General features: G+C 44.8%; 3 protein-coding genes across 6 annotated transcripts; 2 read left to right on the plus strand and 1 right to left on the minus strand.

Annotated features, from left to right (window-relative positions):
• Nucleotides 1-1,681: 1,681 nt before the first annotated feature.
• On the plus strand, nt 1,682-16,283 carry ERRFI1 (ERBB receptor feedback inhibitor 1). 2 transcript variants are annotated; one of them, XM_003822127.5, is made up of 4 exons: nt 1,682-1,856; nt 12,316-12,513; nt 12,624-12,700; nt 13,612-16,283. In XM_003822127.5, exons 2-4 carry the CDS (start codon nt 12,389-12,391, stop codon nt 14,796-14,798), a joined length of 1,389 nt encoding a protein of 462 aa, XP_003822175.1. In that variant the 5' UTR covers nt 1,682-1,856; nt 12,316-12,388; the 3' UTR covers nt 14,799-16,283. The 2 variants fall into 2 exon arrangements, with proteins under 2 accessions (XP_003822175.1, XP_063451021.1); XM_063594951.1 differs by lacking the exon at nt 1,682-1,856 and adding an exon at nt 2,133-2,267.
• A 25,706-nt stretch (nt 16,284-41,989) lies between these two features.
• PARK7 (Parkinsonism associated deglycase) lies at nt 41,990-67,058 on the minus strand. 3 transcript variants are annotated; one of them, XM_003822129.6, is made up of 7 exons: nt 65,528-67,058; nt 64,405-64,517; nt 61,860-61,961; nt 57,870-57,929; nt 56,307-56,376; nt 49,542-49,628; nt 41,990-42,378 (listed from the first exon to the last, which is right to left on the minus strand). In XM_003822129.6, exons 2-7 carry the CDS (start codon nt 64,492-64,494, stop codon nt 42,218-42,220), a joined length of 570 nt encoding a protein of 189 aa, XP_003822177.1. In that variant the 5' UTR covers nt 64,495-64,517; nt 65,528-67,058; the 3' UTR covers nt 41,990-42,217. The 3 variants fall into 3 exon arrangements, with proteins under 3 accessions (XP_003822177.1, XP_003822178.1, XP_054960317.1); XM_003822130.5 differs by having other exon boundaries at nt 65,470-65,622; XM_055104342.2 differs by having other exon boundaries at nt 65,200-65,545.
• Nucleotides 67,059-85,740: 18,682 nt separating this feature from the next.
• TNFRSF9 (TNF receptor superfamily member 9) lies at nt 85,741-106,390 on the plus strand. Its single transcript, XM_034954673.3, has 7 exons — nt 85,741-85,865; nt 86,943-87,050; nt 87,441-87,578; nt 88,015-88,081; nt 90,620-90,750; nt 92,481-92,615; nt 104,856-106,390. Exons 1-7 carry the CDS (start codon nt 85,766-85,768, stop codon nt 104,942-104,944), a joined length of 768 nt encoding a protein of 255 aa, XP_034810564.1. The 5' UTR covers nt 85,741-85,765; the 3' UTR covers nt 104,945-106,390.
• The last annotated feature ends 36,940 nt before the right edge of the window (nt 106,391-143,330 follow it).

The following is a 143,330-nucleotide window of genomic DNA, read 5'->3' on the forward strand; positions in this document are numbered from 1 at the left end:
CCTTTGAATTAAATTAAAAAGAATGTAAGTAAATAATAGTGGGGGAAAGGCAAATCATTTCATGGGGTGTAGAGTTAATAGTTAACCTGATAATAAGGCCAGAATCTCATTCCATATGTTAAACTACCCCAATTAGCTAGTGATCAGTGTCTAACTATCAGGCATTATTGCTGAAGTGCAAGCAGGGGCTCCAGGAGGCTAGAGGTCAGCGACAGGTCTCTGGGCTCTCGCAACAGAGGACCAGCCAGGGAATTTGTTCTAGTTAAAACTAGAGGGTTTCCGTCTGTTTGCTTTTTTTCTTACTTTAGTCACTCTTGGTTTGTTATCATTTGTATTATTTATTTTACGGTTAAACTATAAGCCTAAGTTGCATCACTGGCGCCCCGAGAACCCTCCTCCCACAGGCCCGCTGGGGCTTTGTCCTTGGGCATCCGTGGCCTCTGCAAAGCCAAAAGACGTCGGGGCCAGCTCAGGTCGCCTGAGTAAACACAAACCTGGGAAGCCGAGGGCCCCCTAAGTCAGTAGTGAGAGGACTCCTCCTGGAAACCCACAGCGACCCTGAAGGGCTCCACCTCGAGCAGGACCTTTCCTCCATATTCCAACGCAGTCAGAGGAGCCCTGGGTTTCCCCCGCGTAGCCTCACCGCCCCACGCCGCCCCACTCTGTCCCCTCATCCTCCCTTGCTGTCCTACTCTGTCCCTCGCCATCCCTCACAGTGCCACACTGTCCCTCACCGCCCCTCACAGTACCTCACCGTCCACTGTCCCACACTGTCCCTTGACATCCTTCATTGTCCCGCACAGTCCCTCACCGCCCCTCACAGTGCCTCACTGTCCACTGTCCCATATTGTCCCACACTGTCCCTTGCCATCCTTCACTGTCCGAGTCCCTCACAGTCCCAAAGTCCCTCACCGTCCCACACAGTCCCTCACCGTCCCACACTGTCCCACACAGTCCCTCACCGTCCCACACAGTCCCTCACCGTCCCACACTGTACCACAGTCCCGCACTGTCCCTCACCGTCCCACACTGTCCCTCACTGTCCCACACCGTCTCTCATCGTCCCGCACTGTCCCACACAGTCCCTCACCGTCCCACACTGTACCACAGTCCCGCACTGTCCCTCACCGTCCCGCACTGTCCCACACAGTCGCTCACCGGCCCACACTATCCTTCGCTGCCCCACACAGTCCCTAAGTGTCCCTCACTGTCCCTCCCACGCCGCAAGCCCAGTCGAGAGCGGCTCCCCTCTCCCCCTCCAGGGCTTCTTCGGCCCACACGGCCAGCGGCGGCCCGCGGAGAGGAAAAAACACACAATCTTGCCCGGAGCCTGAATTTATGGGAAATCCCGCGCGAAGCGCGATGTGCCCTCAGTTCGGGCAGGAACGGCGGCCGAGGCCCGGGTGGCCGCGGGCTTCTGAGGAAAGCTCGGCGTTGAGAGGCTCCCAGGGCTGCCGCACGGCTCGGGCAGAGGAGCGGAGCTGCGGCCGCGGTCAGCCCGGAGACGCCTCTCCGGGAGACAAAGCCGGCTCCCGGCAGCGCCGCGCTACGCCACGGTGGGCCCGGCGCAACGCCTCGGCCACGGCATCGCCCCTTTAAGCGGCGCGCGCCCTGATTGGCTGCGGGAGGAGGCGGGGCGGGACGCGGCGACCTCACGGCCCGGCGGCCTATGCTATATATAGAGGCGGCGGCGGCAGCCGCGGCGACGGCGGCCCGGTGCGAGGCAGAGTGCTAGCGGGAGCGCGAGCCAGCAAGAGGCGCCTGCGCGATGTCCGGGCCCCTGAGCCCGCGGCGCTGAGCCAGCCGGGACGGACATGCGCGGGAGGGCGCCGCGGGGCAGCCGCCGCTCCTCCGGGGTAAGGGGCCTGGCGCGCTGAGGGGGTGGGGAGGGCCACGCAGCGCTCCGTTCCCTCAGGGGGCCCCGCGCCGGGCGCCGGGATCCAGGCGGCTCCCCGACGCGAGGGCGGGGGCGTGGAGGGCGCGGGGAGGGTCGCCGCGACGCGGAGTCTCTGGGATGGAGGGAGAGGCCGGCCGGTCGCTCGCGGGCTTCTCCCCATTGAGGTGTGGAGGGCGGGACCCTCCCCGGCGGCGCAGCCCGGGCCTGGGGACGCCGCGAAGTGCCGGCGCCCGCCGCCTTCTCCACGCCTGCCGTGGTCGCCGCGCGGCCCCTCGGCTGGCCGGGGCCATGCACCCGAGCGCCCGGGATACGTCCCCGCAGCACCGGGACCGCAGGAGCGGACGGGGGTTCGGGAGCGGCGAGCATGAAGGTCCTCGTCCCGCAGCCTGCGCTCGCGGGGTTGCCCGGCGGGGATGAGCGTCTTCGGGCCTGGGGACTTGTTTGATTTTTTTTTATTTGTAAAAATCGGGGTTGCGTTGTCTTGTTCACACCGTGTACCCGTAAATCCTGTCTTGAAAGCTGGGGTGGGAGGCTCGGCGATTGCTTGCGGTGGTTGGTACCGGTTCTCTGGCGGTCAGCCCCGCTCCCTCTGCCTAATCTCACAGCGACGATGGTAATGCCGAAATCAGTATTTAAAAATTCGTCTAAGCTGTTCTGAACTCTTCCTTCTCTCCTAGAAACGTGATTCTTTGCTCTGAGTGTCTTAAGTACGGCTTTGAATGGAATGGGACTGCAAAATTATGTGTTCAAGACGTGAATGCTTATTGGGAATTTTGTGTGTGTATATGTGTATCATAGCCCTGTACAAATTAGATGACTCTTTAACCGTGAATGGTGCTGTATTGGTGCTTGCTAAGTCTTTATTAGGATTTCATCATTGCTTGAAAGAAACCAGTCTCTTACCTGATAAAAATATGAATAGATGGTTAGTCATAAACTTAAGTCAGAATGGAGACTGTAGCTTTAAAAGAGATGTGTCGGTGACTTGAGGTACACCTGCAACACAGGTAGGGCAAGACTGGTTTCTAGGCAACTGTCAGGGGTGAAGAAAGGTGAGGTTAAAATGCCCTTTTTTTCCCTTCCAGAACAAATGTTCAACCTTTTATAAATGTGTAAGAATGCAGTGGGTACACACATTTGTTGAGACTGAACATCCCAAGTTCACCGTACCTATTTTTTTAACTGCATTTCTTTTCTTATATTTCTGTAATTACAATATACAGTTTTAAGTGAAATTTTATTTGAACAGAGACCAAAGACAGGCTAGGTATCAGCAAATGATCAAATTTTGCAAAGACCAAAATAAAAGAAGCTGGTTTCTTGCTAACATGCTGGCTATAATTGGTTACCAATATGTTATCAAGCAAGCTCTTTTCCAGATATTAGCAAGTTTGAAGAAAAATAACAAAGGATTTAGCATGGACTTCAGAAACTATTTGTCATTCCCTTCGCTTCAAGCAGAAGTTTATTTTCACCTGTGTGTTCCAGGGGACACTCGATAATAAGTGATAGAGGTCTAGGACTAACGATTTATAACCTGACAGATATATTAGATTGTAAACTCCTTAAGGGTAGGCACTCTGCCTTGTATAGCTTCTATCTTACGCAGCCTTGCACATAGTTGATGTTGATAAATAATTGCATGAAAGCATGTTTTACCTTTTAAGGCTCAGCAGGATTGGAGCAGTCATTGATAAGGGTTGGAAAGCAAATCTGTTTAATTTTTTTATGGCTGTTATGAAATGCCTGAATTATTGATATTTTTGACGGGTAAAACTGTTGTTTCAATCATCGGTTTTCCTACTTGCAGTTCACAGTATATACTGGTCACTCTTTATAAGATTTAATTATGCTTGAGTTTTTGTGTGAAAATATCTCTTGACTGCTGCTTCTCAAAAGTTGAGCTAGATAATACTTCCTTTCTGCTGAAACTAATGGTGGCTTTTCAAAGCAATTTGCGTAAATTACAGGCACAATCTAACATGCTTGAAACTGACCTGATTGTCTGCATACCATCAGATTGCTTTAGAAAGGAGCAGAGGAAGGAAAGGAGGTGTCAGGGGTAACTCCAGGAATTGGAATGGCATAGGCTCCCTCTGCCAGAGAAACAACTCTGCTCTTAATCTAAATAAATTTGAATTGGTACCTCATCATCTGGATCCATTTGGATACATTTAGCATCCTTTGCGGGTGTCTGGCTATACAAAAGCTAATAAAGAACTCGCTTCATAAACGCAGTCCAGTTGTGGTATTCTGGCATTGTTTACACAGCATAAACACGTGCTTTGTAAAGGTAGATGAGGCGAATGAGTTTGAGGGTCCTAAATGTAAGTTACTACCTTAACAATTAGTTTTAAGATAGGGAAAAGTTACTGAGGGGGGTTCAGATTTCAGAAGGTGGTGGGGAGGATTCTCAGATTTCAAGTCTTTGTTGATACTGTAGTCCAGTTCCTCACACCATAAAATTGGGCAATATTACGAAAAGACCACTCTTCCAGGTCTCAATGAATGTGTCTTTAAAATGTGGGGCTTTTGGCCGGGCTCAGTGGCTCAGGCCTGTAATCTCAGCACTTTGGGAGGCCAAGGCGGGCAGATGGCTTGAGCCCAAGAGTATGAGACCAACCTGGGCAACATGGTGAAACCCTGTCACTACAAAAAAACACAAAAATTAGCTGGGTATGGTGGCACATGTCTGTAGTCCCAGCTACTCAGGAGGCTGAGGTGGGAGGATTGCTTGAGCCTGGGAGGCAGAGGTTGCAGTAAGCCAAGATCACACGACTGCACTACAGCCTGGTGACAGAGTGAGGCCCTGTCTTTAAAAAATAAACAAAAAAATGTGGGGCTTTGGCTACAGAAATGGAGCCCTTTTCAACTTGGAAATAATAGGAAGGTAAGGATTGGAAGACATTATCCAAAAGCTCTTATTCAATACCCCAGATGTGAAACTGGACTAGTTACAGATTGTTTTTTAAACAACTATTCGCTCAGTAGAATTGTCTTCTGACTCTTGTCAGGGCTGCCTCTTTTTCAGCCTTTAGATTTCCATTTAAAAGTCACCTACTCAGAGAGGCCTTCCCAAACCACCTGTGTAAATATATGCTCCTCTGCCTCCTTATCCTATTGCTGCTGTACCCTGCTTGTTTCCTTGGAAGGTATCGCCATCTAAAATTGTTTGCTTGCTTGGCTATTCTCTTCCTCCCTCATTAGATGGAAGGCTTCTTCAGGCAGCAGCCATCTCTATTTTTCACCTCACATGGTGTCTAATCCAGAATAAGCACTTGATAAATATTTGTGAAAAGAATTAATCCTTGCCCTCTAAGAATTTTTGAGCTGAATGAGCACTATGAGTTGAGTTTCTGTTCCTGCCTCTGCTATTGACTAGCACTTAGGTCTTGAGCATTTAACTTAACAGCCTTTTGCTTCAGTTTCTCCATTTATAAACAAGAATGTTACAAGGAGAAATGAGGTTGTTGCCTAAAATGAAGATACTATAGAGTGGAGAGGTAGTGAAAGTGTGGGGAAAATGCTGGATTATAGTACAGAAGAGCCATGATCGCCCTTTTGCTTATAGCAAGATATTTAACCTCACTTTGTTTCCTCATCTGCAAAATGGAGATTCTAATCCCTGCCTCTTCTTACAGGGATGTTGTGGGGATCAAGTGAGATAATGTGTAAGAAGGTGCTTTGTAACTTGTTGAGTGCTTTACAAATATAAGGTATTCTATTGTTAAATTCCGGATTTTACAATACAGTGTGATTATAATGCCATCATTGGGATCCATGCTGTGAAAGCGTGTTAAAAGGAGGCCCGTTGGGTATATGTAGTAACCGCTTATTACGAGTAAAAACAGACTTGTGTTATATGAAATAACCATGTTGTAAAGAGTTCTGTTGTGGTGGGGCATCCGTGGATCGTTAAAGATTGAGGGCTTCAAAATAGTTGTTTGAAGTGGTAATAGAATGTCAAATTGATGCCTTAACCCACCCATTTTAGAGGATACATAGGCCAGATCTACAATTAATAACTTTTAATAGGAGAATTTGAGGGAGTTGAAGTGAAACAGGAACTTTCATAGGCTACAGGTTACCCAAGAAAAACTATTACCAGTAAATCCATAAAAAAGGATCTGTGCTACCCTTACAAGTTGAGCAGTATAGTCAGTCGGATCCTACTTCGCCACTTTAAAAAGCCGTAGGGACTGGAAGAGGCAGTGTGGTGTGTTGGTGAAGGGCCTGGACGCTGAGGCCGGGCTGTCTAGTTGAAGTCCTGGCCCCATTGCTCACCAGGTTTGACCTTGAGCAAGTTCTTTAACTCTGTGCCTCAAGTAAGTGAGAGTAATAATAGTAGCCCACCTTATGGCATTGTAGAGAGGATTAAATAAGTTCATACACATAAAGCACTTAGAACCATGCTTGCCTGGCAGTTGTATGTCCAGTGAATGTTAGTTATTATTAATGGTTTTATATTAATTGTAACAATCTAGAGTTACCCATCGGGTAACTTAAATGCTTGTTAAATAAATTTGAAGTTTTAAAGACTTGCGTCCCATCATTAGACCATCGTGCTCGTTGTCTTTAGATTAGAATTCACTTTTATAGTAAGAAATAATCTATTGTTATATGTCAAAAAGAAATAATATTTTTCTCCCCTCTGTGTGTATATATAGTTACTGATTGTGCTACTCTGTAGGAAAAATACAAAGGACAAAAGAATGTATTCCTGCTATCCTACTTTTCTGCTGTCACACTAAAATTGTGTGGGAGGCTTAAGTGAGTTGAAAGACTGGATTATGGTAGTTGAGGGAATGGGTTTTTTGTTAGTTTACCATTTTTTAAAATACTTAGCTAGAAAGCATTCTGAATTATTGAATAAATTATGTCATTTATTTTTTATTTGACAGTTTGAAGATAAATTATTTTCTCTGTTGCCTCTATTTCACCACCTACAAATGGTCCATTATGTTCTGGACATGTTTAAGAGCCTCTGAGGAATGGAGCTGCAAACACAGACACAAATGTTCATCTTTGCCACACTGAACTATATTTTAATATTTACTGAAGCCATCAAGCTTTTCTTGAATTCATGCAGGAGTATTTTAATTACATTAAAACATGACATTATTTTAAAAGTAATCTATGTTTTTAATTCAAAGGCTATTTATGCTTACCATGGTAGAGAGTACAACTAAGGAAGTTTTCTTAACTTGCCTCCCTCTTTCTTTTCCTACCCCTACCTAAATCATAGGCTATTAAAATGAAATCTGGGCCGGGCGCGGTATCTCACGCCTGTAATCTCAGCACTTTGGGAGGCCGAGGCAGGAGGATCACCTGAGGTCAGGAGTTTGAGACCAGCCTGACCAACATGGAGAAACCCCATCTCTACTAAAAATACAAAAATTAGCCTGGCGAGTTGGTGCATGCCTATAATCCCAGCTACTCGGGAGGCTGAGGCAGGAAAATCGCTTGAACCTGGGAGGCGGAGATTGTGGTGTGCACCATTGCACTCCAGCCTGGGTGACAACAGTAAGACTCCGTCTCAAAAAAAAAAAAAAAAAAAATTGGTGTTTTTTTGTTTGTTCGTTTGTTTTAATTTCCTCACAGGTGATTATTTTAGACATTTTTAAAAATATGCAGAGATTGGTATATTTGGGGAGGATCTAAAATCATGGAGTTTGTCATATTCCTAAATCAGTTTCCTTTTATAAATTTTGCCTTTAAATGTAGTTACCTTATTATCTTCCTTGGTTATGGAAGTACTTAATGTAGGTGATTCTTAAATGGAACTGAAAAGACCATTTATCACCCTGAATAAACAGAAATCAGGTTCTAGAACCAGATTGAAAGGAGGAAATTACATCACACTCTTAAATAAGGAAGCACTGGGCAGAACTGGATGAGTTGTATGACAAAAATGTGCCCCTCCTCCTCCCATGGATGGCTCCTGAGATTTATTAATGAGATCTGGTGGCCAGGTAAGCATATCTAGGTTACTGCCTTAAGGTAGCCTGCATTTTTCTTTTTCTTTTTTTTTAAGCAGTTTCAAAGAGACTGTCCTCAAGCTAAAGGCCTATGATTTCACCTTAATGAAGAAGGTGCAGTGTGCTTTTGGTGTAACTTTTTTAGAAAAATGAAAGTCACCTTAAATTCAGCAGCAAAAACACAGTCTAGAAGGAATAGTGTTTTAAGAGAAGGCAAAACACTGTTTTAAGAAAGTACCCCCCCAATTGCTTCAAGTAAATATACTGTAACAGAAACCAGTTTAGAAAGCTACACTGTTAACCACTGAAGCTTACAATTTTTACTCAGTCTACAAACTGTCTTCTTTGAATTCTGGAAATGAATTTCATAAAAATTCCTTCCTGTTACATATCCTAAGGTTGTTACATTATTATTGGGCAGTCGCCTCACTCCAGCACGCATTAACTTTATCCTTTATAAATCTGCTTCTCCCCTGAGCTCTTCACTGACTCACAGTGTATGTGAATCTTTCATGTCATTACCTTTTAAAAATGAGATGGATATTTTCTCAGTATCCATTTAATAAATAATAGACATGAATGATGCCAAGATCTACAGGGGGAAAGCATAAATCAGACATCAGTTCTGTCCTAGATGATTTGAAGAGTGGAAGGGGAATTGGGGCCCAGCACAAAATAACACAAGAACAGAGCGCCGCTGCTCCGGTGTTTCATGAAAGGGAGCGGCTTCATGGAGAAGGTAGGGTAGAGCTGACCTTAAAGGATGAATCGAATTGTAACAGAGATTTGGGGAAAATAGAAGCGAGCTTGAAAATATAGATTAGGTTTATATTGTGGAGGCCCTAAATTGCCAGGCTGAGGAGGTTTTATTTAGGAGCCTTTGAAGGTTTTTTGAGCAGCAGCAAATCTTAGTTTGAGCTGTTGTTAAGGAATATTGACTTGGTACTAGTGTTGTAGAATAGGTTGCATATTGCCAGACCCCAGGAAGAATGATGCCTGTCAATGGAAGGGTAAGATTTGAGAAGCCATGTAAAAGTAGTCTGTGGAACTTGGCAATTGAATGTACATGGCCTCAGGTTAAAAATGGTGCCTTGAGAAGTGTGATCCTCTTAGACCCTGAACTGGTTTGGGGAGTGGGGAATGGAGTATGAAGTGAAAGGAGGAGTTTGGTTTGTAGAGTTTGAGATGCCAGAGGGCCATCCAAGTGGAAAGATAATCACCAGACAATAGGAAATGCAAAGTTGAAGCTCGAGCCAGGCTGGAGTCATTGATTCAGGAGCTGTCTATGAGTTGAAGCTATACAAGTGGATTAATAAAAGGATAACCTCAAGAAGCAAATGATTTTAGGGCTTCTTTTTTCGTTGAATTTAGAAAAGAATCAAGTTATGTTAACAGGAAAAGGTGGTTCACATCTGAAATTTGGTATTTAACTGCATTTTAGACCCACTGAAAAAGCTAAAAATAGTTGAGGAAGTTTGGAGAAGTTATGCTGCAGGTTATTTGGGTCCTTGTCTAAGCCATGCTGTCTGGACTCACATTCGCTTTCCTATTCTTGGATTCCATAACATCATCCCATCTTGTACTTTTCAGATACTGATTTCCCCACATAGGTACATTTTTGCAATTGTTTTCCTCTAATGAGTTGTAAGACAGATAAAATGTGAAAAATTGGCATTAAACATCACTTGGGAAGAGTTTGTTTCTTTTTAGCTTGAGGTTGGTAAAATGGATTTATTTACTCCGCGCCCCCCCGCCCCCCGCTTCCATTTGTGCTGAATACTAGAAGGTTTTTAGAGAGAGAGAAAGTTTCAGGTGGTTTCATACCCTCAGTTTACAATCTGAGAAACATTTTTTTTAAAAGCTTCCTTCCAAACCTGTAGCACATTGCCCTTTTTGAGTCTACAGTTTGAAGTTATTTTCCAAAAGAAGAGAACATGGCAGTTATATTGCCCCCCTCGTCTCCCATGCTAGCAAGTAGGAAGTTCGGACAGTTTCATAACATGGCCCATTCACAATTCCCCATTGAAATTTAGAGGCAGGTCACCTTCTATGAATACACAAAGACACTATTGTGGTCAGAAGTGAGCTGGCTTAGTGAACACAATTCTTTTTATACTAAAAAAATTTTTTTCTTAAGAAAGCTAACAAGTAGGTGATGGAAACAATGAATAAAAAATAACTTTTTCTAGAACATATAAATAATTTTAAGTGACCATTGAAATGTAAGTTTAGAATTCCAAGGCAATTTCTGCAGAGGCGATAGTTACACAATCATTCTGTTGAAAGCTAAGATTTAGATGGCATTAGGAGGCTGACACACAGTAATTACTAGTAGTACTTGTTGGCTTGCAGACAGGTGGGGGTTGGGCCTCTAGAATCCCCTGCAGCATTTTCCTGTAATCTGGATGAGCGATCTTCAAACGTGTGCTTTCAAACTACTTAAATACCATATTCTTCCTATCTTGCCTTTCATTTTTATATTACCACAGATACTTTCCTCATAGTCTTGCCAGTGCTTGTAGAATGCTTAGAAAAAGCTTGATAAACCACTGGGCTAAGTACACAGAGGGAGAGGCTAGCAGTATTTTTAAATTGGTTTCTAAATTTTTTATAGCTTGATGGTAGATAACACATTTGCTTCATTGAAGTAATCTGAAAAACCAATCCTCAAAAGACCTCTCAATTAGAATTCTTAAATGACAGTGTTTTCTTTATCATATATTTGAGAGATTGATTTAAAGAAAAATAATGCTTGACTATCTGAAATAATATTTTAACCCTATCATAAAATCTCTGCCTGGTAGAACAGCTAACTGTGGAAGGGTAAAATGCAGAGAACCAGTCATTGGATCTCCCTTCTCTACTTTGTTACTGAAATCTTGAACCTGTAGAACATTACTTATCACTGTGTTCCTTTCTAATGGGAAAATAATAATAAACACTTGCAGAGTATTTTTTAAAGGTTTTTAGCTTTTAAAAAAAAAAAAAACCCTGTGCCTTACACAATGTGTATATTGAGTTGATACTGATTATGATAATTAGATGGTATTATACAATCATTCATTCAGCAAACATTCACTTACTGAGCACCTACTAATGTTCCAGGTACCGATTGTTAAAAGGTGATTGAGACACAGCCTCTGTCCTGAGCTTAGTCTAGTAGGAGGTGACAGATTTGTAAATAATAGATTTGAAGTTGCTGAGCAAAAAAAAAAAACAAAAAAAACCTGTGTACCTCTCCCCCACAGCAAATGTGTCACATTTGCACAGTGCCCAGCCTTTGCACAGTGCCCAGCACTCAGCTGTGCAGATATTATTTGCACTGATCCCTTACTAATATTTAGTGAGAGAATGAGATCGTGTTAAAGAGTGTATATGTACGTGCCCCCAAAAGGGGTCAGTGTTATACAGATAGTTGACAAATAATATCCTGGTGCCTAAGGAAAAAAACCTAAACTTATAAATAAACTTGGCTATCTGAAGACAGCAGAGATTGATGCTGACTAACACATAACGAATAATAAAAAAGGAAAGTGAAAAGGGGGCTATAGGGACTCCAGACCTGTAACATCTGACAAAGGGGATTGGCGGTCCTGAAGTTGAGGAACTACTAATTTAAGAAAAATGTACTTATTTTGTTATCCATGCCTTGCAGCTAAGCAAGATATGAGTTACTGGGTATTTCACAAAGGAGAATGTAAAGAATGTACCTTTAACTTGTCTTTAAAAGGGAGGGAGGAAGCTGTCCCAGGCTTTTACTGAAGCCAGTAATCTTGCAGAACTTGATTTTTACAGGATAATGGAAATTAGTATCTTCATATATTACTGTTTGTTCCTTGAACAAGTAGTAACTGGAGAATTTGTCTTCCCATGGCCAACCCTGAAATACAAAATCCAGATAAATGCTAGACCCTGGGGTAGTCAGGTGCCAATACTGTAGAAACTCTTGCTTAGTTTCAGCATTGTGTTTTAGTGAGTATTAGTTCTACAGCATAAAATACAGTGGCTTCTGAAATTACCTTTTTAGCTTGGGAAAAATAAGCAGGATCCACTGGTGCTTCATGCCCAGTGCAGCCGTAACTTAGAAGGCTGGTTTAATAGGTCAGGGGAGGGTCTGTGTGCATTGCCAAGTGAGTGTGATTTGTTGTGCAACTCTCAGGCTGTGCAGTAGGAGGTCTGCTTTTGCTGGCAATAGATTATTTCTCATTTCACTAAAACATTTCATGTCTTTTGGATTAGCATTTACACAAAAAATCATTTTTGGTGTTTACATATAAGTACCCTCACGAGCTGTAAGAATTAAGTGAAAGTCTACAACTAATTTTTTCTATTCAGCATCCCCCAAATCCTCTCATATTAGCTTTGCTGTAATTTAGACTGTCCTAATGGAGGTATTTCTGAATTGTTTTCTTTATTCTCTCATCTCTTCTACCCCCCTAGGGAATGAAAGCTACTGGTTGATTTTAAAGTGCCTGGGCCTCACAGGTTTGGAGATGTCCCAGAATAAGGCACAATGTCAATAGCAGGAGTTGCTGCTCAGGAGATCAGAGTCCCATTAAAAACTGGATTTCTACATAATGGCCGAGCCATGGGGAATATGAGGAAGACCTACTGGAGCAGTGGCAGTGAGTTTAAAAAGTAGGTAGAGGATGTAATGCTGCTGTAATCTGGATAAATATGTGACACTAAAATGGGAGAGGCTGTGATTGCTCTTCGCTTATGACCAAAGTATCTTCGTCTCCTTTCAGCAACTTTTTAAATATTGACCCGATAACCATGGCCTACAGTCTGAACTCTTCTGCTCAGGAGCGCCTAATACCACTTGGTATGTATTCTGAAAATCTGATCACAGTAAGCATTTGAGAAGAACAGTCTGGATTCGGGTTAGCTTGTCCTCCAGCATTATTTTTTAAATGAGGAAACCTGAACTATTTCCAACAACAGCCTGACCCCTAGTGGCAACAGATTCAGAAGATAACTGTGTTTTTCTCAAGCTATTGTACTCGACTGCCTTCATTCTGAGTCACTGATTGCTAAGTAGGACTGTTCATGGACGTGGGATCTTCTAAAATCAAGAATTAGTTCTCATTCCAGCTCTGATGCATACTTTACTTCATGAAACCTTAGGCGAGATTTCCCACCTTTCTTACTAGTATCGAATGCATGTTTGACAGTAATAGATGAAAATAGTATAAATGTTCCTCAAAACTTAAAAAATAGTATTTTTAATGTGAATATTCTGTTCCTTGGATCTTTGTCAAGAGCTGTGTGTGAACTGAACACATTGCAGGCAAGTCCATTCACTCACGATATTATGATGTGCCAGCAATAAGGACTTTGTCTTATCTCATTGGTACCCTACGTGCCTAGTATGGTCGCATGTCTTAAATGGCAAGGCTGGTACAGTATGGTATTCATGTAAATTATATGCTATTCATCTTCCGCGAATTTTACACACGTCACAAAACTTGCCTGTGATGTGTGGGTGTGCGCTGTGCACATGTCCAAAGGAGATAGAGGAGATAGTTTGTTCTTTGAACCACACCATGTGCGTTAAGAATCTTCTGCTCTCTAATTACACCTGTGGTGGTTGCATGGGTGTTCTCGGGGTGACAGCAGTCAAGTGTTTCACTCAGGAAGAAAGCTGTGGAAGCATAGGTAGCTGGGGTGCTCTCTCCTTCACACAGGTGGAGAGAGGATTGTTGATCTTTTATTAATATCTCTTGTTCATTCCAGGGCATGCTTCCAAATCTGCTCCGATGAATGGCCACTGCTTTGCAGAAAATGGTCCATCTCAAAAGTCCAGCTTGCCCCCTCTTCTTATTCCCCCAAGTGAAAACTTGGGACCACATGAAGAGGATCAAGTTGTATGTGGTTTTAAGAAACTCACAGTGAATGGGGTTTGTGCTTCCACCCCTCCACTGACACCCATAAAAAACTCCCCTTCCCTTTTCCCCTGTGCCCCTCTTTGTGAACGGGGTTCTAGGCCTCTTCCACCGTTGCCAATCTCTGAAGCCCTCTCTCTGGATGACACAGACTGTGAGGTGGAATTCCTAACTAGCTCAGATACAGACTTCCTTTTAGAAGACTCTACACTTTCTGATTTCAAATATGATGTTCCTGGCAGGCGAAGCTTCCGTGGGTGTGGACAAATCAACTATGCATATTTTGATACCCCAGCTGTTTCTGCAGCAGATCTCAGCTATGTGTCTGACCAAAATGGAGGTGTCCCAGATCCAAATCCTCCTCCACCTCAGACCCACCGAAGATTAAGAAGGTCTCATTCGGGACCAGCTGGCTCCTTTAACAAGCCAGCCATAAGGATATCCAACTGTTGTATACACAGAGCTTCTCCTAACTCCGATGAAGACAAACCTGAGGTTCCCCCCAGAGTTCCCATACCTCCTAGACCAGTAAAGCCAGATTATAGAAGATGGTCAGCAGAAGTTACTTCGAGCACCTATAGTGATGAAGACAGGCCTCCCAAAGTACCGCCAAGAGAACCTTTGTCACCGAGTAACTCGCGCACACCGAGTCCCAAAAGCCTTCCGTCTTACCTCAATGGGGTCATGCCCCCTACACAGAGCTTTGCCCCTGATCCCAAGTATGTCAGCAGCAAAGCACTGCAAAGACAGAACAGCGAAGGATCTGCCAGTAAGGTTCCTTGCATTCTGCCCATTATTGAAAATGGGAAGAAGGTTAGTTCAACACATTATTACCTACTACCTGAACGACCACCATACCTGGACAAATATGAAAAATTTTTTAGGGAAGCAGAAGAAACAAATGGAGGCGCCCAAATCCAGCCATTACCTGCTGACTGCGGTATATCTTCAGCCACAGAAAAGCCAGACTCAAAAACAAAAATGGATCTGGGTGGCCACGTGAAGCGTAAACATTTATCCTATGTGGTTTCTCCTTAGACCTTGGGGTCATGGTTCAGCAGAGGTTACATAGGAGCAAATGGTTCTCAATTTTCCAGTTTGATTGAAGTGCAGAGAAAAATCCCTTAGATTGCAAAATAAAATAGTTGAACTCTCTGTCTTCATGTGGAAGGTTTAGAAAGCAGTTGTGAGATGCTGTTATGCTGAGAAACCCTGACTTTGTTAGTGTTGGAAAAAAGTCTTACAAGTCTATAATTTAAAGATGTGATGGTGGGGAGGGGAGGATGGGGAAGCTTTTTATATATGCATACATTACATACCTATATATAAACTTGTGGTATAACCATAGACCATAGCTGCAGGTTAACCAATTAGTTACTATCGTAGAGTAATATATATTCAGAATAATAAACTCAAGCTGGAGAAATGAGTCCTGATAGACTGAAAATTGAGCAAATGGAAGAAGATACAGTATTGTTTAGATCAGAATCATTAAAAAATATTTTTGTTTAGTAAGTTTGAAGATTTCTGGCTTTTAGGCCTTTTCTATTTTGTTTCATTTATTTTTGCAGGCAGTCTTTTCCATGGAGGGCAGGGTATCCATTCTTTACCATGGGTGTACCTGCTTAGGTTAAAAATCATACCAAGGCCTCATACTTCCAGGTTTCATGTTGCGTCTTGTTGAGGGAGGGAGAGCAGGTTACTTGGCAACCATATTGTCACCTGTACCTGTCACACATCTTGAAAAATAAAACGATAATAGAACTAGTGACTAATTTTCCCTTACAGTTCCTGCTTGGTCCCACCCACTGAAGTAGCTCATCGTAGTGCGGGCTGTATTAGAGGCAGTGGGGTACGTTAGATTCAGATGGAAAAGTATTCTAGGTGCCAGTGTTAGGATGTCAGTTTTACAAAATAATGAAGCAATTAGCTATGTGATTGAGAGTTATTGTTTGGGGATGTGTGTTGTGGTTTTGCTTTTTTTTTTTAGACTGTATTAATAAACATACAACACAAGCTGGCCTTGTGTTGCTGGTTCCTATTCAGTATTTCCTGGGGATTGTTTGCTTTTTAAGTAAAACACTTCTGACCCATAGCTCAGTATGTCTGAATTCCAGAGGTCACATCAGCGTCTTTCTGCTTTGAAAACTCTCACAGCTGTGGCTGCTTCACTTAGATGCAGTGAGACACATAGTTGGTGTTCCGATTTTCACATCCTTCCATGTATTTATCTTGAAGAGATAAGCACAGAAGAGAAGGTGCTCACTAACAGAGCTACATTACTGCAATGTTCTCTTAACAGTTAAACAAGCTGTTTACAGTTTAAACTGCTGAATATTATTTGAGCTATTTAAAGCTTATTATATTTTAGTATGAACTAAATGAAGGTTAAAACATGCTTAAGAAAAATGCACTGATTTCTGCATTATGTGTACAGTATTGGACAAAGGATTTTATTCATTTTGTTGCATTATTTTGAATATTGTCTTTTCATTTTAATAAAGTTATAATACTTATTTATGATACCATTAGTAATGTTTCTTGCCTAAAGTCTTATTAAGTGTATGAAGCAATTTGACAGCATTATTTTTAAGCACAAGCGAAGATTCTTTGAAGTTTAATGTATTCTTGAAACTCTTATTCTTTAGAATGAAACATAATTTGTGCAATCTTTTTCACATATTATGAAAGTATACAGTGGAAATGAGCTGTTTGGTTTTACCTTTAACAACTGAAAGAGAACTGGATTCTGGGGTTACTATCAGAAACAACGTTGGGGGTGGGAGTCCACATCAAGGAGAACGTGACAGAAGAAACCAGTTCTGATGTGTAGACTTGGTTTGACTCATTCTGATTTTTAGGACGAGGTCCCGGTTACTCCGGGCCCTTTGGCAGGCTTTGCTTCTTGCTTGTTTAAGGCCACCCAAGGAATCTGCGCCTGCCTTGGCCTGTCATGGAGATGGCAAGTCCACAGTGGACAAATGGGCTCCTGGCAGCCTTTGGATGGAGGCAGGGGCTGGAGTGCTCTTTGTGAGGAGGCTTAGTCCCATGTCACCTAGCCCTGTGCCTGGTTCTCTTCACTGTCCTCTGCAGGCTCCTTTGTCCCCTGGGAGAGGGTGGGAGCCCTCCACGACCTTCATCGGGCACCTGCACTGTCTTGCCACTCTCCAGAGTGAAGAGTGAGGGCTCAAATTATCTGGGTTGAAGTTCCAACTTCATCCCTTTCTAATTCTGTGTGAGGCAGATTATTTTAAATCCCTGTACCTCAGTTTTCTCATTGGTAAAATGGGCAGAGAGGTGGGAATTATTTTGTGACAACTGCATATAAACTATATTATCTGGTACATAGTGAGGGCCCCATACATGAGAACTGTTTTTGTCATCTAAAGGCTGGGTGTCATTTATGGCATTTTACAGATGAAGATGCAGGCTTGGGACGTTCAGTCAACAGACATTTGTTAAATCCCAGCCCCATGCTGGATCCTGCGAAAACACATCCCTTTCCCTTATGGAATTTAAAGCAGATAATGTTAATTATGATTACATCTTATATTAAGTGCTAAATAAAAAGGTAATGAACAATGGGAGCAATGAGGACTGATAATGGGACCTGTGAGGTGTTAAGCTCTGAAGGGTTAGAATGGAAGCTGAGGGAGGGGAGTGAACAGGTAGGTGTGTTACCAGTGGAGGAAGCAGACAATGTGTGAGACCCTGAAGTAGGAAACAGCTGAGCAGCTTCCAGAAAGTGGCTGTCAGGAGGAGGAGGGGCCTGGAAAAGTATAGTGGGTGCCACTGAAAGATCCTAAGCAGGAGAGGAAGGTGATGGTGATTTAAGAGGACAGTGGCTGTTGTGTGGAGGACAGATCGGAGAGAAGCAAAAGGAAACGGGAAGACTTAATGGACAGAGGCTACTGTAGTCCTGAACTGAGACAAGACTGCCTTGGCCAGTGGAGATGGAGAAAAACAGTAAAAGATACCTGGGAGTAGTAGAAACAGTGAAGTTCCAGATCACGCAGGCCCGTGTGCACGGCACCCTGGCCAAAGAGGGACAGCTCCCCAAGCGCAGGGACTGAGCTTCCTGTGCACTGTCATGACGCACTGCCTGACCCAGGGGTGCAGTAAGTCCCTGCTGACTGGATGTCTGAATGCAGCACTTGCAGAACTTCGTCTGCTTCTGAGACTTTTTGCCTCTCCCCTCCCCTCCACTACCTTTTCTTGGTCATATGGTCAAGAATATGTTTCATTAGTTCTGTTTGCTTTCCATCTTACCTTTGTATTTTTACTTGTGTTTGCAAGCATATACCTTTTCCCTGATTTTTCCTGGCTAAGCAAATGTGCCTAGCCGCCATGCCAATGCCACACTACCACCGGAACACATCCCCTAGCACCTTCTGCCTGTCAACTTATTCCTCAACCAGCACACAAAGCAAGTTAATTCTAAAGAGTTCTCGTGGCATAGGTCAAGCCCGGGACTTCTGACACTCTTCTCTGTTGCTAAGTAAGATGCCAATAGGAAATCAGCTGCGTGTTAGCTGCCACTTTATGCACTGTTGAGTTCTCAAAGATGGTTATGTCACACAACAAAGTACTGGCCTAAAACCCAGGTTCCTGTCTTGACTTCTCCCTTTTTTTTTTTAGACACAGAGTCTTCTTGCTCTTGTCACCCCAGGCTCCAGGCTAGAGTGCAGTAGCACCAATCTTGGCTCACCGCAACCTCCGTCTCCCGGGTTCAAGCGATTCTCCCTGCCTCAGCCTCTCAAGTAGCTGGGATTATAGGCAGGCGCCACCACGCCTGGCTAATTTTGCATTTTTTTAGTAGAGACAGGGTTTCTCCATGTTGGTCAGGCTGGTCTTGAACTCCCAATCTCAGGTGATCCGCCTGCCTCGGCCTCCCAAGGTGCTGGGATTACAGGTGTGAGCCACCACGCCTGGCTGACCTCCCACTTTCTATAGGAAGGATTCACTTCACTTCCCTGAGCTTTAAGTTCCTTGTCAGTATATGTGAGGCCATGCCAGAGCGCACTGTAGTGCTATGCACACCTAAGGGACTGGTTAGTAGGTACCATTTCGTGGCAGCAAACAGAAGCCAAGGATAAGGGGGCTCTCTTACAAGTGAATTCAAAATTTGGGTTAATAGTAAATGTCAGTTTTTCGTTTTTTTGTTTTGAGGCAAAGTCTTCGTCACCCAGGCTGGAGTGCAGTGGCACCATCTGGGCTCACTGCAACCTCTGCCTCCAGGGTTCTAGCGATTCTCCTGCCTCAGCCTTCCGATCAACTGGGATTACAGGCACCCGCCACCATGCCCGGCTAATTTTTGTATTTTTAGTAGAGACGAGGGTTCACCATGTTGGCCAGGCTGGTCTCGAACTCCTAACCTTAGGTGATCCACCCACCTCAGCCTCCCAAAGTGCTGGGATTATAGGCGTGGGCCACTGCGCCCAGCCAATTTTGTCAGTTCTTATGCTGCAACAGTCAAGTATGTGATGTGTATCCTCTTGTTTTTAATAAATTCCAAAAACACACTAATGGAAGTTTAATACTGTTTGTTGCTTATCCATCTCTAGGTCTCAAGAGATGTCTTAACTATGCTGTGAAAAGTAAGAACTCTCTTTAAGAGGATGTTTCTTGGCTGGGTGCGGTGGCTCACGCCTGTAATCCCAGCACTTTGGTAGGCCAGGGCGGGTGGATCACCTAAGGTCAGGAGTTCGAGACCAGCCTGACCAACATGGTGAAACCCCATCTCTACTAAATACAAAAAAATTAGCTGGGCGTGGTGGCTCATGCCTGTAATCCCAGCCACTTGGGAGGCTGAGGCAGGAGAATCACTAAAACCCGGGAGGCGGAGATTTGCAGTGAGCTGAGATTAAGCCACTGCACTCCAGCCTGAACAACAACAGTGAAACTCCGTCTCAAAAAAAAAAGAGGATGCTTCTTCACTATTAGGGGCCCTAAAAAATAAAATAAAAGGCCATAGAGTTTCATCTTCCAGAGCAATTCACAGTTGACTAGAGAAAAAAGAGCCATATTCATATATCTACTGGTTCAAGAATCAACATGTATTTTAAGCTAGTCTCTATTTTGGTTCTTAATTTCATCACATAATTAATAGTTTTAGGATATACTGGAGCTTTTCTCTTAAAAATAAGTAAAGCTCCTAGCACAGTTTTGTATTTCTTATATAGTTTTTTTTAAACTTTTCATCTTGATGTAATTATACACTCAGAAGGAGTTGCAAAATAGATCCTCTATGCCCATTACCCAGATTCCCCCAGTGATGACATAGAATTGATCAAAATCAGGAAACTGACATTGGCACAATACTCATATAGGATTTTATCTGGAAGTAGTTACTATCAAAATGAACTTAGGTGCTACTTTTTCAAATTAATTTAGAAATTAATTTTGGCCTTCTGGCATTTTGTAAAAAGCTAATAAAACTCTAAAAATATGTTGTCAGGCTGGGCACGGTGGCTCATGCCTGTAATCCCAGCACTTTGGGAGGCCGAGGCGGGCGGATCACCTGAGGTTGGGAGCTTGAGACTAGCCTGGCCAATGTGGAGAAACCCCATCTCTACTAAAAATACAAAATTAGCTGGGTGTGGTGGCACGAGCCTGTTAATCCCAGCTACTTGGGAGGCTGAGGCAGGAGAATCACTTGAGCCTGGGAGGCGGAGGTTGCGGTGAGCTGAGATCGCACCATTGCACTCCAGCCTGGGCAACAAGAGCAAAACTCTGTCTCAAAAAAAAAAATATATATATATAGAGAGAGAGAGAGAGAGAGAGAGAGAGAGAGAGTGTCATGTAAATAATGCATTATGGCCATTGTCATTGAATAGATAAAATTAAGGCATGTTAACTTTGATCTGCCATGGTTTCCTGCAAGGTTAATTTGCATTTGCTCTAATAAAAACAGTCCTTTACACTTTAAGAATTCATGGCCGGGCACGGTGGCTCACGTCTGTAATCCCAGCACTTTGGAAGGCTGAGGCGGGCAGATCACGAGGTCAGGAGTTCGAGACCAGCCTGTCCAGCATAGTGAAACCCCATCTCTACTAAAAATACAAAAATTAGCCAGGCATGGTGGCGTGTGCCTGTAGTCCCAGCTACTCGGGAGGCTGAGGAGGGAGAACTGCTTGAACCCAGGAGGTGGAGGTTGCACTGAGCCGAGATCACACCACTGCATTACAGCCTGGGCGACAGAGCCAGACTCTGTCTCAAAAAAAAAAAAAAACACACACAAAAAAACATGAATTGTTTTTCTCTTAAGGGCCTCAAATATCTACAGCCTTGAGGTTCCATATTTTCAAATTGGAAGTGCGTGACAAGCCAGGAGGCATAGTGTGAATTTCTAACTTAGTACTAGAGCTTCGAGGTATTCTTGTCCTTAGGAAAATAAGTTTTGTTCAAACTAAAATACAGTCAAGGACTTGTTTTCTTTAGACTAGATCAATTGACAAACAACCTGGCCCTTTTCCTCTCGGCATGTGAATCATACAACTTGTTAAAGAGGAGTATTGGGTTTTATTCGGAGAAAGGAGGAGAGGAGAGTAGAATTGGGTAGAAGGTTCAATTTGTCTGAACTTGGTTAGCCTCACCCTTCACTGCTTGTTAACTACATGAAATCATGATTTAGCCATGTCTAATGTAATTTGATTGCTGGGAGGATGCACATTTTCATGTTTGCTTTTCACCTGAATGTATCAAATTTCACTATGCTTTAACCTCAGCCACTAAGAAGCTATTACTAAAGCGTGTTTAAACAAGCTTACTTCTGCCGTCATGTTATCTGTCCAGAATTCAGAGTGGCAAACCATACTTGGTGTGTATGTTTTTCTGCACCTGAGGAAATCATTTACATTAAGGCAGCTCTGTGATAGTCAGTGTTCCTCAGCGTCCCCGCCACATGGCAGCAGGTGGGGTTTTGGTGTGGGGAGGGGGCTCGGGAATGGAAAGAAAGGACTCCTTTCCAGGTACTAGTTTGCACTTGTCTTAGAGAGAGAGCTGTGGGGGCTGGGCATGGTGGCTCATGCCTGTAATCCCTGCACTTTGGGAAGCCAAGGTGGGCAGATTACTTGAGGTTAGGAGTTCGAGACCAGCCTGACCAACATGGTGAAATCCCGTCTACTAAAAATACAAAAATTAGCCGAGCATGATAGTGCATGCCTGTAATCCCAGCTACTCAGGAGGCTGAGGCAGGAGAATGGCTTGAACCTGGGAGGCGAAGTTTGCAGTGAGCGGAGATCGCACTACTGCATTCTAGCCTGGGCAGCAGAGCAAGACTCCGTCTCAAAAAAAAAAAAAAAAAGAAAGAAAAAGAAGGCCAGGCACGGTGGCTTACGCCTGTAATCCCAGCACTTTGGGAGGCTGAGGCGGGTGGATCTTGAGACCAGCCTGGCCAAGATGGTGAAACCCCGTCTCTACTAAAAATACAAAAATTAGCTGGGCGCAGTGGTGGGCGCCTGTAATCCCACCTACTCGGAGGCTGAGGCAGTTGAACTCGTGAGGCGGAGTTCGCAGTGAACCAAGATCGCGCCACTGCACTCTAGCCTGGGCCACAGAACAAGACTCCATCTCAAAAAAAAAAAAAAAAAAAAGGAAGGAAGGGAGGGAGGAAGGAAAGGAAGGAAGGAAGCTGTGATCTCAGGCTATCAGTTTAGCGTGCCTCTCTTTGGCCCATCACCTCTCACCCTGGGAATCCTGAAACCTACCAGGAACCGCCAGCAAGTAAACCTGTAGCAAGCTCCCTAAAACAGCATCCAGGAAAACACTTATATTTGTTCTTTTTTTCCCCGCTAAAAACGCTGTCTCACTGAGGGACCAGTCCTGAGGAATGTACATGTTATCAGTTAACTTGACATTTTGCTCTGTTGTAGAAAGGCAACGCCTTCATTCCTTGGACATAACTCTGGGTCCTCGTCAAATAAACACCCTAGTCATGCTTCATGCCTATTTCTTCATTTTACAGTCATGAGGGTTTAGCCCAGTGCCTTCCCCTGAGACTGCATGACTTTTGTACACTCCCCTCTTGTGTAAGTCAGAGTGAATCGTGTCTTTCTGGCCCGAGCCCCAAACCTTCCTTGGGCTGAGCCTCAGAGCCGCCTGGGGTGCAACATGCAGGAAGCTGTGTTTTGTGTTTTGAATTCCTGGCTGTCCTGATGTTCTTGGATGAACCGGTGTCCTTGTACACAGTGTCTCTACTTAGTGATTGATAAAAGTACTTGGCTGGGCAGAAGCCAGTTGACAGTTCCTGCAGTTGGGTGAGTCACGGGAGCCTCCGCTCATCCGCTCCGGGCTGCAGAGGCAACTCCAGGCACCCACAGCGGCTCAGACGCGTGATAAGACTTGTCTGCACACCACATCATCCCAGCCCAGGAGCCTCTAATTACACGTCTGGTGTTTGCAGGAGCCCAGGTGGCCTGTGCTTCCATGGGCCGAGAACTGTGAAGATAGCACGGGCTGGGTTCTCACTGCCAGCGCAGAGGCCAGGGTGGGGGAGGCACCTCAAAGTCCTAATGCGTCACCTCAATACCAATTATAATACCCGCATTCTAAAGAAAACAACAGTCCATTTAATCATGCGCTTCTTGTTTTCTAAAGCACTGCTACAATTTTATCTTCCCATAGACATTTCGAGCCCTTGTTTATTTGTTTGTTTTTACATCTCACCTTTCCCTTCACCCTTCTTAGTACAGGCAGAAACCTACCTGGCACTGCGGGAGACTGAGTATAGGAGAAAGCAGGATGACGACGGGCCTGAATGGTGGTGTGTTTTCCTCCACACAATGTGGCTTTGTCCTCCAAGGTGCCTCACGTGATGGAAGCTGGCTGATCTGACTTGCTTGCAGATGTCTGTAACAGCATTAGCAGCTTCCAATTGTCAGGAGCTCGCTGCTTGCCAGGCACGCTGTCGGGCACACTGAAATGTTGTGGGATGGCACTGGGATCAGCCCTAGAACCATGAGACCTACTTTCACAGAAAGGACACTCGTTCAGAGCAGAGCGAGGAAGTCACTGTCACCGAGACCAACACTGCTCCTGGCCCATGCCAGTCAGTGGCTGATGGACGAAGCTGCACTGTGGGACAGTGAAATGCGACGTTTGTTGATCCTGTCAGGAACATCGTCTGTGCGGGAGGCTGCTGAGGACAGCAGCCAGAAATCTGTTTTGTTTTTGTTTTCACGGTTACATATTTTTTTTTCTTCCACGCTTAGCTGATGCTGAATCAATTCGACTGTTCCTTTTGTAAGAGTCCACAAACTTTAACAATAATAGACAGTCATTTGTCATCTGGCAAGATGAGATTGAGAAGATTCTCAGTGAGAAACTGAACTTACCCAACTGAAATGTTCACTTAAAGTTTTTTTCCTCTAAAACCTGGAGTACTCATCTGTGGATGACTTCTACTCATGTAATTTTTTTTCTCAAATTGGATACTTAAATGATTCTATGTATTTAGTAATCACAAAAAGTCAGTTTTATGGATACGGTTTTCTCTGAACAGTTTTGGTATAGACAAAAAGAGGTGTTACCATCCACCCGGCGTGCATTATAATTCTGTCCTTGCCTAATCCCCACCCAAATGCCCATTTCCATCTACACGAACTCATTCTTTCTGAATCATAAATGCCACACCCTCAGTTGCACATAAAACTTTGCCATATTATGTATACATCAGTGTGTACGAAGACAAGTTGTGGCTTAGAAGCAGTCCATTTACAGTTTCTGGAACTGTTTATCATCTCACTTCTCCATAACTGATTCTAGGTCTGAAAGGTTTTCTTCTAAAATTTGATAGCCTGATTTTGAGGATATGTTTTCAATGCCTTTTCTGGTTACAAATCCTGATGTTGGCAGGTCTTTTTCCTGTAAGCATGAAGACCAACCAAGACAAGGTACACTGTGCTTATTAATCAAAGTGGCACAGAACAACTATGTGACAGGTCATAGCCAGGAGTGTAATGTAACATGGATATGGAGGGCCACGAAGAGTCCCATAGCCCTCCTGCTACACATCTGAAAATCTCCTGAAATTCAGAATAAACCCATTACTGAAAAACAAAAGTGTTTATTGGCACACCAGACTGTTTCAGGAATTCATGAAAGATAGAAAACAGATGGGTCTTGTGTGATGGAGAAATAAGACCAAAGAAAAGACCAAAGGCTAAAAGATCTACATGAGGGGCCGGGTGCAGTGGCTCACGCCTGTAATCCCAGCACTTTGAAGGCCGAGGCGAGTGGATCACTTGAGGCCAGGAGTTTGAGACCAGCCTAGCCAACATGGTGAAACCCCATCTCTATTAAAAATACAAAAATTAGCCAGACATGGTGGCTCACACCTGTAGTCATCCAGCTACTCGGGAGGCTGAGGCAGGAAAATTGCTGAACCCAGGAGGCGGAGGTTTCAGTGAGCCGAAATCTTGCCACTGCACTCCAGCCTGGGGGACAGAGTGAGACTCCGTCTCAAAAAACAAACAAACTAAAAAATCTATAGGAGATGACTTCTGTGAAGGTGGCTGTGAGTTCTGAGAAAGCTCTGCCCTTTATGGAAATAGGGAACAGGAAGGAGCCCTGGGGCAGGAGTCAGGGTGATTATCTGGGGGGCTTTTGGAGGATCAGCCAGCTGCCTTCGCCCCCTTCCCCACCTCTCTCATGCTAAACTGTGTCACAGTGAGTGTGTGCCCACAGGCCAGAGCACTGGTGACAAGAGACACAGCAAGACCCTGGGTAGCAAGAAATCTGCACTATTTCTAGGTGGGCTAGAAAGGCCCTCCTGACTGAGAGGACTCAGCCTTCCTCACACTGCCCGGTGTTTCCTCTGCTGTGGTTATCAGAGGCAAACTCATGTCATCAGAACCTGGTTCAACAGACAGGAGAATAGGAATTTTGAAATATGAGCCCAAAATTTAAATTGCCAAGCATTTGAGGAAAATTAATCTCAAGAAAAGTACAAAACTCAATAAACATGCAACTCCCCATGCAAACATTTCACAAAGCAAACAGATGTTAAAACAATCCTTGGAGATTAGACAGAACATTATATTCGTGAAATAAGAACAGGCTGTTAGGCCGGGCACGGTGGCCCCCACCTGTAATCCCAGCATTTTGGGAAGCCAAGGCGGGCAGATCACGAGGGCAGGAGTTCGAGACCAGCCTGGCCAACATAGTGAAACCCCGTCTCTACTAAAAATACAAAAATTAGCCAGGCATGGTGGCGTGCGCCTGTAGTCCCAGCTACTCGGGAGGCTGAGGCAGGAGAATCGCTTGAACCCGGAGGGTGGAGGTTGTGGTGAGCCGAGATTGCGCCACTGTACTCCAGCCCGGGCAACAGAGACTCCATCTAAAAATAAATAAAAAATAAGAACAGGGCCGACTGCAGTAGCTCATGCCTGTAATCCCAGCACTTTGGGAGCCCGAGCCGGGCAGATTATGAGGTCAAGAGATGAAGACCATCCTGGCCAACATAGTGAAACCCCGTCTCTACTAAAAATACAAAAAAAATTAGTGGGCATGGTGGCGGGCGCCTGTAGTTCCAGCTACTCGGGAGGCTGAGGCAGGAGGAGAATCGCTTGAACCCAGGAGGCAGAGGTTGCAGTAAGCCAAGATGGTGCCACTGCACTCCAGCTTGGTGACAGAGCAAGACTCCATCTCAAAAAAAAAAAAAGAACAGATTTTGTTTTGTTTTGTTTTGGTTTGGTTTGTTTGTTTGTTTGTTTTGAGACGGGAGTCTCGCTCTGTCACCCAGGCTGGAGTGCAGCGGCGCGATCTCAGTTCACTGCAACCTCTGCCTCCTGGGTTCAAGCAATTCTCCTCCTGCCTCAGCCTCCCAGGGCGTGCCACCAAGCCTGGCAATTTTGTGTATTTTTAGTAGAGATGGGGTTTCACCATGTTAGCCAGGATGGTCTCAATCTCCTGACCTCGTGATCCGCCCACCTCGGCCTCCCAAAGTGCTGGGATTACAGGCGTGAACCACCACACCCGGCCAAGAACAGGCTGTTTAGTAAAAATGCCAAGGGATAGAAAGTGTGAAGAAAGGTTAAGAGACATTTGGAATCTGAGAAGAGTACAGAGTGGTGGCATAGATTAAATAATTAAAATATAACATGAAAATTTCTCCGATCTGAAGAAAAATACAAGTCTTCATGTGGAAAGGGCCCTCTGAATGCCAAATGATTTGCTTGAAAATAAGACTACGCCTAGACACGTTTCCCAAAATTTCGGAACACCAAGGATAAGAAGAATAAAGCTTCCAAAGAGAAAAACAAAAAGCAAAAAGTCACCTACAGAGGAGTAAGAATTATACAAGCCCCAGCAACACAGAATGCTAAAAGAAAATGCAATAATATTAATATCATCAAAGTTCTAAGAAAAAAGTTAGGTCGCACGCAGAAACTCACACCTATAATCCCAGCACTTTGGGAGGCCAAGGTGGGTGGATCACCTGAGGTCAGGAGTTCAAGACCAGCCTGGCCAACATGGTGAAACCCCGTCTCTACTAATAACACACACAAAAATTAGCTGGGTGTGGTGGTACACACCTGCAATCCCAGCTATTTGGGAGGCTGAGGCAGGAGAATTGCTTTAACCCGGTAGGCGGAGGTTGCAGTGAGCCGAGATCGCGCCATTGGACTCTAGCCTGGGCAACAAGAGCAAAACTCCATCTCAAAAAACAAAACAAAAAACAAACAAACAAAAACACGTTATTTTGAACCCAAGTCCTGTACTCTCTACTCAGCCAAATTACTATTCAAATGAAAGGTCAAAATAAAATACCTGGGGGTATACAAAACCTCAGGAAGTTTGTCACATTCAGATTTGCTCTCTGAAAGAATTGCTCAAAGATTGCAACCTAATAAGACTAAGAGAATCCAGGCGCTGGGTGCAGTGGCTCACGGCTGTAATCAAAGTTCTAAGAAAAAAGTTAGGTCGCACACAGAAACTCACACCTATAATCCCAGCACTTTGGGAGGCCAAGGCAGGTGGATCACCTGAGGTCAGGTGTTCAAGACCAGCCCGGTCAACATGAGGAAACCTCGTCTGTACTAAAAATACAAAAATTAGCCAGGCGTGGTGGCACATACCTGTAATCCCAGCTACTTGGAAGGCTGAGGAAGGAGAATCACTTGAACCGGGGAGGCGGAGATTGTAGTGAGCTGAGATCGCGCCACTGCACTCATGCCTGGGCGACAGAGTAAGACTCTGTCTCAAAAAAACAAATCCAAAAAATAGGAAAATGTGGTATCCAGTGGGCAATTATAAGCAAAGCAGCCATTATAACTTATAGTTAAGTTTAAGTAATTAAAAAAATTTTTTTAATTTTTAATTTTTGCGGGTACATAGTAGGTGTATATATTTATGGGATACATGAAATATTTTGATATAGGCATGCAGTGCATAATAATCACATCATGGAGAAGGTTTTTTTTTGAGTCAGAGAAGTTTAAGTAATTTTTATGTATAACTAAAAAATTAATAATAATAGAGAACTAAGATTTGGGATTGCAAGGAGAAGTTCAAGGATGCTTAATTCAAGGAGAAGAAGAATGAGGACTGAAGTGAGAACAGACTAAGGTTTTTGTCTTTTTGGAGGAAAGGATAGAATTGATTAATTCTGGTCATTGAAAAACTTAGGGGCTGGGTGTGGTGAGTTGCGCCTATATCCCAAGGTCAAAGCAAGGAGGATGGCTTGAGCCCAGGAGTTTGAGACCAGCCTGAGCAACGTAGTAAGACCTTGTCTCTAAAAAAAAAAAAAATACAAAAATTAGCTGGACATGGTGGCTCATGCCTGTAGTTCCAGCTACTTGGGAGGCCGAAGTGGGAGGATTGCTTGAGCCTGGAAGGTTGAAGTTGCAGTGAGCCAAGATCACACTACCGCACTCCAGCCTGGGCAACAGAGCCAGATGCTGTCTCAAAAAAAAAAAAAAAAAAAAAAAAAAATAGAAAGAAAGAAACTTAGTTGCCATTGTAACAGTACTAAGAGATGTGACCTTTAAGAGGTGTTTAGATCATGAGGGTGCCACCCTTGTGAGTGGACTAATGTCAGACTGCAGGAATGGGTTCTCATTATCACAGGAGTGGCTTCAACCCCTCTTGCTCTCTCTCCTACTTTTCTTTTCTTTTCTTTTCAGACGGAGTCTCATTCTGTCATCCAGGCTGGAGTGCAGTGGTGCAATCCTGACTCATTGCAACCTCCACCTCCCAGGTTCAAGCAATTCTCCTGCCTCAGCCTCCCGAGTAGCTGGGATTACAGGCACCTGCCACCGCGCCTTGCTAATTTTTGTATTTTTAGTAGAGACAAGGTTTCGCCATGTTGGCCAGGTTGGTCTCGAACTCCTGATCTCAGGAGATCCACCCACCTCGGCCTCCCAAAGAGCTGGGATTACAGGTGTGAGCTACCTCACCTGGCCTCTTCTACTTTTTCTTTGCTTTTCCACCACGTGATGTCTTCTGCCATATGATGACATAGCAAGAAGGCCCTCACCAGATGCTGGCACCTTGCTATTTGACTTCCCAGCCTCCAGAATGGTGAGACAATAAATTTCTGTTCTTTATAAATTATCCAGTTTCAGGTATTCTGTTATAGCAGCAAAAATGAACTAAGACAAAACAAAAAAAAAGAAATAAAACATCTAAAAATAAAATTTACATATAATAATTAAAATTATTATACCAATGGATGCATTAGCCACCAGAATGAACACAGGTAAAAAAATTGTGAGAGCTGGGCACAGTGGCTCACGCCCGTAATCCCAGCATTTTGGGAGGTCAAGGCAGGTGGATAATTTGAGGTCGGAAGTTTGAGACCAGCCTGGCCAACAGGGGGAAAACCTGTCTCTACTAAAAATACAAAAATTAGCTAGGCAGTAGTGGTGCACACCTGTAATCCCAGCTACTTGGGGGACTGAGGCAGGAGAATCTCTTGAACCTGGGAGGCGGAGGTTGTGGTGAGCCGAGATCACACCACTGCACTCCAGTCTGGGTGACAGAGTGAGACCCTATCCCAAAAAAATTAAAAAAAAAAAAAGAATTATGAACTAGACAGTGGATCTGAAAATATTACACAGAAAACAATATTATACAGAATACAGTACAAAAAAGTAAAGAAACTGAAAATATGAGAAAGAGGTTAAGAGATATGAAAGTGTCTTAGTTCATTTAGTGTTGCTATAAAAGATACCTGAGAATACCTGAGGCTGGGTAACTTATAAAGAAAAGAGGTTTATTTGGCTCACAGTTCTGTAGACTGTACAAGAAGCATGGTGCCAGCATCTGCTTCTGGTGAGGCCTCAAGCTGCTTCCACTCATGGCAGAAGGAGGGGCAGCCGGCCTTGTCACATGGCAAGGGAGGGAGCAAGAGGGAATGGAGGAGGTGCCAAACTCTTTTTAATAATCAGCTCTTGGCTGGGTGTGGTGGCTCATGCCTGTAATCCCAGCACTTTAGGAGGCCGAGGCAGGTGGATCACCTGACATCAGAAGTTTGAGACCAGCCTGGCCAACATGGTGAAACCCTGTCTCTACTAAAAATACAAAAATTAGCTGGGCATGGTGGCGTGCACCTGTAATCCCAGCTACTAGGGAGGCTGAGGCAGGAGAATCACTTGAACCCAGGAGGCAGAGGTTGCAGTGAGCTGAGATTGTGTCACTGCACTCCAGCCTGGGAAACAAAGCAAGACTCCATCTCAAAAAAAAAAAAAAAAGAAAGAAAGAAAGAAAGAAAAAGAAAAAAGAATTGCGAACAGGTAGTGAAATAAATGGTTGTACATGAATGCTCATAGCAGTGGTATTCACAATAGCCAGAAGACAAAAATAACCCAAATGTCTATCAGTGGATAAATGGATAAACAAAATGTGGTACATCCATACAATATTACTCCATTATGTTATATGATTACATTTATATGAAACATCCATTATAGGTAAATCCATAGAGGTAGAAAGTCAAATAGGGTTTGTCAGAGGCTGTGGGAGAGAGGACTGGGGAGTGAGGAGTGACTTCTAATGAGCACTGGATCTACTCTGAGGGATGAAAGTATTACGGAGCTGGACAGCAGTGAGGACTGCACATTATGAATGTACTAAGTGCCCCTGAACGGTCTGCTTCAACATGGTTCATTCTGTTAGATGAATTTCAGCTCCGTTTTTAAAAACTTGACACCCAGGTGGATTTAGGGGAAATTTCCATGAAACATTCAAAGAATAGATATTTCTTACCCTTCAGAAATATTTATATAGAAAAGCAGAAGAGAGATACTCCCGATATAGTTAGGATATTTGTCCCCACCCAAGTCTCATATTGAATTATCCCCAGTGTTGGAGGTGGGGCCTGGTGGGAGACGTTTGGGTCATGGGGACGGATCCTCCATGGCTTGGTGCAGTTTTCTTGGTAGTGAGTTCTCCCGAGATGTGGTTGTTGTCAAGTGTGTGTGGCATCTACTCCCCCACCCCCATCTCTTGCTCCTGCTCCCACCATGTGAGACTCCTGTTACCACTTCATCTTCCACCATGAGCAAAAGCTCCCTGAGGCCTCCCCAGAAGCCGAGCACATGCCAGGGCCATGCTTCCAGTACAGCCTGCAGAACCGTAAGCCAAATCAACCTCTTTCTTTATAAATTACCCAATCTCAGGTATTTCTTTATAGCAATGCAAGAATGGCCTAACATGCTCCCCAACTCAAGATACGACTTTAGGCCAGGCACGGTGGCTCATGCCTGTAATCCCAGCACTTTGGGAGGCCAAGGCAGGCGGATCACAAGGTCAGGAGATTGAGACCATCCTGGCTAACATGGTGAAACCCCATCTCTACTAAAAATACAAAAAAATTAGCCAGGCGTGGTGGCGTGCACCTGTAGTCCCAGCTGCTGGGGAGGCTGAGGCAGGAGAATGGCATGAACCCGGGAGGCAGAGCTTGCAGCGAGCTGAGATCGCGCCACTGCACTCCAGCCTGGGCGACAGAGCGAGACTCTGTCTCAAAAAAAAAGAAAAAGAAAATCTACTGATATAATTCACCATGGTAATAGATTAAAGGAGAAAAGCCAGAAGATGTCACTGATGATGGGAAACCATTCAATAAATTTCAACATCTACTCATGACAAAAACTCTTAGCAAACCAAGAATGGAAAGCGTACTTTATTTATTTATTTATTTATTGTTATTATTATTATTATTTGAGACAGACTCTAGCTCTGTCACCCAGGCTGGAGGGCAGAAGAAAGGTCAGAGAGACTTGAAGGGGATCCGGACAGGCCACCACAGAATATGCGACTTTGACATGAAGATTATTTTGAGCTGAAGGCAATTGAGAATCAACAGATCCAGAAAGAGTTCTCTGCCCTCCCCCTTTTTGCCTAAAAGCAGGTCACAAATTTGATCACACCAGTGTACTCCAGCCTGCGTGACAGAGGAAGACCCTGTCTCTTAAAAAAGTAATAAGTAAATAAAAGTATCTGCATTTCTATATACCAGCAACAATCAGAAAACAATTTAAAAAAGGAATTAACAATGAAAAAGAAAGGAAGGAAGGAAGGAAGCAAGGAAGGAAGGAGGGAAGGGAGGGAGGGAGGGAGGAAAGAAAGAAAAAGGAGAAAGAAGGAAAGAAGGAAGGAGGGAGGGAGGGAAGGAAGGAGAGAGAGAGAGAAAGAAAGAAAGAAAGAGAGAAAGAGAAAGAAAGAAAAAGAAAAGAGAAAGAAAGAGAAGAGAGAAAGAAAGAAGAAAGAAAAAAAGACAGACCTAATAATACCAACAATAAATCCAAAAGATGTGTAAACCCTTAATGGGGAAATTACAAAACTTTATTGAAAAACATTAAAGTTGGCTTATGCGTGGGTCAACCACAGTGGCTCACGCCTGTAATCCCAGCACTTTGGGTGGCTGAGGCAAGTGGATCACTTGAGGCCAGGAATTCAAGACCAGCCTGGCCAACATGATGAAACCCCATCTCTATTAAAAATACAAAAGAATTAGCCAGGCGTGGTGGCACATGCCTGTAATCCCAGTTACAAGGGAGGCTGAGGTGGGATAATCACTTGAACTCGGGAGGTGGAGGTTACAGTGAGCTGAGGTCGCGCCATTGCACTCCAGTCTGGGAGACAGAGTGAGACTCTGTTTAAAAAAAAAAAAAAAAAAAAAATCATATCAGCAGCAACAACAAAAACCCGATTCAAAACTGGGCAAAGTGCACGCTTCAGTAGCATATATACTAAAAATGGAACAACACAGATTATTAGCATGGCCCCTGGAAAAAAAAATTTAATGGGCAAAGCACTTGAATAGACATTTCTAAGATGTACAAATGGCCAATAAGCAGATGAAAAGATGCTCCACATCATTAGTCATTAGGAAAATGCAAACCAAAACCACAATGAGAATGACCATATGATTCAGCAATTCCACTTCTGCGTGTATACCCCAAAGAATCGAAAGCAGGGTCCGGAAGAGCTGTGGACACCATGTTAACAGCAGCATTATTCACAATAGCTAAGAGGTGGAAGTAACCCAAGAATCTGTAAAGGGACGAAAGGATAAGCAAAATGTGGAACATACATACACTTAAATTTTATTCAGCCTTAAAAAGGAAGGAAATTATGGGCTAGGGGCAGTGGCTCACGCCTGTAATCCCAGCACTTTCAGAGGCCAAGGCGGGCGGATCATTTGATGTCAGGAGTTTGAGGCCAGCCTGAAGAACACAGCGAAACCCCGTCTGTACAAAAAATACAAAAATCAGCCTGGTGTGGTTGCACGCGCCTGTAATCCCAGCTACTTGGGAGCTGAGGCAGGAGAATCGCTTGAACCTGGGAGGCGGAGGTTGCGGTGAGCCAAGATCACACCACCGCACTCTAGCCTGGGCAACAGAGCGAGACTCGGTCTCAAAAAAAAAGGAAGGAAATTCTAACACATGCCACAACATGGACATTGAGGATGATTTGCTAAGTAAAATAAGCCAGTCACAGAAAGACAAACACTATGTGATTCCACGGAGAGGAGGTACTGAGGGTACTCTCATTCACAGAGAGAGAAGGTGGAATGGTGGTTGCCAGGGGCTAGGGGTAGGGGGAAAGGAAAGTTAGTGTTTACTGGATACAGAGTCTCAGTTTTACAAGATGAAAAAGAGTTCGGGAGATGGATGGTGCTGATGGTTGCACAACGGGATGAATGTATCTAATACCACCGAACCGTATACTTAAAATGGTTAGGATGGTACATTTCATGTTGTATGTATTTTACTGCAATAAAAAAATTTAATGGGGGAAATCCATTAATAGAGGAATGCCCAGGAGTTTGAGACCAGCCTGGACAACATAGTGAGACCCCATCTCTACAAAAAAATACAAAAAAATTAGCTGGGTGTGGTGGCATGTGCCTGCAGTGCCAGGTACCTGTAGTTCCAGCTACTGGGGGTGAAGGGGCGGGCAGCTGAGGTGAAAGAATGGCTTGAGCCCAGGAGGTGGAGGCTGCAGTGAGCCTTAATCGCACCACTATTCTCCAGCCTAGGTGACAGAACAAGACTCAGTCTCAAAAAAAAAAAAAAAAAAAAAAGGTTAAATAAATTACAGTGTGGCTATACTATAACATTCTGTTCAACCATTACATAAACAAAGTGGACTTGAACATGAGCAGATTTCTAAGACATACTGTTTCAAAAAATTCAATTTGCAAAACAATATACCCAATAGGATCCTATGTATTTTATTTTATTTTATTTATTTATTTATTTTGAGATGGAGTTTTGCTCTTGTTGCCCAGGCTGGAGTGCAATTGCGTGATCTCGGCTCACTGCAACCTCCGCCTCCCGGGTTCAAGCGATTCTCCTGTCTTAGCCTCCCGAGTCGCTGGGCTTATAGGCGCCGGACGCCAGGCCCAGCTAATTTTTGTATTTTTTTTTTTTTTAGTAGAGATGCGGTTTCACCATGTTGGCCAGGCTGGTCTCGAACTCCTGACCTCAGGTGATCCACCCACCTCGGCTTCCCAAGGTGCTGGGATTACAGGCATGAGCCACTGTGCTCGGCCTTACTTTATTTTTTAAAAATTGACACAATAATGTACAATCTCTGTGTATGTATAAAACATAATGTGTGTGGATGTGTGTGTAGAGTTACATATTTGTAAATTCCTAGAAAACAGACTGTAAGCGAGACCTCAAAGTGGGACTTTGGGGAAAGGAAGAGGAGGGAGGGGAGGGAGGGCGGGACAGAGAACTTTCAAGTCTTGCTTTATGTATTCACGTATCATTTGAGTCTTTCCCAATGAACAGGTATTGGTGTATTTGTTGTATAATTACATTTTTAAGTGCTTTAAGACCCAGGTGGCGCTGAGCTAGATGCCTCATGGACTAATGACATGGTATTATCCACCATCCGGAGATAATTTACTCTTTCATAAGTGTGCTGAGTGGCTGGCATTCCTCAATAAGGGATGTAGAAGCATAAGCAAGTATTAGAAAAGAGGATGATCTCACTCTTGCCTGTGACCTTTGTAAGTTTTATTCTTGCACTGATTTACTGCTGAAGCCCAAATTTGAGGCCTGACCATCCTTTTATTACCATCATCCTTTAACTTGCCCCTGGCTGTCAAGTTATCTGTAACAAAGCTTCCTCCCAGTCACCCTACCTGCCTCAGCTAGTCACTCAGCAATGCAAATAGAGAGAATTCTGCATTTTGTAAGACTGACCACATAGCACAGTAGGGCCCCAGGCGCCAGGCAGGCAGGGCCTAAGACTGCCGCACAACAGATACGGAGGGCTGGAGGGAGGAATTTTCAGGACCAGGTGAATACCGGACTGTCGCCAGGCCACATTCCATCTAGGTCTAAAAAACAAGGAAACAGCCTGGAGCAGCGGCTCACTCCTGTAATCCCAGCACTTTGGGAGGCCGAGGTGGGTGGATCACCTGAGGTCAGGAGTTCAAGACCAGCCTGGCCAACATAGTGAAATCCCATCTCTACTAAAAATATAAAAATTAGCCGGGTGTGGTGATGGGCGCCTGTAATCCCAGCTACTTGAGAGGCTGAGGCAGGAGAATCCTTTGAACCCGAGAGGCGGAGGTTGCAGTGAGCGGAGACCGCACCATTGCACTCCAGCCTGGGCGACAAGAGTGAAACTCTATCTCAAAAAAAAAAAAGGAAACATAACTTTCTCTTCAGTATACTTTGTGAAATCTTATTCTCTTCTGGAAAGAAGAAATCTGAACCAAGCACACTTGTTATGGCTTACTTACCTTTGCTTGCCTTTAAAGAAAACCACTGAAGCAAAGATGTGAAATCTAAAGAGGGCAACATCTCGCTCCTGGCTGCTGTCTTCCAACACAGGCTCTCAGATTTTACCATCATCAATCCAAGTTTTGTGTCTGGAGGTTGCACCTCCATTAGCCACAATTTTGTCTTTTCTTCTTTATTTTTTAAGACAATGAACTTTCAAGTCTCATGTTATTTTTAAGCCAAGTAAAAACCTCCAGGAGCAGGCTGAATTTAAAAACAAAATACTTGCCGGGCGCGGTAGCTCACGCCTGTAATCCCGGAACTTTGGGAGGCTGAGGTGGGTGGATCACGAGATCAGGAATTTGAGACCAGCCTGGCCAACGTGGTGAAACCCCATCTCCAGGAAAAATATAAAAATTAGCCGGACGTGGTGGTGCATGCCTGTAATCCCAGCTACTCAGGAGGCTGAGGGAGGAGAATCGCTTGAACCAGGGAGGTGGAGGTTGTAGTGAGCCGAGATTGTGCCACCGCACTCCAGCCTGGGCGACAAGAGCAAGACTCTATCTCAAAAAAAAAAAAAAAAGAAAAGAAACCCTGAGAATGTGATCACATGCAGAATTGAAACAGCAAAGCAAAATAAAGCAGCTCTGTGAAGTAGCTGAATGTCTGAGGCCCAGCAGGTATGCAGCCCTGTGGGGAGATCCCATCTGATCAGCTGGTCCGGGACTTGTTTGGGAACCTGCAAGCTGCAAGAAGTGAAAAAGATGATGATGGTGGTGATAATGATGGTGACGGTGGTGGTGGTGGTGGTGATGCTGATGGTGATGGTGGTGGTGAGGGTGATGGTGATGGTGATGGTGGTGATGGTGATGGTGGTGGTGATGGTGATGATGGTAGTGGTGAGGGTGATGGTGATGGTAGTGGTGATGGTGGTGGTGAGGGTGATGGTGAGGGTGATGCTGGTGGTGATGGTGGTGGTGATGGTGATGGTGGTGGTGAGGGTGATGCTGGTGGTGATGGTGGTGATGGTGATGGTGGTGGTGAGGGTGATGGTGAGGGTGGTGAGGGTGATGGTGGTGATGACGGTGGTAGTGATGGTGATGATGGTGATGGTGATGGTGGTGGTGGTGACAACAGTGGGGATGTTGATGATGATGGAGATGGTGATAGTGATTGTGGTGATGGTGATGATGGTGGTGGTGATGGTGATGGTGGTGAATCCAGCATTCACATTCTTCCCAGTGCTAAAGACCTTCCTTAGTGCTCAGTCCCATAAGAGCCCTTGGCCCCAGCCTGGATGCCTTGGGACTCAAGCTAGGGTCTGGGAAAAGGGCCAGCTCTGGAAAGGCCTCATGCTGGAACCGTGAAGAATGTGTCCAGCCCAGATGTGAAAAGGACAGCCCCTTCCTCTGCACTGTGCTGACAGACTCCTTGTGTGCATGGGGAAGATGCTGTAGCTAATAAACAGGGAAGAGTCTGAGAGCAGCCCAGATCCCCCCAGCGCTCCTTGAATGCCCAGGTCCCTGCTGCTGCTTCCCCTTACTAAGGGCAAAGGGAGGGTGTTTTCTAAAAAAAACAAGCTAATTCTACAGGAGAACTGGCTGCAGGAGAACATGATGTCCTCCTCATTCCTTAGGAAACCAACACCCTAGAATATAGAGTAAGTAACCAGACTCAGATGATACAGTTGGCTACTAAAGTAAAATCATATTTTACATTTGATGTTGCAGTTACAGAAATGAATCCTATGGCATAGGCCCAGTAGGCTCTTGACCTCTAGAAAGACTTTCTTCTCTGCAATGGATGATACCAATGACCACTTTTTCTAGGGTTACTGGTCAGACAGAATTGGAGATGCAGCACATAAATGTCCACAAACTGGTAGAGAGAAGTTCTGGAAGATATGACAAGTGAAAAAGCAGGGGCAGAAGAATGCAACCCCTCTTGGGATTCTGGATAGAAGTTGATCCGTTTGTATAAAGAGTGAAAGAAAATCGGCTGGGCACAGTGGCTCACGCCTGTCACACCCTCACCCCCAACTCAGGAGGAGCACAGTCAAGCCACCTGCCAGGCATCTTAATCACACGTCTGAATTCTGACTCCAGGTCTCTTTTCAACTGTAGATAGCACCCCTCCCACTTAAGTTCCCAATTTTTGTTTGTCCCCTCCCCGACCAGAAGTTTAGGAAGCAAGTTTGTTCAGCCTGGGAAAGAAGCGGACAGATAAGAGAGAGTGGAGGTTTTAAAAATGTTATCAACATGCCAAAAGCTAGTCATTCAAGAAGGACCAGAAAAAGCCCAAGGTTTAGATAAAGCTGGTTCCTGGAGCCCCCATCCCAAACACTGTCAGAGAAAGGGAAATGAATCTTCACTACAATGCCTGGGCTCTGATAATACTGATTTATCTTAGAGATGCTCTTTTAGAAATGCTCATCTAGAAACACCTTTTCCTGCTGCCCTGAGGGCACAAAAACTCAAAGAGCCAATTTCTTTCACTATCTCCCTTCCTGTAGATATCTCTAAAATTCCAAGGAGCTTATTCAGAGGTAAGGGATGCTGGCAAAACACCTAGCAAACTTGAGAGAGTTTACAGTTGTTCACTATTAGTAATAAGTGGTTTTCAGATCAGCAGTTTCACTTTTTGTTCTTTTTTTTTGAGACAGAATCTCACTCTGTTGCCCAGGCTGGAGTGCAGTGCTGTGATCTTGGCTCACTGCAAACTCTGCTGCCCGGGTTCAAGCGATTCTCCTGCCTCAGCCTCCCAAGTAGCTGGGATTACAGGCATCCGCCATCACGCCCGGCTAATTTTTGTAGTTTTTAGTAGAGACAGGGTTTCACCATCTTAATCAGGCTGGTCTTGAACTCCTGAACTGGTGATCCACCCACCTTGGCCTCCCAAAGTGTTGGGATTACAGGCATTAGCCACCGCACCCAGCCTGTGACTTTCAAATAGCAGGTATCCGCCGGGCATGGTGGCTCATGCCTGTAATCCCAGCACTTTGGAAGGCTAAGGCGGACAGATCACCTGAGGTCAGGAGTTCAAGACCAGCCTGGCCAATGTGGTGAAACCCTGTCTCTACTAAATATGCAAAAATTAGCTGGGCATGGCGGCAGGCAATTGTAATCCCAGCTACTTGGGAGGCTGAGGCAGAATTGCTTGAACCTGAAAGGTGGAGGTTGTGGTGAGCTGAGATAGGGCCATTCATTGGACTTCAGCCTGGGAGACAAAGAGAGACTCCGTCTCAAACAAACAAACAAAACAAATAGCAGGTATCCAGTAAACAAACAGCAGGTATCCAGTTTTCTTTCCTTATTAAAAGTGGGCTGGGCACGGTGGCTCACGCTGCAATCCTAGCACTTGGGAGGTTGAGGTAAGAGGATCACTTGAGCCCAGGAGTTTGAGACCAGCCTGGGCAACATAGTGAAACCCTATCTCTACAAAAAAATAACTAGCTGGACATGGTGGTGTGTGCCTGTAGTCTCAGCTACTTGGGTGGCTAAGGCATGAGGATCGCTTGAGCTGGGGAGGACCAGGCTGCAGTGAGCCATAGTTGCGCCACCACAATCCAGCCTGGGCAACAGAGAGAGACCCTGTCTCAAAAACAAAACAAGGCCAGGCGTGGTGGCTCATGCCTGTAATCCCAGGACTGTGGGAGGCCGAGGCAGGCGGATCACTTGAGGCTATGAGTCTGAGACCAGCCTGGGTAACATAGTGAAACCTCATCTCTACAAAAAATACCAAAAATTAGCTGGGCACAGTGGTGCGTACATGTAGTCCCAGCTACTCAGGAGGTTGAGGCAGGAGAATTGCTTGAACCCAGGAGGTAGAAGTTGCAGTGAGCCGAGGTCGAGATACTGCACTCCAGCCTGACCGACAGAGTGAGACCCTGCCTCTAAAGAAAAAAACAACAAAAGTGTATTTTACCTCAAATTCACCAATCTGAACTCTAAATTCATCCCAGCCCCTCCCCCAAGGACTCCTTCACAAACTCAGGACATTGAATCTCCACATGATCTGTGTTCAAGTCAGAAATGTGGGGGTTGTGGCCGGGCGCAGTGGCTCACACATGAAATCCCAGCACTTTGGGAGGCCGAGGCAGGTGGATCACTTGAGGCCAGGAGTTCGAGACCAGCCTGGCCAACATGGAAAAACCCCGTCTCTACCAAAAATAAAAAATTAGCTGGGCATGGTGGCACACATCTGTAATCCCAGCTACTCGGGAGGCTGAGGCAGGAGAATCGCTTGAACTTGGGAGGTGGAGGTTGCTGTGAGCCGGGATCATCGTACCACTGCACTCCAGCCTGGGTACCAGAGCAAGACTCTGTCTCAAAAAAAAAAAAAAAAAAAAAAAAAAAGTGGGGGTTGTCCCAGACGCCCTTCCTCTCACACCCTGAGTGGGTGCCCAACGCTGCCACCTGACTGGCCCCAGCATCCCGCCTGCCTGCGTGCCTGCTCCAGAAGGGTCTCTTCTCCGCAGGGCCAGTCTTTGAACGAGGTGGGTCAGGTCTCTCTCTGGTGGTTCTGTCTCTGTCTTGACACCTCACCATGGCCCTGGCTACCTCTCCAACTTCACCTCCTACCATGTTTCTCTAACCCGCCCCTCACCGCTCCTGCGGCAGGGCCTCTACACTCCCTGCTCCTGCTGCCTGGTATGCTCTGAACAGACACCTACTTGTCTCTTTCACACCCAAAAGTCCTCAGATTCCCACTAAGATCTCTCTTCGGAGAGGCCTTCACTTCCCATCATGCAATTCCCCTGTCACTGCCTCCTTACCCTCCTTAATTTTCTTCATAGAATGTGGGTATTTTCGTATTTGCTTTCATCTCTCCCCGGCACCCACAACATAAGCTCCCCAAGGACAAAGGCTGTGTTTCTCCCTGGCGTATTCCCAGCAGCAGGAACAGCACTTGGCACACAGTAGGTACTGACTGAGCACACAGCTGGGGAAGGAATGAAAGCCTAAGCACTGCTCCTACTTCACACCTGAAATGTCACTTCCTCAGAAGCCTCCCTCCCCACTCCCCACCATGGAAATCGTCTCTCCCTTAGCATTATCATCTGTTAAAGCACTTACTAAAATAGACAATTACACATGTGTTTGCATTGTAAAAGTTAACATCTGCCCAGCCTTCTGGACTAGGGTCAGCCACCCACAGCGTGAGGGCCGTCCCAAGCAGGTCTTTCGCTGGCAGTGACGAGACGGCTGCCAGTGCTCTGGGTTGCCAGCATATCCTCTTGGCCACTCCAGCAGCTATGAGACCCTCGGATGGAGTCTCGTGGACTGACTGAGCTCACCTGGGTCACACGGCCAGTGGTAAACAGGGCTCGGATTGGCTGGGTCTGGATCACGTGCCCGCCCAGGAGGAACTGGGTGGTTCACAAGGAATGCTGGGTGCTATTACCTGGGGAAGGGAAAAGAGATGTTGGGCCAACCTTGAAAAGTTTTTATCCAAGTACTCTTTCCATAATGGAAAAAGGAACTGGTGTATAAAAATTCACCAGTACAGCCAACTTTTTTTCTTTCTTTTTTTTTTGGAGACAGGGTCTTGCTGTGACACCCAGGCTGGGGTGCAGTGGTGTGATCATAGCTCATTGTAGCCTTGACCCCCTGGGGCTCAAGTGATCCTCTCACCTCAGGCTCCTAAGTAGCTGGGACTACAGGTGCATGCCACCATGCCTGGCTAGTTTTTGTATTTTTTTGTAGAGATGGAGACTTGCTATGTTGCCCAGGCTGGTCTTGAACTCCTGGCCTCAAGCAATCCTCCTGGCTCGGTTTCCTAAAGTGCTGGGATTACAGGCATGAGCCACCACACCCAGCCCTCATTGGTATTTTTTAATAGCACATTAAAAACACACACCTAATAAGCAGAGAAAATCACAAGCCTCTTAAATTCTGTTTGTATGCCTTTCCTCCTTGCTGTGTAAAATGTGGTCACTGTTCCTTTATTTCAGTGCCATATGGACAGTTAAGAGCTGCAAATGAAGGTGATACGGAATTTAATTTCACAAAAGAAATGAGAGACAAAACAAGAAACAATCAGTAGTTTGCTAAATGCCCTGTTTATTCTGCAAACAAGGCTTAGAAATGTATAGACACAATTTGTAGGCTGAGAAATCTCTGTGTAGTTGTGACTTCCATACTTCCGCAAAAGTAGTAAGGACAGCGACTTCTGAACACATTAACCTACCACTGTTTTGTTTAGAGCGAACACAGTGAGAATGGATTCCTAACGGCCTGTTTCTCTAAGTGATCGTCGCAGTTCGCTGCTCTAGTCTTTAAGAACAAGTGGAGCCTTCACTTGAGCTGCCACCTCCTTGCCATTCAGGGCTTCAACAATTGCAAGCGCAAACTCGAAGCTGGTCCCAGGCCCCCGGCTTGTAAGAATCAGGCCGTCTTTTTCCACACGATTCTCAGAGTAGGTGTAATGACCTGCAAAGTAGAAACAGAAAAGGTGACATCCTAATGGGCTATGTGACGAGAAAGACGATTACTTACCAATTAAATTCACTATTACAGCATATAAACCCAACACTGTAGCTAACCATTCAAAAACATTTACTAGGCACTCCAAGCTCTTAGAAGCCCCCTACAAAGGTATTTTTAAAACTGTGCAGAGCAAAGGGTAACAGAAACCACTGTTAGAATGAAACAAATATGCGTGAGTTAAATGCAGCTGCTAAGACTTTAAGTGTTGGGGGAGATGTCGGTGAATGACAGTTACTCACATCACTATTTACAACAAAGCTCAAGTGTCAATTCTGAAGTGCCGGGGAAGGGTGAAGGGATGCGGCAGCGCTGAACGCAGAAGCCACCCCAATCAACATGTGGCGGCACGCACACCCTCTGATGCCTCAAAAACAACCACAGCACAACGTAATGGAGGCGGGTATGCATGTGAGTGTGCGTGTGCAGGTAGAAACCACATTCCCTCTCAAGGACTACTTTCCTTCTGCATCCCCGCACCTCCAGGCCCGCCGGTTGGCTATTTCTTGGCAAATATAATATAAAAACTGGGACTCTTGAGCATGGATGCCCTGAGCTCTGCCCCTCCACAGCAGGTAGTCACCAGCCTCTCCACTGCACACAGAGCCTAACCTCCCTCCCCACACCCATCCCTATCACTCTCCCACCTGGAGCTTCCCTTACTGTATACAACATGTTCTCTCCTGCTCCAGGAAGAGCTCAAGGGCTGCTCCCTCCACCCAGAGACCAGCTCTTTCCAGTTCCTTGCTCCTTCAGTTTCAGCATCAACAAAAACCCCTCAGAGAGGGTATCTGTGACCACCCCCACCTCCCCAAATTACGTTCCTCTATTGACTCTATCACCGCATTCTATTTACTGCCCTCGCAGCATTGATACAATCTATCACAATCTATGAACATTTCATTTCCTTGTTTATTGTTTACTCTTTAAAAAGGCTGGGTCTTCATCAGTCCCTGTCTGGCCAATGATATCCATGGCACACAGGAGGCACCCCTGAAGTGTGAGGTCAAAGGCACCAAACACCATTCTTGACTCGATCTCCTTTCTCGCCTGTCCCCTGCTTTAAAGGGGAAGGATCTCTGCATGATTACAGCTCTCCCTTCCGGCTGTGCACCCCTTCGATCCATGCCCAGCACCCAAAAGCTAACTGTCCAGAGTGCAAAGCAGGGCATAGCCAGTTCCCCATGGAAAGCCCTTGCCAACTCTCTCCAGCACCTGAAGGTCACGCTGAACTCCATGTCACAGGGCCTGGAGCCCTCTGTGGTCTGGCCTTCGCACAGAGACTGGGCTGGGACCAGAAGGGAGATGGAAAGGAACCTGCTGTCTGGGTAGAAGCTGGTGGTGCCTGCACTAGGCTGGTGACAGTGATCCAGAGGAAATGGAGGTTTGCAATGAAGGCCTAGGTGAGGAGGCTTCAAGGATGACTCCCAGCTGCCTGTCCCAGGTGACTGGATGATGGTGACACCACTCAGTGATGTGGGGACACAGAACAGATTTAGCGGAGGGGGAAGTGACAAAGCTCCTCTGTGAACTCCTGCTCTATCCTGATGCACCGGCCACGCAGGCAGGCGGGTAGCTCTGGTCACCACAGCTCAGTGCGGACCTGAGAACACCCTGAGGGCACAGCTTTCTCTTCTTCCTTCTTCTGTTCCCAGTGCCAGGCACTAAGGAGGAGCTTAGGAAACGTCTGGTCAATGAACACGCAGAAAAATTCATCCAAAAACCTCCCTTCAAACAGAAGCAGAGTGCTTCTGCTATATTAATGAGCTTCTGAAACCACACAGTGTTCATTTCTTTTCCAAGGAGATTAACAATGGCTATAGGAACTTGTCTTACTGTCATTAGAAACCAAGCCACTGCTGGTCGAAGGCAGTGAGTTATCTCAATTGATCGTTCACAGGCAGTTACACCTTGTTCTACTCTTTCTCCTCTTCTCACTACTGTGCTTGACTAATCTAAAAAATTTAAAAAATCAGGTCACCCACCAAAATAAATGAATAGAGTACATAAACAATTTCCAATTTAACTATTGTAGAGAAAAAGAGGATCCCTAGTTTGAGGGGAAGAGGTTTATCATAATCTGGCCTCATTTACTGATGGTTAAACCAGGCCAAGACCATTTCAAATGCTAACCTAGAAACTGGCTGGGCTAGGTCTTCCAGAGCGACGGTGAGATGCACAGCTGAGAGTGGGACAACGCGAGGCACAACTGTAAATGGTTCACTGAACAGTATCTTTGTGGCTAAAACATCGCAAACAGGGCTTAAACTGGTTAAATATGCTTAAAGGTTCTACGGTTCTTGTCAGACTTTTAACCACGAGAAGCAAAAGGTTTAAGGTTACCAACTGCCTCCACCTAGTGGCGAAGACAGAACATGCACCCCGTCAGCGCCAGGAAGGCACTGTGCGAACTGGAGGCTGGGATTGTGACCCTATAGCGAATTCAGATTTTACACTTCCCATTCAACCAGCCGAAGGCATTGATTTTTATTTCTTTATTTTTTTTAAACCAGACTCCAAGTCTTAAAGTCTCTTCAGAGAAAAAGCAATGGGAAGCCGGATGCAGTGGCTCATGCCTGTAATTCCAACACTCTGGGACGCCAAGGCAGGTGGATCACCTGAGGTCAGGATTTCAAGACCAGCCTGACCAACATGGTGAAACCCCGCCTCTACTAAAAAAAAAAAAAAAAAAAATACAAAAATTAGCTGGGCCTGGCGGCCGGTACCTGTAATCCCAGCTACTCAGGAGGCTGAGACAGGAGAATCATTTGAACCCGGGAGGCGGAGGTTGCAGTGAGCCGAGAGGCGTCACTGCACTTCAGCCTGGGTGAGAGAGCAAGACTCCGTCTCAAAAAAAAAAAAAAAAAAAAGGCGGGGGGGCCGGGCATAGTGGCTTCACGCCTGTAATCCCAGCACATGGGGAAGCCGAGGAGGGCGATCACAAGGTCAGGAGATCGAGACCATCCTGGCTAACACGATGAAACCCCATCTCTACTAAAAATACAAAAAATAAGCCAGGCGTGGTGGCGGGCACCTGTAGTCCCAGCTACTTGGGAGGCTGAGGCAGGAGAATGGCGTGAACCTGGGAGGCGGAGCTTGCAGTGAGCGCAGATCATGCCACTGCACTCCAGCCTGCATGACAGAGAGAGACTCTGTCTCAAAAAAAAAAAAAAAAAAAAAAAAAAAAAAAAAAAAAAAAAGACACAGGACACAGGTCAGCAACGACAAGCCTGAGGGCCGAGGCCAGGTTGCTGCCTGTTTTTGCAAATGCAGCTTCACTGGCACAAAGCCACCCTGCGTGTTTAGTACTGTCTGTAGCTATTGTGGAGGTGCAACAGTTGAGTAGCTGCCAGAGAGCTGAAGTCCCAGAAAGCCTGCAATATTTACCACCTGGCCTTTGGGGAGCAGTCAGTTGACCCCCCTGAGCAGAGTTCTGGGTTCAAATCCCAGGTCTGCCATTTAGTGGCTGTCTGACCTCTCAGAGCTTCACTTTGTGGTAAAATGAGAATGACACCAACCTAGCAAACAAACAGTACTCAGCAGTGGTGGCATGCAGTGGCGTTACAGAGGCTAGGTGAGGGAAGTCTTTTCACCAACAATGCTGAAGCAGGTTTATCCTCAGGCAACGGATGAGGAAACAGGCTCAGAGAAACTAGGGAAACTTCCCACAGTGAGTGGGGAAGCTGAGGGCCACCCCACGATGCCAGGCTCCAGAGACCCTGCTCTTCAGTGCTCGGGTATGGGACCAGGCATGCGGATGCCATCAAACAGTGGACAAATGAGAAACGGAATCACACATTACAGTTATAACTGACTTATTCTAAAATTGGAGGAATTAAAAGATTATGGGGACTGGAGCTGGTAGCACACACCTGTAATTCCAGCACTTTGGGAGACCAAGGTGGGAGGGTCATTTGAGCCCAGGAGTTTAAGTACTGCTTGGGCAACATAGTGAGACCCTGAATCTATCAAAAAAAAAGAAAAGAAAAAAAGAAAAAAGACTATGGTCTTCAGATGGGATTGCTTATCTGAGGAGAAACTGTCACACTGATCTTTCAAGTTCACAGTGAGGACAAGGGCCTCACCCAGAGCAGACCCCCAGGTGATGACTGCAGCCCTACCTCTCGAAGTGTCCTGAAGGAGTAGACATTTCAAGTATCCATTTCTTATAATAGAGGTTACTGACTAAATCCAACACCTGGTAACTTAAATGTGTGGGAGCCTTTTGCTACCACAGAGCAGGGGAGGGGCAGGAAGCCAAAACTGGATGCAAGGCAGAGGGCTGGGCTTGAGCTCTGGCCTCAGTCTCTCCTTGTTTGTGAAGCCAGGATGATGCCACCTGCCTTGCTGGGCACTGGGGACCAGGAAGCTCCACCAAGATAACGTACGGGAACGTGCTTTGTAAACTCCAAGTGTGAGCATCAACAATCTGATCTTTTTCTATGTCTGACCAACCTCAATGTTTTTGAGGCACTAAAGGAAAACAGATGCAACAGGCACACCTTCAGGTAGTGGAGCGCGCTCCGCTTGTCTTCCCTCTGAAGACATCACAAAGGGAGCCCAGTTCTGTTCTTTCCATTTCTTTCAACCCTCTAAAATCCCTCCATGCGCTTAAAGTAAATTAAATTCCTACATTTAAAATGCCCAGAAACCAGAGACTTTTATTAAAAAGTACCAATTTTTTTTTTTTTTTTTTTGAGATGGAGTCTCACTCTGTTGCCCAGGCTGGAGTGCAGTGGCGCGATCTCAGCTCACTGCAAGCTCCACCTCTCGGGTTCACGCCACTCTCCTGCCTCAGCCTCCTGAGTAGCTGGGACTACAGGCGCCCGCCACCACGCCCAGCTAATTTTTTTAGTTTATTTAGTAGAGACGGGGTTTCACCGTGTTAGCCAGGATGGTCTCGATCTCCTGACCTCGTGATCCACCTCCCCCACCGGCCTCCCCAAGTGCTGGGATTACAGGCGTGAGCCACTACATCCAGCAAAAAGTACCAATTTTCAAACAGATCGTTTTAATGATAACATAGTATCTTTCTAGCAACTAAAATAAAACCATGAGCGGGGCACAGTGGCTCACATCTGTAATCCTAGTACTTTGGGAGGCCAAGCCAGAAGGATCGCTTGAGGCCAGGAGTTCAAGACCAGACTGTGCAATATAGTTAGACCCTGTCTCTACAAAAAAATTTAAAAATTAGCCAAGTGTGGTGGCTCATACCCATAGTTCCAGCTACTCGGGAGGCTGAGGTGAGAGGATTGCCTGATCCCAAGAGGTGGAGGTTACAATGAACTGAGATCGCACCACTGCACTCCTGCCTGGGTGACAGAGCAAGCCTCTGTCTCAAATACATTAAATAAATAAACAAACCATGGATTTTCAGGAAAACACTGCTCTGGATCAAATGTAACTGTATGCAGAATGTACAACAGCAAGAGAGAACCCTCATGTAAACTGTGGACTCTGGATGATGATGTGTCAATGTGGGTACAGATTCTGGTGCAGGATGTTGATAGTAGGGGAGGCTATGCATGGCCAGGGGCGGGGGCCTGGGGAGTGGCGAGTGGGTCAAGGTAGACGGGAATTTGGCTGTGAACCTAAAACTGCTCTAAAAAACTAAAGTTTAGTAATTCAAAAACATGCAGTATAATGAAAAGTGCATCACTTTTAAAATGGAGCTCAGATATGCTCACAAATGGCATTCAAGGATGATCATTACGGCATGGTTTACAAGGGCAAAAGCAGAAAACCACCTTCATGCCCACCCCCAGGAGAAGGTTACATACAGCATGGCACATTCCAACACTGGACTAGCAGCTGTACTTAACAAGGATGAAGCAAATCTAAATCTACATGTGCTGTTAAAAGATAACATAAGATATTAACATTAAGTTAAAAAAAGCAAGCTGCAGAACAATACATTTAGTAGATCTCATTTTAGTTAAAATAAAAAGGATAATGAGTATGTGATAGATAAAATTCTACAGGTACACAAGAAACTTTTTTTTTTTTTTTTTGATAGGGTCTTGCTTTGTCCTCCAGGCTGGAGTGCAGTGGCGAGATCACAGCTCACCATAGCTTTGACCTCCCAGGCTTAAAGCGATCATCCCACCTCAGCCTCCTGAGCAGCTGCAACTACCAGTGTGCATCACCATGCCTGGCTAATGTTTTTTGTATTTTTAGTAGAGATGGAGTTTAACCATGTTGCCGAGGCTGGTCTCGAACTCCTGGGCTCAAGCGATCCACCCGCCTCAGCCTCCCAAAGTACTGGGATTACAGGCGGAAGCCACTGTGCCCAGTCTACAAGAAACTTGTGGTGGCACATGCCTGTAATCCCAGCTACTCGGGAGGCTGAGACAGGAGAGTCCCTTGAACCCGGGAGGCGGAGGTTGCAGTGAGGTGAGATCACACCACTGCATTCCAGCCTGGGCAACAGAGTGAGAGACTCCATCTCAAAAAAAAAAAAAAACCACACACAGGCATATGGGCCAGGCGCGGTGGCTAACACCTGTAATCCCAGCACTCTGGGAGGCTGAGGCAGGCAGATCACAAGGTCAAGAGTTCGAGACTGGGCGCGGTGGCTCACGCCTGTAATCCCAGCACTTTCAGAGGCTGAGGCGGGTGGATCACAAGGTCAGAAGTTCAAGACCAGCATGACCAACATGGAGAAACCCCATCTCTACTAAAAAATACAAAAATTAGCCAGGTGTGGTGGAGCACACCTGTGATCCCAGCTACTCAGGAGGCTAAGGCAGAAGAATCACTTGAACCCGGGAGGCGGAAGTTGCAGTGAGCAGAGAACGCACCATGGCACTCCAGCCTGGGCAACAGAGCGAGACTCTGTCTCAAAAAAAAAAAAAAAAAAAAAGAGTTTGAGACCAGCCTGACCAACATGGTGAAACTCCATCTCTACTAAAAATACAAAAATTAGCTGGGTGTGATGGCATGCGCCTGTAATCCCAGCTACTCAGGAGGCTGAGAGAGAACAATCGCTTGAACCTGGGAGGCAGAGATTGCAGTGAGCCAAGATCACGCCACTGCACTCCAGCCTGGGCGATGGAGCGAGACTCCATCTCAAAAAACAAACAAACAAACAAAAACAAGCATATACTTACCTCCATTCATCATTTTGTCTTTAGCAAGAGGGTGTGTTGTAACTTTACTTCCAAAACCTATTTCATGAGCCAACAGAGCAGTAGGACCTAAAAATAAAAATAAAAAGATCTAAGTGCGGATATAGAAAAGCCCATGTTTAAAAAATCGCAATAGTGCCTGGCACAGTGGCTCATGCCTGTAATCCCAGCAATTGGGGAGGCCTAGGTAGAAAAATTGCTTGAGCCCAGGAATTCAACATCAGCCTGGGCAACACAGACCCCTTCTCTAACAACAACAAAAACTGCAACAGCAAAGTATTCTTTAAAATCAAGAGGCTCTTACCAAACATACAGCTACGATTCTGAAATGAAACACTTCCTAGTATGAGAGATAAAGTATGTTTATAACAAACGATTTGCTGAGCACATCTGGCAAAAGCACAGAAACTCAAAATACTTCAATAACCATTTACTCAAGAAGATTTACCTTGATACCAGCAGAGCATACACAGATAAACAAAATGTGCTCACCTCTCTCACCTTCCCCATCCCCAGAACAGGGACCACATATACCAGGAGTCCAAAGGAGGGGGAGGATCACTGGGGCGGGCTCAACTTCTTACCTCACTCTTAGTAAAAGGAAAGATTTAGTTACATGCTAAAGGCAACTGGTACTCTCTGAACTTCTGGATTTTATTGCTCTTTTGTAATCTTATTTTCTACTTGAAAATGGGAAATTAGGCCGGGCACGGTGGCTCATGCCTGTATTCCCAGCACTTTGGGAGGCCAAGGCGGCGGGATCATGAGGTCAGGAGATCAAGACCATCCTGGCTAACACGCTGGAACCCTGTCTCTACTAAAAATACAAAAAATTAGCTGTGCGTGGTGGCGGGCGCCTGTAGTCCCAGCTACTCGGGAGGCTGAGGCAGGAGAATGGAGTGAACCCGGGAGGCAGAGCTTTCAGTGAGCCAAGATCGTGCCACTGCACTCCAGCCTGGGCGACAGAGCGAAACTCTGTCTCAAAATAAATAAAAAATAAATAAATAAAATGGGAAATTAACACTCGTTCACCCACCTATCCACCCAGGTATGCCAGGTGGTAGGATTAAAATGGACAGCACACTGTCCTTGAAGGAGATAGCCTGTGAAGTGCCTGGAAGTGTGAGATATAAAGGCACTAGCATCACGTGATGAAAGCTACTTAAGCAAAGAACCACATGGAAGTGTCAGTTGATGAAGTCTTTCCAAATTGGCAGGTCCTAACTTGAGATTTTTATTTAAATGTATTCACTGAAAACGGCCAACTTCAGGGAGGGTCACAAGCATATTGCGTATGTAATGGTCCTAAATAAGGATTAAAAACAAAGATTTTATATACCTTTAATTGTTATTTCATCTTAAAGCTTTTTACAAAGTATTCATTCTACCTTTTTTCTCTAAGCCACACATATAAACATTCTTTCTAAGGCCTCACATGACACTTAGAAGGATGTGTTTCAGAACAGCACCTTGATCTTGGAAACACTTAGGGTGCCCTGGATAGCTAAGATCCTGTGGCACAGTTTGTACACTTTTAGTGTCAGCAAACCTGAGAGGTCTTGGTCTTACTGTCCTTTCATTTTTCAACAAGACTCCAAGGAAGGAATTATATAATATACCCACAAGCTACTCAGACTGTAGCTGTTACAAACAGGAAGATCACACAAATACTACCTAATTACATAAGCTTTCTGCCTAATATCAGGTGTCAGTTTCAGACCAAGTCCTGATTTATAGCTCTTAAATCAAAAGCCTCAAATGTCTCTTCTCCACGTTATTTTTACACACAAGACAGCTATGTATGGTAGCAAATTTTAAAAGTCTGTAAGAATTGAATAATTATCAATTTTTATTTGAATGGATTTATAAATTGTTTTTAATTTTTATTTGGTAAGAATTTAAGAAGAAATTCCTACATCATCTTGCATTTTAAAGTAAACTTTAATAGATGATAGCACAGTGAGGAAAGTGATCGGTGAATGAGAATTTTTAGGCTGCTCCCTTCAAGGTGGTAATAAAATCACTGCTACGATGTGAATAAATTTATGTTACAGTTGGATTCAGGAATTTACTAATGTCTTTCATACTTATCAGGTAAGCTCATAATCACTGCTTTCTGGGGCGTCAGAACCCTATTTGGAATACTGGAGAAGAGACGTTTCACTCTCCCAGGACCTGGGATTCTGATGGATGAAAACGCTCTGTACTCTGCACTACAGTGCAGAGGGCGCAGCTGACCATGTCCCCTTCTGCAGCCAACAGCACCACCCTGTGGTAACGTGCAAAATGACCACCTCTGCCAACTCCCCAGCTCCTCCAGGTGGCCAAGACCTTGCTTCCAGAGGCCTCATTCCTAGACCTGGGCATCTCAGCTGACAACTGTCCACTCCTCCAACTCCACACTTCCTCCCCTTCCCCTACTCAAAGTAAATATCATTTAATTTTCTTCTCAACATAGACTCCCTTCCAATTTGTGTTCCTCATTCACTCAATGTTAAGGACTAGGCTAATATTCTTTGTGTTCAAAATGTTTCCAATTCCTAACTGCAACACTTCAGAATAATCTTGGCTGGGTGCGGTGGCTCACGCCTGTAATCCTAGCACTTTGGGAGGCCAAGGTGGGCGGATCACGAGATCAGGAGTTCGAGACCAGCCTGGCTAACATGGTGAAACCCCGTCTCTACCAAAAATACAAAAATTAGCTGGGCATGGTGGCAGGTGCCTGTAATTCTAGCTACTCGGGAGCTGAGGCAGGAGAATCGCTTGAACCTGGGAGGTGGAGGTTGCAGTGAGCCGAAATTGCACCACTGCACTCCAGCTTGGGCAACAAGAGCAAAGCTCCCATTTCAAAAAAAAAAAAAAAGAATCTTATTTTTCTGTTTGCCAATTTAAAAGATCCAAATCTCTTCCATCACTCCTCTGTTCCATTCCCATAACCCTCATCTCAATTAGCTCAGCTCATCATCACATTTTTTCCTATTTCTGGTGTAGTGCCCACAACAGTGGTGCAGGATATTCAATGGTATAAACACACTGCTAGTGTGTTTTCTATTTTTACTGTTTTTTATATAATTTTTTTTTTTTTTGAGACGGAGTCTCACTCTGTTGCCCAGGCTGGAGTGCAGTGGCACAATCTCGGCTCACTGCAAGCTCTGCCCCCCAGGTTCACACCATTCTCCTGCCTCAGCCTCCAGAGTAGCTGGGACTACAGGCACCCGCCACCACGCCTGGCTAATTTTTTGTATTTTTAGGAGAGACAGGGTTTCACCGTGTTAGCCAGGATGGTCTCGATCTCCTGACCTTGTGATCCGCACGCCTCGGCCTCCCAAAGTGCTGGGATTACAGGTGTGAGCCACCGCCCTTGGCCTATTTTTACTTTTTTTTTTTAAGAGACCAAGTCTTGCTCTGTCCTTTAGGCTCAAGTGCAGTGGTGTGATCACCACATCTCAACGTAACCTCAAATTCCTGGGCTCAAAGTGATCCTCCCACCTCAGCCTCCTGAGTAGCTGGGGCTACAAGTGTGCACCACCACACCAGGCTGATTTTTTTAAATATTTTTTTGTAGAGGTTCGGGGGGGGGGTCTCACTATGTTGCCCAGGCTGGTCTTGAACTCCTGGGTTCAAGTGATCCTCCCACCTCAGTCTCCCAAAGTGCTAGGATTACAGCTATGAGCCACCACAGCCAGCCTGTTTATTTTTTAATGTTGATTTAAAGTACTATAAGGCCCATGCTTCTTAGCATGGCATTCCATCTAGCCTCAGCACAAAACAGTAAGCCAAATGTGGTTGATTTTTTTTTTTTTTTTTGAAACGAAGTCTCGCTCTGTCGCTCAGGCTGGAGTGCAGTGGCACGATCTCGGCTCACTGCAATCTCCACCTCCCGGGTTCAAGCGATTCTCCTGCCTCAGCCACCCAAGTAGCTAGGACGACAGGCATGCACCACCATGCCCTGCTAATTTTTGTTATTTTTATTTTTATTATTTTATTTTATTTATTTTTTGAGACGGAGTTTCACTCTTGTTGCCCAGGCTGGAGTGCAATGGCACAATCTTGGCTCACTGCAACCTCCACTTCCCAGGTTCAAGCGATTCTCCTGCCTCAGCCTCCCAAGCAGCTGGGATTACAGGCACGCGCCACCACGCCTGGCTAATTTCTGTATTTTTAGTAGAGATGGGGTTTCACCATGGTGGCCAGGCTGGTTTCGAACTCCTGACCTTAAGTGATTTTGCTACTTTTGTGGCACAGGACAAACTGACATGTGGTTTTTACTTTCAGCAGAATCATAAGGAAACAAACTCAGCCCAAACTCTTTCTTCCTTTGGTCAAAGAATCTAGGACTGAGGCTTGCTTCACAGCAGCAGAGCCAAAGAAAACCAAACTCAGGGATCTGTGACTTTCTCTCCAAAGAGGGGAGCAGCTGCTTGGGCTGCAGTGACTGCAGTGCCCTTTGGCAGAGATAATTGCCTGAGCCTCAGGGCAGGTCAAAAGGCTAGTGGTGACTCTTGTAGTAAGCCCACGTACAAGACCTGCCAGGGTGGTCAACCTCTGTGGTTCTTCCCAGCCCCTAATGCCACGGTTCTCAAACATTTAGGTCTTAGAATCCCTTTAGCTTTTATGTGGGTTATATCTATGAACATCTGCCATATTAAAAATTATTACTTTTTTTTGAGACAGTCTTGCTGTGTCACCCAGGCTGGAGTGCAGTGGCGTAATCTCGGCTCACTGCAACCTCCGCCGCCCGGGTTCAATAGATTCTCCTGCCTCAGCCTCCTGATAGCTGGGATTACAGGAATGCATTACCATACCCAGCTAACTGCCCAGCTAACTTTTGTATTTTTAGTAGAGACGGGGTTTCACCATGTTAGCCAGGCTGGTTTCGAACTCCTGACCTCAAGTGATCCTCCCACCTCAGCCTCCCGAGTAGCTGGGATTACAGGTGTGCACCACCATGCCCAACTAACTTTTGTATTTTTAGTAGAAACGGGATTTCACCACGTTTGCCAGGCTGGTTTTGAACTCCTGACCTCAAATGATCTGCCCACCTCAGCTTCCCAAAGTGCTGAGATTACAGGCATGTGCCACCGTGCCAGGCCAATTACTTTTAATGGCAAAAACCACAATTACTTTTACACCAACCTAATAAAACTGGGAAATTTTTAAAACACAATAATAAATTCTCAGATGATGGTATCATCCTACTCTGATGTCACTCCTGAAAGACTGAGAAGAAAAAAGGCGAATAACATTTTGTTTGAAAGACATGGTGTCACTCTGCTGCCCAGGCTGGAGTGCAATCATAGCTCACTGCAGCCTCTAACTCTTGCCTTCAAGTGATCCTCCCATCTCAGCCTCCTGAGTAGCTGGGACTACATGCATGCAGTACTGTGCTTGGCTACTTTTTTGTTTGTTTGTTGAGATGGGGGTCTGGCTATGTTGCCAAGGTTAGTCTCAAACTCCTGGCTTTCAAGAGATCCTTCTGCCTTGGCCTCCCAAAATGCTGGGATTACAGGCATGAGCCACCACACCTGGCCCCTCAGTAGCATCTGCTTTGACCTTGCAAGTGCACCAAAAGAACATTGAGAACCACTGATACTCGAATGTATCAAGTCCCCAGGACCTCTGGCCCATAACTTCTTTTGAAAAGCCTACTGTATTGAACAAAATAGCAACAGCAACATGTTTTGATGTTGATGTTTACCAAACCATCCACTCATTCATTCGTTTATTCATTCACTCTTCTGACAAATATTTATTTTATTTTATTTTATTTTATTTTTTGAGACGAAGTCTCGCTCGTGTCCCCCAGGCTGGAGTGCAATGGCACAATCTCGGCTCACTGCAACCTCCGCCTCCCGGGTTCAAGCGATTCTCCTGCCTCAGCCTCCCGAGTAGCTGGGATTACAGGCGCCCGCCACCACGCCTGGCTAATTTCTGTATTTTTAGTAGAGATGGGGTTTCACCATGGTGGCCAGGCTGGTCTCGAACTCCTGACCTCAGGTGATCTGCCCGCCTCAGCCTCCCAAAGTGCTGGGATTACAGGCGTGAGCCACTGCGCCCGGCCCTGACAAATATTTAATGAAGACCTACACAACAAGGAAGGTGCTGGCAAAAATTACAGCATGGGAAAAAACCAAAATGGCAGAACATCATCTGATAGGAAAGCAACAAGAACGGATCTTAAAATGGTTATGAGAAAATAAAATATTACTAAGGTACAAAGACAAGAGGACATCTGCGAAGCACCAGATGTCCTTGTTCTAAATTATGTGGCAGATAACGCGGTGCCCAAGATCACTCGGTACTGAGACAATCAGAAACGCCCGAGAAGTCAGCGGAAAGCACCATGGGGCTTCTGAATTTGCAGGGCAAGCACAGGACAGAGCTGCTGTGTTGATGTTTGATGGATTTTGCTGATTGTGTGCTGGCACAAAGACTTTCTGGCACAGAGACTTGCTGTAACAAGCTGTTTACTGAATTCCAGAGGGCCTTATTTTCCTCCGAGGTCAACCAAACACGGAAAACACTAAGTTTCACAGCATGTAGACCAAAGGCATGGAGAGGCAGAAAACAGAACAATTGTCCTCATCTCTGAAATGACACCAACTTCATGCCACCCAAACTAAATACACCAACACAGATGCCCTGCATGCTTTATGAAGGGGAAGAGCTATTTGGAATCAAACCATCGAATGAAAGGCTACCCCACCCACCAATGACGCTGCAACACAGGCTGCCCCTGCAAGTCACCTGCACAGATGGCGGCTATCAGGCCCTTCCGGTTTTCCTGCTCCTTCAGTATCTCCTTCACAGCAGCAGACTAGTGAAAAGAAAACCAAAAATACATAAAGTTATCATTAAGCCACTAACCAATCACTCACTAGGAAACTTTGGAAGAATTTAATTTTAGTTTAAACCACAAGCTCTCTGACCTATTTTCCAACAATATTTCTAAATCATTGGTATAAAAATGATCAAAATGTGTCTATATTATATTCTTAAACCCAAGCAAGGCATTTCTCATAAGAGAAACGCACTCTTCCACATTTAAAGATCAGAAGAAGCAATTTGACCCTTGCCATTTTGTACTCCAGGGAGAAAGAAATGGGAGGGAATGTGGTGTTTTGGGTGTTTTCAGATGGCAGAGAGAGGAACAGAATCTAGCAGGAAAAGATCCCTCGTGTCTGACACAACCCACTTCTTGAGTACTTCTGGCAGCCCCAACTCTGCCTGCAGGTGTGCCCCTCACCCTGGCCTCTGACTCCTCGCATACGACTTAAAATGAGGAACAATGGTCTCTGCTGATGGCATTTGCCATTCCTGCTGGCAGCCCTAGCCCCACAGCTTCCCCCAGTTAAGACTTTGAGTAGACAATTTGCCCTTCTCAAAACACAAAATCTGATGATTCTTCTGCTGGTGGAAAAAAACCAAATCATCTTACTTTGGACTGTATTCATCGACATCTGTTCATAACGGTTCCACCAATTCAGCTTACTTCCATGGCAACATTTTTTTTTTCTGATAAGACAGGTTCTTGCTTTGTTGCCCAGGCTAGAACGCAGTGGTGCATTCACAGCTCACTGCAGCCTCAAATCCCTGGCCTCAAGTCATCCTCCCACCATAGCCTCCCAAGTAGCTGGGACTACAAGTGTGCACCACCGTGCCCAGCTAATTAAAAGAAAATTTTTTGTAGAGATGGCGTCGCGATGTGTTACTTAGGCTGGTCTCAAACTCTTGGCCTCAAGCAATCCTCCTGTCTCAGCCTCCCAAACCACTGGGATTATAGACGTTGAGCCACTGCACCTGACCTCCATAGAAAATATTAAAAATGTTTTCTTGAGGTCGGGAGTGGTGGCTCACGCCTGTAATTCCAGCACTTTGGGAGGCCGAGGTGGGCGGATCACGAGGTCAGGAGTTTGAGACCAGACTGGCCAACATGGTGAAACCCCGTCTCTAATAAAAATACAAAAATTAGCAGGGCATGGGGGTGCATGCCTGCAATCCCAGCTACTCAGAGGCTGAGGCAGGAGAACTGCTTGAACCTAGGAGGCGGAGATTGCAGTGAGCCGAGATTGTGCCACTGCACTCCAGCCTGGGCCACAGAGCAAGACTCCGTCGCAAAAAAAAAAAAAAAAGTTTGAGTTAATGCTACAACACCATTTTGTTAATTTTAGTTGTTTCTATTTTTTTTCACAGCCTCCTCCCGAAATATTTGAATAATAGCAAAATTAACAGAACATAAGCAGATGCTGAAATTCTTTAGTTTTTTTCCCCCCCAGCTTTATTGAGGTATAATTGAGTAGAATTTTTTACCTCAGATAAATTCTGTGCACCCAGATTACCTCCTGGTAGAACCACCACATCATATGGTCCCTGTGACAGTTTAAAACATAAAGAAAACAAAAACATTTCATTTCAACTGTGCATTAAAGTGACAGTCCAATAATACTTTCCTATTTTAAATGTGGGAAGTACAGGAGATAGCCTATCTGCCAATAGAACAGTTAAATAAATTAAGGTGTATCCACATGATGGAATGGTGTTTTAACTAGCAAAAAATGCAGAAAACCTGTACGTAGTGGCATGCAAGGATGTCCACGCTGCAGAGTAGCAGGGGTAGTATAATCTCCTTCCTGTAAAAGACAAGGATATATGTATTTGTGTGTAGATGTATGCGTGTATGTGTACAATCACCACAAGCACCCCACCCCACATATTCTGTATACAGGTAGTCACAGACAAAGGAAGACACTCTAGTTGCTAATGGGAGTAGTGTGGGATGGGGCAGAGGGAGAATGAGAACAGGACATTTAACATTTTGACTTTATATGTGTCTATATTGTTTGAATTATTGTTCAACAAGAATGTACATGAACAACTTAAAAAATTAATAGAAAAACAGGCTGGGCACAGTGGCTCATGTCTGTAATCCCAGCACTTTGGGAGGCCAAGGCAGGAAGATTACCTGAGCTCAGGAGTTCCAGACCAGCCTGGCCAACATGGCAAAACCCCCATTTCTACTAAAAATATGAAAATTAGCTGGGTGTGGTGGTGCACACCTGTCGTCCCATCTACTTGGGGGGTTGAGGCAGGAGAATCGCTTGAACCTAGGAGGCAGAGGCTGCAGTGAGCTGAGGCTGCACCACTGCACTCTAGCCTGGGCGACAGAGCAAGACTCTGTCTAAAAAAATAAATAAATAAAATTAATAGAGAAACAAATTTTAAGTAAAAGGCACAAAAAATTTTTCTTAACTTTATGAAAAATGTAACGGGGGGAGAATTTTAGTATCCCCCCCCCAAAAAATCCTAGAAATCAAATTAATTTCAAACTTCCTGAAATTACAAAATGGAAATTGTTTTAACAATACTTTAGGACTTTTTATTTATTTATTTATTTTTCTTTTTTTTTTTTTTTTTTTTTTGAGACAGAGTCTTGCTCTGTCACCCAGGTTAGAGTGCAGTGATCTCGGCTCACTGCAACTTCCGTCTCCCGGATTCAAGCGATTCTCCTGCCTCAGCCTCCCAAGCAACTGGGATTACAGGTACCCGCCACCGTGCCCGGCTAATTTGTGTATTTTTAGTAAAGATGGGGTTTCACCCTCTTGACCAGGCTGGTCTCAAACTCCTGACCTCGTGATACACCCATCTCGGCCTCCCAAAGTGCTGGGATTACAGGCGTGAACCACTGTGGCCGGCCAACAATACTTTAGGACTTTAAAAAGTGGTTTAAAAAAATCTAGTCATTAAACAAATTACAAAATAAAAATGTATTATGTATTTAGTGCAACCTATAAAATTTTTTTAGAGAGAAGCCCTCACTCTGTCACCCAGGCTAGAGTGCCGTGATGCAATCATGGCTCACTACAGCCTTGAACTCCTGGGCTCAAGCAACTCTCCCACTTCAGCCTCCGCAGGAGCTAGGACTACAGGCATGCACCACCACAGCCAGCTAATTTTTTTTATTTTTGTAGAGACAGGGTCTCGCTTCATTGCCCAGGCTAGTCTCAAAACTCCTGGGCTCAAGTAATCCTCCTGCCTCAGCCTCACAAAGTGCTAGGATTTCAGGTGTGAACCACTGTGGCTGGCTTAGAATCACTTTTAAGACCATAAACATCCTACCATTGATTCAAAACCAAGCAAAGCTCAAAACTCAAAAGAAAATGTGTAAAGTATAGAATTTATTTTACTCCTTTTAGAATCTGCACTAAAAAATAAAAACACACAAAAGGTAACCACTTCCTTAAAAAACTACAGTAAATGGAACTACCATATGGTCCAGCAATCCCACTACTTGGCATGTATCCAACGGAAAGGAAATCAGTATACTGAAAAGACACCTGCACTCCCTTGTTTACTACACCAACAGTCACACTAGCCAACATACGAAATCAACCTAGGTCCAACAACAGATGAATGCATAAAGAAAATGTGGCATTTATACACAATGGGATACTATCCAGCCATAAAAAAGAATGAAATCTTGTCATTTGTGGCTACAAGAATGGAACTAGAGAACATTATATTAAGTGAAAGAAGCCAGGAATAGCAAATTAAACACTCCATGTTCTCACTCACATGTGAAAGCTAAAAAAAAATTGATCACATAGAAGCATAATGTAGGACAGAGGATATTAGAGGCTGGGGAGGATAGGAGAAAGTGGGGATAGGGAGAGATTTGTTAAAAGATACAAAATTATAGCTAGATAGGAGGAATAGGTTCTGGTGTTCTATACCCCCGTAGAATGACTATAGTTAACAATCATATATAGTTTCAAATAGCAAGGAGGATATTGAACGTTCCCAACACAAAGAAATGTTTGAGATGATGGATATGCTAATTACTCTGATCCGATCACTATATATTATGCATGGAAACATCACAAATCCCATGAATATGTACACTTATTATCTGTCAATTGAAAATAAAGGTAACCACTGTTTTAAAATGCCCAGACATCATATGACAAAAACACAAACAGAGATGAAAAAAAGTATTATTATTATTTTTGAGACGGGTCTCGCTCTGTCACCCAGGCTGAAGGGCAATGGCACAATCACAGTTCACTGCTGTCTCAAATTCCTGGGCTCAAGCAACCGTCTAGGCTCAAGTGATCCTCTTGCCTCAGCCTCTTAAGTAGCTAGAACTACAGGCATGCACCACCACACCTGGCTTTTACAAATTTTTAATTTAAAGAGAAACGGTCTCGCTATGTTGCTCAGGCTGGTCTCAAACTCCTGGTCCCAAGTGATCCTCCCACTTTGGCCTCCTAAAGTGCTGGGATTACAGGTGAGCCACTGCACTTGGCCTGGAATACTTACTTCTGCTTGTCATTTTTAATTTGTTTCAACAAATCATATGTAAATACCAACAGTCTAATTTTCTACAATCCAGTAATGAAAAATCTAAACTTATTAGAAAGGATTAAACTTTTTCCTATGTATCTGAGGACAGCTCGGCCCAGGGAACCGCACTCCAGGTTCCTCAGCAGTGTGCAACCAGCCATCTGTGAGCCGACTCTGCCTCCTTTCCTGCCATGACCCTGCTGTCAGAGGGTACAGTCCACACTCCTGTCACCCTGACCGCACGACGGAGTGTGCAAAAGCGCCTGTGGGGGAGCATGCTTCTGAGGAAAGGGATGCTAGCTTCCAAAAGCGTCCATCGTCCTTAAAGGTAAGAGCCATAATTCCAACGATACTGAAAAAACAACACAACTACAGTGGAACTCTGAAAGTATCTTTAGAAAAAATAATGGCCGGGCATGGCACATGCCTGTAGTCCCAGCTACGTGGGGGGTTGAGGTGGGAGGATTGCTTGAACCTGGGAGGTTGAGGCTGCAGTGAGCTGTGACTGCACCACTGGACTCCAGCCTAGGGGAGAGAGTGGGACCATTCCTCTAAACAAAAATAATAATAATAATAATAAAAAATGGAAAATGTGGCAGTTGACTTATGTCAGGTAAAAATGTGTAATAGGAGGCAAGGATGCCTGTGTAAGCCAGAAAAATACTGATGGGAAAACAATGCAGCCATCCATCTGAGCACCAACCCACCCATCTGGCCACACATCCAACCGGCCACCTACCCACCCAGCCACCCACTTACTAAGCACATTCTGTATCAAGCAATTGCCACATTCTACAGATACAGAATAGAAAGACAAAGTCCTCACCCTCTTAATCTGTCAGGGGAAGACATTCAAGCAAAATAATTTTCTAAAATGAGTCTGTGCTAACAACACTCTTAAGACATTTCAAGAAACAAAGAAGCCATATGAAGGAATAACTCCATGTATGGATTACAAACCTCTTTTTTTGCATCTTCAAGACTGGCATCAGGACAAATGACCACATCACGGCTACACTGTACTGGGTCTTTTCCAGCCAGGCCTGCAATGGTGACCTTAATCTACGAGAAAGATGTTATCATATTTAAGAACACTGAAACATAAATTCAGAGTAACACTGTCTTAAAAAAAAAAAAAAAAAGAGAGATGGGGTCTCACCCTGTCACCTGGGCTAGAGGGCAGTGACACAATCATAGCTTACTGCAGCCTCCAGCTCCTGGGCTCAAATGATCCTCCTGCTTCAGCCTCCCAAGTAGCTGGGATTACAGACATGAGCCACCACACCCAGCTAGAGTAATGTTTACACAGCTGCCCTGTGTTTGAAAGTAACATGACAGGAAATACTGCACCACAACTATACCAAATTTAAGCTAATACATTGGCTAAATATATTTAATAACTAGGTCTACCCTGGTTTGCCCGGGACAGACCCTACTTATAGCTGCTGCCCTGTACTCTGTGGGACTGGAACACCCTTTCTCCCACAAATGTTCTGGTTTGGGTGACCAGTTATATGATCATCCTATTAATAACTCATCTTGCAAGTTTACTGTTGCCATTTAAACCTCATGGTATTTTTGTAAAATAGAAATGCAAGTCCAAACAACGAAATACTGCTTTATCTTTCAAAAATTTTTAAAGTCAACAATACCAAGAGCTGGCACTGGGAAAGTGGGAATTTTCCTACACTGCTGGTGGGACTACAAACTGGGACACTGGAGAGCAACTTGGCAAAACCTAGTCATGCTGACTACGGGCTATCCTTCGGCCTAGTCATTCTACTTTTAGATATATAACCTGGAAAAATTTCCACACATTTGCACAAAGAAACCTACACAAGAATACGTATTACAGAATTGTAATGCCGTAATTAGAGGAATGGGTAGATTGTGGCATTCAGTGCAACACCAAGCAGCAATTTTAAGTGGATAAACTTAATCGACATGTATCTTCATTTCTGAGAACCAGAGGAGTATAGGGTTAACAGACTCTGGGGCCAGGCTGCCTGGGTCTGAGTTCTGGCTTTTGTACTTACTACGTGATGTGGGTACATTATTTATGTCTCTGTGCCTCAGTTTCTTCAACTGTAAAATGAGGATGGTGATATCTAACTCACGACATTGTTGTAAGGTTTATCGGCACTTAGAATGCTGCCTGGCACAGAGTTAGTTCTACTTCACTTTACTGTTCACTATTTTTAGATAGAGAGAGATAATATATAAACACGCAAAATGAGAACCACGGTCAAACGCTACCTTAAAGACATGCGTGGGGGCGGGTGCAGTAGCTCACATCTGTAATCACAGCACTTTGGGAGGCCGAGGTGGGTGGATCACGAGGTCAAGAGTTCAAGACCAGCCTGGCCAAGATGGTGAAACCCCATCTACTAAAAATACAAAAAATTAGCCAGGCATGGTGGTGCGCACCTGTAATCCCAGCTACTTGGGAGGCTGAGGCAGAGAACTGCTTGAACCCAGGAGGCAGAAGTTGCAGTGAGCTGAGGTCACACCACTGCACTCCAGCCTGGGTGACAGAGCAAGACTCTGTCTTAAAAAAACAAAAAGACACACGTGCATGGATACACAAGAGTGCGAGGATAGCAGTTATCTTTAAGGAAGGAAGAAGGGGCATAGGATTGGAGAAATTTACAAAGGGGGCTTCAAATGTATTTCTTTGAAGCATCTGCTCTTTAAGAAACGAGTCTGAGGGGCCGGGCATGGTGGCTCCCGCCTGTAATCCCAGCACTGTAAAAGGCTAAGGCGGGCGGGTCACTTGAAGCCAGGAGTTCGAGACCAACCTGGCCAACATGGTGAAACCCCATCTGTACTAAAAATACAATTAGCCAGGCGTGGTGGCGGACACCTGTAATCCCAGCTGAGGGTGAGGCAGGAGAATCTCTGGAACCCGGGAGGCAGAGGTTGCAGCGAGCAGAGCACACCACTGCGCTCCAGGCTGAGCGACACAGAGAGACACCATCTCAAAAAAAAAAAAAAAAAGAAAAAAGAAATGGGTCTAAGGACAGTGCAGTGGCTCACGCCTGTAGTCCTAACACTTTGGGAGGCCTGAGGCGGGTGGACAACTTGAGCTCAGGAGTTGGAGAGCAGCCTGGGCAACATGGCAAAACCCTGTCTCTACAAAACATACAAAAATTAGCCAGGTGTGGTGGCATGCATCTGTAGTCCCAGCTATTTGGGAGGCTGAGGTGGGAAGATGGTTTGGGCCCAGGAGGCAGAGACCGAAATGAGCCAAGATCCTGCCATCGCACAACAGCCTGGACGACAGAGCTCAAAACAAAAGAGAAATGGGTCTGAAGGAAATATGGCAAGACATTAACAAGCGTTAAATGTGAGCAGTGGATCAACAGGTATTTATTCTTATGTCATCTCTGAAATTTTGTGTATATTTGAAATATTTCATAGAGCACTTTGAATATTTTATTCAAAATGATTTAAAAATCCAAAAACATTTAAAACAGGAATGGCTAAAAATCGATGTGGGACTTACCCCAGCTCGCCTCATGACATCTACAGGGATGACCGTCTCCATTTCCTCTGCTCCTTTAGCCAGGATGACCAGAGCTCTTTTGGAAGCCATTTTTATGTTATATGTTTACAAGCCTTAAAAAAAAAAAAAAAAAAAGATTTCAAAAAACTTTCACTGCAACCCTGAGATACCCCAAAATTTAAAGTTTAGGAGCATTTTCAAGCAGAGTAAGTACTTCCTAGGGAAACGGTTTTCATAGACAACTGAATACGAACAAAGCAGCAGTTTAGTTATCTTAGCGTTGATTTGTATAGCAGTTTTAATTGCTCTGAGATGAAAACATAATGAGGGTGCTAAAAGGTGTAGTATTGCTTAGATTTTCTTCTACCATGTTCTCTTAAATCCAGCTTTAATAGTATGTGGCAAATGGGTTTTTTTAAAATACAAGTACGTGGGTCTCCTGCATTTCACACAATGCGGGGAAACCGTCTTTTTTGAAGCACTGTTTCAGAGAAACGACTAAACTGAATTTCATGGGCAAAAATCTAAATGTGGTCTTTCGCAATTAACTGGTAATTTTTTGGAGGGGATTTTTGTTTTCTTAGTTATAACTGTACTAAAACATTGTGTGTGGGGGTCAACAGTGTTAAATGTCTGAACACTTTTTTTAATGACTGAGAAAGATGGAAATCCCCTCACTGAAGCCAACCCAACTACATTCTGTCTCTCTGCGCGGAGTTCTCACTGCCAACGACAGCAGCTCAAAGAGGTTCCGAATTTTTTGTAGCCTATTTAGAGATTATCTGGAGGGTTTACCGTCCACGCAAAACAGAGTTTAATAAAACGGCTAGCCAGTTCCATGCCGGCGAGAGGTTAGGCAGAAGATTCTGGACGCTTCAGCGTTGCCACCACGCTGGCGGTCAGTCAAATCCAACGCCAGCGACAGGGCCCGACTGGGAGGCCGGAAGCGAGGGCGGCCCCGACCCAGGCCCCGCGCCGGTTCTGAGCCAGCGGGACACCGTCCAGCACCCCCACGCCGCCCAGCGCCACGGCCCACACATGCGCCGCGCCCCCGCTGGCGCTGACCTGCACCCCGCGCCTCTTCCTGCGGACGCGGCGCCCCGGCCGGTAGGGTACCACTCACCCCACACCAGGCTGAAAGTGAACGCACGCCAGCACGCCAGCACGCACGCGCGCCGTCCGGCCTCCCTCAGCCCCACACTGCGCAGACTCACGCCGCCTTGGCCTCACGCTGCCTTGGCCTCACGCTGCGTCACGTCCGGCCGAGTCTACCTCGGACTGAGGCGGGGGTGGCACCGGGGAGTTTCTAGCAGGACAGCCCTGGGTGAGGCGGCTCGCTCCCACATGGAACCCCCCACGAGTGGCACAGTCCGGCCTGCCCCGGCGCCCGCGGGGCTTAACAGTCTCTACCGCCACCCTCCGTGAGGAGCCGGTCTCTGGAGCTGCAGAGGGACTGGGGTTGTCAGAGGGGTTCCTTAGTTCGCGCTCCGTGCACGCCTGCTCCCTTTGCGTTGTTCCTTTTCTGGCGCGCCTTCCCGTTTCGCCTCTGGTCTGTTAGGACTCTGGTCCAGGCCTCCCTGGACCTCTCCCCCACGCCTGGTCTCCCGATCTCGGGCGACTCTTCCGCATTTATTCACACCCGGATGTCTCAGGGGTGTGAGTTTTTTTCTCAGCATTGTTTGTTTTTTTTAACGATCCTGATGCTGCTGCACCCACAGGACTAGAGCAGTGCTGCGCACATAAGTCTAATAAGTACCAAGTTGGTCAGATGTATTTACATCATAATCTCAAGTTGTATTTATTGATATGTAAGAGACGTATGTGTTTTCTGGGTACATGTGGTATTTTGATACTTTCATATAATGTGTAATGATTAAATCAGGGTAAGTGAGATATCTATCACCTTAAACATTTGTCTTTATACTGGGAACATTCCAGTTACTCTCTTCTATAATAACATTTTAAAATATACAACAGATTACTGTTAACTATAGTCACCTCCAACGCTAGGTCTTATTCCCTCTTGAGGAGAGCACAGATCACCTGGTGACCATCAAGCAGGCCCCTTATCTGAGGAATTTAGAAGTAATTAGATATCCCTATTATCTAAAGTTGGCACCTGGTACCAGGTTAAATCAAAGGAAATAGTTAAAGCCCAAAATTCTTGAATGAGCTTAGAAGGATCCTGGCTAAATGAACGCAACTTGGATTGAATTTGCAAAACATGAGACATTCGAAAAGGGACATGAAAAATCCACCGCGGCATGCTCAGTTCTCTCTTGCTGAGGCTGCACTCTTCTGCAGCGTTCTTTCTAATAAAACTTTCCTTTTTCAAACCTATATTGTTGTCGATAAATTCTTCTTACCAACCAGCAAGTCGACCACTTTCTGATGCTGAGGCTGTTGACACCTTGCCCAGCACTTCTACCAATTTTTGTACCTATTAATCACCCTGTTCATCCCCTTCTCCTGGCTACCCTTCCTGGCCTCTGGTAACCACCAACTTATCTTCATGATATCCACTTTTCAACTTCCCATTTATGAGTGAAATCATGTGATACTTGTCTTTCTTTGCCTGGCTTTCACTTAACATAATGACCTCCAGTTCCATCAATGTTGTTGCAAATAGGATTTTATTATTTTTTATGGCTGAATAGTATTCATTGTGTATATTTACATTTTATATATCCAGTCACCCATTGATGAACATTTTGGTTGATTCCATATTTTGACTGTTGTGAACAGTGCTACAATAAGCATAGGAGTGCAAATATCTCTTTGATATATTGATTTTCTTTTTTTTTTTTTTTTTGAGACTCCATCTTGCTCTGTCGCCTAGCCTGAAGTGCAGTGGCACCATCTTGGCTCACTGCAACCTCTGCCTCTGTTGAAACAATTCTCGTGCCTCAGTCTTTCGAGTAGCTGAGACTACAGGTGTGTGCCACCATGCCTGGCTAATTTTTGTATTTTTAGTAGAGACAGGGTTTTACCATGTTGGCCAGGCTGGTCTTGAACTCCTGACCTCAAGTGATCTGCCTGCCTCGGCCTCCCAAAGTGCTGGGATTATAGGCGTGAGCTACCGTGCCTGGCCCTTCCTTTCTTTTTGGTATATAGCGGTAGTGGGATTGCTGGATCATATGGTAGTTATGATTCCAGAACTTATGATTTCTCAGAAGTTAATCGTCTGAGGATTCCATATTGTTTTCCACAGTGGCTGCACTAATTGAGATGCTCGCCAACAGTGTATGAGGTTCCTTCTTCACATCCATCTCAGCATGTTATTCCCTTTTTGATAAAGGCCATTTTAACTGGGATGAGATGATATCTTACTGTCTTTATTTGCATTTCTCTGATTAGTGACATTGAGCCCTTTTTCATATCTCTTGGCCATTTGTATCTCTTCAGAAATGTCTATTCAGATCTTTTGCCCACTTTTAAATCTGATTGTTTTCTTGCTATTGAGCTCCTAATATATTCTAGTCATTAGTCCCTCATCAAATGGATAGTTTGCAAATATTTTCTCCCATTCTGTGTGTTGTCTCTTTGCTTTGTTGTTTCCTTTGCTGTGCATATACTTTTCAGTTTGATGTAATTCCATTTGTCTGTTTTTGCTTTCGTTGTCTGTGCTTTGAGGTCTTTGCCCACATCAATACCCTGGAACATTTCCCCAGTGTTTTCTTTCTTTTCTTTTTTTTTTTTTTTTTTGAGATGGAGTCTCGCTCAGCCGCCTAGGCTGGAGTGCAGTGGCACAATCTTGGCTCACTGCAACCACTGTCTCCTGGGTTCAAGCGATTCTCTGTCTCAGCCTCCCGAGTATCTGGGATTACAGGCACCCTCCATCATGCCTGTCTAATTTTTGTATTTTAGTCCAGACAGGGATTCACCATGTAGGCCAGGCTGGTCTCGAACTCCTAACCTTAGGTGATCCACTTGCCTCAGCCTCCCAAAGTGCTGGGATTACAGGTGTGAGCCACCGCGCCTGGCCCCCCCCCCCCAGTGTTTTCTTCTAGTAATTTCTTTTCTTTTCTTTTTTCTTTTTGAGACAGAGTCTCGCTCTGTTGCCCAGGCTGGAGTGCAATGGTGCCATCTCAGCTCATTGCAACCTCCGCCTCCCAGGTTCAAGCAATTCTCCCACCTCAGCCTCTAGAGTAGCTGGGATTGCAGGCACCTGCCATCATGCCTGGCTAATTTTTGTATTTTTAGTAGAGATGAGCTTTCACCATGTTGGTCAGGCTAGTCTCAAACTCCTGACCTCAAGTGATCTGCCCACCTCGGCCTCCCACAATGCTGGGATTACACGTGTGAGCCACAGCTCCTGGCCTAAATACATCAGTGTTTTTAAGGTTTCAATTTAGATATTAAAATCGCGTTTCTGGCCAGGTGCGGTGGTGCATGCCTGTAATCCCAGCACTTTGGGAGGCCGAGGTGGGCAGATCACGAGGTCAAGAGATCGAGACCATCCTGGCCAACATGGTGAAACCCGGTCTCTACTAAAAATACAAAAATTAGCTGGGCGTGGTGGCTCGCACCTGTAGTCCCAGTTACTCAGGAGGCTGAAGCAGGGGAATTGCTTGAACCTGGGAGGCAGAGGCTGAAGTGAGCTGAGATCGCACCACTACACTCCAGCCTGGGTGACAGAGCGAGACTCTGTCTCAAAAAAAAAAAAAAATCACGTTTATTTTCTTTGTTTTGTTTTTGTTTTGAGACAGAGTCTTGCTCTGTCATCCAGGCTGGAGTGTAGTGGCACCATCTCGGCTCACTGCAACCTCTGTCTCCCAGGTTCAAGCAATTCTCGTACCTCAGCCTCCCGAGTAGCTGGGACTACAGGCGTGCACCATCATGCCCAACTAATTTTTGTGTTTTTATTAGAGACGGGGTTTCACCATGTTGGCCAAACTGGTCTTAAACTCCTGACCTCAAGTGATCTGCCCACCTCAGCCTCCCAAAGTGCTGGGATTACAGTTGTGAGCCACTGCACCTGGCCACATTTATTTCAATAAATAAATTTTTTGTTAGTTTACAAAGCACTTTGGTATATTTCATGTGATTCTTACAATGATGGTGAGTGTGTTATTTTATTTAATTTTAAAAATTGGAGCTGAGCGCGGTGTCTCATCCCAACACTCTGGGAGGCCGAGGCGGGAGGACTGTTTGAGCCCAGGAGTTGGGGACCAGCCTGGACAACATGGCAAGACCCTGTCTCTACAAAAAATTTAAAAAATGACATGCCTATGGTCCCAGCTACTTGAGAGGCTGACAGCGCAGCCGGGGAATCACTTGAGCCCAGGAGGTCAAGGCTGCAGTGGGTCGTGATGTCATGCCACTGCACTCCAGGCTGGATGACTGAGCGAGACTGTGTCTCTAAAAAAAAAAAAAAAAAATGTGAATAATTGATGAACACTGAACTTGTGCAAAAGTTTGAAATGTCTTTAATCATATGACATTTAAGAAGAAACTTCTAGGAGTTCTGGAATGACTTCACTTTTGGCTATTTGCAAAGGAAGCAGCTGTGAAGGAGTGTGGAAAACAGGAATGACAGAGAGAGAGGAAAGACAAGTGGTCAGATGTGTGCTTCTAGAACCAAGGAGGGATACAGTTAGATGGAAGGAAAACCAAAAGAAGACAGGCTTTTTTGATCCAGTCTGCATGGTAAACTCTTTTTTTTTTTTTGAGTCTCTCTGTCACCCAGGCTGGAGTGTGGGGGCATGATCTCAGCTCACTGCAACCTCTGCCTCTGGGGTTCAAGTGATTCTCCTGCCTCAGACTCCTGAGTAGCTGGGGTTACAGGCAAGCGCCACCACGCCCAGCTAAATTTTTTGTGTTTTTAGTAGAGACAGGGTTTTACCATGTTGGCCAGGCTGGTCTCAAACTCCTGACCTCAAGTGATCCACCAGCCTCGGCCTCCCAAAGTGCTGGGATTACATGCATGAGCCACCGAGCCCGGGCCCCGTGGTAAACTCCTAAAAGGAGTCACCAATGCTCCTGCTCCTGGTCTGCTATAGCATGAGACAGCCACGATAGCCTAAAGATGACAGATGTTTCAGCAGTGAGAGCCAGAGAGAATGAACTGGAGTTAACATTCCTGAGACACACGCATCACCATCAAGACCTGAAATGGACCACAGTCAGCATTAATTCTTACCAAGTGAATACACTGCACAGTTTTAAAAAGTCAAGTATTACTTGCGGCAGATTGGATTATTTTTCAGAAATAGTCACTCCCCTTCCACCTGCATGGGTGGAGTCTACTTCCTGTCCCTTGATTTTGGGTTTGGTCTTGTTTTGGTCCATGGAATGTTAACAGACACCTGTAACAAAGCCTTGAAAAGTCTGCCCTGATTATTAGGTTGTGCTCTTCTACTTTTGAATTGCTGTCAGAAGAGCTTTTCCCCCAGGCAAGTTGCTGCTGTTCCCTCAACCTGGGTTTCAGAATGAACATGTGGAACAGAGCGGCCCTAGCCAACCTGCACAACTAACAACCTGAAACAGAGTTACTACAACCCAACGGTGAACTGTAGCAGCCAGGTTTTGCTACAGAGCAGTAGTGAATCCATGCAGCAGCAGCCCTCTAACTCAGTCCTTCCCCTCAGCCCTGCTCCCCAGAAGCAAGTATTTTCAATTCTTTCAACTGTTTCTTCTGGTAGTGTATCAGTATTTTGAAACAGTATGCTAATATTTTATTTCTCATTTATCATCTTTAGACATTATATATTGACTTCCTGGCAGGTGTTACAATTTTCCTTCCACAGATGTGAAGGTTGAGGTCCAGAAGGGTGAAATGACTGTATAAGGTCCTGCAGTCTTGGTCAAATTCAGATTTCTGATGCTAAATTTCACACTCTACCCACCATATACTGTCAATATTAAAAGTCAGTTACACTCAAGACACTCTATAGTTCATGCATATTTCTCATCACACATTCATAAGATAAAACCAAAAAATTAAACCATTTACCAAAAAATACTGCTGTAGTACTGACAATGAAGACACTTCCTAGTTCAGTCTCCAATTTCCAGGCAGAACCGCCCCATCCTATCCACTACCTTTTTAACTCAACATTTGACAACTCTTTATGCACTGCGGGAGGTACGAAGGAAGAAACTGCCGGTTTTATTTCATTTTTAGAGACCGGGTCTGGCTATGTTGCCCAGGTTGGCCTCCACCTCCTGGGCTTAAGGGATCCTCCTGCCTCAGCCTCCCAAGTAGCTGGAACTACAGGCATAAGCAACTATTCCTGGCCAAAAACTCTGTTTTCAAGGAACGTAGCTTCTCGTAGCAGTTGCGACTTTTAATGATGAAATATTGCTCTGTCTGTGGAGGTCACAAGGCAATAACAGAGAAATGGCGTTGACAGTGTTAGTAATAGCCACCCATGGCCATCTGGTCATCGTTCCAAAAAAAAACTCCCCTCAGAATTGTCCTGATCTTAGCGGCAAAAAAAAAAACTGCTGCCAAGTTATTATTTTTCCATGGGTCACTCTTACATTAGGAATCTCATTAAGTAAACACTCTAAAATAAATCATTCTCGGCTGGGTGCAGTGGCTCACACCTGTAATCCCAGCACTTTGGGAAGCCGAGGCGGGTGGATCACCTGAGGTTAGGAGTTCCAGACGAGCCTGGCCAACATGGGGAAACCCTGTCTCTACTAAAAATACAAAAAAATTAGCCGGGCGTGGTGGCAGGCACCTGTAATCCCAGCTACTTTCGGGAGGCTGAAGCAGGAGAATCGCTTGAACCCGGGAAGCGGAGGTAGCAGTGAGCCTAGATCGCACCATTGCACTCCAGCCTGGGCAACAAGAGCGAAACTCCGTCTTAAAATAAAATAAAAATAAAAAAATAAATCATGTTCTATATTTCATCTTGAGAGAGAGCCCATCATTCTAGCATTTTGCCTTTAGTTATTTATTGTGTCTTCCCCTAGTCCTGTGAACGCCGGGAGAACCTTCTTGTCTTGGTGGTTGCTGAATCCCCAGCATCTGTCACAGCCCCTGGCACACAGCAGGTTCTGACCAAGTATTATCCTGCTTTCATCCTCTGTTATTTGACAGCCTGCTTTATTGCTATAAATTAATATTTTACATTTGCAGAACTCTACAATGTGATTTCAACTAATTTCTTATTCCTATTTTAATCTTATTTCTCACGTCAAATTCACGAGACGACTACAAAATGAAGCAGAGGAGGAATTTAAATTGTAGTTACTGGGCATAAAGAAGGCCTCTGGGGCACTGAATAAACGTAGCTGTCAACATCCCATAAAGGCCGGGTTCAGGCACGCTCTAGAGCGGTCCGGCAGAAACGGCAAATTTCCCCTCTGGAGCCCCCAAAAGGTTATGTCGGCGAGACCGGAGAAGAGTGGGCGAGCCCTGACATTTGAGGCGGCGCTGGTGCAAGGGAGGAAATTCTGACACCGAGGTCTGTGAGGGGCCCTGGGAACGGCTTCGCCTCTGCGCCCACCAGTGTGAAAAGCCCCCCCAGCGTGGGCCACCAGACACAACTCCCACGGGGCGCTGGGCGCCGGAAACCTACCGACTGACCTGCATGACGTAGGTCCACTTCCGGCGGCCGCAGCATGCGCCACCCGGGATTGGCCGAGTCAGGTCGCAGTGGGCGGGACCGTCGCGTGTTCCCAGCCGCTAGCGCGGTCGCGCCGGTGCTTGCAGGGGTCAGATCCGACGTAAATGTGCCGGGTGCTGCTGGGCCTGGTCTGAGAGTAACAGCCCCTAAAGGTCACTTCCTTTAGAGCGTCGCGTGTGGGTCTCTGCGCCCTGGAGTCGCTTTGCCTCAGCGATCTCGCCGACTTCCGAGGGGTGTGTGCGGCCTGCCGGATGCAAGGCGGGAGGTCGAGCCCTTGGCACCTGCTGGGCCCAGATTCGTTCTGGTGACCGCAGCCCGCAGGCTCAGCAAAGAACGACGACGATTTGCCTGTTCCCATCCCGAGAGCCTTGGTGTCTTGGGGAATCGGATGCAGTCTCTGATGTTTTAACCACCTCGTTGGTGGCTCACTGGAAAATCTGCAAAGCCCAGTGTGGAAGCAAGGCCTAGCTTGGACAGCGTTTTCTGTTTCTCTCTCTCGGGTTGTTTATGGAAAACGCTTATTGCCATCCCTTCCATGGCATCTTATTTCTTTTGTTTTCTTTCTGAGAAGTAGAGACGGGGTCTTGCTATGTTGCCGAGGCTTATATTGAACCCCTGGGCTCAAGCGATCCTCCCGCCTTGGCCTCCCAAAGTTTTCGGATCACAGGCATGAGCCACCGCCCCCAGCCAGCATCTTATTTCTTGAAGTGAGAGTAAGATCCCATTACTTAGGGTTTCAATCAGGGGTTATCAAAAAGCCTTTAAGATAACTTACTTGCAAATGTGAATAGCAATGCCTGCCCAGAGGTTAGTGAGGACCTAGTGAGATCTTACATAAAACAAGCTCAAAGGAGTTGAAATGTTGAGTCCCTTACTATTTCCTGTTATAATTCTCTAATTCTGTTTCCATAGTGCTTTCAAATTCCAATGCTTTGGAGACATACAGTGATCAAGGAGTTACACCAGTATTTCTGTCAATGGGCAAGGCAAAATCCATATTCCACTCAGCGGTAGACACTTGAATCCAGCAAAACTTTCCTGGCTGACTCCCTGCCCCCTATCCTTTACTGTATCCGGGAGATCCCTTCCTTATCTTGAGGCCCACCTACTCTGGAGGTTGGTAAGCAGTGGCTACATCCAGGATGAGAACTATATTCTGGTGACCTTTCGTATGTCTGTAGTTCTGTGAATCTGCTGAATTTGGCAGTGACTGCTGTGTAGGGGATTAAAAGTTTGAATCCTGCCACAATGTGCTTCAAAAATCCCTTGTTTCTTATCTTCCACATTTGTACCTCTTAACACTCCCTCACTCAGTTTATCTGTTCTGGGAACTTCCTGGAACTTCACTTCCTTCGTGCTTTGGCAAAAGCATTTCCTTCTGCCGGGAATACCTCTACTTCCATATCAGCCTTTTTTTCCTTTTTTTTTTTTTTTTTTTTTCTTGAGACGAAGTCTTGCTTTGTCGCCCATGCTGGAATGCAGTGGCTCGATCTCGGCTCACTGCAACCACTGCCTCCCGGGTTCAAGCAATTCTTTGCCCCAGCCTCCTGAGTAGCTGGGATTACAGGCGCCCACCACCACGCCCGGCTAATTTTTGTATTTTTGGTAGAGACAGGGTTTCACCATGTTGGCCAGGCTGGTCTTGAACTCCTGACCTCATGATCCACCTGCCTCAGCCTCCCAAAGTGCTGGGATTACAGGCGTGAGCCACCGCACCCGGCCTTTATCAGCCTTTCAATGTGTTACCCATCCTGGAAAACCCAGTTACACTGCCAATCCCTCCAGGAAACTTTCTCTATTCCCGTAGCACTTTGCCCTCCTATTATAGAATCTGTACGGCTGTGTGGCCTTAGTTATTTGTGTAACCTCTTCCTTCCACTCAAGGCTGGGAAAACTGTTGGGATGGCACTTTATCTATATATGCCATACAAGACAATAAAACTCACTCCACAATTATTTATGGAGCGCTTGTTGTGTGTTCTCAGGAGTGCTCTGGGGTGCCAGGGATGCAGCAGTGAACAGTGTCCCCTCTCATGGAGCTTATGTTCCATGGGGAAACGACAGACAGTAAACAAAAGCACAAATAAATAGCATGCCAGGTGGTGGTATGTATTATGAAGGAAAACAAAGGAGGGAGAGAAGATGGAGAATAATGGTGGGGGGAGGGTGCTCGTTTAGACACTGGTCAAAGAATGCTGTTTTCTGAGGAGAAAACCCAAATAAGATGAGGGAGTGGCCGGGTGCAGTGGCTCCCACCTGTAATCCCAGCACTTTGAGAGGCCGAGGTGTGCGGATCACCTGAGGTCAGGAGTTCCAGACCAGCCTGGCCAACAAGGTGAAACCCCATCTCTACTAAAAATACAAAAATTAGCCGGGCATGATGGCAGGTGCCTGTAATCCCAGCTACTCGGGAGGCTGAGGTGGGAGAATCGCTTGAACCCAGGAGGCGGAGGTTGCAATGAGCCGAGATGGTGCCACTGCACTCCAGCCTGGGTGACAGAGCAAGACTCCATCTCAAAAATAAATAAAAATTTAAAAATTAAAAACAAGTCAGGCTAGAGGGGAGTGGTAGGATGCAAAACAGGAGAAGTAAACGGGATAGAAAATGTGCAGATTTGCATTAGACATTCGATAAATGCTTGTTGAGTTAAATTTACTGAATTGATAAGGGACAGAGAGTAATCTAATGATAATAATAATGAAACTTGGAAATTGCTTGAGGTTGAGTGCAACAGGCCCTATAGGCATATATGTGGAGTAGTTATAACTTACACACAGGGACAGTGGAACTGTTATTTTGTGTGGTGATACTTATTTAGTATGGTGATACTTAACTGAAGAAAAAAATCTTATGAAAACCAATGGTTTATCCAACAATCTTCCATTATAATGGAAACACAGAAAAACAGGAGACGGATTTTGTGGAGAACGACTTGTGAGTGGAATTATTTGGTAGAAAATGCTGATCACCATTAAAAAGCTCAGAAGGAAACAAAATCCATCTCCTGGTGTTGCCTTGCTTTTGATTTGTTGAATAAGAACACTAGAATGTTAATTGACAGTAGTTGAGATGAATTTGTATATTACTTAATTTTAATAGTACTTTCCTTCCCAAGGGTTAAGGTGAATGCTAGGGACAGGGAGCTAGTACCCCACAGCCAGAAGCTGGCCTTCAGTACAAAGTTATGTTACTTCAGGATAATGTTGCCTTTTGGGGTGATACTGCTTTGATCACAGTTGTCGCCTGCACCCCAAAGAATAGTTTTCCCTTTAACGGCATGTAGCAACTATCTCTCGCCATCCGAATTTAAAAATAAAGAGCCCGTGTTTACTTAATGGTTTTTGATTACGTGCTCTTATTTTAAGCTAGTCTAACTTCCTCCAAAAAGTGACTACTATGAGGCTGTCAATTCTGCTCTTCATCACATTTCTCAAAGTTTAAATTGATCGTCAGTTTCTTGGTAGTCATTCATGTAGACGAGCTCTGATGTGGTTTCCAACTCAGCTCTTAAACCACGGAATTGACAGTCTTACCCTTGGTTGCTGAGTCAACACATCTTTTTACTAATTCACAGGAATGCGCCATTACAGCTAGCTCCTGTGTTAGTCATACCTCTTGGCCAGATGTTAAGGTAGCTTTGGAATGAGACAACGTCCAATTCCATCCCTGGTGTCTCCGTTCCTTAAATGTGGCAGTATGGTGTGGTGGGAGAGCCTGTTCTCGCTCTCTGAGTCCAGCCTGTCTGGATTTAAGCCCAGCTCTGTCCCATGCTAGCTAAGTGATCTTGAACAAATGAGTTATCCCTCATGCCTCATGTTCCCCATCTATAAAACAGGGATCACAGAACCTGTGTACTTCACAGGGTCACTATGAGAATTAAATGAATGAATATAGGTAAAGCTAGAACACTGGCCTGGAGTAAACCCTCAAATGCTGCCCTTAATCCTTGTCTCAGGAATTGAACTCCCTTGGCTTCTGTTTCTTCACATTAGAATAGTAACAATAATTCTTACCTCATGCAGTTCCTGCATTGCAGATGTTATGCTCAACACTTTTTTTGTGTGCATCTGTGAGACAGAGTCTCACTCTGTTGCCCAGGCTAGGGTGCAGTGGTGTGATCTCGGCTCACTGTAACCTCCACTTCCCAGGTTCAAGTGATTCTCCCACCTCAGCCTCCCAAGCAGCTGGGACTACAGGCACACGCCACCATGCCCAGCTAATTTTGGTATTTTTAGTAGAGACGGGATTTCACCATGTTGGCCAGGCTGGTCTCAAATGCCTGACCTCAGGTGATCCGCCCACCTCGGCCTCCTAAAGTGCTGGGATTACAGGGATGAGCCACCGCGCCCGGCCTATGCTCAACACTTTAAATATTTTATTTAGCCTCTTCAGAAGGAAACAAAATCTGTCTTCTGAGGCTAAATAAAACATTTAAAGTGTTTAGCATAACATCTGCAATGCAGGAAGCCACCCATAAGTATTAGCTCTTGTTATTAGAAAACATTTATTTAGTGGTAGTCGCAATCTGTTTAAATTCAGCGTTGAAGGGACCAGAGGAATGGACCACAGAACGTGATACACCATAAACATGTGCCATCTTGGTGAGGATGGTGAGGGACAGAAATGACATAGAGTTTTTGCCTTAAGATACAATGACAGCATCTGGAGAAATAATCAAAGTGAAGCTTGCTCTTGGAGTAAGAGCAAGTTCCCAGAGCTCAAACTGTTTAAGCGCATGAGCGACAGCAAGGAGACTTCATACAGGGGTTGTGACCCTGAGGTCCACAGATGCTCAAAGGTGCACAGATAAAAATCAGGGAGTCTGTGAACTTAGATTTAAATTACATCTTTAGTTTCACTAACCTCTAATGGAAATCTAAACCTAACATTTCTTCCCATTTGGAATATAGTAATTCACAAAGCATAGCTGAAGGAACAGTACTCATGGCTTGGGACCAACAGTACTGAAAGTCATCTTCATATCACATTACAGTTCTTGCAGATATCCCAGAATACCATTTTGATTCATGATTAATTTGAAATTATGCCAGATACATGTTAAGTCCATATATTAGTGCATCACAAATTGGCTTTTAAAATATTTGGCAGGGACATTTCAATTCAGTTGGTTTCCTTTGTAATCCTTTGTAATATATTTTATGAGTTACGAATCCTATTCTAAGGGCTCCACAAGCATAGGCTCCACAAGCATAGGACCCACAAGCGAACGGGGCCTTGGGCACAGGCAGGTTAAGAGTCTGGTTAAGAGCATGGGCTCTGCAGCCAGACTGCCGAGTTTCTAATCCTTTCTCGGCTCCTTACTAGCCAGATGACACCAGGCAGGCTGCCTGGCTTCTCTGTGCCCTTGTTTCCTCACCTGTGAAACAGAGACAAAGGCTGTCCTAAGGTATAATTGTGGGAACTTCTGTAAATACATAGAACAGTGCCTTGTGCGTAGTAAGCCCTCGGCCAGTGTCAGCCGTGATCAGAAAAGCATTTTACATGAGACCTGAGAAAGGACAATGACAGCTCAGGTTGGGGTCTGCATGCCAGAATGATTTCCCCAGGAAGAGAGTGAAATTAAAACATTAGGTCATGAAGAGACAGGCAGACCGCGGGACTGGAGTGAACAAATCCATGTATTTATTTGTTCATTTGATAAAGGTTTATTGACTACCAACTGTGTGTCTCTCAGCGCTGTCTCTATCACTTTTGGGGCCTGGAGCAAGTATAGAAATGGGGCCCACACACCATGTCTGAATATTTAAAAGTGGCAAATCAAGCACAAGGAGAATATTCTACTTCACAGAGAAGTCTTCAAAGTAACTAAATAACAAATTATTTTTGTGTAACAAAGTTGGCAAAGATGACTGAGTTTAACTAACATTACAAATGTGTAGATGTTTTCTGATGACCTGAAAATGTTTAAATTAGTGGTAAATAAAGGCATACAGGGCCGGGCATGGTGACTCACGCCTGTAAGCCCAGCACTTTGGGAGGCCGAGGCAGGCAGATCACCTGAGTTCAGGAGTTTGAGACCATCCTGGCCAATGCGGTGAAACCCCGTCTCTACTAAAAATACAAAAATTAGCCGGGTGTGGTGGCACACACCTGTAGTCCCAGCTACTTGGGAGGCTGAGTGGGGAGAATCGCTTGAACCCAGGAGGCAGAGGTTGCAGTGAGCCGAGATCACACCACTGCACTCCAGCCTGGGTGACACAGCGAGACTTCGTCTCAAAAAAAAAAAAGACACACATAGTTCATAAATTATTGTATTTTTATCTATAAAATTTTTTTTTTGCTTTCATTTCATTTGTTACAATAGATAATTTCGCATAATTTGTGTTTGGACAGTAATGACTTAAAGGATTAAGAAATAAAATATAATTGTACTTAACATATACAGCATTTGTATGTATTTAATATAATGTGTGAATTTGAGTATGTAAAATTTTAAATTTGTTTTTATGTTCGTTTTTTCATTTTTCTAAAAGTTTCAAAAGTATTAGAATTAAAAACAAATTATAGTGGATAAATATCAAATATTTAAAACTTATTTTTATTAAAGAACTGAGATTTTTAATCTTTTGAAATTTAAATTGTTTTAAATATTTTTATAAAAATTGAAATTGTCATTCTGGGTCTCAGTCCTAGGTGATTCTAGTAAAGAATTAATGCTGCAGTTCTTATTCTACATATTACATATGTGCATATTCAAGAATAATATGAATTGTTTAATATTACAAAGGCTTCCTCAGACTTTGTGCATAACTGCTGGGAATTCCATGGCAATATACAAGAACTTGCAAAACCACCAAGTGGGCCATAAATTGGATCAAGCAAGTGGATAACCAGACGGAGCAACATGGCAAAACCCCTTTCTACAAAAAAACACAAAACTTAGCTGGGCAAGGTGGTGCACACCTGTAGTCCCAGTTACTCAGGAGGCTGAGGCAGAAGAATCCCTTGAACCCTGGAGGCAGAAGCTGCAGTGAGCCAAGATTGCACCACTGCACTACAGCCTGGGTGACAGAGTGAGACCCTGTCTCAAAAAAAAAAAAAAAAAAAAAAGGATACTTGGGACTGTAGGGAAATACCACTGTCTGTGATATTCTTGCATAATAATAGATTATACAAGAATCTGTTACACCCTTGGTATCTGAGATGGATTTGACAAATCTACTTGCCTTTTGTCTGCCTGGTACTTCTATGGCTCACACCCTCCCTGCCATTCTTGGAGGCAACAGCACAGCTCACAACGCTCACAGCACGGTGTCATCCTCAAGTGGAGTTTCAAGGACATGGATCCAGGGATGTGGGGGAGTCTTCACCCAGGCCTGGCAGTGTGGGTCCAGAGAGCAGATGGAGCCGAGTTAATGCATCCCTATGCCAGCACCGTGCGCCAGACACCCAGTCACAGACGCAGCTCTGTGTTCATTGTGTTTGTGTGTTTGTGTCTCTGCTCTGGACAGAACATACTTAACAGCGTATTTGGATTGATGAACAATTTCTAAATATTTGGACACATGGTAAGCAGGCCTCTGTTTGTACTCTTGTCCTGGGGACTGCACAGTGTTGGGGGTGGTCTGAAGTAGGAGACAACTATTGATAAGCCTTAGCATATGAGTGGATGCCACCTGGAGAAAGGGCAGAACAAGGAGGAAAGGTGAGCAAAGTCGATGGCTGCTGACACCCGCCTCTCCTTATGATTCGTACTTCCTTCTCCTTACTCTGCCTCCTTCCTCTTTGATTTCCTGCTCATTTTCTTTGTTCCAAGTTTAAAAACAATTTACTCCTTCCCAGGCCTCAGAACACCTACTGACATCACAAGCACCAGGTATGTCTAATAGTGACTACTAGTTTGGGTGTTTGGGGTAGGGGTGGCGACACTGAATCTTGAAAGAATAGATCTTTCAGGCAGAAAACAAGTGTAAACAGTGAATATCCCATGGAAGAGATTCCCTCTAAGATGCGCCCTGGAAGGGCGGAAGAATATTTTATAGGAAGCTTATTTTGAGGGCTTTCTCTTTCTAAATGTCTCCTTTATCCTGTTTAGAATTGTTGGGCCTTCATGCTATTTAGCCTCAAAGTATTTAGCTGCTTGAGATATTCAAGATTAGACCTATAGTCAATCAAAATGAAATAAAATCTATTTCTTGGTTTATTTATTTATTTATTTTTTATTTTATTTATTTATTTATTTTTTTGAGAAGGAGTCTCGCCCTGTCGCCCAGGCTGGAGTGCAGTGGCACGATCTCGGCTCACTGCAAGCTCCGCGTCCCGGGTTCACGCCATTATCCTGCCTCAGCCTCCAGAGTAGCTGGGACTACAGGCGCCCGCCACAACGCCTTGCTAATTTTTTTAAATATTTTTAGTAGAGACAGGGTTTCACCATGTTAGCCAGGATGGTCTTGATCTCCTGACCTCGTGATCCTCCCGCCTCAGCCTCCCAAAGTGCTGGGATTATAGGCGTGAGCCACCGCACCCGGCCTATTTCTTGGTTTAGAATGAGATGCTTAGGATGTGATGAAACAAATTATTAATACTGCTTAGGATGTGATGAAACATATTATTAATACTGCTTAGGATGGATGAAACATTAATATTATTAATACTGCTAAAGTGTTGCTGTCTTGTCGGGGTCATCTCTGATTTAGTTTGAGATGTTTTTACGGAATAGAAAAGCTTTTTGTTGCATTTGAAAGATTACAGGGCTACAATGGATAAAGCCATATGATACATGTTATAAAGCAAATGAAAATTATACCAAAAGAGTATTACACCTTTGGCTAGCTTAGATAGTATGTATATCTGGTTAACTATATAATTTGACTTAGCTTACTATGATGATTTTATACCACACAAAAATGCATACAGTAACATGAATTCTTTTTTTTTTTTTTTTTTGAGACAGTCTAGTTTTGTTGCCCAGGCTGGAGTGCACAGGTGCAAACATGGCTGACTGCAACCTCGACCTCCCAGGCTCAAGCAATCCTCCCATCCCAGCCTCCCAAGTAGTTAGAACCACAGGCACATGCCACCGCACCCAGCTAATTTTTGTATTTTTTGTAGAGACAGGGTCTGGGCATCTTGTCCAGGTCATCTTGAACTCGGGCTAAAGCGATCCTCCCGCCTCAGCCTCCCTAAGTGCTGAGATTACAGGTGTGAGCCACTGTTCCCAGCCATGAATTTTTTAAACGCCTGAGTAAAGTTGAGCATAGCCTTCAGGAGCAGAATTCTGAAGTGGTTGACTTTGTTTAACTGTGGGCTGGCAAAACTAATGTTGAGACTCTTTTAGCTCAGTAAAGACTCTTATGTTACTGGCATAAAAGCCTGAAATAGTGAGCTAATTACTGTGCTGGGAAACTAAATATGTCACTTTCAGAGGAAGTAATGTCTCTGCCTACAGAATGTCCAAAACGTAGACTAGTGAGTAGCATTTAGTTAAATGAAATATGGCCCAGTTAAATGTCACACTGCAATGTTAAACAGAGTACCACATGTAAACAAGGAGATTACTTGGTTAGATGGTGACTTTCAAAGCGTTAGGAGGGGATCAGCAGTCCGATTTTTATGGTGTGACACTCTCACATTCAGCCAATTTCTGCCAAAGTGGGGCAAGGAGGGATCCCACAGATGTCACAGGTAAGATAACTCTCAGATGACCGTCAGCATTTGGGAACACATTTTGTAGGCAGCTCATGCATTTTTCTCCTTTTCTGTCATGACTTGCCCTGTGGTGGCTCTACTGATGGTCAGTGTGGGAGGCAGGGAAGGAACATTTCAAACCAGTAAGTCTGATCATAGCAATTCCTACTTTCTTGAGAACTATGTGCCAAGCATTGAGCTAAGTATTTCATGCTCATCGTCTCATTTAATCCTCACTCACGAGGAAGATGTATGGTGTCACTGCACCTGTAAGATGTGCTTGCAAAAACAGAATTAGGGAGGTTGAGAAATTTGCTCAAGATTACACAACTGAGGCAGGAGAATGGGGAACATGAGGCGTGAGAGAGCAAAGGGAATAAAAATCACTGGGAACCGGTAACCCCCCTCACCCCCGACAGTGGCCAGGGAGAGAGAGGCTGCCTGAGGGGAGGAAGCTCGGCAGGACCCGCTGCAGACCCAGGGCCAAGGGAAGTCCCGCGGGAGGAAACGCGGGCGCGGTGGGGCTGGCTCCAGGCACGCGGGCCAAGGGCGGGAGGGTCGGACACGAAGCCACAAGGCTCCTTTCGTTCCTCCTCCTTCCCGTCTGCCTTCTTCTGCTTCTGCGGCCTGATCTCCGAGTCCCTCTGCCTGCAGGCGGCGGCAGAACGTCCGCATCTCAGCGCTGTCGCCCAACCGAGTCGCTCCGCGTTTTCCTCTTCTGACGGGAGAGCTCGTGCTGGGAACCGCGGGGCAGGGCGACGGCCCAAGCTACTCTCGATGTCCTTCCCCAGCCCACGCCTGCCCCAGCCACAGTTCCCCTGGTTTTCCTGAGGTTCTCCAGCTGCTCAATGATGGGCAGGTTCATCTACAGCCTGGAGCCGCCGCCGCCTCCTCCTCCTCCTCCTCCTCCTCCTCCTCCTCCTCCTCCTCCTCCTCCTCCTCCTCCAGAAACACCCCTTTTTCCTTCTCCTCATTCTTCCTTCTCATTCTTTCTCCTCCTCATTCTTCCTTCTCCTCTTCCTCTTCCCCTTCTCTTTCTGTTCTTTTCTTCTTCCTCCTCCTCCTCCTTTTCTCTTTATTTTTCTCCTCCTCCTCCTCTTCTCCCTCTTCTTTCTCCTTATACTCCTCCTCTCCTCTTACTGTACTTCTTTTTCCTTCTGCTTTCTCTGCCCTCCTCTTCCTCTTCTTCCTTTTTTTTTTTTTTTTTTTTTTTTTTTGGTGGAGTCTTGCTCTGTGGCCCAGGCTGGAGTGCAGTGGCGCAATCTCGGCTCACTGCAACCTCTACTTCCCAGGTTCAAGCGATTCTCCTGCCTCAGCCTCAGTAGCTGGGATTAAAGGGGTCCACCGCCACCATTCCCTGCTAATTTTTGTAATTTTAGTAGAGACAGGTTTTTGCCATGTTGGACAGTCTAGTCTCAAACTCCTGACCTCAGATGATCCATCCACCTCGGCCTCCCAAGTGTTGGGATTACAGGCATGAGTCACCGCGCCTGGTCTCTTTCTCCTTTTTTTTTTTTAAAGAAAAATTGAAATCATGGTTTTCTAAAAATCCCTCCTAGCTCTCAGCTTCACCGAACCACGTCCTGGTCATTGACTTGCCGTGTGACTGCTGTGCTTCCCCTGTTTCCATTTCCCTCCATTTCTCCCTCCTTCCTCCCTCTGTCACCCATGCCCGGAGGAGCACGATAAGGGACCAGGCCGACCTGGGTTCCAACCCTGCCGGCTCCCTGTCCTGTTGACGCTCTAATTCCACTTGCAGCCCCACTTTCCTCATTTGCATAGTGTTCTCCCAATAACAACAGCAGTCATACCAAGTTCTAGGGTTCTTTCGAGGATAGTGTGTATTCACCGCAGTGCATCTCTGATGCCTGGCACATCGGCTGTGCTCAAGTAATGGCAGCTATTGCATTACAGTGACTATGGAGTTAGGGGACCGCATATGGCAAAATGCTGATCACTGTTTTGAAGTTGATTTCATTCCTCTAATCTCAAATCCAGTGTTTTAAGGACATGCTACATGCTTTGTCCTGGAGAGCTATCTTAAGGGACAAAATCGTTTTCCCAGCGTCATCTGTGACACATCCTGACAGTAGAGAGCTGCTTCCAAGAAGCAATTTGAAGTGCCATTATCAGGCAGGGACGGGGGCTCTAGGGGATTTCGGGGTCAGCAGATATGAAATGAATGATTTCACAGAGCTGTCACAGAGCTGTGGTGGGAATTTCCCATGAGACCCCGCCCCCGGCTGAGTCACCGCACTCCTGTGTTTGACCTGAAGTCCTCTCGAGCTGCAGAAGCCTGAAGACCAAGGAGTGGAAAGTTCTCCGGCAGCCCTGAGATCTCAAGGTCTGTCCCTTTGGGGGAGTGGGTGGGGGCACTGAGAAGGGGTGAGGTTGGAACTTTTGCTCCCTTTGCCCATTTCTAGACTTTTTCTCCTAATATGTAATAACTTCTCTTCAATAGCCCATTAAATAAACATCAATAACTTAGCCTGAAGAGTTTTTCACTCCTTAGTTTTGTTACCATACAAACTTCACATCTCAAAACATGTCTCTGTTTAAGAAAATGTGTTAGTGAGTTGAACAGGGAGGTCTTTCCACATGTTAGCAGTTAGGTGTTCAGCTAAAAGGGGAAGAGTGATTATGTGATAGCTTCTTCTTGAACTGAATTGTCTGATGCCCCTGACAGATTCTCTTTGTAAGGAGTTTATTTCAGGGACAATAAGTAATTGGCATTATTGCTGGATGGTACTGCAAAGTACCTATGAAAGTCCCCAAAAGTTCTTGCTATTGTTATTTCTGCATTTTGGCAGAACATGATGGAAAATGCACCCTCAAACTTTGGCAAACCGGCACAAAGCTGTGTGTTTAATCACGCCTGCCTTGTCCTAGTGGTTTCTATGAATCTGCTACTTTTCCGTAATATTGCATCATTAATTGTTCCTGAAAAACCCTGAGTTATCCTCTTATAGAATTGTATAAGTAATGATTGCAATATACATAATTTTGAAAGGAGAAACCACCTTTCCTTGGAAATGTTTATCTTTTGCAGAGTGACATTTGTGAGACCAGCTAATTTGATTAAAATTCTCTTGGAATCAGCTTTGCTAGTATCATACCTGTGCCAGATTTCATCATGGGAAACAGCTATTACAACATAGTAGCCACTCTGTTGCTGGTCCTCAACTTTGAGAGGACAAGATCATTGCAGGATCTGTGTAGTAACTGCCCAGCTGGTGAGTACCCAGTTATCATGTGCATTTGATCTGCTCTGTTGGAAGTATGGTTCAGTTAGTCTAGTAGTCAGGGCTAATGAGCTCCCTTTTAAGGAAAAGAAAATGAAAATTCATTCATTTACAAATGTTTATTGGATGCTACAACCTAGCTGTGTGAACACAGCAAAGTCATTCAACCTCTTGTGCCTTGACTTTCTCATCTGGGGATAATAAGAGAACCTGTTTTATAGGATGGCTGGGAGGATCAAATGAAGGGCTTAGAACAGTGCATGTCACAAGGCAAGACTTCAATAAATGTTAGTTTTGTGTGTAGGGCTTTGTGCTCAGACTGGGGGCATAGCAGCAAGTAAGCGCGTAGTAAAGGGCTTAACAGAGTGGGGACGGTCAGTCGCATTTAAATTTTAGTGTAGGACATTGATGTCCTCCTGGATCCAGTCATATTCATCTCCTACATCAATCAAGATAATCATTTTGTTTTATTCAATAGATAAAGTATTTTCTTTCTGCTGATTTATTTGTTACAATATCTGTTTTTTTTGGTTTTTGTGTGTGTGTGTGTGTTTTTTTTTTTTTTTTTTTTTTTTTTGAGACACAGTCTCACTCTGTCGCCCAGGCTGGAGTGCAGTGGCACGATCTCAGCTCACTGCAACCTTGGCCTCCCAGGTTCAAGCAATTCTCCTGCCTCAGCCTCCCGAGTAGCTGGGATTACAGGCGTGCACCACTGCGCCTGGCTAATTTTTGTATTTTTAGTAGAGACAGGATTTCACCATGTTGGCCAGGCTGGTCTTGAACTGCTGACCTCAGGTGATCTGCCCGCTTCGGCCTCCCAAAGTGCTGTGATTACAGGCATGAGCCACTGCACCTGGCCTGTATTTTGTTATTTCTAATTCTGTGATTACACAAAGAATAATCTTGCAAATGTATTGTTTTAGGAAGTCAATCAAACTAATGTCCACCACTGTGGCATCTAGAAAACTTATCATTCTTTTATAATCTTATTTTCTTGTAAACTTCAGAATGCCCTGGGTGACGATTGCCCATTGTCAAACGTGTACCACTATTGTCTGCCTTTCTTAGGTACATTCTGTGATAATAACAGGAATCAGATTTGCAGTCCCTGTCCTCCAAATAGTTTCTCCAGCGCAGGTGGACAAAGGACCTGTGACATATGCAGGCAGTGTAAAGGTATGAGTTCAAAGATATTTTCTTCTTCTAGAAGATAGTTGGGAAGATAAGCTTTTCTTTCCCATTTACTAACTGCTCTCTTTTGAAAATCTCAAGTGTCAAAGTCTGACTCTTCTGCCAACCAGCAGGTCTAGGACAATAATATCCAGTGACAGCAATTATTTGTGGACTGAGCTTTCTAAATATTAGAGGAAACATTCATTTGACAAGAGAGAAGTTTTTATTTACCTAAATGTAAAAATGTCTTTATGGAGATTTAAAAGTAAACTTTAAAATTACTGGGAACACTATAAGTAGAGTGAGCATGATTTTTACTGCAGAGCATAAATTCGCTTCCTGGATTTGGAGGTCAAGTGTAATAAAATGTTGGGGGCTGGGGGGACTTTGTAGGTGTTTTCAGGACCAGGAAGGAGTGTTCCTCCACCAGCAATGCAGAGTGTGACTGCACTCCAGGATTTCACTGCCTGGGGGCAGGATGCAGCATGTGTGAACAGGATTGTAAACAAGGTCAAGAACTGACAAAAAAAGGTACGTTTGCGTTTCTTTGATCTAGTGTAGTTTTGTGACGTAGACAAACTTAGCTTTGATCTTGATCTTTTGAAAATAAACAAACAGATTTGTAGAACCTTAAAGTAACAAGGGAGTATATGATATATCATATTTTAATTAATAAAATATTTCAATTAATAAAATATTTCCGTTATTTCTTCATAAATGGAAATAATTTGAAATCAGAACATTTGTTAATTGCCAGAACCATTAATCTTCACATGTTCCAGACATATACAATACTTTATATACAATTAGAATAAAAACTAGCCATCTTAGGGTGTTGTTTCAAGAATTATTGAACAATTTGTGCAGATTGCATTATGGTAATGACTTATATTAAGTTCATCACAGGAAAAGTTGCAAAATGATGAAAATGCTTCCCTTTTATTATTGCTTTCATTTTTAATACAAGGTTGTAAAGACTGTTGCTTTGGGACATTTAACGATCAGAAACGTGGCATCTGTCGACCCTGGACAAAGTACGTATAATTGCCTTTAGTTTATGGAATAAAGAATCTGGGTTAAATTTTTTCGAAGATAAGGAATGCTATCATTGAAGCTTTTTTGCACCCATCAAGTGTAGACAGAATGTAACATACTAATAGGCAGCGTGGGAACACTGTGAGGTCGTAGCAACTCAATAGGCAAAGTGGGCATTTTCTCCAGAAATAGTGCCTGGAACATCTAGATCAGAATTGCCAGTGGAGGCTGGGCACGTGCAGTGGTTCATGCCTGTAATCCCAGCACTTTGGGAGGCAGAGACAGGAGGACTCCTTGAGCCCAGGAGTTCAAAACCAGCCTGGGTGAGACCCTGTCTCTACAAAAAATCAAAAAATTAGCCAGGCATAATGGCACATGCCTGTGGTCCCAGCTATAGGGAAGGCTGATGAGGCAGGAGGATCACCTGAGTCTGGGAGGTTGAGGCTGCAATGAGCTATGATCGCACCATTGCACTCCAGAGCAGAGACCCTGTCTCAAAAGAAAGGAAAAGAATTGCCAGTGGAACTTTGCCGCTGTCTGCCTCTTTTCTGTTTCCTTCTCGTTCCTTTGCTGCCTCTTATCTTCTCTCATTGATCAGCCCGTCTCCGTGTGTTCAATGCCAGCCCCTAGAATGATACAGAAGAAACTAACAATTGCTCGTTACCCTCCAAAATGTGGCACAGACTTGGGCACACAAGGCCATCACCGGTGGTAAAAAGCCAATAGTATATGAGAGAATGTGACTGTTGTTTTGTGGAACCAGAACTTACACTGTGGTCTGTGGATGGGTGCTGGACCACAAACGACTTGTCCTGTGTCCCCATCGACAGTGGTGTAGGGTTAGAGGGTAAACATTTAGAAACTTTTAAGGCAAATTGGCAGAGTAATGTGGTCTGTTGACTAAGAATAGAAATTTGGGCGTTGTATTTTATATGTATTTGTTCTTTTTCCGTTTCATTTTCTTACTAGAAAATCATTTTTATTATTTTACTTTTACATTTTTATTGCATTTCAAAAGTGTATTGGTTTGTAACAGACTGGAAAGTGACTTTTTTGAGAGAAAATAAAGTGTTTTGAAACAGGAATCATGGTATCCCTCTGCTTTTGTCATTTACAATTTATCAGCATCAGAGTGGCTGACGAATGGAATCATGATTCACAAGAAAAGTATTGACTATTTTCTCGGACTTAGCTGAATTCTGTCTTTGGAAAGTGGCTTTTTTAAAAAGGTCTGTTTGTTTTGTTTGTTTGTTTGTTTGTTTTGAGATGGAGTTTCGCTCTTCTTGCCCAGGCTGGAGTGCAATGGCACGGTCTCGCCTCACTGCAAACTCTGCCTCCTGGGTTCAAGAGATTCTCCTGCCTCGGCCTCCTAGTAGCTGGGATTACAGGTGCACACAACCACGCCTGGCTAGTGCTTTTGTATTTTTAGTAGAGATGGGCTTTCACCATGTTAGCCAGGCTGCTCTCACACTCCTGACCTCAAGTGATCTGCTTGCCTTGGCCTCCCAAAGTGCTGGGATTACAGGTGTGAGCCACTGTGCCCAGCTGGAAAGTGGCTTTTTAAAAAAGGTCTTTCAATACAAATTTTTCAGAGTTGTTAAGTGAGTCTGCATGGAAAAATGGGTTTGAACTGGGCTCTGGAGGACGGGCGGATTTGGGGTAGGTAAAGGGACGAGGGAAAGGTGTCACAACAACAGCAACAATGATGGCGATGATGGTGATGATGATAGCTACCATTTACTCAGCGTGTCAGATGTGCAAGAGTGTGTCACTGACCCTCACTCGTTTGTTCTTTGAAACAGTTCTGGCAGCACATACAATCCTAATTTTGCAGATGAGAAAACTGAGGCTTAAGGAGGTTTCTTTTTTCTTTTCTTTCTGAGACAGCGTCAAACTCCTGGGTTCAAGTGATCAGCCTCAAACTCCTGGGTTCAAGTGATCCTCCCACCTCAGTCTCCCGAGTAGCTGGGGCCACAGGCATGCACCATCAGTTAATTTTTGTTTGTCTTTTAATTTTTGTAGAGATGGGGTCTTGCTATGTTGCTCAGGCTGGTCTCCAACGCCTGGTCTCAAGTGATCCTCTGGCCTCAGCCTACCAAAGTGTTGAGATTATAGGCGTGAGCCACCATGCTGGGGTTACAGAGATTTCTTGACTTGCCCAAAGTCATTCTGGAAAGCAGCAGACCCAGGGCTCAAACCCTGGTTTGCCTGATGCTAGTGCTGGACCTCCTAACCCTATGCTAGCCTTCATCTGTGCCGGAGATGGTCAAGTCCGATTAAGAAACTGGGGGTGAGAGACTAAGCAGGCAAGACAGACTGAACTAAGCTGTCACTGAACAGAAGGAAGCCATGGAAAGCTGCAGGGAGCCAGATGGTCAAGTGGACGTTTTTCAAAATATCTTTGCATCGCTTTCAAACCCAGACCCATATATCTTTTTCACTAGGCTACTTCATTGGGTGAAAAATGACAAAGTTTTAAACCAGAATCTTCTGGACCTAAGTTAATTATTTAAATTCTTTTCATTGAACTGTCTAAGCTGTTCTTTGGATGGAAAGTCTGTGCTTGTGAATGGGACGAAGGAGAGGGACGTGGTCTGTGGACCATCTCCAGCCGACCTCTCTCCGGGAGCATCCTCTGCGACCCCGCCTGCCCCTGCGAGAGAGCCAGGTAACTGGGCTATGCCTTTACGTCAAAGTGCGTATCTTATGGTGATTCCAGATTGTATCTAAATTGCCCCAATATCATGATATCTCATATCAGGCACCTCCCACGTGCATTCCTTCCTGAATCCTGCCCTCAGGGACCCAGCAGTTTTCTTCCCAGGCATTTGTTATTCAGTCTGAGATACACATTTGTAAGCGGTGCCAGAGGACACTTCACCCAAACAGAGTCTATATCTTTATCAATGCCAAGGAAAGGGGATTATAGGGTCTCATATTTTTTCTTTTCTTTTCTTTTCTTTTCTTTTTTTTTTTTTTTTTAAGAGAGTGTCTTGCTCTGTGCCAGGCTGGAGTGCAGTGGTGCAGTCTCAGCTCACTGCAATCTCCACCTCCTGGGTTCAAGTGATTCTCCTGCCTCAGCCTCCCAAGTAGCTGGGATTATAGGCATGCACCACCACGCCCGGCTAATTTTTGTATTTTTAGTAGAGATGGGGTTTCACCATGCTGGCCAGTCTGGTCTTGAACTCCTGACCGCATGATCCGCCCACCTCGGCCTCCCAAAGTGCTGGGATTACAGGCGTGAGCCGCCACTCCCGTCCAGGGTCCCATATTTTCTTTTCTTTTTTCTTTCTCTCTCTCTCTCTTTTTTTTCCCCCCGAGAGTGCCTTGCTCTGTGCCAGGCTGGAGTGAAGTGGCTTGATATTGGCTCACTGCAACCTCCACCTCCTGTGCTCAACCAATCCTCCCACCTCAGCCTCCCCAGTAGCTGGGACTATAGCACGCACCACTACACCTGGCTAATTTTTTATTTTTTTGGTAGAGTCGGGGTCTTGCTATGTTGCTCAGGCTGCTCTCAAACTCTTGGGCTCAAGCAATCCTCCTGCCTTGGCCTCCCAAAGTGTTGGGATTACAGGCATAAGCCGCCATGCCTGGTCCCCAGGTCCCATATTTTCTATGTGCTAGAAAGGATAAACTGCTCAATTATTAAGTTTCTTTTATTTTTTTTGGGGGGGGGGAACAGAGTCTCTCTCTGTCACCCAGGCTGGAGTGCAATGGCGCGATCTCGGCTCACTGCAACCTCCACCTCCCAGGTTCAAGCAATTCTCCTGACTCAGCCTCCCGAGTAGCTGGGATTACAGGCGCCCACCACGGCAGCCAGCTAATTTTTGTATTTTTAGTAGAGATGGAGTTTCTCCATGTTGGCCAGGCTGGTTTCAAACTCTTGACCTCAGGTGATCTGCCCACCTTGGCCTCCCAATGTGCTAGGATTACAGGTGTGAGCCACCGCTCCCGGCCATTAAGTTTCTCTTTTTCTTTTCTTTCTTTTTTTTTTTTTTTTGAGATGGAGTCTCACTCTGTTGCCCAGGTTGGAGTGCAGTGGCACCATCTTAGCTCACTGCAACCTCCGCCTCCCGGGTTCAAGCCATTCTCCTGCCTCATCCTGCCAAGTAGCTGGGATTACAAGTTCCTGCCACCACTATGTTGGCCAGGCTGGTCTTGAACTCCTGACTCTAAGTGATCCTCCTGCCTCGGCCTTCCAAAGTGTTGGGATTACAGGCGTGAGCCACCATGTCTGGCCTTTTTAAAAGTTTTCTAAGTTTACTCCATTAGCAGGTTGGAGATGCCCAAGGCTGTGATTCTTCTCATGCTTAGGAATTTACCAATGTAAATATATACATGGGTGTATGAGTGTCAACACATTTCTGCATGCGTTTCTCCTTTTGCTGTGTTTTGCAGGACACTCTCCGCAGATCATCTCCTTCTTTCTCGCGCTGACGTCGACTGCGTTGCTCTTCCTGCTGTTCTTCCTCATGCTCCGTTTCTCTGTTGTTAAACGGGGCAGAAAGAAACTCCTGTATATATTCAAACAACGTAAGATTAGCATAATCATATTACAGCTCTGGCAAGGCAAAGCTTTTTATAATAGAAAGGAAAATATGATTTTTAAAAAAATTCTAGAAATGAGGTTCATATAGCCCCGTGGCTATCACGCAGGGGCAATTTCATCCCTGGGAATATTTGCAGTGTCTGGAGACAGTTGCAGTGTTCACCGCTCGGTGGTGATGGTGGTGATTAGGGGCTATTGCATCTAGTGAGTAGAGGTCAGCGATGCTGCTCAACTCCTACCGTGCACGGGACAGCCTCCCAGCAAAGAATGATGCTGCCCCAAATGTCAATAGTGCTGAGGTGGAGAAAGCTTGCATATAGAAGAGCACACCTCGGTTCTAGAAAAATGACAGATTTAAATATGCTGCAGCCTTGGATTATTGCATGTATGTGTGTGTGTGTGTGTGCGCGCGCGTGCGTGTCTGTGTGTGCGTGCGTGTGTGTGCGCGTGCATGCGTGTGTGTATGTGTGTGTGTGCGTGTGGAGGACACTGGCAAAGAAGAATCAGAAAACCATGTTCCCTCTATGTCCCTCTGGTTGATAAACTGGCTTAAAATGAGTTTAGACCCATATTTGAGGAAGGCAAGGAGAACAAAGAGGGAGCTTGAAGGGGGTTTAACAAATGAATTATTACAGCACCAGTATGGATTACATGAAAAATTTCAATAATGAATTTCATTCATTCACTTGTTCAACAATTATTTCTGTAAGGTACTCAGCAAGTGCCTGGCACAGAGTCAGCACCCACTAGACAAAAGCCATTGATATTTATTTGAAAAAGTATATAGATGGAAGGCAATCTGTTTTTTGTCTTCATGGACATTAGGATGAGACATAACAGGCTTAATAAGACTTAATAAGAGGGATATAATAAAAGGAGCTTTTTGAGAGCAAAATTTTAACCCAAAGCACCATGTAAGACCAGAATGTGCCTATTTGGAGATTGTTAAAAATATATATGCAGGAACAGCATTAGTAAAGTCTTTTTTTTTCTTTTTTGAGACAGAGTTTCACTCTTGTTGCCCAGGCTGGAGTGCAATGGCGTGATCCCGGCTCACCGCAACCTCCTCCTTCCGGGTTCAAGCGATTCTCCTGCCTCAGGCTCCCAAGGCATTACAGGCATGCGCCACCACGCCCAGCTAATTTTGCATTTTTAGTAGAGACGGGGTTTCTCCATGTTGGCCAGGCTGGTCTTGAACTCCCGACCTCAGGTGATCCGCCCGCCTCGGCCTCCCAAAGTGTTGGGATTACAGGCGTGAGCCGCTGCGCTCAGCCAGTAAAGTCTTATCTAATAAATTATGCTAATGTATTTAAAGGCTCTTTTTAAAGCAATATAGAACTTTTATACATTGTGACCTACACAGAAAAATGCATAAATGTAAAGTTTAACAAATTGTTGTAAACAAACATTCAAATAACTCTACCAGGGTAAAGAAGTGGAACATAACTCATTCCCGAAGCCCTTGGCATGCCCTTTCTAGATCACAGCCCTCCTTGCCCACTACTGCTAACCACATCTAGACTTGTATGGTATTAACTTCCTTTTGCTGTAGTTTTGCTACCTAATAACACAGTTTTATCGGGCTGCTTGTGAACTTCATACAAATAGAATCACACTGTGTTTTCTGTATCTTGCTTCTTCTTTCAACATTGTATCATGAAGATTCATCCATGTTGAGTTCATCTTTAGTTGATTTCCACTGTTGCACACTCTTGTTGAATGATGACATCATTGTTCACCTATTCTAGTACTGATGGACAGCGGGATCATTTCCAGTTTGGGGTTATTACATGTAATGACGTTTGAATATTTTTGTCCGTGTATCTCAGCACACGTAAACACGTGTTTCTGGCTTGGTTTTGTTTTTTAACCTAGAAATAACGTTGCTGAGCTACAAGGAACATGTGTATCTTGGTCGTGAATATGCCAAACTGTTTTCCTAAATGATTGGACCCCGTTTACACTCCCCTGGCGGTAATGAGTTTCCTGTTACTCCACATCCCCTGATAACTCTTGGTATCATCAGATTATTTTTATCGATATGGTGGGTGGATAGTTGTATCTCATTGTGGTTTTAACTTACACTTCCTGGTTGCTAGTGAGGTTAGACGCCTTTTCATGTTATTTTGGCTGTTTGGATTTCCTCTTTAGTGAAGGGCCTGATCAAGTCTTTTGAGTATTTTCTCATAGGATTGTCTGTCCTTTTCTTACTAACGTATAGGAAGTTTTTAGTCTGCTGTTCATGAGCTGCAAATATCTTTTCCTATTCTGTGGTTTGCTCTTTCACTCTTTTTTTGAGGTCTACACCTCCAGTTTAAACCTCTGCGTTCTCACTTAAACCTGATTTCAGTTTTGTCTTTTGTTTTTTTGAGACAGAGTTTCACTGTGTCACCCAGGCTGAAGTGCAATGGTGCGATCACAGCTCACTGTAGCCTCGAACTCCAGAGCTCGAGCAATCCTCCTGCCTCAGCCTACTAAATAGCTGGGACTATAGGTGCATACCACCACACTCAGCTAATTTTTAATTGATTTTTAGTGTTTTTGTAGAGACTGGGATTCACGGTGTTGTCCAGGCCAGTCTTAAACTCCTGGGCTCAAGCGATCCTCCCACCTCGGTTTCCCAAAGTGCTGGACTTAATCCTGATTTAAAGGAGTATCTCTGCAACAAAGTTCCATCCACACCCCAGACTGCAACAAAGTTCGTTATAAAATGCTTTTCAAAAGTACTTATGAGTAATTAGTGAGTTTCAATGGAACTGTAATCCATTTTTTAAAAGTTTTTAGGACACTCCCTGGTAGTCTAGTGGTTAGGATTCCGCGCTTGCCATCACGACCCGGGTTCGATTCCTGGTCAGGGAAGCCTTCCTTCTGGCTGGGCTCTGTGGCTAACGCCTGTAATCCTAGCACTCTGGGGGACTGAGGCGGGCAGATCACCTGAGGTTAAGAGTTCAACACCAGCCTGGCCATGGTGAAACCCCGTCTCTACTAAAAATACAAAAAATTAGCCAGGCGTGGTGGTGCATGCCTGTAATCCCAGCTACTCAGGAGGCTGAGACAGGAGAATCGCTTGAACCCGGGAGGTGGAGGTTGCAGTGAACTGAGATCGTGCCATTGCACTCCAGCCTGGGCAACAAGAGCGAAACTCCGTCTCAAAAAAAAAAAAAAAAAAAGGTTTTAGGTCGTTCAAAAGAGCTTTCAATTTTGACGTAATTATAGATTCACAGGAATTTGCCAAGACAGGAACATCTCTCATGCGGTTTCTGGGTTCCATCCTCCAGTACAATGGCAAAGCAGGAAATCGACATTGGCACAGTGTGCGTGTGTAGTTGTTTGTCCCTTTATCACACATGTGGAGTTGTATAACAGCCAGCACAATAAAATCAGAACTATCCATCACCACGGAGATCTCCTTCCACTATTCCTTTCTAGTCAGGTCCTCTACCTCTCCCCACCATCCCCTGGCAACCACTTATCTGTCTTTCATCTCTATACTTTTGTTATTTAAGGAATATGGTATAAATAGAATCATATGGTATGTGTCAAGCTAAATCATAGACAGAGAGGCTCTCTAAAAGATTATATTTTTTCAGGAGTAGCATTGCAGTGGGAATACGGTGGGTGTATTCAGGGATGTAAAGGTGATGCGAGTTTTTAAAAGAAAAAATGAGGGGCGGGGCGCAGTGGCTCATGCCTATAATCCCAGCACTTTGGGAGGCTGAGGCGGATGGATCACCTGAGGTCAGGAGTTCGAGACCAGCCTGGCCAACATGGTGAAACCCCATCTCTACTAAAAATACAAAAAGTTAGCCCTGCATGGTGGCACGTGCCTGTAATCCCAGATACTTGGGAGGCTGAGGCACAAGAATTGCTTGAACCTGGGAGGCGGAGGTTGCAGTGAGCTGATATCGCGTCCTGCACTTCACTCCAGCCTGGGCGACAGAGCAAGACTCTGTCTCAAAAAAAAAAAAAAAAAAGAAAAGAAAAAGAAAAAGAAAAAAAAAGAAAAACTGAGGAGGGTTATGTAAGTTATTTTGAAACAATTATCCTTTGCTACAAAGATCAATACCGGCAGAAGTATTTTTTTGTTAAGATACAGTAGCCTTGGTGCAAGGTTGTGGTTTCTGCCGTCTTTTGTGATAGTTGTTTTTATCAGGCATGCATGCATAAGAAACCCCCTTCACGGCCTTCCCTGGCTCCATTTGTCAGGGTTTTTGTTTGTTTGTTTGTTTTTTGTTTTTTTTTTTTGTTGTTGTTGTTGTTCGTTTTTGAGACAGGATCTCCCTGTGTCATTCAGGCTGGAGTGCAGTGGCGTGATCTCCACTCGCTGCAACCTCTGCCTCCTGGGTTCCAGCGATTTTCGTGCCTCAGCCTCCTGAGTAGCTGGGATTACAGGCAGCTGCCACCATGCCCGGCTATAGTAGAGACGGGGTTTTGCCATGTTGGCCAGGCTGGTCTTGATCTCCTGGCCTCATGTGATCTGCCTGCCTCAGTCTCCCAAAGTGCTGGGATTACAGGCATGAGCCACCATGCCCGGCCCATTTGTCAGGGTTTTGACACAAGTTACTCCATTTTGATTCTGACAACTTTCACAAACGTGACCTTTTTTTAAGATTTTGCTTTTTCACTCAGCACAATGCCCTTGATATCCATCCAAGTTGCTGTGTGTTTCAATGGTTAATTCTTTTTCCTTGCTGAATAGTATTCCACGATATGCTTGTGCCACAGTTTGTTTTACCATGCACCCATTAAAAGATATTTTGTTTGCTTCCTGTTTTGACTATTACATATAAAGCTGCGAGGAATAATTATGTACAGGTTTTGTGTGGACATGTATTTTTGTATCTCTACGATAAATGCTCAGGAGTGCAATTGCTGGGCTATATGTTTGGTGCTTGTTTAGTTTTTAAGAAGTTGTCGAACTATTTTCCAGAGGAAGTGTATCATTTTACATTCTCATTGGAGTTTCTCTGCATCCTTGCTTGCATTTTGCATTGCCACAATTTTTATTTCAGCTGTTCTAATAGGTATGTAGTGACATCTCATTGGGGCTTTAATTTGCATTTCCCTTATGGGTGGACATCTTTTCATGTGCTTATTTTCCATCTTTATATCTTCTTCAGTGAAGTGTTGTTCAGGTCTTTCGCCTATTTTCTAGTTGGATTATTTGTTTGTTTTACTGTTGAGATTCAAGAGTTCTTCGTATTTCCCAGATAGGAGTCCTTCGGCATATATATGGTTTATAAATATATATGGTTTATAAATATTTTCTCCCAGTCAGTAGCTTGCCTTTTCATCCTCTTCTCAGGCTCTTCCACAGAGAAAAGCTATTTAAGTTTGCTGAAGTCCAGTTTATGGATTTTTTCATTTATGGAGTCATGTCTAAGAATTCTTCATTGAGTCCTGGGTCTCAAAGATTTAGGTTTTTTTTTTCCTCTATCTCTAATAACTTTTACAGTTTTCTATTTCATATTTAAATCTCGATTTTTTTTTTTCTGAGACAGGGTCTCTGCTTTGTCACCCAGGCTGGAGTGCAGTGGTGTGATCATGGCTTACTGCAGCCTCCACCTCCTGGGCTCAAGTGATCCTCCCTCCTTGGCCTCCCAAGTAGCTGGGACTACAGGAGTGTGCCAGCACTTGCTGTGGACCTATTGGACTGGACAAAGGGGGGCGAAAGCGGGACTAAAAGACGAGACAAAAGAGTATATTTGGAAGAAGGGGTCAGGGGGCACCTTGCCTCTAGTGGACAAGGGCCCTGAGCTTTACACAGCCCTCCGTATTTATTAGGCAAAAGAGATAGTGAGAAAGCGGGGATGATTGTCGGGTAATTGTCAGTTAGCCGTTTGGTGTTTGGTTCACAGCAGGCTTGTGAGACTGCATCCTTTGAACAATAGGTGCTAGATTTCTCAATAGATAACTTCAAGGAGCCAGGGAGTAGTGTCCCTCAGCAAACTTTTTGGTGGCAGGGCAGTGTGAGTTTGCTCACATCTTGCATTCATGATGAACACTTTGCTGTTTGATCATATAGCCTCCAGCGGAATGTTGAGTTGGTCACGTCTCACGGGCTTTGGCTCTCTGCATGCCTGGGTAATTTTTTTTTTTATTTTGAGACAGAGTCTCACCATGTTGCTCAGGCTGGTCTTGAACTCCCGGCCTTAAACAATCCTCCTGTCTTGGCCTCCCAAAGTGCTGGGATTACAGGTGTGAGCCACTGTGCCCATGCTTGATTCATTTTAAATTTTTCGTATAAGGTGTGAGAGGTTTTAGCCAAGTTTTTTGTTGTTGTTTTTGTTGTTGGACTATGGACGTCCAATTGCTCTAGCACCACTAGTGGAAAACATTAGTCATCCTTCATTGTACCTTTGTCAAAGTCAGTTGGCTGCAATTACGTGGGGCTATCTGGTTTCCCTCTTCTGTTCCATTGATCCATGTGTTTCTTCTTCTGCCAATACCACACAGCCTTGATTACTGTAGTTATACATAAATACTGAAATTGGGTAGAGGGTGGTAGTCTCTCCCACTTTATTATTTCATTTCAAAATTGTTTTATCTATTCTAGTTCCTTTGCATTTCCACATACATTTTAGGATAATATCTATATCTACAAAAAGCCGGCTGGGATTCTGATAACAATTGTGTTAAATCTGCATATCAGTTTCGGGCAAATTGACATCTTTACTATGTGAAGTACAGTCACATATCACTTAATGACAGGGGTAGTTCTGAGAAATGTGTTGTTAGGTGATTTCGTTGTTGTGTGAACATCATAGAGGGCACTTACGCAAACCTAGATGGTACAGCCTACTATACACCTAGGCTGGATGGTATAGCCTATCCCTCCTACACTACAAACCTGTCGGGCATGTGACTGTACCGAATACCATAGGCAACTGTAACATAATGGTATTTGTGTAGCTAAACATATCTAAACATAGAAGAGGTACCGTGAAAATAATATGATCTTTGCCAGGCACAGTGGCTCATGTCTGTAATCCCAACACTTTGGGAGACCAAGGTGGGCAGATCACCTGAGGTCAGGAGTTCGAGACTAGCCTGGCCAACATGGTGAAACCCCGTTTCTACTAAAAATACAAAAATTAGCCGGGTGTGGTGGCGCGTGCCTGTAATTCCAGCCACTTGGGAGGCTGAGGTGGGAGAATCCCTTGAACCTGACAGGCAGAGGTTGCAGTGAGCCGAGATCACATCGCTGCACTCCTGGCTGGGCAACAGAGTGAGACGCCATTAGAAACCGGGCCACCCAGCAGGAGGAGAGTGGTGGGCAAGCACGTGAAGCTTCCTCTGTATTTATAGCCACTCCCCATGATTTGCATTACCGCCTTATCTCCACCTCCCATCAGATCAGCAGCGGCATTAGATTCTCATAGGAGCATGAATCCTATTGTGAACTGCGCATATGAGGGATCCAGGTTGCACACTCCTTATGAGAATCTAGTACCTGATGATCTGTCACTGTTTCCCATCACCCCCAGATGGGACTGTCTAGTTGTAGGAAAACAAGCTCAGGGCTCCCACTGATTCTACATTACGGGGAGTTGTATAATTATTTCATTATATATTACAAAGTAATAATAATAGAAATAAAGTGCACAATAAATGTAATGTGCTTGAATCATCCTGAAACCATCCCCCCACCCACCCAGCCCATGGAAAAATTGTCTTCCACAAAACTGGTCCCTCTTGCCAAAAAGGTTGGGGACCTCTGCTGTATATCACTGTAGTCTTATAAACACTGTACACTTAAGCTAACCTAAATTTATTTAAAATGTTTTCTTTCTTCAATAATAAATTAACCTTAGCTTACTGTAACTTTTTACTTCATAAACTTTAATTTTTTTTTTTTTTTTTTTTTGAGGCAGGGTCTTGCTGCCCAGGCTGGAATGCAGTGGCAAGATCTTGGCTCACTGCAGCCTGCACCTCCCAGGTTCAAGTGATTCTCCTGCCTCAGCCCCCCAAGTAGCTGGGACTACAGGCAGCTGCCACCACGCCTGGCTAATTTTTGTATTAGAGATGGGGTTTCACCATGTTGGCTAGGCTGGTCTCGAACTCCTGAGCTCCGGTAATCTGCCCACCTCGGCCTCCCAAAGTGCTGGGATTACAGGCATGAGCCACCGCACCCAGCCTATAAACTTAAAAAAAATTTTTTTTAAACTTTTTGACTCTTTTGTAATAACTCTTAGCTTAAAACACAAGCACATTGTACAGCTGTACAAAAATATTTTCTCTTTATTTCCTTATTCTATAAGCTTTTATCTAATTTAAAAGTTTTTAAATCGCTTTTTACTTTTTAAACTTTTTTTGTGAAAAACTAAGACACGAACACACTTATTAGCCTAGACCCACACAGAGTTGGTGTCTGCCACCTCCACATCTTGTCCCACTGAAAGATCTTTGGGGCAAAAACATGCATGTAGCTGTCATCTCCTATGAGAACAATGTCTTCTTCTGCAATACCTCCCAAAGGACCTGCCTGAGGCTGTTTTACAATTAACTGGTTTTTGTTTGTTTGTTTGTTTGTTTTTTGTTTGAGAGGAGTCTTGCTCTGTCGCCCAGGCTGGAGTGCAATGGGGCGGTCTCGGCTCCCTGCAACCTCTGCCTCCCGGGTTCAAGGGATTCTCCTGTCTCAGCCTCCCGAGTAGCTGGGATTACAGGTGCATGCCGCCATGCCCGGCTAATTTTTTATACTTTAGTAGAGACAGGGTTTCACCAAATTGCCCAGGCTAGTCTCAAACTCCTGAGCTCAGGCAATCCACCTGCCTTGGCCTCCCAAAGTGCTGGGATTACAGATGTGAGCCACCACACCCGGCCTTAACTGGTTATATATATATATATGGAATATACTATGAAATAACTATAAAAAGTATGGTATAGTAAGTCCATAAACTACTAACATAGTCATTTATTGTCATTGTCAAGGATTATGTGCTGTACATAATTGCATATGCTACACTTTACACAACTGGCAGCTCAGTAGGTTTTTTACATCAGTATCACCACAAACGTGAGCAATGAGCTGTGCTGTAATGTTACAATGGTTGGACATCACGAGGCAATAGGAACTTTTCAGCTCCACTATAATCTTATGGGACCACGATCATATATGCAGTCTGTTTTTGACCAAAACGTTGTTGTACGCTGTATGACTGTATTCCAATGCAGGAACATAGTATGTCTCTTCATTTATACATTTTAAAATTTATTTCACCAGCATTTTGTAGTTTTCACTATACAAGTTCTGTATGTGTTTTGTTAGATTTAGGCCTAAGTAAAAAAAAATTTTTTAGAAGACAGGGTCTTGCTTGCTCTATTACCCAGGCGGGAGTGCAGTGGCATGATCACGGCTCAATGCAGCCTCAACTTCCTGGGCTCAAGTGATCCTCCCACCTCAGCCTCCAGAGTAGCTGAGACCACAGTCATGTGCCACCACCCCTGGCTAATTTTTAAATGTTTTGTAGAGACAGGGTCTTGCTCTGTTACCCAAGCTGGTCTAGAACTCCTGGACTCAAGCGATCCTCCTGCCTTGGCCCCCATAGTACTGGGATTACAGGCGTGAGCCCCCACCCCCAGTTTCTGGATCTAATTTAGATCTTGTATTTTCTCAGGGTTCCTCTGACATCACTCTAGGGAAGGAAGGAGGATGGGCAGCTCGTTACGGCCAGGCAGGGGTGGAAGAAGTTTGGGTTCTATGCTATACCTCCTATAGCTATACCTCTGTGCTATACCTCCTGGAGGGTGAGGGTCTCCTTTTTACTGCTAGACACGTGGGAGTTCTAGCTCCCACTAGGCCTCCTCTGACACCACCCCAGGAGGGAGGGGGAGATGAGCCTTAATCCACCGTGAGGGTGGAAGTCCAGGCTCTCTACTCAGCCTTTCCTGGTGGGCTTGCAGGTGGAGCCACGGTGTTTTTTGTGGTGTTTTGTTAGAATTGAGTGGTTATTGTCTAGAAGTTTTTGGGCCGGGTGTGGTGGCTCACGCCTGTAATCCCAGCACTTTGGGAGGCCCAGATGGGCGGATCATAAGGTCAGGAGTTTGAGACCAGCCTGGCCAATAGGGTGAAACCCCATCTCTGCTAAAAACACAAAAATTAGCCGGGCCTGGTGGCGGGCACCTGTAGTCCCAGCTACTCAGGAGACTGAGGCAAGAGAACCACTTGAACCCGAGAGGCGGAGGTTGCAGTGAGCTGAGATCGCGCCATTGCACTCCAGCCTGGGCAACAGAGTGAGACTCCATCTCAAAAAAAAAAAGAAAAAAAAAAGAAGTTTTTAGTCTTGCTACGCTGCCCCTTTCCTGGTCTCATAACTAGAGAGTACAAGCTCTTCTTAGTTTTTTATGTGTTTTTTTGAGATGGAGTCTTGCTCTGTTGCCAAGGCTGGAGTGCAGTGGTGTAATCTCAGCTCTCTGCAACCTCTGCCTCCTGGGTTTAAGCCATTCTCCTGCCTCAGACTCCCGAATAGCTAAGATTACAGGTGAGCGCCACCATGCCCAGCTAATTTTTGTGTTTTTAGTAGAGACAGGGTTTCGCCATGTTGGCCAGGCTGGTCTCGAACTCCTGACCTCAGATGATCTGCTTGCTTTGGCTTCCCAAAGTGCTGGGATTACAGATGTGAGTCACCACGCCTGGCCTCTTCTTGGTTTTTGCTTTGTTTTGTCCACGCTATTGGCATTTTTAGAGTGCTGCTTCTCTAGTTCCCAGTCAGAGGGAAATGAGGCAGAAAGAAACCCATTGCCATGTTGTTTCTTGGGTCTGGAGATCCTGACCCAATTGGCCTTCCTCTCTCTGCCTTTCTGAGAGGTTTTCAGCAGTACTCAGCAGGACAAATACGGAAAACATGACATCTCAATCTTTCCAGAAGAGATCTCCATTTTGAAATTCAACCTGGGAACAATTTCAAAAGACATCCCGTTGGTATTTCTGAACATCTTGCCAGTTTTTCCTAAGTTCTAGGAGATGGTGTGGTTATTTTTTATAGCAACAAGCATATGCAATCGGGGTAGGACTTTTTGCCTTGCCAGTCTGTAAATAAATATCTGCTTAGGATTGAAATTTGTGGAGCAGTAACACAAATACTTCACTAACATGTAAAAGAAAGCCTGGCAGCTCACACACAGATCAGTTCTTGGTTCCTAACAGATGGAAGCAGTGGGGATACCTTCACAATCCTGGAGTCATAACACTGCGTTCCAAAGAAACCATCGGATCTCGAATCTCAGTAACCCTCAAGACGAAAATAAGTGCTGCTGTATTGAAACTAGAGCTATGATTGGGATATGGCTAATATTTTATGGTTTAGTGATTCATGCTTAAGATTCATGCTTTTTAAGCTAATGTAGAAAATAAAGAAAATAGTTCTTAAAGACCAATACAAATATTTGGTAAGAGGAAACAAATTTCAAATAATCTCTAGAGAAAGTTCATCCTTGCTGTTACCTCTCTTGTGGATGAGTTTGTTAAAATTATTATTACTATTATGATTATAATTTTTTTTAGATGGAGTCTCACTCTGTCGCCCAGGCTGGAGTGCAGTGGCGCAATCTCAGCTCACTGCAACCTCCACCTCCCGGGTTCAGGCGATTCTCTGCCTCAGCCTCCCAAGTAGCTGGGATTACAGGCGCCCACCACCACGCCCAGCTAATTTTTTTGGTATTTTTAGTAGAGACGGGGTTTCACCATCTTGGCCAGGCTGGTCTTGAACTCCTGACCTTGTGATCCACAGGCCTCAGCCTCCCAAAGTGCTGGGATTACAGGCATGAGCCACTGCGCCCGGCCTGTTTTTGTTTTGTTTTGTTTTGTTTTTTGAGACAGAGTTTCGCTGTTGTCACCCAGGCTGGAGTGCAATGGCGCCATCTCGAGTCACTGCAATCTCTGTCTCCTGGGTTCAAGCAATTCTCCTGCCTCAGCCTCCTGAGTAGCTGGGATTACAGGCACCTGCCACCACGCCTGGCTAATTTTTGTATTTTTAGTAGAGATGGGGTTTTGCTATGTTGGCCAGGCTGGTCTTGAACTCCTGACCTCAAGTGATCTGCCCACCTCGGCCTTCCAAAGTGCTGGGGTTACAGGCATGAGCCACCACGCCTGGCTGAGTTTGTTAAAATTAAAGGGGAGAATGTTTGCTGCTTAGAGATGTTCTGCAGCTATAATTTATGGAAAATAAGTGTTAAATGATTCAAATAGACAACAAAATATACGTATCTTAAATTTTTTTTTTTAGCATTTATGAGACCAGTACAAACTACTCAAGAGGAAGATGGCTGTAGCTGCCGATTTCCAGAAGAAGAAGAAGGAGGATGTGAACTGTGAAATGGAAGTCAATAGGGCTGTTGGGACTTTCTTGAAAAGAAGCAAGGAAATATGAGTCATCCGCTATCACAGCTTTCAAAAGCAAGAACACCATCCTACATAATACCCAGGATTCCCCCAACACACGTTCTTTTCTAAATGCCAATGAGTTGGCCTTTAAAAATGCACCACTTTTTTTTTTTTTTTTTTTTTTTTGACAGGGTCTCACTCTGTCACCCAGGCTGGAGTGCAGTGGCACCACCATGGCTCTCTGCAGCCTTGACCTCTGGGAGCTCAAGTGATCCTCCTGCCTCAGTCTCCTGAGTAGCTGGAACTACAAGGAAGAGCCACCACACCTGACTAACTTTTTTGTTTTTTGTTTGGTAAAGATGGCATTTCACCATGTTGTACAGGCTGGTCTCAAACTCCTAGGTTCACTTTGGCCTCCCAAAGTGCTGGGATTACAGACATGAACTGCCAGGCCCGGCCAAAATAATGCACCACTTTTAACAGAACAGACAGATGAGGACAGAGCTGGTGATTTAAAAAAAAAAAAAAAAAGCATTTTCTAGATACCACTTAACAGGCTTGAGCTAGTTTTTTTGAAATCCAAAGAAAATTATAGTTTAAATTCAATTACATAGTCCAGTGGTCCAACTATAATTATAATCAAAATCAATGCAGGTTTGTTTTTTGGTGCTAATATGACATATGACAATAAGCCACGAGGTGCAGTAAGTACCCGACTAAAGTTTCCGTGGGTTCTGTCATGTAACACGACATGCTCCACCGTCAGGGGGGAGTATGAGCAGAGTGCCTGAGTTTAGGGTCAAGGACAAAAAACCTCAGGCCTGGAGGAAGTTTTGGAAAGAGTTCAAGTGTCTGTATATCCTATGGTCTTCTCCATCCTCACACCTTCTGCCTTTGTCCTGCTCCCTTTTAAGCCAGGTTACATTCTAAAAATTCTTAACTTTTAACATAATATTTTATACCAAAGCCAATAAATGAACTGCATATGATAGGTATGAAGTACAGTGAGAAAAGGAACACCTGTGAGCTCATTGTCCTACCACAGCACTAGAGTGGGGGCCGCCAAACTCCCATGGCCAAACCTGGTGCACCATTTGCCTTTGTTTGTCTGTTGGTTTGCTTGAGACAGTCTTGCTCTGTTGCCCAGGCTGGAATGGAGTGGCTATTCACAGGCACAATCATAGCACACTTTAGCCTTAAACTCCTGGGCTCAAGTGATCCACCCGCCTCAGTCTCCCAAGTAGCTGGGATTACAGGTGCAAACCTGGCATGCCTGCCATTGTTTGGCTTATGATCTAAGGATAGCTTTTTAAATTTTATTTATTTTATTTTTTTTGAGACAGTGTCTCACTCTGTCTCCCAGGCTGGAGTACAGTGGTACAATCTTGGATCACCGCCTCCCAGTTTCAAGTGATCTCCCTGCCTCAGCCTCCTGAGTAGCTGGGACTACAGGTATGTGCCACCACGCCTGGCTAATTTTTGTATTTTTAGTAGAGACAGGGTTTCACCATGTTGTCCAGGCTGGTCTCGAACTCCTGACCTCAGGTGATCTGCCCACCTCTGCCTCCCAAAGTGCTGGGATTACAGGCATGAGCCACCATGCCCGGCCATTTCTTACACTTTTGTATGACATGCCTATTGCAAGCTTGCGTGCCTCTGTCCCATGTTATTTTACTCTGGGATTTAGGTGGAGGGAGCAGCTTCTATTTGGAACATTGGCCATCGCATGGCAAATGGGTATCTGTCACTTCTGCTCCTATTTAGTTGGTTCTACTATAACCTTTAGAGCAAATCCTGCAGCCAAGCCAGGCATCAATAGGGCAGAAAAGTATAATTTGTAAATAGGGGGGAGAAGAAAATATTTCTGAACAATAGTCTACTGCAGTACCAAATTGCTTTTCAAAGTGGCTGTCCTAATGTACTCCCGTCAGTCATATAAGTGTCATGTAAGTATCCCATTGATCCACATCCTTGCTACCCTCTGGTACTATCAGGTGCCCTTAATTTTGCCAAGCCAGTGGGTATAAAATGAGATCTCACTGTGGTCTTAGTTTGCATTTGCTTGGTTACTGATGAGCACCTTGTCAAATATTTATATACCATTTGTGTTTATTTTTTAAAATAAAATGCTTGCTCATGCTTTTTTGCCCATTTGCAAAACAACTTGGGGCCGGGTGCAGTGGCTCATGCCTGTAGTCCCAGCTCTTTGGGAGGCCAAGGTGGGCAGATCGCTTGAGCCCAGGAGTCTGAGACCAGCCTTGGCAACATGGCGAAACCCTGTCTTTACAAAAAATACAAAAATTAGCCGGGTGTGGTGGTGTGCACCTGAAGTCCCAGCTATTCAGTAGGCTCGCTTTGAGCCTGGGAGGCAGAGGTTGCAGTGAGCTGGGACCGCATCACTACACTTCAGCCTGGGCAACAGAGAAAAACCTTTTCTCAGAAACAAACAAACCCAAATGTGGTTGTTTGTCCTGATTCCTAAAAGGTCTTTATGTATTCTAGATAATAATCTTTGGTCAGTTATATGTGTTAAAAAATATCTTCTTTGTGGCCAGGCACGATGGCTCATGCCTGTAATCCCAGCACTTTGCGGGGCTGAGGTGGGTGGATCATCTGAGGTCAAGAGTTCAAGATCAGCCTGGCCAACACAGTGAAACCCCATCTCTACCAAACATATACAAAACTTAGCTGGGTATGGTGGCGGGTGCCTGTAACCCCAGCTGCTCCAGAGGCTGTGGCAGAAGATTCGCTTGAACCCAGGAGGCAGAGGTTGCAGCGAGCCAAGATTGTGCCATTGCACTCCAGACTGGGTGACAAGAGTGAAATTCTGTCTATATATATATATATATATATCCTTTGTAATTTATTTGTCCCTTTTTAAAATTTTTTATAAAATTCTTTTTTATTTTTAGCAGAGCTGAGGTTTCTGAGGTTTCATTATGTTGCCCAGGCTGGTCTTGAACTCCTGAGCTCAAGTGATCCTCCCACCTCAGCCTTCCAAAGTGCTGGAATTGCAGACATGAGCCACCGCGCCCCTCCTGTTTTTCTCTAATTAATGGTGTCTTTCTTTGTCTTTCTGGTAATAAGCAAAAAGTTCTTCATTTGATTTGGTTAAATTTATAACTGTTTTCTCATATGGTTAACATTTTTTCTTGCCTGGCTAAAGAAATCCTTTTCTGCCCAATACTATAAAGAGGTTTGCTCACATTTTATTCCAAAAGTTTTAAGTTTTGTCTTTCATCTTGAAGTCTAATGTATCAGGAACTGGCTTTTGTGCCTGTTGGGAGGTAGTGATCCAATTCCACGTCTTGCATGTAGGTAACCACTGGTCCCTGCGCCATGTATTCAATACGTCGTCTTTTTCCTGCGGGTCTGCAATCTCACCTACCATCCATCAAGTTTCCATACGGCCATGGGTCTGCTTCTGGGCTCCCTGTTCTGTTCCATTGTCAATTTGGCTATCCTGTGCCAGTATCACACTGTGTTTATTACAACAGCTTTGTAACAGCTCTCGATATCCGGTAGGACATCTCCCTCCACCTTCTTTTTCTACTTCAGAAGTGTCTTAGCTAGGTCAGGCACGGTGGCTCACGCCTGTAATCCCAGCACTTTGGGAGGCCGACGCGGATGGATCACCTGAGGTCAGGAGTTTTGAGACAGCCTGGCCAACATGGTGAAACCCCATCTCTACTAAAAAATACAAAAATTAGCCAGGCGTGGTGGCATGTGCCTGTAATCCCAGCTATTTGGGAGGCTGAGGCCGGAGAATTGCTTGAACCCGGGGGGGCGGAGGTTGCAGTGAGCCGAGATCGTACCATTGCACTCCAGCCTGGGTGACAGAGTGAAACTCTGTCTCAGGAAAAAAAAGAAAAGAGATGTCTTGGTTATTCTTGGTTCTTTATTATTCAATATAAATTTTAGAAGCTGAATTTGAAAAGATTTGGATTGGAATTTCATTAAATCTACAGGTCAATTTAGGGAGAGTTGATAATTTTACAGAATTGAGTCATCTGGTGTTCCAATAAGAATAAGAGAACAATTATTGGCTGTACAATTCTCGCCAAATAGTAGGCAAAGCAAAGCTTAGGAAGTATACTGGTGCCATTTCAGGAACAAAGCTAGGTGCGAATATTTTTGTCTTTCTGAATCATGATGCTGTAAGTTCTAAAGTGATTTCTCCTCTTGGCTTTGGACACATGGTGTTTAATTACCTACTGTTGACTATCCACAAACAGAAAGAGACTGGTCATGCCCCACAGGGTTGGGGTATCCAAGATAATGGAGCGAGGCTCTCATGGGTCCTAGGTTACACACCGAAAATCCACAGTTTATTCTGTGAATAAAGGAGGCTATGTTTATGATACAGACTGTGATATTTTTATCATAGCCTATTCTGGTATCATGTGCAAAAGCTATAAATGAAAAACACAGGAACTTGGCATGTGAGTCATTGCTCCCCCTAAATGACAATTAATAAGGAAGGAACATTGAGACAGAATAAAATGATCCCCTTCTGGGTTTAATTTAGAAAGTTCCATAATTAGGTTTAATAGAAATAAATGTAAATTTCTATGATTAAAAATAAATTAGCACATTTAGGGATATACAAATTATAAATCATTTTCTAAATGCTAAAAACAAGCTCAGGTTTTTTTCAGAAGAAAGTTTTAATTTTTTTTCTTTAGTGGAAGATATCACTCTGATGGAAAGTTTTGATGTGAGGGGCGGATGACTACTAAAGTGGGCATCTTCCCCCACAGGAAGATGTTTCCATCTGTGGGTGAGAGGTGCCCACCGCAGCTAGGGCAGGTTACATGTGCCCTGTGTGTGGTAGAACTTGGAGAGTGATCTTTATCAACGTTTTTATTTAAAAGACTATCTAATAAAACACAAAACTATGATGTTCACAGGAAAAAAAGAATAAGAAAAAAAGACCTTATTTTAAAAAGCTTTTTATAACTATTGCAACATCATATCATAAAGGGTAATCATGAAATAAGGTGCCATTCTTTGTAAACTTTGGCTTTTAGTGCCGAAGGATGCTAAAGATTTCCAGTATGAGATTCCTTTTGCTTCCGACAATTGACTTATTAGTTACATAAAAATGGATGCTGTTGATCGGGTGCAGTGGCTCACACCTGTAATCCCAGCACTTGGGGAGGCCAAGGGGGGGTGGATCACCAGAGGTCAGGAGTTCAAGACCAGCCTGACCAATATGGTGAAACCCCGCCTCTACTAAATAATACAAAAATTAGCAGGGCGTGGTGGCACGCACCTGTAATCCCAGCTACTTGGGAGGCTGAGGCAGGAAAATCACTTGAACTTGGGAGACGGAGGTTGCAGTGAGCCAAGATCCCACCACTGCACTCCAGTCTGGGCGACAGAGCGAGACTCTGTCTCAAAAAAAAAAAAAAAAAGAAGAAGAAGAATGCTGTTTTTGGCCAGTCACAGTGGCTCACACCTGTAATCCCAGCACTTTGGGAGGCTGAGGCGGGTGGATCACATGAGGCCAAGAGTTCAAGACCAGCCTGGCCAACATAGTGAAACCTCATCTCTACTAAAAATACAAAAATTAGCCAGGCATGGTGGCACACGCCTGTAATACCAGCTACTCGGGAGGTTGAGGCACAAGAATCACTTAAGCCTGGGAGGTGGAGGTGGCAGTGAGCTGAGATCACACCACTGCACTCCAGCCCGAGAGACAGAGTGAGACTCTGTCTCAGGAAAAAAAAAAAAAAATGCTGTTTTCCCAGCTTGGGCAACATGGTAAAACCCCATCTCTACCAAAAATACAAAAAATTAGCTAGGCATGGTGGCGCATGCCTGTAGTTCCAGCTACTTGGGGGGCTGAGGTGGGAGGATCATTTGAGCCCAGGAGGTCGAGGCTGCAGTAAGCCATGAATGTACCACTGCCCTTCAACCTGGATGACAAAGTGAGACCTTGTCTCAAAAAAAAAAAAAAAAAAAACTGTTGTTACATAATATTGATTCAGATAGCTGTATTTAAAATTCACTAAGCCATTGAAGCCTTTCAAACAACTTTTCCAAATTCATTGAAGAGGCAGATTCTGACACATTCATTGAAGATGCTGACTATTGGATCCAAATGACTCCTTCACTGAACTAGCAGCCATCCAGGTATCTACTCTGCACCAGCAACCACATCAGGACACAAGCACAAGGATAAAACTCACTTCCCACCTGGAACTTCCATTCTAGGGGAATGACATGTCTAACCTGATAAGATCCACACATCCACACGGTAAGGTAAAACTCACTTCCTGCCTGGGAACTTTCATTCGAGGGGAATGACATGTCCAACCTGGTAAGATCCACATTGGGGTACGAGATGCTTTCTCTAAGAGGAATCTTCATTCAACACAACGCCACCAGGCACCAAGCACCATGGATGGACGGTAAAAGGGGAGTGAGAGCAGCTGCCCTCCTGGTGCTCACGGCGTCGGGTGGCGGGGGGGTGGGATGGAGTGGGGGGGCGGGGAGGGGGAAGGGGGAGGGAAGGGGGAGGGGGAGGGAGGAGGGAGGGGGGAGAGGGAAGGGAGGGAAAGCGGGATGCAGAGGAAGCGATGCCTGTCCAGGCAGTGTGCTTCTCAGAAGGAGCCATGGGCCCAGGCACATGGGAGGGAGAGTTGGGGCTGGGATTGAGGAGAGGGGAAGGAAGCCACAGGGTGAGCAGGGACCAGAGAGCCAGATTTTATAAGTTATATTAAGAAACTCAGATTTTGGCCGGGTGCAGTGGCTCATGCCTGTAATCCCAGCACTTGGGGAGGCCGAGGCGGGCGGATCACAAGGTCAGGAGATAGAGACCATCCTGGCTAACACGGTGAAACCCCGTCTCTACTAAAAAATACAAAAAATTAGCCGGGCATCGTGGCGGAGGCCTGTAGTCCCAGCTATTCGGGAGGCTGAGGCAGGAGAACGGAGTTAACCCGGGAGGCGGAGCTTGTAGTGAGCCGAGATCGCGCCACTGCACTCCAGAAAAAAAAAAAGAAAAACAACAACAACAAAAAAAACCCTCGGATTTTAGTCAGAAGCAGTGGCTCACCCTGTAATCCCAGCATTTTGGGAAGCCAAAGTAGCAGGATCCCTTGAGGTCTGGAGTTCAAAACCAGCCTGGGCAACATAGTGAGATTCTGTCTCTTAAACAACAACAACAACAAAAAAAAAAAGCAAAAAAAAGCAGCTTTGATTTTAACATGTGGTCACTAGGAAGCCAGTGAAGAGATTTGATTGGATTTGCCTTTTAGAAGGTGCTCCCTGACTGCAGGGAGGGTGTAACTGAAACGCGGGTTAGTCACTCACTTGCAGACTCCGATTAACAAGAGCGAGGTGTGGTATGAAGACAGTGATTTATCCCAAAGCTAGCTTAGGGGAAGAAATACAGGTGTCCTATCTTAAGTGTCCCACTTCCCTTTTGGAGCAGAAAGACGGCACGTTTAAAAGGCAGGGGAGGAAGTGAGCAGGGCCGGGCGTGGTCTGCAGGCTAGATCTAGTGCTTTATCTACTGGGCGACTGAGCTAGAGACTGCCGGTGCCTTCATGGGCAGGACTAGGCCGAAAACTCCCCAGGTAGGACAGAGTCCCATATCTCTCACGTCTCTTGGTGGGAGGGAGTTCCGAGGCAACCTCCTGGAGGGTGAGAGTTCCGTAGCAGGCATGCATGCTTTGGTTTGTAAATCGACTATTAGCTCTTGAGGAGAGTCTTGGAGCACAGAGTTAGAGGAACTTGCCCTCTATAAAAACAAAAAAAAAAGAAAGAAAAAGCTATACTTGCATTTTAAAGGGCAAAGTAGGAAGTGGGGAACCAGGGGAATGAGAAAAGGAGAGAAAGAGAGAAAAAAAAATAAACGATTTCTTAGAAAAATGGGGGTACGTGGTTACAAGTGAATGGAGACAGGAATACTGCAGAGGGGACTGCTGGCTCCTGGCAGGGCAGAGTGAGAAGTCCTGGGATGGAGCTTGGGGAGGGAGGAGAGCTGTTTGTTCCAGGGACAGCTCTGGACTCTGTGGGGGCCCCAGTGGAGGGCACATGAGGTCACAGGCAGAGCCAGAGGGATCACCGGAAGTTGGGAGTTCTACACTAGCCTGGCCAACATGGTGAAACACTGTCTCTACTAAAAATATAAAAAAATTAGCCGGGCATGGTGACACACACCTATAGTCCCAACTATTCAGGAGGTTGAGGCAGAAGAATCACTTGAACCTGGGAGGTGGAGGTTGTAGTGAGCTGAGATCATGACACTGCACTCCAGCATGGGCAACAGAGTGAGATTTCATCTCAAAGAAAAACAACAAGAAAAGGGGGATTTGCGTGTTATAAAGTTCCTGCCCAGGTTCCCAATCAGGTCTGTTTATGCAAATGAAAGACTGAAACTTGCTTAGTTTTGATTGGTTTATGCCGCTGAGTCCTCATTAGTCGATACAGCTGAGCCCTGGTTGGTGGAGGCAGGTGAGCTCCAAAAGTCCCAACATTAAGAAGGTGCTGGTTTTCAGGAATCTCAGAGTACCTGTGTGACTTCTAGTTAGCAAATGGCTAACTATTTTAGCCATTTGGCTCTATTTTAAATTTAGGCTCAGTTAGCCACTAGGGATCTATCTTGAAGAATTCCCTCTTTCAGGTTCATATTTCTTCACAGAAATAAAACAGTGTGACCACAGTGAGAAAGAGATGAGCCTGTCAAACCCAGATCAGGGAGATAAGATGGTATTTGACCAGCACATGCTGGCATACCAAAGAAATCCCTGGATGATAGTTCTTAAAGATTTCTTTTCACTACTGTTGTTTATTTAAGGTATATAACAAGCCAGAATCCACAGAAAACTCTTCCATCTGATTTTTTTTTTTTTTTTTTTGAGACAGAGTCTCACTCTGTCACCCAGGCTGGAGTGCAGTGGCGCGATCTTGGCTCGCTGCAACCTCCGCCTCCTGGGTTCAAGCGGTTCTCCTGCCTCAGCCTCCCGAGTAGCTGGGATTACAGGCACCTGCCACCACTCCCGCTAATTGTTGTATTTTTAGTAGAGATGGGGTTTCGCCATGTTGGCCAGGCTGGTCTCGAACTCCTGACCTCAGGTGATCCACTGCCTAGGCCTCCCAAAGTGCTGGGATGACAGGGGTGAGCCACTGTGCCTGGCCTGATATACTTAATTAAACAATTTTGAGGCCATTTAGTGTCAGGGTTAACTTCACGGGCTTTGGACCCAGTAATTTTGAGGTTGGATTGCAGCCACCACCTTTTCGTAGCAGAGGGTCCTTAGGCAGTTTACATAATCCTCTAAACCCTGGTTTCTTCATCTGTAAAATTACGTGGGGCTGTTTCAAAGAATAAATGAATAAGGTATTTAGCCCAGTGCCTCACACAAATCAAGCACCCAGTAAATGCTCTTCTTGGATTCTCGTTTAATAAACATGAGTAACGTATTTAGCCATGCTCAGTACAATAACACTCACTTCTATTAAGTAATTTAAAATTTCTGATGCAAGAAATGCTTATAATTCAGTGCAATTATGATCACACATCCTGCAATTGTGCTGTTTCCAAATATAGACCCTGGTTCTAAGAGGTCCCAAGAAGGCAATCGAAGCAAACTGTGTAATGTGGGGGACACCCGCTGTGCACCTTTGTGGTCTGATAGCTGTCTTGGGTCCCAATTCCTCCTTATTCACTACAAAAGTACTGGGAAGTTGAAATGAGCCTGGGCTTCCCTTTGATGTAAGGCATTCTGTAGAGGCAGTCATGGTGGCTCACACCGAGGTGGGAGGATCGCTTGAGCCCAGGCATTCACGACTAGCCTGGGCAAGTTAATGAGGGTTAATGAGGCCTATGTCACCACAGAATATAATTTTAAAAAATTAGCCTGGCGTAGTGGCTCACGCCTGTAGTCCCAGCTACTTGGGAGGCTGAGGCAGGAGGATCACTTGAGCCCAGGAGGTTGAGGCTGCCAACAGGTTGAGTGAACCATGATTGTGCCACTGCACTCCAGCCTGGGAGACAGAGCAAGTCCCTGTCTGAAAAAAATCCCAAAAACAAACAAACAAAAAATATTCTGTTGGGGGCCAGTGGAAAATTTCTCCTTTGCTCTCTAAAGAGCTCCTGAAAATCAACTGACAAAAGCCAAATTAATAGGAGAAAAGGCATACAAATTTATTTGATCATAGTTTTATGTTACATGGGAGGCTTCAGAATGAAGACCCAAAGATACAGACGTCAATTTTGATGCTTAGGTTCAACAGAGTATGGACAGCCATGTAGAGATAGGAGAGGACAAAAAGGCTCTGATCTGATGCTAGTGGACTGAGTAGGGAGACCCTGCGGGTTCTGTGTAGGGCCTTCTTGGCCTCTCTGTGCAGCCTTCATTCCTTCTGGGTGTGAGGCAGGACCCTCTCTGGAATGGGAGCCTGGTGACCTACAGCCAAACAAGGTAGGTCAGAGAATTTCTTTATGGCCGGTTTTTACAAAGAAAGGCAGGGTGGGCGGGCAGGGGGAGTTAGAGTAATCTTCTTAGGTTTTAAGGCTGGCTTTGGGAAAAAGGGGTTCTGGTTTCTATGACCCACCTTGGGGAAGAGGGATTCATGTTTCATGGTAGCCTTTGGGGGGAGAATGAGGGGCCAGAGACAGGAGGGCAGGAGAAGTTTAGAGAAAAACTTGCTTCTGAGGCCTTCATTTTGAACTCCAGCAATGTCATATATTAAGCTTTACAAATGAACCCTCCTTAAACAACACGCTGTTACTTTTAAAAGACAAGTTCCTGGATGGCTTGTGTAAGGTTAACACATACATATGCTTTGCAGATGAAAATGTACTGTGTGTGCTTCTGTGGCACAAGAGTGCTGTTTAAGGCTGGGCGCGGTGGCTCACGCCTGTAATCTTGGGAGGTCAAGGCGGGCAGATCACTTGAGGTCAGGAGTTTTAGACCAGCCTGGCCAACATGTTGAAACCTCGTCTCTACCAAAAAATACAAAAATTAGCTGGGCGTGGTGGCGTGCGCCTGTAGTCCCAGCTACTTGGGAGGCTGAGACAGAAGAATTGCTTGAACCTGGGAGGCAGAGGTTGCAGTGAGCCGAGATTGTGCCATTGCACTCCAGCCTGGGTGACAGAGTGAGACTCCGTCTCAAAATAAAATAAAATAAAATAAAATAGTGCTGTTCAAGAACTTTTTAAAAATAAAATTCCTCTTTTGACCTAAATTTTTTTTTCTTTTTTTTTTTTGAGACAGAGTGTTGCTCTGTCATCCAGGCTGGAGTAGTGTAGTGGTGCGATCTCAGCTCACTGTGACCTCTGCCTCCTGGGTTCAAGCAATTCTCCTCTCTCAGCCTCCTGAGTAGCTGGATTACAGGGGTGCACTACCATGCCCGGCTAATTTTTATATTTTTAGCAGAGATGGGGTTTCACCATGTTAACCAGGCTGGTCTCGAACTTCCGAGCTCAGGTGATCCGCCCACCTCGGCCTGCCAAAGTGCTGGGATTACAGGCGTAAGCCCAGTCCTAAAAAATATTTTTTAATTACCTTTCAAAAAGCTACGCTGATACGCTTTGGCTGTGTCCCCACCCAAATCTCATCTTGAATTGTAGCTCCCATAATCCCCGTGTGTCCTAGGAGGGACCGGGTGGGAGGTAATTGAATTATGGAGGCAGGTCTTTCCGCAATGTAAGATATGCCTTTGAGGCCAGGCATGGTGGCTCACGGCTGTAATCCCAGCACTTTCGGAGGCCGAGATGGGTAGATCACAAGGTCAGCCTGGCCAATATGGTAAAACCCAGTCTCTACTAAAAATACAAAAATTAGCTGGGTGTGGTGGCACGCACCTGTAGTCCCAGCTACTTGGGAGGCTGAGGCAGAAGAATGGTTTGAACCTGGGACGTGGAGGTTGCAGTGAGTCAAGATCATGCCACTGCACTCCAGCCTGGGCAACAGAGCAAAACTCCGTCTCAAAAAAAAAAAAAAAAAAATTGTGCCTTTGCTCCTCCTTTGCCTTCTGTCATGATTGTGAGGCCTCCCCAGTCACGTGGAACTGTGAGTCCATTAAACCTCTTTTTCCTTATAAATTACACAGTCTCAATTACATCTTTATTAGCTGCATGAGAACAGAGTAATATATATGCCAATCTACATACCAGTCAATGACGCAGAGGCACAGAATCTCTAAATCAGAGGGGAAATAGAAGTCAAGGCCCCGGGGGAGAAGTGGCCTCTCAAGCTTGTGTAGCTGGTGTCTGATCTGACCAGTACTGGGTTCTACTGGCTTCTAGGGGTGGTCTTAGTTTACTAGTCATGATCCCTATTTTTTTTTTTTTTTTTGAGACAGAGTCTCACTCTGTCGCCCAGGCTGGAGCCGTGCAATCTCAGCTCACTGCAACCTCCACCTCCCAGGTTCAGGCAATTCTCCTGCCTCAGCCTCCCAAGTAGCTGGGATTTCAGGTGTAAACCACCACACCTGGCTAACTTTTTTTTTTTTTTTTTAGACGGAGTCTCCCTCTGTCACCCAGGCTGAGTGCAGTGGTGTGATCTTGGCTCACTGTAATCTCTGCCTCCAGGTTCAAGTGATTCTACTGCCCCAGGCTCCGGAGTAGCTGGGATTACAGGTGCACACCACCATGCCTGACTAATTTTTCTATTTTTAGTAGAGATGGGGTTTCGTCATGTTGGCCAGGCTGGTCTCGAACTCCTGACCTCAGGTGATCCACTGCCTCGGCCTTTCAAAATGCTGGGATTACAGGCATGAGCCACCATGCCTGGCTTAATTTTTGTATTTTTAGTAGAGACAGAGTTTCACCATGTTGGTCAGGCTGGTCTTGAACTCCTGACCTCAGGTGATCTGCTTGCTTGCCTCGGCCTCCCAGAGTGCTGGGATTACAGGTGCTAGCCACCGTGCCCAGCCTACTAGCCATAATCTTAAAAGGTAAACAACTACCTGTGAAGTTGAGGCTTCGAAAACTTAGTATTCCAGAAGGAACGATAATTGTGTATTTCTTTTCCCCCTACTCTGAGTTTGGAGTTGTTGAAATAGGGGCCTAAGGGAGTCTAAAAAACAAAAAATCTCTGACATAATGCTCAGAAACTCACTGTCAGTTAGTTATTTACATTTTGTTGTGGTCGCTAATTTTTTTTTTTTTTTTTTTTAGAGACATGGTCTGGCTCTGTTGCTTAAGCTGGAGTGCAGTGGTGTGATCATAGCTCACTGCAGCCTTGAACTCCTGGGTTCCTACTTCAGCCTCCTGAGTAGCTACGACTTCTAATTTTTAACTTTTTTTAAATTTAAAAAAATGTTTGAATTTTTTTGTAAAGATGAAGTCTTGCTATGATGCCCTGCTGGTCTCAAACTCCTTGTGTTCAGAAATCCTCCCGCCTCAGCCTCGCAAAGTGCTGGGATTGCAGGCGTGAGTCATTGTACCTGGCATAACCTGATTTCTTGACACCTAAGGACAGTCAGACTGCTTCCACTCACACTCTTTCACTTTTTAAATCTACCAGTTTATAAGATCAACCACTCACAATTTTTTGTTTTTGTTTTGAGACAGTCTCTCGTCACCCAGGCTGGAGTGCAGTGACACGATCTCAGCTCATTGCAGTCTCCACCTCCCAGGTTCAAGCAATTCCCTCAGCCTCTGAAGTAGCGGGGATTACAAGCGCGCACCACCACACCTGGCTAATTTTTTTGTATTTTTGGTAGAGATGGGGTCTTACTATGTTGCCCAGGCTCCCAACCTCAAACTCCCAACCTCAGGTGATCCTCCCCCCTTGGTCTCCCAAAGTGCTGGGATTACAGGCGTGAGCCACTGCGTGCAGCCCATACTCTTTCAATAATTATTTTAGCTTCACTGGCAAAGGCTAATAATGATCGTATGTGTCTCTCTGATTGTAATGATGGGATGTTTATAGATACCAGGCACATACTCTCCTTGATCACAGCTTCACTAGAGACTCTTTGGCTAAGTTAACTGGTGTTCAATATTTTGAATTCGCACCCTGGACCTTCCTCCTACTGCCTGTGTTCGTGGTGTTGCTGTTGGGTTGGTACCGGCATCCATATTGGTGTTCTCACTGTTGGTGTTGGGTTAGTACTGGTGTTGACATTGGCATTCATGGTGCTGATGTCTCTCTATAGTTTTCTGTCCAGCCTGTACTCAAGACAGGAAGTTTGAAGAGTTTCTGTGTGCAAGTGTGAATTTCAAGGGGGCAGTAGGGAGTAAAGTCAAGAAAAAAAAATCTGGAATGATCTTAGAAGTTTCCCCTCCCTCCCTCCCTCCCTCCCTCCCTCCCTCCCTCCCTCCCTCCCTCCTTTCTTTCTTTCTTTCTTTCTTTCTTTCTTTCTCCCTCCCTCCCTCCCTCCCTCCCTCCCTCCCTCCCTCCCTCCCTCCCTCCTTTCTTTCTTTCTTTCTTTCTTTCTTTCTTTCTTTCTTTCTTTCTTTCTTTCTTTCTTTCTTTCTTTCTTGCTGTGTTATAAAGTGAGATAAACAGTTAAGACGTTCACCAGTTCCTGTGGCAGAGGCCTCTGGCTGTATGGACGAAGGAAAGGTGTGTGCCTTGATTCAAATGCAAGTGAAACCAGCATCTTTGCAGGAACATGGAAAGGAATGTTTAGAAAAATTGATTCCCATTTCAATATTTAGTATAATTTACTCCACTTATCATGAAATGCTTCTTCACAAATTTTATGAAAACAGGAGCTGCCCCTACTAAGAACCCCATGCACCTCATGCAATTCTATGGGTGTTGAAAGAAGTACTTGCTGGCCAAGTGAAAGCCTCAAGACTGAAAGGCAACATTATATTACAGCAGCAGTTGGTTCCTCAAAACAAGATGCTCACCTGGAAAGAATTCCGTGTGTTCCCGACCCCCACCCACCCACTGGCTGTGAAGGAGCCCTTCAGGCCCCCCTGTGTGCCCAGCAAGACAAGCCCCCCAGACACCCCTCACCCGGCAAGACACTGCCCCACTTCATCACTACGAAATGTCCAAGAAGAGAGCTAAATGTAAAACCAATCACCCACCTTTCCCTAGGAAACCGTCAGCCCAACCTCAACAAACCCTACATCCCTGCTGACCTTGAAACCACCAGAAAATAAGAAACAATTCACCAAGGAAGAAATACAACTTGTCCTTAAATACTGAAGAAAGATGTTCATTTCATCCAGGGAAGAGCTGATGTTGCGGTATTGAGCCTGGAGGCCATCTAGAAGCAGAACTCCCCTCTTCCTTGGAACACTGCAGTCTTTTTCTCTTGAGGCCTTCAACATATTGGAAGAGGCCTACCTGCACTGTGGAGGGCCATCTGCTTTATTCAAAGTTTACTGATTTATTAGGCCGGTGCAAAAGTAATTGCAGTTTTTGCCACAGTTTTAATGGCAAAAACCGCAATTACTTTTGCACCAACCTAATACATGTTAATTACGGCCTGGCACGGTGGCTCACGCCTATAATCCCAGCTCTTTGGGAGGCCGAGGCAGGGGCATCACCTGAGGTCGGGAGTTCAAGACCAGCCTGACCAACATGGAGAAACCCCGTCTCTACTAAAAATACAAAATTAGCCGGGCGTAGTGACATATGCCTGTAATCCCGTCTACTCGCAGGAGGCTGAGGCAGGAGAATTGCTTGAACCTGGGAGGTGGAGGGTGCGGTGAGCCAAGATCGCGCCATTACACTCCAGCCTGGGCAACAAGAGCGAACTCTGTCTCAAAAAAAAAAAAAAGAAAAAAGAAATGTTAATCACATATAAAAAAAAGATACCCTCACAGCAACATCTGGATTGATGTTTGACCAAAAACTATGTACTATAGCCTAGCCAAGGTGACACGTGAAATTAACCATCGCAGAGGTATTTAGCTGTGTTGGCAATGTTTATTTTCTAAGCTGGGCAGTGGATATGCATGTATTCACTAAATTATCCTTTAAGTCCCCTTTCTATGTGGGCTTTTTTTTTTTTTTTTTTTTTTGAGACAGAGTCTCACTCTGTCACCCAAGCTGGAGTCCAGTGGCACGATCTAGGCTTACTCTAACCTCTGCCTCCCGGGTTCAAGCGATTCTCCTTCCTCAGTCTTCCAATTAGCTGGGTTTACAGGCGCCCACCACCACGCCCGGCTAATTTTTATATTTTTAGTAGAGACAGGGTTTCACCATGTTGGCCAGGCTGGTCTTGAACTCATGACCTCAGGTGATCTGCCTGCCTCATCCTCCCAAAGTGCTGGGATTATAGGCGTGAGCCACCGCTCCCAGCCCCTTTTCCATGTCTTAATAACACATAAATATTGCATAACACGTAACTATTTAAGTAATAAACAGCAATAATCAGAATATATTCTAAAATCAAAGTAAAAACAAATTGACTACACGTCTTTACTTTTTTTGTTGTTTTTTGTTACGAGATGGAGTCTTGCTCTGTCACCCAAGTTGGAGTGCAGTGGCACAATCATAGCTTATTGCAGCCTCAACCTCCCAGGCTCAAGAGATTCTCCCACCTCAGCCTCCCAAATAGCTGAGACTACAGGCATGTGCCACCATGCCCAGCTTATTTTTTTTTTTTAAATTTTTTGTAGAGACCTGGTCCCATTGTGTTGCCCAGGCTGGACTCAAACTCTTGGGCTCAAGCTATCCTTCCGCCTTGGGCCTCCCAAAGTGCTAATAATGTGCTCGGCCATCTTTAATTTTCATTAAACACATTCCTTAAAAGCCAGGTATAAGATAAAAATTTATATTAGAACTCCCCCAAAATTAGGTTATAATTAAATCAATGAAAAAATATTGTAAGATAAATTTATTTTTAAAAAATTATTCTAAGATCTAAATTTCTAAAATCACAAAACCCTAAAATTCTAACTTTAGCAGTTATGGGCCACAAACTTCTTTCGCCTAACCCTTGTATGGAAGGTACATCAGACGGGTAATAAAACACATGAAGTTCGTTTTTGAAATCCAAATTTGAAGTACTGGTTAAGTAAAAACAAAGTATCAGTTTATTTTCATGGGAAAGATGAAAGCTCTCACATTCTGAAGGGGCTGTGGCTCTTCATTTCTTCCCTCCCTCCCTTCTCTTGCTATTGCTAAGCCTGACACTTAAATGTAGCTATGTGACACTCCTGTGCAAGCGTCTACTCCTGCAACCCCCAATCTTTTGGATTTCCTTAGGAATTTAAAAATCAGACAATAGGCCGGACGTGGTGGCTCATGCCTGTAATCCCAGCACTTTGAGAGGCCGACGTGGGAGGATCGCTTGAGTCCAGGAGTTCGAGACCAGCCTGGCCGACATGGTGAAACCCTGTTTCTACCAAAAATACAAAAATTAGCCAGGGTTGGTGGCGGGAACTTGTAATCCCAGCTACTACTCCGGAGGTTGGGGCAAGAAAATGGCTTGAACCCGGGAAAGGGAGGTTGCAGTGAGCTGAGATTGCGCCATTGCACTGCAGCCTAGGCGACAGAGCGAGATTGTCTCATAAATAAATAAATAAATAAATTAATTAATAATTTAAAAAAGGAAGGAGGGGAAGGAGGGAAGGAGGGAGGGAGGGAGAAAAGCCAGACAGTAAACTGGAGAACAAAAAACGCTCTACCACAAGAGGGCAGTAGACACCACCAGCGCGCAGGCCTCCCTCGGGATCAAAGGGAAGGCTCTGAGCGCGGAAGGAACCCCGCATTCTCTAATTTAGGCCTCTTCTTCAGGGATGGGAAGGAGATGGCTAAAGAGGGTCAGCGACTTACCTGAAACCACGCCGCCAGTGGCCCGCCTCTGTTAAAGGCTAACGTGCCGCCTAATTAAAGGGAAGGAAATAGGAGGCGCTGGCCGGGGAAGCTGGCTCACTTCTTCAGCACTTTGGGAGGCCGAGGTGGGAAGATCACGTGAGGTCAGGAGTTCAAGACCAGCCTGGCCAACATAGCGAGACCCCCGTCCCTATAAAAAATTAGATTAACAACAACAAAAAGAATTAGGAGGCTCCTTAGTAGGGACGCCCTTCCCCCATAACTTAATAGTCCAACAATGATGTGCAAGTCGCCAAAAGAAAGAAAATGTATGGGGAGTGGAAGTATAGAAAAAGCCGCGCTGACGACCCAGGCCGTCTTTAGGCCCCTGTGATGTGAATGGGAATGATTTTCAGAGTCTTTACCAAAATGACTACATTGTCAGAACTTCCCCGACTTCCCGCTTTCCCCCAGAGAATCACCCCTTCCCTGTTGAAGAGACAGGCAATCTGCCCAGAGCCCAGAGAGAAGATAATTTCTAACTTCCATACAAAAAAGCAGGGTGGTCCCATCAGGACAAAACTCTCCCTGAAGGAGTCAGGTCTGTATAACCCTCACCCGGAGGGGGCAGAGATAGCCTGGAGCCCAAAGGCTGTGTCTGATCCCAGACCCTGTTGTAGGAGCTGGTGGGGAATTGCCACCCTCTGCAGTCCTCCCTACCCAGAGCCACAGAGCCCCAAAGCTTCCCTCCCAGCCTGGTGTTACCAGCGCTGAGTCCAGCCCTGCTCTCAGCCACCCCGGTCATTCTCTCCCACCTCATCCATCACCCTCTCCCTCGCACCCACTCCCTCTAGGGTCGCTGGATTTCCTTCTGCTCCTTGAATCCACTAAACTTTTCTCTGGCTTAGGACATTGGAGTTTGCTGTTCCTTCTTTCTCAAATGCTTTTCCCTACAGACCTCACACGTTCCGTGATCTGCTGGGCCAGTCTGTGTGGATCCTCACAGGCATCTCAAACCCAGGATGTTCCAAACTGGCCGAGGGTTTTTGTTTTGGTGGCACTGGATTGAACCATCTCCTCCACGAAGTCCATTTCCTCACACGAAGTCCATTTCCTCACACGAAGTCCATTTCCTCATTTGTAAAATGAAGACAATAGCACCTACCTTACAGGCTTTTTGTGAGGATTAAATGAGAATATATATATATATATATATATATATATATATATACACACACACACACATAGATGAATATATATACACATCCAAGTATATAGCAGCTGTATGTATATATTTACATACATACCTGTGTATATAGCATATACATGTATACATATAAAGCAAGTAGCACAGTGCCTGATCCATAGAACACCTCAATGAATGGAAACTTTTACAGTAAATGCTAACATTTTCCTCCATAAAGCAGCTCCTTCCACCTCCTCTCCAAGGCAGACATCAGATTAGTACCTTTTGACTCTTTCCTCTCTTTCACCACCCACATTTAATGAAACAACAAATCCCAGTGTGTATTTCTAGAATCCAATCCATTCTTCACATCCTACTCTCACTGTCCTAATTCATGCCTGTGTTATTTCTGGCCTGGATTACTGCAGTAGCCTTCCAATAGCCTGCTTCACATCCAAGCTCCATTACTTAATCTATGTAGAATGAAAGCTTACCATGCGATAACAGACTACTATGAACAGGTTTTTGCCAATACATTTGAAAACTCAGACAAAATGACCAATTCCCTAGAAAAAACGTAACTTACCAAAACTGACTTAAGAAGAAAGAAAATGTATGGATAGTCATAAAATGATTAGGGAAATTGAAACAGAAGTAAAAATCTTTGTCAAATTAAACTTAGACCTGGATGACTTTCCAGGTAAGTTCTCTTAAACTTTCATGGAGTGGATCATTTCTATCTTATAAAAACTCTTCCAGAGGATAGAAGAAAGTGGTTTATCTTCTCTTAGGTATTCTGTGAGGCCAGTGTAACCTTGATACTAAAACCAGGCAAGGACAGTAAAAGAAAAAGAGGCAAAAATATGAAACAATTTTTTTTTTTTGGAGATGGAATCTCGCTCTGTAGCCCAGGTTGGAGTGCAGTAGCATGATCTGAGCTCATTGCAACCTCCACTTCCCTGGTTCAAGCAATTCTCCTGCCTCAGCCTCCCGAGTAGCTGGGATTACAGGCGCCGGCCACCACTGTGCCTGGCTAATTGTTGTATTTTTAGTAGAGATGGGGTTTTTGCCATGTTGGCCAGGCCAGTCTCGAACTCCTGACCTCAGGTAATCCACCTGGCTTGGCCTCCCAAAGTATTGAGATTACAGGCGTGAGCCACCACACCTGGCCAAAACAAAGTATTAATGTGGTGTTTCATGCCCACACATTATTTAACCTACCTTGCTCGCTTCCTTCCTTCCTTCCTTCCTTCTTTCCTTCTTTCCTTTTTTGGAGACAAGTTCTGGCTCTGTCGCCAGGCCAAGTGTGGTGGTACAATCATGGCTCACTGCAGCTTCCACCTCCCAGGCTCGGGTGATCCTCTCACCTCAGCCTCCTGAGTAGCTGGGAATACAGGCATGCACCACTGTGCCTGGCTAATTTTTAAATTATTTATAGAGAAGAGGTTTCACTATGTTGCCCAGGCTGGTCTTGAACTCCTGAGCTCAAGTGATCCTCCTGCCTTGGCCTCCCAAAGTGCTGGAATTACAGGTGTGAGCCATTGTGCCTGGCCACTCATTTGATATTTCTACATTCAGGAGGTGGAGCTAAGCTTTCCTCCACTTGAGCATGGAGTGACTTGCATCTGATGATTCCAGGTTATAAAAAGTCTGTGGCTTCCCGGTTGGGTACACTCTCGCTCTCTCTGCGATTGCTATCTCTGGAGGAAGCCAGTTGCTGTATCTGAGAGGCCTACATGTTGACAGTCACACAGTGAGCCTGGAAGCAGGTCTTTCCCTCATGAAGCCTCCAGATGACTTCAGCTCTGACCAACACATTGACCACAACTTCCTGAGAGACCGTGAGCCAGAACTACATAGCTCAGCCACTCCTGGACTCCTGAGAAAACATGTTATAACAAATGCTTGCTGTTTCAAGACACTAAATTGTGGGATAACTTCTTACATTAATATAGTTCACAAACAAAATCTAACAGTGTTTTAAAAAGAACATAAAGACGGGTGCAGTGGTTCATGCCTGTAGTCCCATCTACTCAGGAGCCTGAGGTATGAGGATCACCTGAGCCTGGGAAGGTTGAGGCTGCAGTGAGTCATGATCACGCCACCGCACTCCAGCCTGGGCATCAGAGTGAGACCTTGTCTCAAAAAATAAAAAGGACTAGACAGGAACTTCCTTAACTGATAAGGGATATCTAAAGAAAAAAAATAGTAAACATTATTATTTTATTTTTTTAAAACACCTAACTGCATCGACTCAAAGTAAACATTATTCTTAATGAGAAAATGTTGAAAGTGTTTTACTTATGAGCTGAAACAGGATAAAGATGGTCACGATCGCTGTAGGGTCCCTCAGGCCTCTGTTTTCTTTCTGTGTCCTTACCGAATATCAGATTGCCTTGACTGCTCTCTGATATGGTTTGAATCTGTGTCTTCAGCAAATCTCTTGTCTAATTGTAATCCCCAGTGTTGGAGGTGAGGCCTGGTGGGAGGTGATTGGGTCATGGGGCGGATGCTGTTCTCATGATAGTGAATGAGGTTTCACAACATCTGGTTGTTAAAAAGTGTGTGGCACCTCCCTCCTGTCTCTCTTCCTTCTGTTCCGGCCACGTAAGATGTGCCTGTTTCCCCTTCACCTTCTGCCATGATTGTAAGTTTCCCGAGGCCTCCCCAGCCATGCTTCCTGTACAGCCTATGGAACCTCGAGCCAATTCAACCTCTTTTCTTTATAAATTACCCAGTCTCAGGCATTTCTTTATAGTAGTGTGAGAATGGACTAATACAGTAACCCAGCCAACTGTATAGGTTTTGTCCAACAGGCCTGAACCCAAATCAGGGCCTTGAACATTCCCAGGCACTGATGAAAGTATCTAGGTTTACTTGAAAAAAACTGTCCCTAGCTCTGGACCAAACCTTCATATAACTCTATATTCTGGGAGGCCGAGGTGGGTGGATCACGAGGTCAGGAGATCGAGGCCATCCTGGCTAACACAGTGAAACCCCGTCTCTACTAAAAAATACAAAAAAATTAGCTGGGCGTAGTGGCAGGCACCTGTAGTCCCAGCTACTCGGGAGGCTGAGGCAGGAGAATGGCATGAACCCGGGAGGCGGAGCTTGCAGTGAGCCGAGATCGCGCCACTGCACTCCAGCCTGGGCGACAGAGTGAGATTCCGTCTCAAAAACAAAACAAAACAAAACAAAAAAACAAAACTCTATATGCTGAGCCCCTTTGCTGTGAGATACCTAGTCAGAGCACCCCTTCTCTCTCTGTCCATCTTGAGGATACTCTGCAGTTCTCGGTATATAAGTTCCCCTAATAAATGCTTTTTTCCAGGCTGGCATTTAGTGCTGTTTTTCTTTGTAAATTTAACTGGCCTGATCTCAGGACAGCTTGCGGTACTCCTTTTTGGGAATTCCCCTGCCTCCACTTTTGGGGGTAACTCCAGCCACAGGTTTGGACAAAACAATCGCCACTTATATTTTACATGTATTGGGGTTTCTAGACAGTAACTTATGACAAGAAAAAAGAAATTTAAATTTTGAAGATTCCAAAGGAAGAAACAAAACCATTCTTATTTGCAGATGGCACGGTTGTATACATGGACAACCCCAAATCTGTAGAATACTAGAAATAACAAGAGAAGTTTATCAAGACGGTTGGCCATAATATTAATGTACATTAATCAGTTGACTTGTAACCTATTAGCAACAATGCATAGTAACAACAAAACCAGAAGGTACCTAGGAATGCTCTACCAAAAGAAGGATGCGACATATATAAAGATTATGAAACATGGTCGGGCACGGTGGCTAATGCCTGTAATCCCAGCACTTTGGGAGGCTGAGGTGGGTGCATCACCTGAGGTCAGCAGTTCGAGACCAGCCTGGCCAACATGGTGAAACCCCATCTCTACTAAAAATACAAAAATTAGCCGGGCGTGGTGGCGGGTGCCTGTAATCCCAGCTACTCAGGAGGTTGAGGCAAGAGAATTGCTTGAACCTGGGTGGTGGAGATTGTGGTGAGCCAAGATCGCACCATTGCACTCCAGCCTGGGCAACAGGCTGAGCATAACTTTGTCTCAAAAAAAAATTATGAAACATTAATGAAAGACATTAAAGAAGACCTAAAAAATGGAGAGACATAATATGTTCATGGATAGAAAGCCTCCATATTGTAAAGATATCTTTCCCTCCAAATCGATTTATAGTCAGTACAGTTTCAATAAATGTCTCAACAAGGATTTTCAAGGAACTTGACAATGTGACTCTAAAATCTTTAAAATTTTTATAAACAAGCAAAGGGTGAAGAATAGCCCAGTCATTCCTAAGCAAGAATAGGATACAGGGACTTTCCCTACCAGATAAACAAGCATTAAAAGATGTAGTAATTTACAAAGTGTGGTATCAGCAGAAGGAAAAAGAAGTTGACCAATGGAATGGGAATGGAGATCCCAGAAATAGATTTACTACACGTACAGTGATTTTCAAACAGGAATATCCCCAAGAACTCATTGTTAACATAGTAAAAAGTAAACAGATTCTTAGAAGCTATATAATGACTCAATGCACATCATCAAATATGCCAAGACAAAGAAAATGTAGAAACAGAAATCTCATGTAATTTGGAAGGGAAAATGACTCAAATATAATTTTATACATAATTTATAAAGCTTTTTTTTTTCAGCCAGGCACAGTGGCTCATGCCTGTAATCCCAGCAATTTGGGAGGCCAAGGTGGGTGGATCCCCTGAGGTCAGGAGTTCAGGACCAGCCTGGCCAACATGGTGAAACCCCATCTCTACTAAAAGAATACAAAAATTAGCCAGGCATGGGGGCACGCACCTGTAGTCCCAGCTACTGGGGAGGCTGAGGCAGGAGAATTGCTTGAACCTGGGAGGTGGAAGTTGCAGTGAGCTGAGATTGCACCACTGCACTCCAGACTGGGAGACAGAGCGGGACTCTGTCTAAAAAAAAAAAGCTTCTTTTTCAATATACAGGTTCTGATGAACCTAATTGTCAAAGAAAAATTGAAAAAAGTCTAGCATCTGGCACAGAAAATCTTATCAGATATTACAGTGACTATATTATAAAAATTTTTATGTAATAGAATAATTTATTTTTCTAAACCTATATGGAATAACATTTTAAAACTTCTTAAAGACTTCCTCAGGAACATTTCATTTTCCACTAAGAACAACACACACATACACACACAAATATTAAAATTGTATTCAAAGCCTATAATTTATACTTCAATATTATAAGATTAATGCTCAGTTACATGAATGTTTGGTAGAAATCACCTGTAAAGCCATCTGGGTTTAGGTTTAATTTGATGAAGTTTTAACCTCTGTCTTAATTAATCCATCTAGAACTGATTTTTATGTTTGGTGTGAGGTAGGGACACTTTTTTTTTTTTCATGGATAAACATCCCTTCCCCACTTATCTGCAGTATCACTTTTGAGAACTCAAGTATCTAATTACAGAAAAAATGAAAACACAGTTTTTGAGCTTAACTGAGATATTGAAGTTCAAATAACACCTAGAAAACAATTCTACTCTACACTGATAATATTTTCCTTGGGAAGCATTTTCAGGAGCATTTTCATTTGAAAGGGAAATGTGGCATTTGCTCCCTCTACTTCTGTTATCTTGTCTGATGACAGAAACACAGACTGTCATTTATCTCAAGTACTGATATAAAGGTGCATGTTGCATCTAGGGTTTAGCATATCCAGCACTGGCTTGGAAAATGGAGAGAACCCAGACTTTGTACCATAATGGCTTGACGCATATCCTCAAATATGCCGGGACTAAGAAAATGTAGAAGCAGAAACCTCATGTAATTTGGAAGTGAAAATCACTCAAATAGAGTTTTATCAATAATTCATAAAACTGCTTTTTCAATATACACAGATCCCATGAAGCATATCCAACTCTTTTATTTCAGTTACAAAATGAAATTCCTGAATGAACTTTAGCGATTTTTGAGTAAAAAATTGAGATTGGGCAATTCAAGCTCTTGTTTGGCTCTTATTTTTAAGGAGGATTTTTCAGTTTCCATCACGTCAGATGGTAGTTATCTGTCAATTAATAATTGACAATTTACTGATTTTAAAACAAGCCTGCACTCCTCATCTTCCTTTTACTGAGATTTTCAGTCCTGAGAATTTTCTCCTGCACTAAGCACAGCAGCTTTGAATCACTCTGTTCCCTAAGAGTTAAAGGGAATAGGATTAAGGGGGAAAAAAGATCACTGCAGACATTTTCAGCTTAGGCCTAATTTTTTTTTTTTTTTGAGATGGAGTCTCGCTGTTATCACCCAGGCTGGAGTGCAGTGGCTCAATCTCAGCTCACTGCAACCTCTGCCTCCCGGGTTCAAGGGATTCTCCTGCCTCAGCCTCCTGAGTAGCTGGGATTACAGATGCCCACCACCATGCCCGGCTAATTTTTGTATTTTTAGTAGAGACAGGGTTTCCCCATGTTGGCCAAGCTAGTCTCAAACTCCTGGCCTCAAGTGATCCACCCACTTCAGCCTTCCAAAGTTCTGGGATCACAGGTGTGAGCCACCATGCCAGGCCTAGGCCTAATTTTAACCGACAAATTGAGTCATATGCTGTCCTTATGCACAAAGCCGATGAAGAAGATACAAATTAAACATCTGGACAGATATAAAAAATAATAGAGGCAAAAAATAAATAAAGGATTATAAACAACTTCCAGGTTTGGTTTTGTTTGAGACAGGGTCTTGCTCTCTCGCCCAGGCTGGAATGCGGTGGTGTGATCAGAGCTCATTGCAGCCTAGAACTCCTGGACTTGTGCCACCATTCCCAGCTAATTTTTGTGTTTTTGGTAGAGACGGGGTTTCACCATGTTGCCAGGCTGGTTTCCATCTCCTGACCTCGTGATCTGCCCGCCTCAGCCTCCCAAAGTGTTGGGATCACAGGTGTGAGCCACCGCGCCCGGCCATATTTTTTATTGCAAAAATGTTATTCTGTTTATTCAGGGTGGGGTCCATGGGCCTCTACCCCTGGAATGACACGGGAATTCACTAGCAATGCAGAGTCTAAGGGCAGGGCCAGGGGGTTGGGCAGTGGCTCACATGTGATATGTGATTTGTCCTTAGTGCACTGGCCAGAGGGGCAGGGTTCTGTTTCGTTCACCACAGCCCTTGTGCTAAGAAATCAGAGAAGAGGTCGGGCACAGTGGTTCATGCTTGTAATTCCAGCACTTTGGGAGGCCGAGGAGGGTGGATCACTTGAGACCAGGAGTCTGAGACCAGCCTGGGCAACATGGTGCGATCCCATCTCTACAAAAAATACAAAAACTAGCTGGATGTAGTGGTGGGGGCCTGCTACTTGGGAGGATGAGGTGGGAGCATCACTTGAGCCTGGGAGGTTGAGGCTGCAGTGAGCTATGATCGTGCCACTGCACTCCCGCCTGGGAGACAGAGCAAGAGCCCATCTTAAAAAAAAGAAAAAAGAAATAAAAAAAGAGAGAGAGATAAAGAAAGAAAAAGAAGAAGAAGAAAAAAAAAGAAATCAGAGAAGTGGTGCAAACCCAGAGAGAACAGTGGATGGGGTAGAGTTCAAACATCTCCATTTACTTTGGCAAGACGCAGAGTGACTAAGCAACAGTTAAGGGGGCCAAGCACCCCCACCACTGGGCAGAGAGAGCTTGGCAAGGCAGCCAGACCCGAATTCTCTCTCTAGCTATGCCTCTGACTCACTCTACGGTTTTTAGACAAAGAAGAATCTATCATTTCCCAACTGTGGCATTAAAGTGAATGATGGTGTGGGTTTTTTCCTTCTGTTCAAGGTGAGGGAGAGAAGGACGGTCATATTTTAGTGGGTTGTAAGTGAATATTAAAAAGTGCGACGAAATATATGGGTGAGTGTATGGAGACAGCCTTGAGGGCAATACCGTGTTAGGTGCACCCACTCCCAGCCCTGCGACTGTGCCCTCCAGGAGCAGCGTAAAACCAGGCACGGAGGTGACCAGGCCACTCAATATTCAGCTCATGGTCTTAGAGTCCTCACAAGATGTTTGTCGTCCACATGGCAACGCTGTTGGGGGTCTGTGACGTGTCATCATCTATTTTTGCAAAATTGGTATTTCTGGAAGCATTTACATCCCCAGGTTTGGTTTGTTTTATTTATTTATTTATTTATTTTGAGACAGGGTCTGGCTCTGTCGTCCAGGCTGGAGTGCAGTGGCACAACCTCAGTTCACTGCAACGTGGGATCAAGTCATCCTCCTACCTCAGCCTCCCGAGCAGCTGGGGCTCCAAGCAGGTGCCACCGCACTGGCTAATTTTTGCATTTTTAGTAGAGATGGGGTTTCACCACATTGTCCAGGCTGACCTCAAACTCCTGGCTCAAGTGATCTACCTCAAAGTGCTGGTATTACAGGCGTGAGCCACTGCGCCCGGCCTAAATCCCCTTAATATTTTGTTCCTACTATGAGCCAGTCTCTGTGTTCAAGGATTGCAAAATCTTGACAAACTGTCCAAAAGAGAGAAAAAGTAAATAAGCATAGTATAGACATTTAATAACATTCATTATCACTTTATTCAGCCAACAAAAACTTACTAAGCTCCTTGTGCTACGAGCTAGGAGCATGAAGATAAAGAAAGCATAGCCTCTTCTCTGAGATTTCACAAGTATTAATACTAAACCAAACAACGCAGGCAGAATAACAACCTCTAAAGATGTCCGTGTCCTATGCCCCAAAAACTGTGAATATTTTACCTTTCATGGCAAAAAGGACTTTTCAGATGTGATTAAGTTAAGGACGTTGAGATGGGAGAGTTCCCTGGATTATCTGGGTGGGCCTGGTGTAATCACAAGGCTCCCTTTAAGTGAAAGACAAAGGTGGGGCTGGGCGAGGTGGCTCACAGCTGTAATCCCAGCACTTTGGGAGACCGAGGCCGCTGAATTGCTTGAGTTCAGGAGTTTGAGACCGGTCTGGGCAACATGGCAATATCCCGCCTCCCCGCCTCTACTAAAAATACAAAAATTAGCCAGGCGTGGTGGCAGGGTGCCCGTAATCCCAGCTACTCAGGAGGCTGAGGCAGGAGAATCACTTGAACCTTGGAGGTGGAGGTTCCAGTGAGCTGAGATTGCGCCACTGCACTCTCCAGCCTGGATGACAGAGTGACACTCCGTCTCAAAAAAAAAAAAAAAAAAAAAACCATGCATGAGGAAGAACCAGTGTCAGAGTCAGAGAGAGACTTGAAGATGCTGTATCGCAAGCTTTGCAGATGGAGGCAGGGCCAAGAGCCCACGAATGCAGGCGGTCCCTAGAAACTGGAAAAGGCAAGAACACTGATGCTCCCCTGGAGCCTCCAAAGGGAAGGAAGCCCAGGTGACCGCTCGATCTTAGTTCAGTGAGGCCCATTTCAGACTCCTGACCTCCAGGATGGTAAGAGAATAAGATCGTGTTGTTTGAAGCCACCAGGTCTGTAGTATAGTAACTTATTACAGCAGCAACAGGAAATTCATGCACCGACCCTGACCACGCAGTGACAAGCGTTCTGCAGCGCTGCTGTCAGGCACAACGGAGCTACAGCTACTGCAGGGCAAGGTAGGGGTCCAGGGAGGCCGCTGGCTGGTCCTCTCAGCCCTGAATCTTGAGGGATGGGTGGAACTTCACCAGGCAGAGGGCCGGCACGTGTGTATACACGGGTGAAACTGTCGCCACCATGAAGACCACAGGCAGAGCCATCCCCCAGGACCTCATGCCCTTTTACCTCCTTGAATCCCCCATCTCCAAACAACCACTCACCTGTCTGCTGTCACTATAGATGAGCTTGAATGTTCTAGAGTTTACATAAATGAAACAATAGAATATGTGCTCCTTTTTTGATCTGGTTTCTTTCTTTATAACATTTATAATAATTATTTTTTAATTGGCAAATAAAAATTGTACATGTTTATGGTACACAGCATGATGCTTTAGGATATCTATACATTGTGGAATGGCTGAAGCAAGCTAATGAACATACTCATTGCCTCATATACTTACCAATTTTTGTGATGAGAATACTCAAAATCTACTCTTGGCAATTTTCTTTCTTTCTTTCTTTCTTTCTTTCTTTTTTTTTTTTTTTTTGAGATCGAGTCTGGCTTTGTCACCCAGGCTGGAGTTCAGAGGTGCAATCTCAGCTCATCGTAGCCTCAGCCTCCCCGGTTCAAGGGATTCTCCTGCCTCAGCCTCCCAAGTAGCTGGGATTACAAACGCCCACCACCACGCCCGGCTAATTTTTGTATTTTTAGTAGAGACGGGGTTTCACCATGTTGGCCAGGCTGGTCTGGAACTCCTGACCTCAGGTGATCCGGCCCTCCCAGCAATTTTCAAGTATATAATGCATCGTTAATGATAGGCACCATGTTGTAAAACAGACTTGAACTTGTTCCTCCTCTCTAACCGATACTTTGTATCCTTTGCTCAGCATCACCTGGTAACCACCATTCTACTCTCTGCTTCTATGAGTTCTTTTTCTGGTTTCTTTCACTCATCATAATGATCTGGAGATTCATCCATGCATGTATCGATAGCTCATTCCTTTTCAGGGCTGAATAATATTCCACTGCATGGCTGTACCACCATCTGTTTGCCCATTCACTTGTTAGCAGGCATTTGGGTTGTTTCCAGTTTTGTGGGGGGTGGTGGAGGGTATCACAAATAAAGCTGGGATGAACACATGTATGTGAGTCTTTGTGGGGAAGTGTTTTCTTTTCTCTCAGGTAAATACCCAGGAACAGAGTGGTTAGGTCTTTTTTTTTTTTGAGACGGTCTTAGTCACTCAGATTGCAGTGCTGTGATCCTTCCACCTCAGCCTCTCGAGTAGCTGGGACCACAGGTGCATGCCACCATGCCTGGTTCATTTTTTTTTTTTTTTTTTTGTGGAGATGGGGTCTCACTCTGTTGTCCAGGCTGATCTCCAACTCCAGACCTCAAGTGATCCTCCTGCCTTGGCCTCTTAATATCCTTTGCTCTTAATAGGTTGTGAGCATCTTTCTATGTCAATGTTTAATTTACCTCATCATTTTAATGCTGCTATTAACATCTTCGTAAATGCATCTGTAAACCTTCTGATTATCTCCCTAGGATGTGTTCCTTGAACTGGAATTGCCAGATCAAAGATGATCTACATTTAAAGATTTTTGAGTCACATTCCTATTATAGGGCTTCCTAAATTTTCACCATGAAGACAGAAGAGCCACCTGGGCTGGTATTTGCTTCCCTCTGTCCATGGCCCTTAGGGAGAGGGTAGGCACTTCTGAGGTCACTTGCAAGGGCGGAGAAAAACCTGACTCTTAGCCCATGGCAGTTAAGTCAAGAGAAAGGCTTAGAATGTGAAGAAGCTGAGGAGACTTTTTAGGGCACTTAAGAAAATAATTCTTGTGTTTGATTTTGTTTTTATTATTTTCATTCCACTCTTAATGGAGGGAGAGGGGCTCTATTTTAAAAGAGAGCTTAAAAGAGGAATTTTTTTTTTTTTTTTTTTTTTTTTTTTTAGATGGAGGCTTGCTCTGTTTCCCAGTCTGGAGTACAATGGCACAATCTTTTTTTTTTGAGATGGAGTCTCACTCTGTCGTCTACGCTGGAGTGCAGTGGCGCGATCTCCACTCACTGCAAGATCCGCCTCCCGGGTTCAAGCCATTCTCCTTCCTCAGCCTCCCAAGTAGCTGGGATCACAGGCACCCGCCACCACGTCCAGCTAATTTTTTGTATTTTTTAATAGAGACGGGGTTTCACTGTGTTAGCCAGGGAGGTCTCGATCTCCTGACCTCGTGATCCTCCCGCCTCGGCCTCCCAAAGTGCTGGGATTACAGGCGTGAGCCACTGCGCCCGGCCAAATGGCACAATGTTGGCTCACTGCAACCTCCATCTCCCAGGTTCAAGTGATTCTCCTGTCTCAGCCTCCTGAGTAGCTGGGACTACAGGTGCCCACTACTCCCGGCTAATTTTTGTATTTTTAGCTAATTTTTGTATTTTTAGTAGAGATTGGGTTTTGCCATGTTGGCCAGGCTGGTCTCAAACTCCTGACCTCAAGTGATCCATCTGCCTTGGCCTCCCAAAGTGCTGGGATTACAGGCATGAGCCACTGCACCTGGCCGGATCTTTCTCATATTGAGTTGAATTCTACTTTCTTTTCTTTTCTTTTCTTTTTTTTTTTTTTTTTTTTTGGTGATAAGATCTTGCTCTGTTGCCCACACTAGAGTTCAGTGGTGCAATCTCGGCTCACTGCAGCCTCAACCTTCCAGGCTCAGGCAATCCTTTCACTTCAGCTTCCTGAGTAGCGGGGACCACAGGCTCATGCCACCACGCCTGGCTAGTTTTTGTAAATTTTTTTTTTTTTTTTTGTAGAAATGAGGTCTTCCTATGTTGCCCAGGCTGGTTTCAAACTCCTGGGCTCAAGCCATCTGTCCACCTCAGCCTCCCAAAGTGCTGGGATTGCAGGCATGAGCCACCACACCTGGCCAAATTCTACTTTGTTACACTTTTTCATTTGTCCTCTCTGGGCCTTTTTTTTTTTTTCATCAAAAAGTCCACTGCCATTATTGTCACAGCTAATATATGTTGAGCGTTTCCCTTTATGAGCACCCTAACCCCACACCAGCCCTCGAGGAGTTATGAGCATACTCTTATTATCCACAATCTGCTGGTGAAGAGATCAAGAAGCAGAGGGAAGTAACTTGGCTAAGAGCCCATAGTTGGTTGGAGGCAGGGCAGGATTCTCAGCCAGAAAGTCTGTCCAGAGCCCCATGGATTTACTCACGTCCACAAGACAACTCTCAAAATGTTCACAGTCAGCCCCTGTGTTCCTCCAGCCATCCCACAGCTAATTGTTCTTGGTTGACTCAAGTATTCCTTAATCTAAGTGATGGTTTCCATCTGGACACAACTGGGTTTGTCAAAAGTTCTGATGAAATCTCACACTTGTCGTGTGGTCTGACGAAATAGGAGCACAGAATTTTAACCTCCTTCGTCTTAGACATTGTGTCTTTGATGAGATGGCCAGAGGATTTTCAGCAGCCAGGGCTTCAAGTTGGCTCCTGCAGACAATGGAAACCTTGGAGTAGAGACAGCACTGAAAAGGGAGAAGGAATGAAAAGAAAGGTACAGACATTTTCCGGAAAAAGTTATACTACTGACCTTATTAGTGAATGAGCGTTGGCAGTGACTCACAGATGACGCGTCAGAGGTTGAGCCTGGACTCTGGGGGAACAGAGGTCCTGATGGGGTGGGGTGGGAGTGGGGACATGCAGGCAGAGCCAGTCTGAGGGATGGGGAGGAGGAAGGAAGAAAATGCTCAGTGCTGTTTTGGAATTGTTGCATTTCAGCAGAAAGTGCCATTTATGTGAAAATGAATGTGTGGCTAGAAACACAGCTTAGGTGGAAAAGAGGATTAGAGAGACAGATGTGGAAGCCATAAACTGAGAGGTAAAAGTTAAAGATAAACTTAAGTGTGGCCCAACAACGAAATGAATCAATCCGAGATTTGGGTTGTTTTGGTTCACTTGATGGAGAGAAGCAAGTGTTCAACGTGAAGCTGTTGAATGTGCTCAGTTGCTAGTCTGCTCCTCTAAAATCTTACACCACTTAGGCAAGAGCCAGGCCAAGACCCGTAACATCTTTCACAAATGCACTTTGGTCTTTGGAAAGAGCCCCTTGTGCTGCTGTGGTCACTTTTGCCTTTGAGCCCACCTGAAATTCAATCCTATTAAACATCAGTCTAAGTGGCTTCGTTTTAAAAACTGTTCACTGATGAATATCCCAAGTTCACTTATAATCTGCTTTAAATTCCAGATACATTTATCGCTGCATTAAAAAAAGATTTAATCTTTTTTTTTTTTCCTTTTGGAGACAGGGTCTTGCCCTGTTGCCCAGGCTGGAGTGGTGGGTCACCGCAACCTCCACCTCCTCTTGGACTCAAGTGATCCTCCCACCTCAGCCTCCCGAGTAGCTGGGACTACATTCATGAGCTACCATGTCCAGCTAATTTTTTTTTTTTTTTTTTTTTTTTTTTTTGTAGAGACTGGGTCTCATGTTGTCCAGGCTGGTCTCAAACTCCTGGGCTCAAGTAAACCACCTGCCTCAGCCTCCGAAAGGCTAGGATTATAGGCATGAGCCACAAAGATTGAATCTCAGTGTTACGTGTGATTACATTCATTATTGGGAAAAAGAATTTCATCCTTTTGCTTCCTACTTTCCTACTTTTAGTCTCTACATTGCCCTCCAGATTGTAAACGTGTGCCCAAGTCCAGTGGCAATGGAGGGGCTCCTCTGGCTGCTCACACCCTGCTGTGGAGGAGACATACTGCAGGGTGTTGCCTGCAAGGAGGGCCACTTGTAGGGCTCCCACAATGGAAAAAGCCGCTCCAACCCTAATGCCATCATGGAACCTCTCAAATAACAGTACAAAACAGCCTGGCAATTTTCATGATACTGTCATGGTCCATGTCCCCCACATGCCACTTGGTAGTAAAGAACAGGGAAAATACAGAGAGAAAGAAAAAACAGCCTGGCCACAGGAAGGGCCAGATTGAGCCTTTTTTTTTTTTTTTTTTTTTTTTTGAGACGGAGTCTTGCCCTGTCACCCAGGCTGGAGTGCAGTGACGTGATCTTGGCTCACTGCAACCTCTGCCTCTCAGGTTCAAGCAATTCTCCTGCCTCAGCCTCCCGAGTAGCAGGGACCTGCCACCATGCCCAGCTAATCTTTGTATTTTTAGTAGAGATGGGTTTCACCATGTTGGTCAGGCTGGTCTCGAACTCCTAACCTTGTGATACCCCTGCCTTGGCCTCCCAAAGTGCTGGCATTACAGGCGTGAGCCACCATGCCTGGCCGAGCTTTTTTTTCCCCTCTGATTATTTTCTGACCAAAAACAAGCAGTCGGAGAGTTGCTGTGTAATGTAATGGCGGTGCCAATTAGAAAACTGAAGCAGAAAGTGAGAGAAAGACTGAAAGGCAAGGAAAATTATGTTCTGGGATAATGCCAAGGTCTTGATGACTTAATTCATCCTTTGGCAACTGCTAATAGCTCCTTTGTGAGCCATCGGTTTCACTTCCACCTGGCAGAACCCGCTCCCGTAAGCTCATCTGTGAGCTGCCTTTTAATGAAAAATGTACCACGGAGACTGATTGCTCTACATCGTTCAGAAAGCAAGTACTACTCATTCAAAATAATGTGTTATAGTTACAGATGTGGGTTACTTAAAATTAACACTAGCTTGAACAATATATTAAGCATTCCTCTCCGAGTTGGATAAAGCTATTTAGAAATGACAAATATTTTTCTCTGTTCCAATTTATAAATATTAATAATTTATGTCACTTGGAATAAAGCCGTCATCTGTTCCCTCAGCCTGGGCCAAGATGGGTTTGGAGCCAGCAGTGCTGATAGCAGGATAGAGCCGGGGGTTTTGAGGCCCCTCCCGGGGAGACTCGGAGTGGGCAGGGAGCAATCTGTGTCAGACCTTCCCGACGTCAAAGTCCTACTACCGGGTAGGGCACAGATCCACATGGAGGTTTACACCTGGGTACCTGGGATACCTTACACCTGGGAACAGGTGCGGTGTAGCTGACTTCCGATGCGTCCGAGAGACAAGATCCTTTGATTCCAGGGATGGAGCAAGAAACTGGGGCCCCACAAGGGCCACACCGGACCAGGGTTCCGACCTCCACCTCCCCCACCGCCCCCCCCCACCGCCCCACCACCTGGGCCTCTGGCCCGATAAGCCCCTCCTTGCCTCTCCTGGCCACGCCTTTCCTGATTTCCCCACCTCACCTTTCCTGGCTCTGCCCCACATTGTCCTAGCCCCGCCCAGACTTGACCACGCCCTCTAGCTCTGCTCACCACCCTAGGCCATGCCCATTCTTCCCTTGCCACGCCCACTCCTTGGCCCCGCCCCTCTGGCCCATGCCATGCCCTCTCAAGTCACGCCCCGCCTCACCTGCTTCACCTTGCCAGACCCCGCCCAGCCCTGGGCTGTCCTCACCTCGCTCCCCTCCCCGGCCCCGTCTCTATCCAGGCTCAGTAGAATTCTAGGCAGCAGGAGTGAAGGCTGGGTGGGTTGTGCTGGAGGCAACCTTAAGGATCCCGAGTCGCGGTTCCCTGCCTTGTCCTGTCTTAAGGCCAGCCTACACCGGGGCCATCTCCTGTCCTTCCTGGGAGGAAGTATCCCATACTCCCTGAGGCTGGCATGAAACCTTCGTTTGGGCTGCCATTGTCCACCTCCCAGACCCATGGGTTCGACCCAGATGTTGGTTAGCAAAGTACCTACCAAGGCTGCCCTGTGGTTACATGTTGACTACCAAGGACACAGACATATGGACAAGGAAGAAACAAGAAAGGAAAATTTACCTTCGGAAAACTTTCCAAAGTTGTTCCCTTTTGGTCCCTTTCCAAATGAGAATTATATACAATGCAATAAAAGTTGTGGATGGATGGATGGATGATAGGTGGGTGGATGGATGAATGGATGCATGGATGATGGGTGGATGGATGGATGGATGTCTGAATGGATGAGTGGCTGAATGAGTGGGTGGACAGATGGATGGGCATATGGATGGATGGATGGATGGATGAATGATAGGTGAGTGGATGGATGAATGGATGCATGGATGATGGGCAGATGGACGGATGGATGGATGAGTGGCTGAATGGGTGGGTGGATGGATGGATAGATGGTGGGTGGATGATGGGTGGATGATGGGTGTATGGGTAAATGGATGGGTGGGTAGGTGAATGAATGGTGGATAAAATGGGTGGATGGATGGCGAAAGATTGAGTGGATAAATGGATGGATGGGTTGTGGATTATGAGTGAGTGTGTGGTTGGATGGATGAAGCTACTCTTAATTATCTTTTGGAAAAGTGGTCCTGAGAATCAAGACATTGAAATATTCCACTAGAAAAGATCAGATGTTGGCTGGGTGCGATGGCTCATGCCTGTAATCCCTGCACTTTGGGAGACCAAGATGGGAGGATCGCTTGAGCCCAGGAATTTGAGACCAGCCTGGGCAACATAGTGAGACCTTGTCTCTGCAGTTAAAAAAAATGCAAAAATTAGCTGGGTGTGGTGGTGTGCACCTGTGTTCCCAGCTACTCAGGAGGCTGAGGCAGGAGGATCATTTGAGTCCGGAAGGTCAAGGCTGCAGTGAGTCATGATCACACCGCTGTACTCCAGCCTAGGCAACAGAGTGAGACCTTGTCTCAAAAAAAAAAAAAAAAAAAAAAAAAAAAAATCAGATGTTATTTGGCCAGGTACATATGTATCACACAGAAAACAGGTTCTTTAATTAATGCTCAGCATTGCCAGCAAATATTTATTGAGCACATATTGTGTTCCAGGCGATAAAGATACATCAATGAAAAAATACAGGCATACCACAGAAACATTACAGATTCAGCTTCAGACCACTGCAATAAAGTGAATATTGCAATAAAGTGAGTCACACAAATTGTTTGGTTTCCCTTTGGGAGGCCGAGGCAGGTGGATCACCTGAGGCCAGGAGTTCGAGACCAGCTTGACCAACATGGAGAAACCCCACCTCTACTAAAAATACAAAATTTGCCAGGCGTGGTGGCACATGCCTGTAATCCCAGCTACTCAGGAGGCTGAGGCAGGAGAATCACTTGAACCCGGGTGGTGGAGGTTGCAGTGAGCTGAGCAACAAGAGCAAAACTCCATCTCAAAAAAAAAAAGAATATTTTATTGCTAAAAAGTGTCAATGAGCATCTAAACCTTTGACAAGTCATAATCTTTTTGCTGGTGGAAGGTCTTACCTTGATGTTGATGGCTGCTGACTATCAGGGTGGTAGTTGCTAAAGTTTGGGGTAGTTGTGGCAATTCCTTAAAAAATTTTTTAAAATTGATACATGATAATTGAACATATTTATCAGTACATGTGATATTTTGATACATGCACATAATATGTAATGATCAAATCAGGGCATTTAGGATATCCATCATTTTGAAAAGTTACCATTTCTTTGTGTTGGGAGCATTTTAAGTCTTCTCTTCTAGTTATGAAATATGAAATATATTGTTGTTAACATGTAATGTAACGATAGTTACATTATTGTGCTATCAAACACTGGAACTTATTCCTTCTCTCAAACTGTTTGTTTGTACCCATTAACCAACCTCTCTTCACCCCCTCCCCATACTTCCCAGACTCTGGTAACTATCATTCTACTCTCTACCTCCATGAGATAAATATTTTTAGTTCTCACATATGAGTGAGAACAGGTAATATTTGTCATTCTGTGCCTGGCTTGTTTCATCTAACATCATGAATTCAAGTTCAATCCATGTTGCTGCAAATGACAGGATTTTATTCTTTTTAATGGCTGAATAGTATTCTATTGTGTATATGTACCACATTTTCTTTATCCGTTAATCACTTGATGGACACAGGTTGATTCTATATTTTGGTTATTGTGAATAGTGCTGCAATAAACATGGGAGTGCAGATATACCTTTGATGTACTGATTTTCTTCCCTTTGGATAAATACCCAGTTTTTTACCTTTTTTTTGAGAAACCTCCATACTGTTTTCCATAATGGCTGCACTAATTTACATTCCCAGCAACAGTGTATAAGAATTACCTTTTCTCCACGTTCTCGCCTGCATTTATTTTTTTGTCTTTTTGATAATAGCCATTCGAATTGGGATATGTATCTCACAGTGATTTTGATTTTCATTTCCCTGATGATTAGCAATGTTGAACATTTTTTCGTATATCTCTTGGCCATTTGTATGTCTTCTTTTGAGAAAGGTCTATTCAGATCACTTGCCCACTCTTTAATCATATGATTTGTTGTTGTTTTCTGTTGAGTTGTTTGAGTTCCTTATAGTCTGGATATTAGTCCTTTGTTGGATGAATAGCTTGCAAATATTTTCTTACATTCTATAGGTTGTCTCTTCATGCTGTTGATTGTTTTCTTTGCTGTGCAGCAGAGTTTTAGTTGAATATAGTCCCATTTGTCTATTTTTGTTTTTGTTGCCTATGCTTTTGAGGTCTTAGCCATAAAATCTGCCAAGACTGATGTCCTGAAGCATTTCCCCTATGTTTTCTTCTAAGGTCTTAACATTTAAGTCTTTAATCCATTTTGAGTTGATTTTTGTATATGGGGAGAGATACACATCTAGTTTAATTATTCTGCATATAGATACTGAGTTTCTCCAGCACTATTTATTTATTTATTTATTTATTTATTTAGAGTCAGGAACTCACTCTGTTGCCCAGGCTGGAGTGCAGTGGCACTATCATAGTTCACTGCAGCCTTGACTTCCTGGGCTCAAGCAATACTTCCACCTAAGCCTCCCAAGTAGCTGGAACTACAGGCACTATCCACTACACTCAGCTAATTTTTAAAGTGTTTGTAGAGATGGCGTCTCCCTTTGTTGCCCAGGCTTGTCTTGATCTCCAGGGCCCAAGCAATACTCCCACCTTGGCCTCCCAAAGTGTTGGGGTTACACACATATGCCA

The sequence above is a fragment of the Pan paniscus genome, chromosome 1 (assembly GCF_029289425.2).
Source record: "Pan paniscus chromosome 1, NHGRI_mPanPan1-v2.0_pri, whole genome shotgun sequence".
In the NCBI taxonomy this organism is placed as follows: Eukaryota; Metazoa; Chordata; class Mammalia; order Primates; family Hominidae; genus Pan; species Pan paniscus.

Excerpts from the sequence above, each read along its gene's own strand:
- PARK7 (XM_003822129.6), bottom strand. The coding sequence starts at position 64,494 with ATGGCTTCCAAAAGAGCTCTGGTCATCCTGGCTAAAGGAGCAGAGGAA. Across the intron at positions 57,930-61,859 it reads TTGAAGATGCAAAAAAAGAG|GGACCATATGATGTGGTGGT; the intron begins GTTTGTAATCCA and ends AAACTGTCACAG. Across the intron at positions 56,377-57,869 it reads GTGCACAGAATTTATCTGAG|TCTGCTGCTGTGAAGGAGAT; the intron begins GTAAAAAATTCT and ends TCTTTTCACTAG.
- ERRFI1 (XM_003822127.5), top strand. The coding sequence starts at position 12,389 with ATGTCAATAGCAGGAGTTGCTGCTCAGGAGATCAGAGTCCCATTAAAA. Across the intron at positions 12,514-12,623 it reads AGTGGCAGTGAGTTTAAAAA|CAACTTTTTAAATATTGACC; the intron begins GTAGGTAGAGGA and ends GTCTCCTTTCAG. Across the intron at positions 12,701-13,611 it reads GGAGCGCCTAATACCACTTG|GGCATGCTTCCAAATCTGCT; the intron begins GTATGTATTCTG and ends TGTTCATTCCAG.
- TNFRSF9 (XM_034954673.3), top strand. The coding sequence starts at position 85,766 with ATGGGAAACAGCTATTACAACATAGTAGCCACTCTGTTGCTGGTCCTC. Across the intron at positions 85,866-86,942 it reads GTGTAGTAACTGCCCAGCTG|GTACATTCTGTGATAATAAC; the intron begins GTGAGTACCCAG and ends TGCCTTTCTTAG. Across the intron at positions 88,082-90,619 it reads ATCTGTCGACCCTGGACAAA|CTGTTCTTTGGATGGAAAGT; the intron begins GTACGTATAATT and ends GAACTGTCTAAG.